Source organism: Myodes glareolus, chromosome 24 (assembly GCF_982192425.1).
Source record: "Myodes glareolus chromosome 24, mMyoGla1.1, whole genome shotgun sequence".
Classification (NCBI taxonomy): domain Eukaryota; kingdom Metazoa; phylum Chordata; class Mammalia; order Rodentia; family Cricetidae; genus Myodes; species Myodes glareolus.
Window position 1 is genome coordinate 48,547,346 of NC_142049.1, and position 138,792 is coordinate 48,686,137.

Below are 138,792 nucleotides of genomic sequence, written 5' to 3' on the forward strand. Positions count from 1 at the left end.
AGATCTGATGATTCTCTGAATTTCCTCTGTGTCTGTGGTTATGTCCCCCTTTTCATTTCTGATCTTATTAATTTGCATGTTCTCTCTCTGCCGTTTGATTAATTTGGATAGGGGTTTGTCGATCTTGTTGATTTTCTCCAAGAACCAGCTTTTTGATTCATTGATTCTTTGGATTGTTTTCTCTATTTCTATTTTGTTGATTTCAGCCCTCAGTTTGATTATTTCCAGTCTTCTAGACCTCCTGGGTGAATCAGCTTCTTTTTTTTCTAGATCTTTCAAGTGTGCTGTTAAGTCTCCAATGTGTGCTTTCTCCGTTTTCTTTAATTGGGCACTTAGTGCTATGAACTTTCCTCTTAGCACTGCTTTCATAGTGTCCCATAGGTTTGAGTATGTTGTGTCTTTGTTTTCATTAAATTCAAGGAAGACTTTAATTTCTTTCTGTATTTCTTCCTTGACCCAGGGGTGATTTAGTAGTTGACTGTTCAACTTCCATCTGTTTGGTTTCTGTCTGATTGACCTGTCCATTGGTGAGAGAGGAGTGTTGAAATCATCTACTATTAGCGTGTGTGGTTTGATGACTGCCTTGAGTTCTAGAAGAGTTTCTTTTACATATGTGGGTGCCTTTACATTAGGGGCATAGATATTCAGGATTGAGACTTCTTCCTGATGAGTTGTTCCTGTTGTTCCTGTTATGAGTATGAAATGTCCATCTCCATCTCTTCTGATTGATTTTACTTTGAAGTCGATTTTGTTAGATATTAGAATGGCCACACCCGCTTGTTTCTTAGGTCCATTTGGATTCGGTTTGCCAGTATTTTACTGAAAATTTTCGCGTCGATGTTCATGAGTGAGATTGGCCTGTAATTCTCTTTCTTGGTTGTGTCTTTGTGTGGTTTTGGTATTAGGGTAACTGTAGCTTCATAAAAGGAGTTAGGCAATGATCTTGTTGATTTTCTCCAAGAACCAGCTTTTTGATTCATTGATTCTTTGGATTGTTTTCTGTGTTTCGATTTTGTTGATTTCAGCCCTCAGTTTGATTATTTCCAGTCTTCTAGACCTCCTGGGTGAATCAGCTTCTTTTTTTCTAGAGCTTTCAAGTGTGCTGTTAAGTCTCCAATGTGTGCTTTCTCCGTTTTCTTTAGGTAGGCACTTAGTGCTATGAACTTTCCTCTTAGCACTGCTTTCATAGTGTCCCATAGGTTTGAGTATGCTGTGTCTTTGTTTTCATTAAATTCAAGGAAGACTTTAATTTCTTTCTGTATTTCTTCCTTGACCCAGGGGTGATTTAGTAGTTGACTGTTCAACTTTCATGAGTTTGTTGGCTTCCTGGGGAAAGCATTGTTGTTGAATTCTAATTTTAGTCCATGGTGATCTGACAAGACACAGGTGGTTACTAATATTTTTTTTGTATCTGTGGAAGTTTGCTTTGTTACCGAGTATGTGGTCAATTTTCGAGAAGGTTCCATGAGCTGCAGAGAAAAAGGTATATTCTTTCCTATTTGGGTGGAGTGTTCTATAGATGTCTGTTAAGTCCATTTGATTCAATACCTCCAATAAATCTCTCAATTCTCTGTTTGGTTTCTGTCTGATTGACCTGTCCATTGGTGAGAGAGGAGTGTTGAAATCTCCTACTATTAGCATGTGTGGTTTGATGACTGCCTTGAGTTCTAGAAGAGTTTCTTTTACATATGTGGGTGCCTTTATATTAGGAGCATAGATATTCAGGATTGAGACTTCCTCCTGATGAATTGTTCCAGTTATGAGTATGAAATGTCCATCTCCATTTCTTTTGATTGATTTTAGTTTGAAGTCGATTTTGTTAGATATTAGAATGGCCACACCCGCTTGTTTCTTAGGTCCATTTGCTTGGAAAACCTTTTCCCAACCCTTTACTCTGAGTAGGTGTCTGTCTTTGTGGTTGAGGTGTGTTTCTTGTAAACAGCAGAATGTTGGATCCTGTTTTCGTATCCAATCTCTATGTCTGTGCCTCTTTATAGGTGAATTGAGTCCATTGATATTAAGTGATATTAATGACCAGTGGTTGTTGACTCCAGTCATTTTTTTTTTTAGGTAGTAGAGTGTATGTGTTTTTCTTCTTTGATTTGTGCTTGTGAATGGTCGCTAGATGTTCGAGTTATTGTAGGCCGTGTTGGGAATGTCGGATTCTTCGGTAGTGATTTTCCTTCTAATATTCTCTGTAAGGCTGGATTAGTAACTACGTATTGTTTAAATTTGTTTTTATCCTGGAATATTTTGTTTTCTCCGTTGATAGTGAACAATAGCTTGTCTGGGTATAGTAGTCTGGGTTTGCATCCATGGTCTCTTAGTTTCTGCAGTACCTCTATCCAGGATCTTCTGGCTTTCATGGTTTCCATAGAGAAATCCGGTGTAAGCCTTATAGGTTTACCTTTATAAGTTACTTGACCTTTTTCCTTTGTAGCTCTTAAAATTTTTTCTTTAATATGTATGTTTTGTGTTTTGATTATTATATGGCGAGGGGATGTTTTTTTCTGATCCAGTCTATTTGGTGTTCTGCATGCTTCTTGAACCTTCATAGGAATATCGTTCTTTAGGTTGGGAAAGTTTTCTTCTATAATTTTGTTGAATATATTTTCTGGGCCTTTGATCTGCAGTTCTTCTCCTTCTTCAATCCCTATTATTCTTAGATTTGGTTTTTTTTTGTGTCCCAGATTTCCTGAATGTTTTGTGTAGAGAATTTGTTGGATTTGCTGTTTTCTTTGACCAGAGCATTTATTTTCTCTATGGTATCTTCTGAATCTGAGTTTTGTTCTTCTATCTCTTGTATTCTATTGGTTATGCTTGATTCTGTAGTCTCTGTTCGTTTACCTAGGTTTTCCATATCCAGCCGGTTCTCGGTTTGTGTTTTCTTCATTGCCTCCATTTCAGTTTTCAATTCTTGCACTGTTTCCTTTACTTGTTTGATTGTTTTTTCTTGGTTTCTCAGGGTCTCATTCACAGATTTACTTATTTCTTCAAACTTTTTGTTATATTTCTCATCTAATTCTATACTCATTTCTTCAAACTTTTTATTATATTTCTCATCCAATTCTTTAAGGGAGTTATTCATATCCTGTTTAATGGACTCTATTGCTTTCATAATGACACTTTTTTCCACTTCTTCTGGGTTAAGGTGTTCAAGTCCTTCTATTGTAGGTTCCTTGGGATCTCGTGTTTTCATGTTGTTTTTCAGATTGTTGGATGAGGTCCTGCCTTGGCATCTGCCCATCTCTTACTTCAAATATTCTCTATTGGAACTTCTGTTACCGGGTCAGGTTCCCTTCTTGGGCAGGGACTTCACTGACAGAATGCCCACCTTTCCTCAGGCAGGCTATTAAAGCACAGGCACTCCCTCTTTCCGGGATGTGCTTACAATGCAGGCCCAGCTCGCAAGGCAGCTGAGCTGGTGAAATTTTATGGCCCCAGGGGGAAGGGAGAAATATAGGAATTCGTACCTGGATGGGAGCTGGGAAGGCAGGCGGGAGGGGGTAGCCAGCACTGCAGGGCGACCTGGGCGTCTATGGGGTCGGGGAACGCCCAAGCTCCTCCTCACTGGGACCCTGCCCCAGCCCGAAGGAAACTTACCCCTCTGATGGCCCTTTGCTAGAAGTCAGGGCCCCTGCTGGTCAGGAATGTGGCTGAGCTGGCCCCTGGTCCACCTGTCCTCAGGGAGGTCTTTAAGACCCAGCAACTGCCTCCAGCCGGGTTGCGCCTGCAGCCCAGGCCCAGCTTGCAAGGCAGCTGAGCTGGGGAAATTTTATGGCCCCAGGGGGAAGGGAGAAATATAGGAATTCGTACCTGGATGGGAGCTGGGATCAGTTTTTTCTTTTTTATTGTGCTATACATTTTTCTCTGCTTCTATCCCTTCCTCCCCTCTCCCCTTCTACTCTGTCCCCTAACCTCCATGCTCCCAATTTACTCTACTTCCAATTTAGATCCATGTATGTCTCTCTTAGGGTCTTCTTTGTAGTCTAGGTTCTCTGGGGTTGTGGATTGTAGGCTGATTTTTCTTTGTCTTATATCTAAGAGCCACTTATGAGTGAGTAAGTATTATATTTGTCTTTCTGGGTCTATCTAGTTTCTTCATACAGCAATGATACAGCTAGAACAGAAATTATCCAAGACAGGAAACAACATTGGGAATTGTATCTGGAATAACAGCATGCCTAGCCCTACCACTTAATTAGCTACAACTTTTATTTTCTTGACCAAGAAAAAGTCCCCTTAAGTTCTTTATGAATAAAGTTAAACCACATACAGATCAAAATGCTCAGACAAAAATTTAAAATGGCACTTTGAATACCTGTTACATCAAAAAGACAGTGAAGGGTAGGAGCTGGGGAAGATGGGGCACCAACTGCTTCCTACATCCCCAGACAGAGAAATTTACACAAGTGCCTCTCTCTGCATCATGGCTCCCCAGTTTTTCTGAATGCCATGGGGGCAGGCATGTCATTAGCTAATCTAGCAGGTATAATAATGAGTTCCAATACAGGGCAGTCTCTTTAACGAAGTATGTCACTAATATTATAAGAAATTCCTGTTGAGGTTTTTCTAAATTTAGAGAAACAATACTATGAAGTACAGAGAGAAGTGATCCAGAAGCAGTTAGTATCAAAAGAAAATATTGCATCCATACACTTCTGAGTATCAGATTGGAAAACATTTTGACTACCTCTCTCTTTGTAAAGTATTTTCCCTCTCCTTTCATTTTTAATTATTCTAGAAAAATAGCACTAAACTTCCAGCAGATTTTAGATTCTGTCAATTGGTTATTACTACAGCAACATAGACAACTAAGCTGAAAAATTAAACAGGAAAAACAAAATTCAGTATCGCTAAATAATACTTATTTACAACATAACAATTTCTTTCTCAATTCTTATTTCAAATATTAAAAATAAGACAACAAAAATTATTAACCTCCATTACTCTAGCTTTAGACCTATTCAGTATTTCAGTTAAGGGGCACATATGACTGACAGAGTGTGAAATGGCTGACCATCACACACTGTCCAAACAGTAGGTGTCTTATAAATGTTATAATGAAGCAGAATGGTAAGCTAATAATTTAATGGATGGAGAACCATAAGCTGATATAGAAGTAGACACCTGAAACAGCATTGAACCAGAAAGATGAGCTAAAACAATAACCAAGCTAATTATTGGCGATAATACAAACTGTCTGATTTTTATTGTTTTAAAAGAAAACAAAATATCTTTTTAAATTTCACATATCAATCCCAGTTCCCACTGCCTCCCCTCCTCCCATTCCCTCCATCTTCCCCCCATCCCCGCCCCACAACCACTCCCCAGAGAGCGCAAGGCACATTGTTCCAAGGAAGGACCAAGGCCCTCCCTACTATATCCAGGTTGAGTAAGGTATCCATACAAAGAGAATGGGTTCCAAAAAGACAGTACAATCAGTACAGACAAATTGTTGTGCCACTGCCAGTGACCCCACAGTCTGTACCAGTCACACAACTGTCATCCACATTCGGAGGGTCTAGCTTGGTTCTTTGCTGGTTCCTTCCCTGTCCGACCAGAGTTAGCGAGCTCCCATTAGCTCAGGTAAGCTGTTCCAGTGGGGGTACCCATCATGGTCTTGTCCTCTTTGCTCATATTCTCACTCCTCCCACTCTTCAACTGAACTTTGGGAACTCACCCCAGTGCTCTGCTGTGGGTCTGTGCCTTTGTTTCCATCAGTTGTTGGATGGAGGTTCTATGGTGACATTTAAGATATTCATCAGTCTCACTACAGAGTAAGGCCAGATCGGACACCCTCTCCTCTGTTACTTAGGGTCTTAGCTCTCCTCATCTTGTGGATTCTTGGGAATTTCTATAGTGCCACATTTCTTGCAAGCCTCACAATGGCACCCTCAATTAAAATATCTCTTTCCTACATAGAATGTGCTAGACCAGCCAGGGATAAACAGTGAAATTCTGTCCAGGAGCATAGGAAAAAAAAGAATACCTAACGTTAGACGTGGCAACACATAACTAATCCTAGAATTGGAGAGGAAGGAGAACTTGGAGTTCAGGGTCATTCTCGCATACACAATGAAGTTTGAGACCAACCTGGACTGTGCGAGACCCTATCTCAAATAAATAAATAAATAAATAAATAAATAAATAAATAAATAAATAAAGGTCCATACATTACAGCTGCTTGGTAGGAGGAGGGAAGATCACAAGTTCATGGCCTGCCCTGGGATACAGAGGGAGTTCAGACCCAACCTGAACAACTTAAAGAGACCATGTCTCAAAATAAAAAAAAAAAATTGTGCTCGGCAGTGATGGTGCACACTTTAAATCTCAACACTTGAGAGTCAGAGGCAGGCAGATCTGTGAGTTTGAGGCCAGCCTGGTATACAGACTGAGTTCCCAAGAGTGATAGCTCACAAAAGCTGCCTCACTGCAGCTGTATGCGGGAGCCACAAGCTAGGCTTCACCTATTACTGTTGGTGTAATCCTAAGGGAAAAGGTCTTGAGAACCCTGCAAACTTACTTCCAAAGCTTGGTTACTGTCTCTATGTTTTCTTTTTCTCTTTTGTCAAGACAGAGTTTCTCTGAGTAGTCCTGGCTGACCTGGAACTCTGAGATCCACCTGGCTCTACCTCCCGAGTGCGGAAATTAAAATCAAGCAACCCACTGCCCGACCTACTTTCTATATTTTAAGAGCCTCTTTACACCATTTAAGAAAATGCTTCAATTCTGATGACACATCTATACAACACAGACTATGCAGGGGCTACAGAACTGAATCAAAACAAAACAGCTAACCAATAATGACATTCTTCATAACCATATTTAATATTCCAAAGCATATAAAAAAATAAGTGATTTTTGAAATAAGTGAAGTCTTAATAACTGCCCAAGCTGATCTCCATCATGCAGCAATTCTCCAGCCTTGGCTTTCCAACTGCAAATGTTGGATATCTCTTTCAGTCAGCAACATTATTTTCAGCTTCACAAAGAAAAACAATGTATTCTGAAAAAAACTTCAGGCAGGAAATTACAAAGAGAAAACCTACTCCTTAGATAATGTCTTATGCAATATAAGACTTGCTGTATTTGACTCTATGGTTTGGTATGAGCCATGAAGACAGTCTATCCCATCAAATAACTGAGTAATTAGCCTAAACTGGGGTAGCGCCCCATAGAGTGAAAAGGCAGTACTTACAAGGGCTCCTTGCATCCCAATTATTCAGAGAGAGGTCTTCCTGGAATGAGTCTTTGAGCTGGTGACGTCCACCAAGGTGACAAGAAGGAATACGTGCCTACGACAAACGTTATTTAAAATGGTCTTCCTCTGTTACCTCCCATCCCAGCTGACCCAGTCCAAGTCCTCCCAGTCCTGGCTAGGATGCCCCAGTCCTACCCTTAAACCCCTATGGCGTCCCAGGCTCCAGGACATCCCAGGCTTCTCACCATCCTCCTACACACACACAGCTTTACCGTCTCCTCAGCACCCCCAACCTACACAGCATCCAGGGCTTTGCAACATCCCCAACACCGATTTGCAGCATTCCCTGCCCTGCCCAGCCCTCTTTCTACGCCCCCGCTCACCCTCGCCCCTACCCTTCAGAAGCTCCCTGGACACCAAGACCAGCGAGCAGATCCCAAAAGAAGAGGAAGATGTGGGACCAGATCAGACACGCCTTAGCCTTGGAACTCCTTACTAGCTAAACAGCCTGAAAGAAATGAACCCTGATAAAGGAATGCTTGAGAAGGGAGGCGGGGCAATGGCGGCTATTGGAGGAAACCAAGAGGTGGGCGGTGACAGTGAGGGAGTGGGGTGGGAACTTGTGCAGGCTGCAGGGCTGAGCCATGTCTGGCCTGATCAGAGGCAGGGGAAGGGTGGGACACAGTGTGAGCTGAGCTCTGTTGAAGCTCGCCTGGGGGCCTATTCCACCCCTGCTGGAGTCCAGATCTCCAGGGTTAGTGTTGGATAAAAATCCCCACCTGGCTTAGTTCAATATAGTGCTTGAAGTTCTAGCAATAGTAATAAGACAACATAAGGGGATTCGAATTGGAAAGAAAGCAGTTAAACTTTCGTTATTTGCAGATGATATGATAGTGTACATAAACAACCCCAAAAACTCTAACAAAGAACTCATACAGCTGATAAACACCTTTAGTAATGTGGCAGGATACAAGATCAATTCCAAAAAATCGATTGTCCTCCTATACACAAAGGATAAAGAAAGAGGGAGGAAAATCAGAGAAACTTCACCTTTCACTATAGGCACAAATAGCATAAAAATATCTTGGGGTAACTCTAACCAAGGAAGTGAAAGACCTATTTGACAAGAACTTAAAGTCTTTGAGGAAAGAAATTGAGGAGGATACCAGAAAATGGAAAGACCTCCCTTGCTCTTGGATTGGGAGAATCAACATAGTTAAATGGCACTTCTACGAAAAACAATCTATAAATTCAATGCAATCCCCATCAAAATCTCATCAAACTTCTTCACAGACCTTGAGAGAACAATAATCAAGTTTATATGGCAAAACAAAAAACCCAGGATAGCCAAAACAATCTTATACAATAAAAGAACTTCTGGAGGCATTACCATCCCTGACTTCAAACTCTATTATAGAGCTACAGTATTGAAAACAGCTTGGTATTGGCATAAGAACAGAGAAGTCGACCTATGGAATCGAATAGAAACCCAGATATTAACCCACAAACTTATGAACACCTAATTTTCGACAAGGGAGCTAAAGGTATACAATGGAAGAAGGAAAGCATCTTTAACAAATGGTGCTGGCATAACTGGATGTCAACCTGTAAAAAAATGAAAGTAGATCCATATCTATCACCATGCACAAAAATCAAGTCCAAATGGATTAAAGACATCGACATTAATCTGTCCACTTTGAACCTGATAGAAGAGAAAGTGGGAAGTAGTCTACAAGATATAGGCACAGGAGGCCTCTTCCTAAGTAGGACCCCAGCAGCACAGACAATAAGAGAAACAATGAATAAATGGGATCTACTGAAACTGAGAAGCTTCTGTAAAGCAAAGGACACTGTCAGTAGGACAAAAAGGCTGCCTTCTGATTGGGAGAAGATCTTCACCAACCCCTCATCAGACAAAGGTCTGATCTCCAAAATATACAAAGAACTCAAGAAACTAGGCACTAAAACTCTAATTAACCCAATTAAAAAATGGGGTACTGAACTTAACAGAGAATTCACAACAGATGAACTTCGAATGGCCAGAAGACACTTAAGGTCATGCTCAACCTCCTTAGCGATCAGGGAAATGCAAATCAAAACCACTTTGAGATACCATCTTACACCTGTCAGAATAGCTAAAGTCAAAAACACCAATGATAGCCTATGCTGGAGAGGATGTGGGGTGAGGGGAACACTCATCCATTGTTGGTGGGAATGCAAACTCGTGCAGCCACTGTGGAAATCAGTGTGGCGGTTTCTCAGGAAACTGGGAGTCAACCTCCCTCAGGACCCAGCAATTCCACTCTTGGGAATATACCCTAAAGATTCCCTAACATACTACAAAAGCATTTGTTCTACTATGTTCATAGCAGCACTATTTGTAATAGCCAGAACCTGGAAACAGCCTAGGTGCCCCTCAATAGAAGAATGGTTAAAAAAGGTGTGGAACATATACACATTAGAGTTTTACTCAGCGGTAAAAAACAATGACATCTTGAATTTTGCATGCAAATGGATGGAAATAGAAAATGCTTTACTGAGTGAGATAATCCAGACCCAAAAAGAGGAACACGGTATGTATTCACTCATAAGTGAATAGTCTTTGAGCCTATTATTCGTGATCCTAGAGAAGCTAAATAAGAAGATGAACCTGATGAAGATTATTTAGCTATCCACCTGGAGGTAGGAAATAGACAAGAGTCCCAGGTAACCTCGGGTGCATGGGGGGGTGGGAGGGTTGATGGAAGGGGAGAGTGTTAGAGAGAAGGGAGTAGGGGAGGAACGGGGAAAGCTCGGTGGCCTGGGATGGGGGGGGGGAGGGAGGAAGGATGAATATGGGATCAGGGAAGAATATATTTCAACTAAGGGAGTCATTTTAGGGTTTACAGGAGACTTGATTATATATGGGATCCCAGGTCCAAGGAGAGATCCCCCAGATTGTTCTCTGGACAGAGGAGAGGGTGCCTGAATTGGCCGTGGCCCATAACCATACTGATGTATATTTTGCTTATCACCATAGATCCTTCATCTGGCGAAGGACGGCGATACAGTCGGAGACCCACATTGGAGCACCGGACTGAGCCCCCCGAGGTCCAAATGAGGAGCAGAAGGAGGAAGAACATGAAAAACGAAATCAGTACTGCGAGGGATGCTATCACCCACTGATACAAGGGAACGGATCTAATGAGAGTTTACCAAGGCCAGTTGGACTGGGACTGAACGAGGAGGTGATCTAACCAGATTCTCGGAATTTGGCCGGATTCTCTGACTGTGGCTGGCCCGAAGTCTTTCTGAAAAGCCATTGACTATGATACTGGGACCTGTTTCCTCTGCATATACTGGATTTTGGGGATCCAGTCTGTTTGGACACTCACCTTCCTGGACCTGGAGCGAGGGGGAATGAACTGGAACTTCCCACAGGGCAGGAAACCCTGACTACCCTAAGGGACGAAGAGGGAGGAGGAGAGAGAGTGGGGGGAGTGGGAGGGTGTTGGGAAGAGGGGCGGAAATGGAAACTTTTATAATTTAATAAAATTTACTTAAAAAATAAATTAAATTGAAAACTGATATAAAATAAAACTCATTATAGAATTAAATAATCAAAAAAGTACTGCATTAGGAAGTAGACAAAACTAAGTGCACTGCAATAAAAGACTGGAGTGATAGCTCACCTTGAAATCACTCTTAGTTTGCTTTCCATTGCTGTGATAAAACACTGACTAGAACCAACATGAGAAGAAAAGATTTGCTTCATATAACAATTTGTGCATCATCATCCAGGGAAGCCAAGCAGAAGTTAATAGAGGAGCCTGAATCAGAAACCCAGGAACTATACTTCTTATTGTCTTGCTACCCAGCTGAAGTCCAGTTACCTTTTTGCAGAACCCAGGGCTTTCTGCCTAGACATGATAGTACCACCCATAGTCATTCTGGACTGCCTATATCAACTGTTAATCAAGAAAATGTCCCATAGACATGTTCGCAGGCCATAATGTAAGAGGAGACTACTTAATTGGTTGTGAAGTTGGCAACCAAGATTAGCCTTTACAGTGACTGAAGGGAAACAAACTAGAAGACCTCGGGATACAGGATGTCTCATGTCCTTGGACCATCTGCCTCTACTGACTGGCACTTAGAGAGTCAGACACTCAGGTTCTACAGAGATGGGGAACTAGAGGTGTTATCCATTTTTGAGTGTTCTGTTTCACATGTGACACTCTGGTCTTTGATAAAGGTCTGTGCTATAGAGGTACTAAGAGGCTAGGAGGAGAACATCTTAAACAGGCAGAAAAATAAATTAACATGGAAAGATATCTAATGTAAATTCTCTAAGAATAGGGAGGTCAGAGAAGAATAATTAGGAAGAAATAGGGATTTGGTCAAGCTGAAGGAAACATGAAAGCCATGGTGATGAGTAACCTTACACTTGAGATGAATTTGTGTTAACTGCAATGTGTAGTTCCGTGAATTTATCAAAACCTGAAACCAATAAAATGTGAAAACTCTTGAAAATGGAAAAGCTAAAAATTCCAAGTTGGTATGTCGAATAAAAAATAAAAATTGAAACACATTTGTATTATTTTGAAGCACAGCAGCTTCAAATAATAGTTTTTGTGTGTTTACTCAAGTAAATGGAAGTATTTGTCCACTTAAACATAATATGTATGGTGGTAATACATAATGAGACCAGAGAAATAGAAACAGATAGAAAGAGAGAGAGGGACAAGGAAAATGAGAAAAGGAAATAGCACCAATTTACACAGCCTGGCAGACAGAATATATACTTAACTGTCAACTGTCCCATCTAAAAGAAAGAATACATGCACTGTTTTTGAGTGCAAATAGCTGCATTTTGGAAATAGTGACTGTCAGATGACCTGCAAAGCCTTGTTGTGAGGAGACACAGACTGGACATGAATGTCAGGCTGGGCCCTAGTGTTTCTAAATCAAATATAACCAGATGCCAGGGGAGTATTACTGTTAGGAATCTGAGCCGCACTTCACTGACAGTTTGTGGGTGGACTTTATCGCTGTCCTGTGAAGGAAATGAGGTCACAAATAGCTGCCTCTTAATGACGAATCAATCCCACACCAGTTAGGTTTTAAAGGGGTATTTATTTTGGGGTAGTAAAACTTACATACACACAAACCGTCAGGAAAGGAGCCTAGTCGCTGGAGCAAGAGCCGGAAACAAGCGCCGGAACCAAGAGAGGCCGAACCGAGACTTGCAGCTCTTTTTAAAAGAGAAATAACTTCCCACCGGGCAGGAAACCCTGACTGCTCTTTGGACTGGAGAGGGAGGAGGAGAGGGAGTGGGAGGGGGGAGAGGGAGTGGGGAGAATGGGAGGGTATGGGGAGGAGGGGAGGAAGTGGAAATTTTTGTAAACAAACAAAAAATAAAACCCCCCAAAAAGAGAAATAAACCATACCCCAGTGGGCTGGTATTTTCAGCGGCTATTGGCTGAAGGAGAGGAAGGCGCTCCTGCAGCGTTGTGGGCTCTTACTTCAGCGACTATTGGCTGAAGGAGTGGAAGGTACTCCTGCAGCAGCCTCTGAAAAGGGATAAAGAGGCACTTTTCTCGTCCTCAGCTCAGCAATACAGCACTGACCCCACTGAGAGGCAGACAAGGCAGATGACAACACACTGAACTGTGGGTTTCAGGCCTCCGAGGCCACAATTCCTGCTCTCCCAACCGCATTCCCAAATGGCCCCTTCCCACCATAAGTATGCATGCGCAGACCTCCGGGTCTGGGCTGAGTGCTACACAGACCTGTGCACCTGCACAGCCACAGAGCTTGAGAAATCATCCCCTCCAGGAAGGATGGAGTCTCCAGAGCCAAGGGTGGGGTGGGGTGAGGCTGGTGAGGGATGGAGTGAGGATGGAAGGAGTGAGGGGGAGTTAGGAGGTGGGAGAGTGATATTTCATTTGGAGGCATTAACGGGCAACTAAGTAGGTGCGGCACAGCAATGGGTCAGGTTGATTCCATGTCCTCTATGCACAACATAGATGGTGAACTGACAGGGAAGCTAATCCTGCTGATAGGCTATTTGGATTTTTTTTTCTTTAGCTAATAATCTGGATGACATTTTGACAATCTTTTTTTGTCACTGCTAATAAAGGTTAAAACTTACAATAATTTAGACTATTCGATATCTGTCTACAAATGCATACATATACTTCTATGGTGGTATCTAGAAACCTTTATGCATACTTCAGGAAGGACTTGAAGTTTCCATTTATTAGTGTAGAATAAAGTAAAAAAAATAGCAACAGATAACAGGACAGTAAAACTCCAATATTTCAGGGTCCTTGAATATCACCTGTACCAGTGATGCCAAATGAGGTTGATTTGTTGTTGTTGTTGTTGTTGTGTTGTGTTTTGCTATTTTGTGTTCTGATTGAGGAAAGAATGAGGCGAATACCTAGAGTCATGGAGATCACTGTGTGCAGTCCCATGAGGCTCAAGGAGCTGTCGATGTCTTGGTAATTAGGTTTTCATAAGATTTGCAGCACAAGGAGCAGCACTAAAATAGCAATAGTAGTGAAATTGCTCCACAGCCCTCCTTCCATTCATTGCTAGAAGGATCATCAAGGCAGGATGTTTCAAATATTTATTTCACTCTCTAATTTTGTCATTTGTTCTGACTGTTTACAAATAGGAACTGGAAAGAGGGGTCGTTGGCTTACAATGCTGGCTTTTCTTGCAGAGGTCCCAACACAAAAGTGGCTCACAACCATCTCTACCTACAGCTCCAGGTAATCTGACACCTTCTTCCCCTCTGAGGGTATATACTCTGATGACATATTCTCGCACTACAAATGCATACTAAAAATAAAATAATAAGGATTTGAAAAACTGCATATATAAAGTATTTGTAGTACATTCATCAACACATATAAATATGTATAAACTTGTGCCAATTCCTGTACCTATAAATGTGTGTAAAGTGTGGTAAATCTAAAACTCTAGAAAAGAAACAAAGACAGGATAATACTAAGAGGTGCAAAAGGACAGGGTATAGACAAAAGGACGCATGGGTCATGAAAGTGGAGATAATAAGGCTATTTATTCTAGTTTCAACTGTCATAGATTTTTGATTGTTTTATGGTGATGGATATGTGAATTCAAATATTTAATGAAGTAGCAAGAACTATTTTTATATTTCAAAAGAATCCAACAAGTGTTATTCCTTTGAGCCAGTGACCCTGTAAGTTGGATTTTCTTTAAAATCTCAATGACCATTAGAGTAGTAGAAATCATCCATAATGGGGCTGGAGAGATGGCTCAGTGGTTAAGAGCATTGCCTGCTCTTCCAAAGGTCCTGAGTTCAATTCCCAGCAACGACATGGTAGCTCACAACCATATGCAATGGTCTGGTGCCCTCTTCTGGTCTGTAGACATAGACACAGACAGAATATTGTATATATGATAAATAAATAAATATTTTAAAAAGAAATCATACATAATCATACATACATAACTAGTCAATGAAAATGTTGTTCACATCAACTAACTCAGAAGAACATGCTATATTTTTTTTTAAAAAAACTGTTATGTGGGGAGAACTTTTTAAACCAGAATTTTCCTCTATTACTTCCCTTTAAAATTAAATCAAATAATGATAGAATGCTATTATAATATTATTTAATATGTAGTAATTTTCCATAAATTAAAGTGTGGGAAAATAAAAAAAATCTATCAGATATTTATTCATTAAGTCCTGTACTCCCTTTGTCACCTGAGAAATGAGACATGCACTAGCCACTTCCACCTTTGAGCTGACAGCCACGTCTCTCTCTCTCTCTCTCTCTCTCTCTCTCTCTCTCTCTCTCTCTCTGTGTGTGTGTGTGTGTGAAAACTCTTATCTAATTTTTATGAAGCAAAAAGAATTCCAGTCCTGAAACCCCCTAGGACTGGGAAATTGCTGGTTATAAGGTCCTATATTACTGGGAACCTTTGTAACAAGAGGGATAGTCATAAGATAGAAAGAAGAAGAATAAAGAAACATGGGTAAAAAGAATATGTGAGTAGATTTCTTAACCCTCAGGTTTTAGTTCCTATCACTTATTGTGTTGTCTTTAATTGAACCCTGATAGGAATTCTTAAGAACTGGACACTTGAGGACTCCATTACATCTTCCCTCCCCCTCCCACCTGATCGACCCATTCCGTTCTGCACATGACCCCAATCCACCTATAAAAATCGATTTTATTTCCCCCTCTCAAAGGAGACACGTGTGTTCTTCACACCCAGTTCATTTCTTTATCCCTAACTTCTCTGGGTGTATGGATTATAGATTGGTTTCCATTTCTTTAATAGGTAATATACATATGAGTAAATCCATACCGTATTTATATTTCTGAGTCTGAGTTCCCTCACCTAGGATGTTTTTTCCTGTTTCCATCCATTTGCATCCAAATATCATGATGTCATTTTCGACAGCAAATGCACCACGTTTTGGCCAAAGAAGTTTTTACTCATGTGCTTTGATCCTTGAAAGCTGCTGTCACTTTGCCATTAGACTGAATGACAAACTTTCAGGAGGAAAGTCTTCTTTCAGCCTCTAGGTCTTCTTCCCTCATCTTCTACTTCCTGATGGTTTGAATGAGAATGCCCACTCCTCAGGGCTTTTATATTTGAATGCTTAGTCCCCAGTAATGGACTGTTTGGGAAGCGTTAGAATATATAGTGCATTTTGGAGGAAGCATGTAAAAGCGGGTGAGTTTTGAAGTTTATAATGCCATTGCAAACCTCTCTCTCACTCTTGCTACCCTCTTCCCCCATCTTGCTCATTCACTCAGCAGGCCTCCTGTGTATCAGAATGAAAAGATCTCAGCTATACTGCAGAGACATGACAGGTTATATACTTCCTGACATGATGATGATCATAGACTGGCTCTAAAACTGTAAGCAAGCCCCCCAATTAAATCTATCCTGTCAGAAGAATTGCCTTGGTCATGGTGGCTCTTCCCAGCAGTAAAACAGTAGCTAAGACACGCACCATGGACATCTTCTGTGCATAGAAATATATTAATGTTATCTGTTGAAAATCATGTGTAAGTGATAAATATATTTATTCATGATCACTTGTAAAAACATGTGACACTTTTCCTAAACTAAGCGTCTTGGAAACAAAAACTGTCAATTCTGGGTTGTGTGCTTTCAGATGTGCAGATTGCAGCCATGTAGGGTTCCTCTAGTCTTTCTGAATGTTTCACTCTGTCCCTTTTTACTCATGGTTTCTTGCATTCCTATTGGCTTTCACATGCTTTATGACATCATTGCCCGCCTCAGCCAATCAGCACCAAATAGAGTTTTGAGGTTACCATGGAGCTTTACTGATGAAACTTGCCTCAATACGAGCATCTTTGATTGTGCACACATGTAACTTTTTGCTGTGAAATCTATTGACCCATTTTCTCATCCCTTTATTCAGACCCTACTTGAAGATGTCAGGTAAGATAAGAAACTTTAATATTATCTAATTGTAAAGTTCCCTAAATGAGGAAGCATCAAAATCGTGTGAGATAAAAGGGAAAGTGCTGAACAACAGGCTGGTGCCCTAACTATGGTCCTGGTTCTGACATCTAGCAGGTTCTAGGGCTGTAATTCTTTTTGCTCCATAAAAATAGGATGAGAGTTTTCACACACACACACACACACACAGAGGGGGGGAGGGAGGGAGGGACAGAAGGAGGGAGGGAGAGAGAGAGAGAGAGAGAGAGAGAGAGAGAGAGAGAGAGAGAGAGAGAGAGATCCGTGGCTGTTAGATCAAAGGTAGAAGTGGTAATACTTGTTCCATGAACATCTTAATGGAGACAGTTAGTTAATAAAGGAATTAAATCATCAGGGAATTCTAGAGGGGAAGGCTAGTGTGCTATGCTACATTTTTATGTGGTTAGAAAAAGAGCTAAAATGTAAAATTATGAATAGGGCATGGGTTGTTTTTTAAATCAGTGCACCACTTTTTTCCTCTCAGCATGCATAGAGGATAACAGGTCACCAGGCAAACTATATAAACAGTCAGAGGGAACCTAATGACTCCTGATCTGATTAGCACATTCTCTTGGGTTGCAGTTAATTATCTCTTCTGATGTTCTAGAGAGTAAAACACAAGTAGTAAATTTTCTGAACTAAAATCATCAGTATTCTGAGGTCATGGTGAGCATAAGGATTTAGGAAACTTTTAAGTGAAGCCAGAGCTTGTTTACGTTTCTATCTATCTGAGCAGTTACGAATCAGGAGCTTTGGGAACATAGTTCTATGTCTTTGCATATCTGTGAGTATCACATATGGGATGCTTTTGCATGGACCCTAAACATTGACCAAATGCCTGCTGATAAAGGTATTTGCCGGAAGGCGGACCTCTACATTTACCCAGGAGAGAGGAACAAAGGCCTGGCAGCAGGAAACTTTTCACATGTAGCTATTGAAATATGATCAGTAAGGCCCCAAACCATAGGAAACAGTTCTAAACTGGGTAAATTAATTCCCAAGCATATAACAGAAGGGGAGTCAGATATAGTGAAAATCTAGAGTAAAAATACACCACTTTATTCACAAAGTAATAAAGTTAAAAGTCCTTGCCTTTTGGTTAAAAAACCTCCACCAAAAGCCCCTGGCTCTGATGAGTTGCTGGTGAGAAGATAGCTGAGCAATTACTGTACAATGTTGCGGCTTGTAGCAAAGATGGAGTTGAGGAAGGGAATTTGAGTAGAGACTGCTGATACTGAGGAACATTTGAAGGATGATACAGAAACCTAGTGCAGTGGAAATTTCCTCAGCTGTATAAAGGCAATCCTAATGAGGTCTAATAATGGGAGATAGAGTTCCAATTGTTCACTTCTTGTTGCCAATGAGGATTGGTTGTACTGGGATTGGGTTGTATTCAATTGAATTGTTGGGCAAGGGTATTCCAGGGAAATACAAACAACTCAGGCTGTTGCAGTGATGGGTTGTTCTCTGCCAAATGATAGTGGGGCTCCATTGCTAAGTACAACACCTACACAACTCATTGAACATGAAGTTAAGTTTATGCCTACATTGTGCCTTCTCCACTATATTTTAGTGTCTTAGGTGTGGGAAAGTACTCTTCAGGCTAGAAAAAGATATATAATCACCAATCCAGCCATAAAACCTTTCATCTACAACCTTTCCTGCCTGCAAAATAAGCTAGGACAACAGTGGCACAGAACTCGTGGGAATAGCTAGGCAATGTCTGATTTGACTTAAGGCCCACTACGTGAGAGGAAACACATGCTTGACACTGCTTCAGCAAACAAAAAACAGAAACTAGTTAATCCAGATAACTAGGTTAAAATGAAATACTACTGGTAATGGCTCAGGGCTCATAATGATATCCTATTATCCTCACAGAGTAATAGCTTATTCAGCCATCATCAGACAGGCTTCCTTCTGTAGCAGATGGAACAAATACAAAAATCCATGGGCAGATTTTATGCAGAAATAGACAGACTGTAAAGCACACAGCTGTGAATATCTTCACCAAATCCCTTTCCTCAGAGCTCAGGGAAACCTGCAGAAGATGAGACAGAAAAAGGGTAAGAGCCAAAAATGATGTTTGGAAGACCCAGGAATATGAAGCCTTTAGAAGAACTGGGAGTAGTTCATATTAACTCACATGTTGAGGGAGGCTGTTAGTTCATTTCCTGACCACCCTAACTCAAAATAATCACACAGAAATCTGTATTAATTGCAATACTGTTTGAACAACAGTTTAAGCATATCTAGGTCTTATATCCTAAACTAACCCATCTCCATTAATCTGTGCATCACCATGAGATTGTGGCCTACCAGCAATGTTTCAATGGGCTGTGGCAGAGGCATCTGTCTCCTGCAGCTGCTACATGCCTTCTCATTGACTCTACCTTTTTTCTCCCAGCATTCAGTTTAGTTTTCCCACATAGCTCTATTCTGCAAAGCCATTGGCTGAAACAGCTTTATTCATTAATCAATAAAAGCAACCATATACAGAAGGACTTCCCATACCATTTCCTCTTTTCAGTTTAAATTAAATGGAAAACTTTAGCTTTAACATAGTATTATTACATGTAACAAAACAGGTATCAAGCAAGAATTGCAGTTACAATATTTATATCTACTTTATCTTTTATCATAAGTAAGGAAAGCTATAATTATAACTATGTGTTCTTCAACTCCATCACAGACCCCAGAAGGATATAGTATTACCTAAGTTAACCGGAAGTACATTATAAACAACTTTTTTCCAAAGTTTATTAAATTATAAAAGTTTCCATTTGGGCCCCTCCTCCCACACCCTCCCACTCTCCCCACTCCCTCTCCTCCTCCCTCTTCATCCCTAAGAGAAGTCAGGGTTTCCTGCCCTGTGGGAAGTTCAAGTTCCTCCCTCTCCCTCCAGGTCCAGGAAGGTGAGTATCCAAACAGACTGGATCCCAAAAATCCAGTATATACAGAGTAAACAAGTCCCAGTGTCATTGTCAATGGCTTTTCAGAAAGACTCTGGGCCTGCCACATTCAGAGAATCCGGCCACATTCAGATAATCTGGTTGGATCACTTGCTCATTCAGTCCCAGTCCAACTAGCCTTGGTGAACTCTCATTAGATCAGTCTCTTTGTATCAGTGGGTGATCACAACCCTCGCAGTCCTGATTTCCTGTTTCAGGTTCTTCCTCCTTCTGCTCCTCATTTGGACCTTGGGGGGCTCAGTCCGGTGCTCCAATGTGGGTCTCCGTCTGTACCGCCATCCATCGTCGGATGAAGGTTCCCTATGGTCTTGCCTTCTTTGCTCACGTTCTCTTTCCTTCTGCTTCTTGTTTGGACCTAGGGAGTTAAGTCCAGTGTTCCAATGTGGGTCTCTGTCTCTATCTCCATCCATTGCCAGATGAAGGTTCTATGGTGATAAGCAAAAAATTCATCAGTATGGTTATGGGCCAAGGCTGGTTCAGGCATCCTCTCCTCTGTCCAGAAAACAGTCTGGGGATCTCTCCTTGGACCTGGGATCCCATTTATAATCAAGTCTCTTGTAAACACTAAAATGACTCCCTTAGTTGAGATATATACTTCCCTGATCCCATATCCATCCTTCCTCCTTCCCCCCCCATCCTAGTTCCCCGAGCTTTCCCCATTCCTCCCCTATTCCCTTCTCTCTAACCCTCTCCCCTTCCAACAACCCTCCCACCCCCCCCCCATGCACCCGAGGTTACCTGGGACTCTCGTCTATTTCCAATCTCCAGCAGGATAACTACATGATTTTCTTCAGGTTCACCTTCTGATTTAGCTTCTCCAGGATCAAAGACCTTTAATTATGGCTAGAATCCACTTATGAGTGAATACATACCATATTCCTCTTTTTGGGTCTGGCTTATCTCACTCAGTAAAGGGTTTTCTATGGCCATCCATTTGCATGCAAAATTCAAGATGTCATTGTTTTTTACCGCTGAGTAAAATTCTAATGTATATATGTTCAACAACTTCTTTAACCATTCTTCTATTGAGGGGCACCTAGGTTGTTTCCAGGTTCTGGCTATTACAAATAGTGCTGCTTTGAACATAATTGAACAAATGCTTTTGTGGTATGATAGGGCATATCTTGGGTATATTCCCAAGAGTGGAATTGCTGAGTCTTGAGGGAGGTTGACTCCAAGTTTCCTGAGAAACTGCCACACTGATTTCCACAGTGGCTGCACAAGTTTGATTTCCTACCAACAATGGATGAGAGTTCCCCTCTCTCCACATCCTCTCCAGCATAGGCTATCATTGGTGTTTTTGACTTTAGCTAATCTGACCGGTGTAAAATGGTATCTCATAGTTGTTTTGATTTGGATTTCCCTGATCGCTAAGGATGTTGAGCATGACCTTAAGTGTCTTTTGGCCATTCGGAGTTCTTCTGTTGAGAATTCTCTGTTCAGATCAGCACCCCATTTTTTAATTGGGTTAATTAGAGTTTTAGTGTCTAGTTTCTTGAGTTCTTTGTATATTTTGGAGATCAGGCCTTTATCTGATGAGGGGTTGGTGAAGATCTTCTCCCAGTCAGAAGGTAGCCTTTTCGTCTTACTGAAGGTGTCCTTTGCTTTACAAAAGCATCTCAGTTTCAGGAGGTCCCATTTATTCATTGATTCTCTTATTGTCTGTGCTACTGGTGTTCTACCTAGGAAGTGGCCTCCTATGCTTATATCTTGTGGACTACTTCCCACTTTCTCTTCTCTCTGGTTCAAAGTGGTCAGATTAATGTTGATGTCTTTAATCCATTTGGACTTGACTTTTGTGCATGGTGATAGATATGGATCTACTTTCATTCTTCTAAAGGTTGACATCCAGTTATGCCAGCACCATTTGTTAAAGATGCTTTCCTTCTTCCATTGCATACCTTTAGACCCCTTGTCGAAAATCAAGTGTTCATAGGTTTGTGGGTTAATATCTGGGCCTTCTATTCGATGCCATAGGTTGACTTCTGTTTTTATGCCAATACCAAGCTGTTTTCAACACTGTAGCTGTGTAATAGAGTTTGAAGTCAGGGATGGTTATACCTCCAGAAGTTACTTTATTATATAAGATTGTTTTGTCTATCCTTGGTTTTTCGTTTTTCCATATAAAATTAATTATTATTCTCTCAAGGTCTGTGAAGAAGTTTGATGGGATTTTGATGGGGATTGCATTGGATTTATAGATTGCTCTTGGTAGAATTGCCATTTTTACTATGTTGATCCTTCCAATCCAAGAGCAAGGGAGATCTTTCCATTTTCTGCTATCCTCCTCAATTTCTTTCTTCAAAGATTTAAAGTTCTTGTCAAATAGGTCTTTCGCTTCCTTGGTCAGAGTTATCCCAAGATATTTTATGCTGTTTGTGGCTATAGTGAAAGGTGAAGTTTCTCTGATTTCCCTCCCTCTTTCTTTATCCTTTGTGTATAGGAGGGCAACTGATTTTTTGGAGTTGATATTGTTTCCTGCCACGTTACTAAATGTGTTTATCAGCTGTAGGAGTTCTTTGGTAGAGTTTTTGGGGTCGCTCATGTATACTATCATAACGTCTGCAAATAACGAGAGATTAACTTCTTCCTTTCCAATTTGAATCCCCTTGATCCCCTTATGTTGTCGTATTGCTATTGCTAGAACTTCTAGCACTATATTGAAGAGGTATGGGGAGAGTGGACAGCCTTGTCTTGTTCCTGATTTCAATGGAATGGCTTTGAGTTTCTCTCCGTTCAGTTTGATGTTAGCTGTCGGCTTGCTGTAAATAGCTTTTATTATATTTAGGTATGATTCTTGTATCCCCAATCTCTCCAACACCTTTATCATAAAGGGATGTTGGATTCTGTCAAATGCTTTTTCAGCATCTAATGAGATGATCATATGTTTTTTTTCTTTCACTTTATTTATATGATGGATTTGCGTATGATGAACCAGCCCTGCATCTCTGGAATGAAGCCTACTTGATCAAAATGGATAATTTTTCTAATGTGATCTTGGAATCGGTTTGCCAGGATTTTGTTGAGAATTTTTGTGTCGATGTTCATGAGTGAGATTGGCCTGTAATTCTCTTTCTTGGTTGTGTCTTTATGTGGTTTTGGTATCAGGGTAACTGTAGCTTCATAAAAAGAGTTGGGCAATGACTCTTCTGTTTCTATATTGTGAAATACCTTAAGGAGTATAGGTATCAGCTCTTCTTGGAAGTTCTGGTAGAATTCTACATTGAAACCATCTGGCCCTGGGCTTTTTTTGGTAGGGAGGTTTTTGATAACATCTTCTAATTCTTCAAGACTAACAGGTCTATTTAGATTGTTCACCTGGTCTTGATTTAACTTTAGTAAATGGTATTTATCTAAAAACCAATCAATTTCTTGTACATTTTCCAACTTTGTGGCATATAAACTTTCGTAGTAAGATCTAATGATTCTCTGAATTTCCACTGTGTCTGTTGTTATGTCCCCCTTTTCATTTCTGATCTTATTAATTTGAGTGTTTTCTCTCTGCCGTTTGTTTAGATTGGCTAGAGGTTTGTCAATCTTGTTGATTTTCTCCAATAACCAACTTTTTGTTTCGTTGATTCTTTGGATTGTTTTCTGTGTTTCTATTTTTTTGATTTCAGCCCTCAGTTTGATTATTTCCAATCTTCTAATTCTCCTGGGAGAGTCTGCTTCTTTTTTATCCAGAGCTTTCAGGTGTGCTGTTAAGTCCCCAATGTGTGCCTTTTTTGTTTTCTTTAAATGGGCACTTAGTGCTATGAACTTTCCTCTTAGCACTGCTTTCATAGTGTCCCATAGGTTTGAGTATGTTGTGCATTATTTTCATTAAATTCAACGAAGACTTTAATTTCTTTCTTTATTTCTTCCTTGACCCAGGGATGATTCAGTGTCCCGCGCTACCGTCTCGCCCGCAAGAACCACGCGGGACACAGGATTCTTCTGCAGAAAAGCTTTATGTCTCTTGGGAGCTAGAGCATAAGCCACATGGCGGAGACCCAGATAAGATGGAACCCATCCCTTATATAGGAAACAGACCCTGCTTTGGACGTGTCATTCTTGGATTGGTCAACTGCTCCCAGTCCCAGGTGATACCTTGGGAGTAGTGGAAAAATACCAACACGTGTGAGCTTTCTAGCTCACCTGGCGGTGCAGCGCCATCTAAGGTGGAGAGTGTGGTTGCAGCCTTCTACAATTCAGTATTTGACTGTTCAACTTCTACGCATTTGTAGGCTTTCTGGTGTTCGAATTGTTATTGAATTCTAACTTTATTGCGTGGTGATCAGACAAGACACAGGTGGTTACTAATATTTTTTTGTCTCTGTGGAAGTTTGCTTTTTTCTGAGTATGTGGTCAATTTTCGAGAAGGTTCCATGAGCTGCAGAGAAGAAGGTATAATCTTTCCTTTTTGGGTGGAATGTTCTATAGATATTTGTTAAGTCCATTTGATTCATTACCTTTAGTAATTCTCTTATTTCTCTGTTGAGTTTCTGTTTGATTGACCTGTCCATTGGTGAGAGAGGTGTGTTGAAGTCTCCTACTATTAGTGTGTGTGGTTTGATGACTCCCTTGAGTTCTAAAAGTTTTTCTTTTACATAAGTGTGTGCTTTTATATTAGGGCCATAGATATTCAGGATTGAGACTTCCTCCTGATGAACTGTTCCTGTTATGAGTATGAAATGTTCATCTCTATCTCTTCTGATTGATTTTAGTTTGAAGTCAATTTTATTAGATATTAGAATGGCCACACCCACTTGTTTCTTAGTTCGTTTGCTTGGAAAACCTTTTCCTAACCCTTTACTCTGAGTAGATGTCTGTCTTTGTGGTTGAGGTGTGTTTCTTGTGAACAACAGAATGTTGCATCCTGTTTTCGTATCCAATCTCTAAGTCTGTGCCTTTTTATAGGTGAGTTGAGTCCATTAATATTAAGTGATATTAATGACCAGTGGTTGTTGATTCCGGTTATTATTTTTTTTGTGTGTGTGTAGTAGAGTTTGTGTGTTTCTCTTCTTTGAGTTGTGGTTTGAAGGGTCGCTAGATTTCTGGGTTATTGTAGGCAGTGTTGGGAATGTTGGATTCCTTGGGTTGTGATTTTCCTTCTATTTCTTTCTGTAAGGCTGGATTTGCGGCTACAAATTGTTTAAATTTATTTTTATCCTGGAATATTTTGTTTTCTCCGTTGATAGTGAACAATAGCTTGGCTGGGTTTAGTAGTCTGGGTTTGCATCCATGGTCTCTTAGTTTCTGCAGTACCTCTATCCAGGATCTTCTGGCTTTCATCGTCTTCATAGAGAAGTCTGGTGTAAGCCTGACAGGTTTACCTTTATAAGTCACTTGACCTTTTTCCTTTTCAACTCTTAATATTCTTTCTTTTATCTGTATGTTTTGTGTTTTGATTATTATATGGTGAGGGGATTTTTTTTTGATCCACTCTATTTGGTGTTCTGTATGCTTCTTGAACTTTCAAAGGAATATCGTTCTTTAGATTGGGAAAGTTTTCTTCTATAATTTTGTTGAATATATTTTCTGGGCCTTTGATCTGCAGTTCTCCTTCTTCAATTCCTATTATTTTTTTTTTTTCTTGTTTTTTTTTTTTTATAGTAAATTTTATTAAATTATAAAAGTTTCCAATTCCGCCCCCCCCTCCCAACACCCTCCCACTCCCCCCACTCCCCCCCTCCTTCCCCTCCGTCCCCCAGGGCAGTCAGGGTTTCCTGCCCTGTGGGAAGCTCCAGCTCCCTCCCCCTCCCTCCAGGTCCAGGAAGGCTAGCATCCAAACAGACTGGATCCCCAAAATCCAGCATATGCAGAGGAAACAGGTCCCAGTGTCATAGTCAATGGCTTTTCAGAAAGACCCCGGGCCAGCCACAGTCAGAGAATCCGGCCAAATTCCGAGAATCTGTCTAGATCACGTCCTCGTTCAGTCCCAGTCCGGCTGGCCCTGGTAAACTCTCATCAGATCCGTTCCCTTGTATCAGTGGGTGATAGCATCCCTCGCAGTACTGATTTCGTTTTTCATGTTCCTCCTCCTTCCGCTCCCCCTAAACGCTTTACTGAGTGAGGTAAGCCAGACCCAAAAAGAGGAACACGGTATGTATTCACTCATAAGTGGATTCTAACCATAATTAAAGGTCTTTGAGCCTATTATTCGTGATCCTAGTGAAGCTAAATAAGAAGATGAACCTGATGAAGATTATTTAGCTATCCACCAGGAGGTAGGAAATATACATGAGTCCCAGGTAACCTCGGGTGCATGGGGGGGTGGGAGGGTCGATGGAGGGGGAGAGGACTAGAGAGAAGGGAGTAGGGGAGGAACGGGGAAAGCTTGGTGGCCGGGGATGGGGGGGGGGAGGGAGGTAGGATGAATATGGGATCAGGGAACAATATATTTCAACTAAGGGAGCCATTTTAGGGTTTACAGGAGACTTGATTATATATGGGATCCCAGGTCCAAGGAGAAATCCCCCAGATTGCTCTCTGGACAGAGGAGAGGGTGCCTGAATCGGCCGTGGCCCATGACCATACTGATGTATATTTTGCTTATCACCATAGATCCTTCCTCTGGCGAAGGACGGCTATGCAGTCGGAGGCCCACATTGGAGGACCGGATTGAATTCCTATTATTTTTAGATTTGGTTTTTTTATTGTATTCCAGATTTCCTGAATGTTTTGTGAAGAGAATTTGTTGAATTTGCCATTTTCTTTGACCAGAGCATTTATTCTCTCTATGGTATCTTCAAAATCTGAGATTCGTTCTTCTATCTCTTGTATTCTATTGGTTATGCTTGATTCTGTAGTCTCCGTTCGTTTACCTTGGTTTTCCATATCCAGCCGGTTCTTGGTTTGTGTATTCTTCATTTCCTCCATTTCAGTTTTCAATTCTTGAACTGTTTCCTTTACCTGTTTGATTATTTTTTCTTGGTTTCTCAGGGCATGATTCACTGGTCATTAATATCACTTAATATTAATGGACTCAACTCACCTATAAAAAGGCACAGACTTAGAGATTGGATACGAAAACAGCATGCAACATTCTGCTGTTCACAAGAAACACACCTCAACCACAAAGACAGACATCTACTCAGAGATGGCCCCACCCTGCTAAACTCTCCCGCCTGCCATCCCAGCTTCCATCCAGGTACAAATTCCTATATTTCTCCCTTCCCCCTGGGGCCATAAAATTTCTCCAGCTCAGCTGCCTTGCACGCTGGGCCTGCTCTGTAGGCACATCCCGGCAGGAGGGAGTGCCTGTGTTTCAATAGCCTGCCTGAGGAAAGGTAGGCATTCTATCAGTGAATTCCCTGCCCAACAAGGGAACCTGACCCGCTACCAGAAGTTCCAATAGAGAGCATTTGAATGAAGAGATGGGCAGATGCCAAGGCAAGACCTCCTCCAACAATCTGAAAAACAACATGAAAACACCAGATCCCAACGTCCCTACAATAGAAGGACTTGAACACCTTAACCCAGAAGAAGTGGAAAAAAGTGCCATTATGAAAGAAATAGAGTCCCTTAAACAGGATATGAATAACTCCGTTAAAGAATTGGATGAGAAGTGAATCCAGCCTTACAGAAAGAAATAGAAGGAAAATCACAACCCAAGGAATCCAACATTGCCATCACTGCCTACAATAACCCAGAAATCTAGCGACCCTTCAAACCACAACTCAAAGAAGAGAAACACACAAACTCTACTACACACACACAAAATAATAACCGGAATCAACAACCACTGGAGTCTATGGGGTTGGGCAAAGTCCGAGCTCCTCCTTGCAGGGCCCCTGTCGCGGGCCCGAGGAAAACTCACCCCTCCGATTGCACTCTGGATGGAAACTGTGATCAACAACTTTTTTTTTAAGTGTAAAATATTTCAGGTTTAACGGTAAATTAAATGGTAAACACGGCTTCTCAGAAGGCCAAGGAAAAACAGCTAGCTATAAATTTGAAACCATCCTGAGCTATTTAACAAGATTCCCATCCCTTCCACCCAAATTTATTTTCTTCAGACAATTATGCAAAGTCAATGATCAGTTTCTATTAAATTTAGAACAGCAAGGACATGGTCAGCTCGCTCAGCCAGTTGTTGGTCAGTGACTTTTTTTCAAACCGGTATCACACCGCTCTACTAAAAGCTTCTAATGGGAACATTAGCTGTCAATTAGGTACCCAGCTATTACACTGGAAGCAAAATGGGCAGCACATGGTCACAATTTGCTCATTTGCTAATTGGTGTGAGGCCCACCCTAACAGATGTCAGGACGAGCCACCGTTACCGACCAGAACCTGATGGGTTAGACCTTGGCTTCCAGGGCTGGTTTCTCTCTTCCAATGAGAGTCTCGTAACCTAATACCTGTGCAGATGCTCCTGGGCAGTGGTGTCCAGAGTGAAGCCATGGCACCCACATGAGGAGCATGTTCTAGACGAGAATGAGTGGGGTGATTTCTGGGTTGGTAGACTGGGCTTGGAAAGGCAGCTTGATGGAGTAATGAATTAGCCAGACTGCTGGTTCATGTAGGAAGTTCTGCCACTTCCAAGGCAAGAACAATCTGGGAGGCTGGAGAGGCAGGTGGCCTTACACCTGGAGCGCTGACCTCTGTTTCCTGGATGCTTTTGCTTTATTTCCCAACGTTGGGAAGAGAGCCCAGCATGATGATGACGGCGATCACTCTGCCTGTGGCTGGCTGTATTTTGACCAGTTTGGGCACTGTTTTCTTCCAGGAAGTGATGGTAAAGCATACGTGTTAGGCACACATTGCTGTGTAGTCAGTGGACCTGAACTTCATCTCTAGTTGAAGAGCTGGATATAGAGTAGGCAGCCAGTCTTTACCTGCTCCTAGCTGATAGGGAAGAGCTTGAACTTCACTAAGAATATTTGTTTTATTGTTTTTCAATAAGCCTCTAATTCAACATTTGATATTTCTGACTGGTGTTAATTATTAATTGGTGTTTCTCAAATTCTAGTTGGTCTTAATAAAAACCCGGAGTCAGATACCAGGGGGTGACAACTAAGAGATCAGGGAAGCAGGGTGGCCAGTCACCAGAGTTCTCACCTCTACTAATGCTCAAACTGAACGGGCCATCCTGTCCTCAGACTGCATGCTCGAACGGCTGCTGTCTCCACCAAACCTCAGGCTGCTTTGAGTTCCTGTCTCCTCCAGTCTTATATTCATCTCTCCTCCCAGACATCTCAGTCCTCCACCTCCCTAGTGCTGGGATTAAAAGCACGGGATTCCAAGTGCTGGGATCACCTTTGTGTGAGCTGTTTCTCTTTTCAACAGATTCAATCTCACGTAGCCTAGGGTAGCCTTGACCTACCAGAGATTCCTCTCCCTCTGCCTCCTAAATCCTGGGATTAAAGTTATGTGCCACCGCTCCCCGGCCTCTAGTGGCTTGACTCTGTACTCCCCGGCCTCTAGAGGCTTAATTCTGTACTTCAATCTTCAGGCAAGCTTTATTTGCTAAACCACAAACAAAGTATCACTACAAATTGGTAACTTGAGAATCCTAAGTATCGAATATTGAACTGGACAGGTTTTCACTAGTGGACTGATTTGCATTTGATTCTTTACATCCTTTGCCTCGTCCCTAGCTTTGTCCACTTGCCTGGGAATGTTCTAGAGTTCAGTGATATAAGGAAATCTTAATACTTCACTTCTGACTGACGATGTCATCTCAATGGACAGACATGCAGAGGGGAAATCTAAAAGTGCATTAAATGAAAACTAGACAGTAAAAATACATTCAGTGAATAGATGAACCTGGAAGTAGACAGCTTGTGAAGACATCTCAGGACCCGAGGTATGGCTGTCTCACCATAAAGTCGATAGCAGTGCTCTGGGCTTCTCATGCCACACTCAGAACCTAATCTGGTTGGTGCTGGAGCTGGGGTGGCCTTGAGTGACGAGAGTTGCCCTTCTCTTCCTGTGACTGAGCATGACCCTGGGAGACTGAAACCTGCATCTCACTTAGAACCCTGAAACAGCGACTTAGAATCAGAAGGAAAAACTGGGAAGTCCAGTCAGCTCAGTGCCCTGCCTGGGCAAACCTGGGGTCTTCTCAACTCTAAAACCCAGTTCCCAGCCTTCAAGAAATCTGCTTTGAAATGTGAAGGTGTAGAATCCACTTTGAAAAACAGTGTTTCCCCCGTCACCCAGTGAAGTGCTCAGGTCTCCGGGACAGACCTTTTTTTCTTTTTTTTTTGGTTTTTTTTTGAAAGTAATTTTATTAAATTATAAAAAGTTTCCATTTACGCCCCTCCTCCCAACGCCCTCCCACTCCCCCCTCCCTCTCCTCCTCCCTCTTTGTCCCCAAGGGCAGTCAGGGTCTCCTGCCCTGTGGGAAGTCCAAGTTCCTCCCCCCTCACTCCAGGTCCAGGAAGGTGAGCATCCAAACAGACTGGATCCCAAAAATCCAGTATATGCAGAGGAAACCAGTCCCAGTGTCATTGTCAATGGCTTCTCAGAAAGACTTCAGGCCAGCCACATTCAGAAAATCCGGCCACAATCAGAGAATCTGGTTGGATCACATGCTCGTTCAGTCACGGTCCATCTGGCCTTGGTAAACTCTCATTAGATCCGACCCCTTGTATCAGTGGGTGATAGCATCCCTCGCAGTCCTTCGTTATTTTCTTCCTCCTTCTGCTCCTCATTTGGATCTTGGGGGGCTCAGTTCGGTGCTCAAACGCGGGCCTCCATCTGTATCGTCATCCAACGCCAGATGAAGGATCTATGGTGATAAGCAAAATATTCATCAGTATGGTCACGGGCCAAGGCCGGTTCGGGCACCCTCTCCTCTGTCCAGAGAACAATCTGGGGATCTCTCCTTGGACCTGGGATCCCATATATAATCAAGTTTACTGTAAACTCTAATATGACTCCCTTAGTTGAAATATATTCTTCCCTGATCCCACATTAATCCTTCCTCCCTTCCCCCCATCCCGGTCAACCGAGCTTTCTCCATTCCTCCCCTACTCCCTTCTCTCTAACACTCTCCCCTTCCAACAACCCTCCCACCCCCTCCCATGCACCCAAGGTTAACTGGGACTCTTGACTATTTCCTACCTCCTGGCGGATAGCTAAATAATCTTCATCAGGTTCGTCTTCTTATTTAGCTTGTCTAGGATCACGAATAATAGGCTCAAAGACCTTTAATTATGGTTAGAATCCACTTATGAGTGAATACATACCGTGTTCCTCTTTTTGGGTTTTGCTTACCTCACTCAGTAAAGCGTTTTCTATGTCCATCCATTTGCATGCAAAATTCAAGATGTCATTATTTTTACCGCTGAGTAAAACTCTAATGTGTATATGTTCCACACCTTTTTTAACCATTCTTCTAATGAGGGGCACCTAGGCTGTTTCCAGGTTCTGGCTATTACAAATAGTGCTGCTATGAACATAGTTGAACAAACGCTTTTGTAGTATGTTTGGGCATCTCTGGGGTATATTCCCAAGAGAGGAATTGCTGGGTCCTGAGGGAGGTTGACTCCCAGTTTCCTGAGAAACCGCCACACTGATTTCCAAAGTGGCTGCACAAGTTTGCATTCCCACCAACAATGGATGAGTGTTCCCCTCACCCCACATCCTCTCCAGCATAGGCTATCATTGGTGTTTTTAACTTTAGCTATTCTGACAGGTGTAAGATGGTATCTCAAAGTGGTTTTGATTTGCATTTCCCTGATCGCTAAGGAGATTGAGCATGAACTTAAGTGTCTTCTGGCCATTCGAAGTTCATCTGTTATGAATTCTCTGTTCAGATCAGTACCCCATTTTTTAATTGGGTTAATTAGAGTTTTAGTGTCTAGTTTCTTGAGTTCTTTGTATATTCTGGAGATCAGACTCTTGTCTGATGAGGGGTTGGTGAAGATCTTCTCCCAGTCAGAAGGCAGCCTTTTTGTCTTACTGACAGTGTCCTTTGCTTTACAGAAGCTTCTCAGTTTCAGCAGGTCCCATTTATTCATTGTTTCTCTTATTGTCTGTGCTGCTGGGGTCCTACTTAGGAAGTGGCCTCCTGTGCCTATATCTTGTGGACTACTTCCCACTTTCTCTTCTATCAGGTTCAAAGTGGACAGATTGATGTTGATGTCTTTAATCCATTTGGACTTGAGTTTTGTGCATGGTGATAGATATGGATCTATTTTCATTCTTCTACAGGTTGACATCCAGTTATGCCAGCACCATTTGTTAAAGACGCTTTCCTTTTTCCATTGTATACCTTTAGCTCCCTTGTCAAAAATTAGGTGTTCATAGGTTTGAGGGTTAGTATCTGGGTCTTCTATTCGATTCCATAGGTCGACTTCTCTGTTCTTATGCCAATACCAAGCTGTTTTCAATACTGTAGCTCTGTAATAGAGTTTGAAGTCAGGGATAGTAATGCCTCCAGAAGTTCCTTTATTGTATAAGATTGTTTTGGCTATCCTGGGTTTTTTGTTTTTCCATATAAACTTGATTATTGTTCTCTCAAGGTCTGTGAAGAAGTTTGATGGGATTTTGATGGGGATTGCATTGAATCTGTAGATTGCTTTTGGTAGAATTGCCATTTTTACTATGTTGATTCTCCCAATCCAAGAGCAGGGGAGGTCTTTCCATTTTCTGGTATCCTTCTCAATTTCTCTTTTCAAAGGCTTAAAGTTCTTGTCAAATAGGTCTTTCACATCCTTGGTTAGAGTAACCCCAAGATATTTTATGGTGTTTGTGGCTATCGTGAAAGGTGATGTTTCTCTGATTTCCCTCTCCGTTTCTTTATCCTTTGTGTATAGGAGTGCCACTGATTTTTTGGAGTTGATCTTGTATCCTGCCACGTTACTAAAGGTGTTTATCAGCTGTAGGAGTTCTTTGGTAGAGTGTTTGGGGTCACTTATGTACACTATCATATTGTCAGCAAATAACGAAAGTTTAACTTCATCCTTTCCAATTCGAATCCCCTTGATCCCCTTATGTTGTCTTATTGCTATTGCTAGAACTTCAAGCACTATATTGAAGAGGTATGGAGAGAGTGGACAGCATTGTCATGTTCCTGATTTTAGTGGAAAGACTTTGAGTTTCTCTCCATTCAATTTGATGTTAGCTGTTGGCTTGCTGTATATTGCTTTTATTATATTTAGGTATGATCCTTGTATCCCCAGTCTCTCCAACACCTTTATCATAAATGGGTGTTGAATTTTGTCAAATGCTTTTTCAGCATCCAATGAAATGATCATATGGTTTTTTTCTTTCAGTTTATTTATATGATGGATTACATTGATAGATTTGCGTATGTTGAACCAGCCCTGCATCTCTGGAATGAAGCCTACTTGATCATAATGAATAATTTTTCTAATGTGTTCCTGGATTCGGTTAGCCAGGATTTTATTGAGAATTTTCGCTTCGATGTTCATGAGTGAGATTGGCCTCTAATTCTCTTTCTTGGTTGTGTCTTTATGTGGTTTTGGTATTAAGGTAACTGTAGCTTCATAAAAGGAGTTAGGCAATGACTCTTCTGTTTCTTTTTTTTTTTAAAGGTGGAATCACTCTTTATTTCCAAACAATGGTTAAAACAATTTAATATGCCTTATCTTTTTTTTTATTTTTTTATTTTTATTTTTTTTGTAAATTTTATTAAATTATAAAAGTTTCCATTTCCGCCCCCCCTCCCAACACCCTCCCACTCCCCCCACTCCCCTCCTCCTTCCCCTCCGTCCCCCAGGGCAGTCAGGGTTTCCTGCCCTGTGGGAAGCTCCAGCTCCCTCCCCCTCCCTCCAGGTCCAGGAAGGCGAGCGTCCAAACAGACTGGATCCCCAAAATCCAGCATATGCAGAGGAAACAGGTCCCAGTGTCATAGTCAATGGCTTTTCAGAAAGACCCCGGGCCAGCCACAGTCAGAGAATCCGGCCAAATTCCGAGAATCTGGCTAGATCACGTCCTCGTTCAGTCCCAGTCCGGCTGGCCCTGGTAAACTCTCATCAGATCCGTTCCCTTGTATCAGTGGGTGCTAGCATCCCTCGCAGTACTGATTTCGTTTTTCATGTTCCTCCTCCTTCCGCTCCCCCTCCGGACCTCGGGGGGCTCAATCCGGTGCTCCAATGTGGGCCTCCGACTGCATAGCCGTCCTTCGCCAGAGGAAGAATCTATGGTGATAAGCAAAATATACATCAGTATGGTCATGGGCCACGGCCGATTCAGGCACCCTCTCCTCTGTCCAGAGAGCAATCAGGGGGATTTCTCCTTGGACCTGGGATCCCATATATAATCAAGTCTCCTGTAAACCCTAAAATGGCTCCCTTAGTTGAAATATATTGTTCCCAGATCCCATATTCATCCTACCTCCCTCCCCCCCCCATCCCCGGCCACCAAGCTTTCCCCGTTCCTCCCCTACTCCCTTCTCTCTAGTCCTCTCCCCCTCCATCGACCCTCCCACCCCACCATGCACCCGAGGTTACCTGGGACTCATGTATATTTCCTACCTCCTGGTGGATAGCTAAATAATCTTCATCAGGTTCATCTTCTTATTTAGCTTCTCTAGGATCACGAATAATAGGCTCAAAGACCTTTAATTATGGTTAGAATCCACTTATGAGTGAATACATACCGTGTTCCTCTTTTTGGGTCTGGCTTACCTCACTCAGTAAAGCGTTTTCTATTTCCATCCATTTGCATGCAAAATTCAAGATGTCATTGTTTTTTACTGCCGAGTAAAACTCTAATGTATATATGTTCCACACCTTTTTTAACCATTCTTCTATTGAGGGGCACCTAGGCTGTTTCCAGGTTCTGGCTATTACAAATAGTGCTGCTATGAACATAGTTGAACAAACGCTTTTGTAGTATGTTTGGGCATCTCTGGGGTATATTCCCAAGAGAGGAATTGCTGGGTCCTGAGGGAGGTTGACTCCCAGTTTCCTGAGAAACCGCCACACTGATTTCCAAAGTGGCTGCACAAGTTTGCATTCCCACCAACAATGGATGAGTGTTCCCCTCACCCCACATCCTCTCCAGCATAGGCTATCATTGGTGTTTTTAACTTTAGCTATTCTGACAGGTGTAAGATGGTATCTCAAAGTGGTTTTGATTTGCATTTCCCTGATCGCTAAGGAGATTGAGCATGAACTTAAGTGTCTTCTGGCCATTCGAAGTTCATCTGTTATGAATTCTCTGTTCAGATCAGTACCCCCATTTTTTAATTGGGTTAATTAGAGTTTTAGTGTCTAGTTTCTTGAGTTCTTTGTATATTCTGGAGATCAGACTCTTGTCTGATGAGGGGTTGGTGAAGATCTTCTCCCAGTCAGAAGGCAGCCTTTTTGTCTTACTGACAGTGTCCTTTGCTTTACAGAAGCTTCTCAGTTTCAGCAGGTCCCATTTATTCATTGTTTCTCTTATTGTCTGTGCTGCTGGGGTCCTACTTAGGAAGTGGCCTCCTGTGCCTATATCTTGTGGACTACTTCCCACTTTCTCTTCTATCAGGTTCAAAGTGGACAGATTGATGTTGATGTCTTTAATCCATTTGGACTTGAGTTTTGTGCATGGTGATAGATATGGATCTATTTTCATTCTTCTACAGGTTGACATCCAGTTATGCCAGCACCATTTGTTAAAGACGCTTTCCTTTTTCCATTGTATACCTTTAGCTCCCTTGTCAAAAATTAGGTGTTCATAGGTTTGAGGGTTAGTATCTGGGTCTTCTATTCGATTCCATAGGTCGACTTCTCTGTTCTTATGCCAATACCAAGCTGTTTTCAATACTGTAGCTCTGTAATAGAGTTTGAAGTCAGGGATAGTAATGCCTCCAGAAGTTCCTTTATTGTATAAGATTGTTTTGGCTATCCTGGGTTTTTTGTTTTTCCATATAAACTTGATTATTGTTCTCTCAAGGTCTGTGAAGAAGTTTGATGGGATTTTGATGGGGATTGCATTGAATCTGTAGATTGCTTTTGGTAGAATTGCCATTTTTACTATGTTGATTCTCCCAATCCAAGAGCAGGGGAGGTCTTTCCATTTTCTGGTATCCTTCTCAATTTCTCTTTTCAAAGGCTTAAAGTTCTTGTCAAATAGGTCTTTCACATCCTTGGTTAGAGTAACCCCAAGATATTTTATGGTGTTTGTGGCTATCGTGAAAGGTGATGTTTCTCTGATTTCCCTCTCCGTTTCTTTATCCTTTGTGTATAGGAGTGCCACTGATTTTTTGGAGTTGATCTTGTATCCTGCCACGTTACTAAAGGTGTTTATCAGCTGTAGGAGTTCTTTGGTAGAGTGTTTGGGGTCACTTATGTACACTATCATATTGTCAGCAAATAACGAAAGTTTAACTTCATCCTTTCCAATTCGAATCCCCTTGATCCCCTTATGTTGTCTTATTGCTATTGCTAGAACTTCAAGCACTATATTGAAGAGGTATGGAGAGAGTGGACAGCATTGTCATGTTCCTGATTTTAGTGGAAAGACTTTGAGTTTCTCTCCATTCAATTTGATGTTAGCTGTTGGCTTGCTGTATATTGCTTTTATTATATTTAGGTATGATCCTTGTATCCCCAGTCTCTCCAACACCTTTATCATAAATGGGTGTTGAATTTTGTCAAATGCTTTTTCAGCATCCAATGAAATGATCATATGGTTTTTTTCTTTCAGTTTATTTATATGATGGATTACATTGATAGATTTGCGTATGTTGAACCAGCCCTGCATCTCTGGAATGAAGCCTACTTGATCATAATGAATAATTTTTCTAATGTGTTCCTGGATTCGGTTAGCCAGGATTTTATTGAGAATTTTCGCTTCGATGTTCATGAGTGAGATTGGCCTCTAATTCTCTTTCTTGGTTGTGTCTTTATGTGGTTTTGGTATTAAGGTAACTGTAGCTTCATAAAAGGAGTTAGGCAATGACTCTTCTGTTTCTTTTTTTTTTTAAAGGTGGAATCACTCTTTATTTCCAAACAATGGTTAAAACAATTTAATATGCCTTATCTTTTTTTTTATTTTTTTATTTTTATTTTTTTTGTAAATTTTATTAAATTATAAAAGTTTCCATTTCCGCCCCCCCTCCCAACACCCTCCCACTCCCCCCACTCCCCTCCTCCTTCCCCTCCGTCCCCCAGGGCAGTCAGGGTTTCCTGCCCTGTGGGAAGCTCCAGCTCCCTCCCCCTCCCTCCAGGTCCAGGAAGGCGAGCGTCCAAACAGACTGGATCCCCAAAATCCAGCATATGCAGAGGAAACAGGTCCCAGTGTCATAGTCAATGGCTTTTCAGAAAGACCCCGGGCCAGCCACAGTCAGAGAATCCGGCCAAATTCCGAGAATCTGGCTAGATCACGTCCTCGTTCAGTCCCAGTCCGGCTGGCCCTGGTAAACTCTCATCAGATCCGTTCCCTTGTATCAGTGGGTGCTAGCATCCCTCGCAGTACTGATTTCGTTTTTCATGTTCCTCCTCCTTCCGCTCCCCCTCCGGACCTCGGGGGGCTCAATCCGGTGCTCCAATGTGGGCCTCCGACTGCATAGCCGTCCTTCGCCAGAGGAAGAATCTATGGTGATAAGCAAAATATACATCAGTATGGTCATGGGCCACGGCCGATTCAGGCACCCTCTCCTCTGTCCAGAGAGCAATCAGGGGGATTTCTCCTTGGACCTGGGATCCCATATATAATCAAGTCTCCTGTAAACCCTAAAATGGCTCCCTTAGTTGAAATATATTGTTCCCAGATCCCATATTCATCCTACCTCCCTCCCCCCCCCCCCATCCCCGGCCACCAAGCTTTCCCCGTTCCTCCCCTACTCCCTTCTCTCTAGTCCTCTCCCCCTCCATCGACCCTCCCACCCCACCATGCACCCGAGGTTACCTGGGACTCATGTATATTTCCTACCTCCTGGTGGATAGCTAAATAATCTTCATCAGGTTCATCTTCTTATTTAGCTTCTCTAGGATCACGAATAATAGGCTCAAAGACCTTTAATTATGGTTAGAATCCACTTATGAGTGAATACATACCGTGTTCCTCTTTTTGGGTCTGGCTTACCTCACTCAGTAAAGCGTTTTCTATTTCCATCCATTTGCATGCAAAATTCAAGATGTCATTGTTTTTTACTGCCGAGTAAAACTCTAATGTATATATGTTCCACACCTTTTTTAACCATTCTTCTATTGAGGGGCACCCAGGTTGTTTCCATGATCTGGCTATTACAAATAGTGCAGCTATGAACATAGTTGAACAAATGCTTTTGTAGTATGTTAGGGAATCTTTAGGGTATATTCCCAAGAGTGGAATTGCTGGGTCCTGAGGGAGGTTGACTCCCAGTTTCCTGAGAAACCGCCACACTGATTTCCACAGTGGCTGCACGAGTTTGCATTCCCACCAACAATGGATGAGTGTTCCCCTCACCCCACATCCTCTCCAGCATAGGCTATCATTGGTGTTTTTGACTTTAGCTATTCTGACAGGTGTAAGATGGTATCTCAAAGTGGTTTTGATTTGCATTTCCCTGATCGCTAGGGAGGTTGAACATGACCTTAAGTGTCTTCTGGCCATTCGAAGTTCATCTGTTGTGAATTCTCTGTTAAGTTCAGTACCCCATTTTTTAATTGGGTTAATTAGAGTTTTAGTGTCTAGTTTCTTGAGTTCTTTGTATATTCTGGAGATCAGACTCTTGTCTGATGAGGGGTTGGTGAAGATCTTCTCCCAGTCAGAAGGCAGCCTTTTTGTCCTACTGACAGTGTCCTTTGCTTTACAGAAGCTTCCCAGTTTCAGTAGATCCCATTTATTCATTGTTTCTCTTATTGTCTGTGCTGCTGGGGTCCTACTTAGGAAGAGGCCTCCTGTGCCTAAATCTTGTAGGCTACTTCCCACTTTCTCTTCTATCAGGTTCAAAGTGGACGGATTAATGTTGATGTCTTTAATCCATTTGGACTTGATTTTTGTGGATGGTGATAGATATGGATCTACTTTCATTTTTTTACAGGTTGACATCCAGTTATGCCAGCACCATTTGTTAAAGATGCTTTCCTTCTTCCATTGTATACCTTTAGCTCCCTTGTCGAAAATTAGGTGTTCATATGTTTGTGGGTTAATATCTGGGTCTTCTATTCGATTCCATAAGTCGACTTCTCTGTTCTTATGCCAATACCAAGCTGTTTTCAATACTGTAGCTCTATAATAGAGTTTGAAGTCAGGGATGGTAATGCCTCCAGAAGTTCTTTTATTGTATAAGATTGTTTTGGCTATCCTGGGTTTTTTGTTTTGCCATATAAACTTGATTATTGTTCTCTCAAGGTCTGTGAAGAAGTTTGATGGGATTTTGATGTGGATTGCATTGAATCTATAGATTGCTTTTGGTAGAATTGCCATTTTTACTATGTTGATTCTCCCAATCCAAGAGCAGGGGAGGACTTTCCATTTTCTGGTATCCTCCTCAATTTCTTTCTTCAAAGACTTAAAGTTTTTGTCAAATAGGTCTTTCACTTCCTTGGTTAGAGTAACCCCAAGATATTTTATGCTATTTGTGGCTATCATGAAGGGTGATGCTTCTCTGATTTCCCTCTCTGCTTCTTTATCCTTTGTGTATAGGAGTGCCACTGATTTTTTGGAGTTGATCTTGTATCCTGCCACGTTACTAAAGGTGTTTATCAGCTGTAGGAGTTCTTTGGTAGAGTTTTTGGGGTCGCTTATGTACACTATCATATCGTCAGCAAATAACGAAAGTTTAACTTCATCCTTTCCAATTCGAATCCCCTTGATCCCCTTATGTTGTCTTATTGCTATTGCTAGAACTTCAAGCACTATATTGAAGAGGTATGGAGAGAGTGGACAGCCTTGTCGTGTTCCTGATTTTAGTGGAAAGGCTTTGAGTTTCTCTCCATTCAGTTTGATGTTAGCTGTCGGCTTGGTGTATATTGCTTTTATTATATTTAGGTATGATCCTTGTATCCCCAGTCTCTCCAACACCTTTATCATAAATGGGTGTTGAATTTTGTCAAATGCTTTTTCAGCATCTAGTGAGATGATCATATGGTTTTTTTCTTTCAGTTTATTTATATGATGGATTACATTGATAGATTTGCGTATGTTGAACCAGCCCTGCATCTCTGGAATGAAGCTGACTTGATCATAATGGATAATTTTTCTAATGTGCTCTTGGATTCGGTTTGCCAGTATTTTATTGAGAATTTTCGCGTCGATGTTCATGAGTGAGATTGGTCTGTAATTCTCTTTCTTGGTTGTGTCTTTGTGTGGTTTTGGTATTAGGGTAACTGTAGCTTCATAAAAGGAGTTAGGCAGTGACTCTTCTGTTTCTATATTGTGGAATACATTAAGGAGTATAGGTATTAGCTCTTCCTGAAAGTTCTGGTAGAATTCTGCATTGAAACCATCTGGTCCTGGGCTTTTTTTGGTAGGAAGATTTTTCATAACAGCTTCTAGTTCTTCACGACTAACAGGTCTATTTAGATTGTTCACCTGGTCTTGGTTCAACTTTGGTATATGGTACTTTTCTAAAAAACTGTCCATTTCTTTTACATTTTCCAACTTTGTGGCATATAAACTTTCGTGGTAAGATCTAATGATTCTCTGAATTTCCTCTGTGTCTGTGGTTATGTCCCCCTTTTCATTTCTGATCCTATTAATTTGCAAGTTCTCTCTCTGCCGTTTGATTAGTTTGGATAGGGGTTTGTCAATCTTGTTAATTTTCTCCAAGAACCAGCTTTTTGCTTCATTGTTTCTTTGAATTGTTTTCTGTGTTTGTATTTTGTTGATTTCAGCCCTCAGTTTGATTATTTCCAGTCTTCTACTCCTCCTGGGTAAATCAGCTTCTTTTTTTTCTAGAGCTTTCAAGTGTGCTGTTAAGTCTCCAATGTGTTCTTTCTCCGTTTTCTTTAGTTGGGCACCAATTGCTATGAACTTTCCTCTTAGCACTGCTTTCATAGTGTCCCATAGGTTTGAGTATGTTGTGTCTTTGTTTTCATTAAATTCAAGGAAGACTTTAATTTCTTTCTTAATTTCGTCCCTGACCCAGGGGTGATTTAGTAGTTGACTGTTCAACTTCCATGAGTTTGTTGACTTCCTGGGGGTAGTGTTGTTGTTGAATTCTAATTTTAATCCATGGTGATCTGACAAGACACAGGTGGTTACTAATATTTTTTTGTATCTGTGGGAGTTTGCTTTGTTACCGAGTATGTGGTCAATCTTCGAGAAGGTTCCATGAACTGCAGAGAAGAAGGTATATTCTTTCCTATTTGGGTGGAGTGTTCTATAGATGTCTGTTAAGTCCATTTGATTCAATACCTCCAATAAATCTCTTAATTCTCTGTTTGGTTTCTGTCTGATTGACCTGTCCATTGGTGAGAGAGGAGTGTTGAAGTCTCCTACTATTAGTGTGTGTGGTTTGATGACTGCCTTGAGTTCTAGAAGAGTTTCTTTTACATATGTGGGTGCCTTTACATTAGGGGCATAGATATTCAGGATTGAGACTTCTTCCTGATGAGTTGTTCCTGTTATGAGAATGAAATGTCCATCTCCATCACTTCTGATTGATTTTAGTTTGAAGTCGATTTTGTTAGATATTAGAATGGCCACACCCGCTTGTTTCTTAGGTCCATTTGCTTGTAAAACCTTTTCCCAACCCTTTACTCTGAGTAGGTGTCTGTCTTTGTGGTTGAGGTGTGTTTCTTGTAAACAGCAGAATGTTGGATTCTGTTTTCGTAACCAATCTCTAAGTCTGTGCCTCTTTATAGGTGAATTGAGTCCATTGATATTAAGAGATGTTAATGACCATTGGTTGTTGACTCCAGTCATTTTTTGGGGGGTAATAGAGTGTATGTGTTTTCCTTCTTTGAATTGTGCTAGTGAAGGGTCGCTAGATGTCTGAATTATTGTAGTCAGTGTTGGCAATGTTGGATTCCTTGGGATGTAATTTTCCTTCTAGTATTCTCTGTAAGGCTGGATTAGTAGTTACGTATTGTTTAAATTTGTTTTTATCCTGAAATATTTTGTTTTCTCCGTTGATAGTGAATGAAAGCTTAGCTGGGTAAAGTAGTCTGGGCTTGCATCCATGGTCCCTTAATTTCTTTAGTACCTCTATCCAGGACCTTCTGGCTTTCATGGTTTCTATAGAGAAGTCTGGTGTAAGTCTGATAGGTTTACCTTTATAGGTTACTTGACCTTTTTCCTTTGCAGCTCTTAATATCCTTTCTTTAGTCTGAATTCTTTGTGTTTTGATTATTATATGGTGAGGGGATGTTTTTTTCTGATCCAGTCTATTCGGTGTTCTGTATGCTTCTTGCACCTTCATAGGAATATCCCTCTTTAGGTTGGGAAAGTTTTCTTCTATAATTTTGTTGAATATATCTTCTGGACCTTTGATCTGCAATTCTTCTCCTTCTTCTACTCCTATTATTCTTAGATTTGGTTTTTTTTATTATGTCCCATATTTCCTGAATGTTTTGTGATGAGAATTTGTTGGATTTGCTGTTTTCTTTGGTCAGGGCGTTTATTTTCTCTATGGTGTCTTCATAATCTGAGATTCGTTCTTCTATCTCTTGTATTCTATTGGTTAAGCTTGATTCTGTAGTCTCCGTTCGTTTACCTAGGTTTTCCATATCCAGCCGGCCCTCGGATTGTGTTTTCCTCACTGCCTCCATTTCAGTTTTCAATTCTTGAACTGATTCCATTACCTGTTTGATTGCTTTTTCTTGGTTTCCCAGGGTATCATTTACGAATTTACTCATTTCTTCAACCTTTTTGTTATATTTGTCTTCCATTTCTTTACTCATTTCTTCCATTTTTTTGTTATATTTGTCTTCTATTTCTTTAAGTAAGTTATTCATACCCTGTTTAGGAGACTCTGTTGCTTTCATAATGACACTGTTTTCCACTTCTTCCGGAATAGGGCGTTCAAGTCCTTCTGTAGTAAGATCGCTGGGATCTGGTGTTTTCATGTTGTTTTTCAGATTGTTGGAGGAATTTTTGCCTTGGCGCCTGCCCATCTCTTCCTTCAGATGCCCTCCAATGGCTCTTCCCTCCGCTGGGTCTTCTTCTACTGGATTAGTGCCCCTTGCTATCCGGGAATCACTTTGCCTGCAGCCTTAGCTTGCTGCAGGCAGGCTATTAGAACAAAGGGACTTCCTTCCCTTTGCACTCACCACCTGTCCCGAACCGCGGTGCCCACCCCGGCTGAGATGGAGGAATTTAAGCCCCGAAAAAGGGAGAGAGGACGGGAGGGGTTCCAAGCCGAAAGCTGGGATGGCATAGCAGGAGAGAGGGATTAGCTGGGGGAAGCTGCCCCTGTGGAGCAGCCAGGGAGATAAGGATGGCGGGAATACCGTGTGTACCTAAGCGGAGTTGTATGGCGGTCAACACACTCACCCCTCCACAGGATCAGAGCTCCTCGCTGGTCAGAAGACTCGCTGCCCGCAGTCTTAGCTTGTTGCAGGCCGGCTATCAGAACAAAGGGCTGGGAATGCAAACTTGTGCAGCCACTGTGTAAATCAGTGTGGCGGTTTCTCAGGAAACTGGGAGTCAACCTCCCTCAGGACCCAGCAATTTCAGTCTTGGAAATATACCCAAGAGATGCCCTACCATACTACAAAAGCATTTGTTCAACCATGTTCATAGCAGCATTATTTGTAATAGTCAGAAACTGGGAACAACCTAGGTGTCCCTCAATAGAAGAATGGTTAAAGAAGTTGTGGAACATATACACATTAGAGTTTTACTCAGCGGTAAAAGCAATGACAACTTGAATTTTGCATGCAAATGAAGGGAAATAAAAAACGTTTTACTGAGTGAGGTAAGCCAGACCCAAAAAGAGGAAAACGGTATGTACTCACTCATAAGTGGATTCTAGCCATAGTTAAAGGTCTTTGAGCCTATAATTTGTGATCCTAGAGAAGCTGAATAAGAAGGTGAACCTGAAGAAAATCATATTGATGTCCTCCTGGATTTTGGAAGTAGACAAGATTTTCAGGCAAAACTTGGGTGCACGGGGGGGTGGGTGGGTGGAAGTAGGGGGAGATAGTTAGAGAGAAGGGAGAAGGGGAGGATTGGTATAGCTTGGGGGAAAGAGATGGGGGAGGGATAAAGGATGGATATGGGAGCACGAAAGTATATATCTCAAATAAGGGAGCCATTTTAGGGTTTGCAATAGACTTGATTCTAGAGGGGTAACCAGGTCCAAGGAGAGGTCCCCAGATTGTTTCCTGGGCAGCAGAAGAGAGGGTGCCTGAACTGTCCTTGGCCCATAACCATACTGATGATTATTTTGCATATCACCATAGAGCCTTCATCTGGCGATGATGGAGATAGAGAGAGAGTCCCACATTGCAACTCTGTACTTAACTCCCTAGTTCCAAATGAGAAGCAGAAGGAGGGAGAACGTGAGCAAGGAAATCAGGATCAGAGGGAACCTTCTTCTGACAATGGATGGAGATAGAGACAGAGACCCACATTTGAGCACTGGACTGGACCCCCAAGGTCCAAATGAGGAGCAGAAGGAAAGAAAACATGAAAAAGGAAGTCAGGCCTGCGAGGGGAGCGTTCACCCACTGATACAAAGGAACTGGTCTAAGGAGAGCTCACCAAGGCCAGCTGTACTGGGACTGAACGAGCATGTGATCAAACCGGATTCTCTGATTGTGGCTGACATGCGGGGTGACTGAGAAGCCATTAATAATGGAACTGGATCTTTTTTTGCCTGCATGTACTGGCTTTTTGGAATCCTAGTCTGTTTGGATGCTCACCTTCCTAGACCTGGAGGGAGGGGTGAGGAACTTGAACTTCCCACAGGGCAGGAAACCCTGCCTGTTCTTAGGACAGGAGAGGGAGGAGAAGAAGGAGTGGGGGAAGTGGGAGGGTATTCGTAGGAGGGGAGGAAGTGGAAATTTTCATTCATGAATAAAAAAAATATACCGAACAGTCCTTTGTATTTGAATTACTGGGGATATTTCTATTAACTGTATATGTGATTCATATTAAAACAGTATCAACAATAAAACATTCGCCTTTTTCTTTTGGAAACATTAAGGTTTTTAAAGAAAAATGTTACAAATGTTTTTAGAAATTTTTTTTCTCAAAGTTTATTAAAATATAAAAGTATCCACTTCCGCCCCTCCTCCCAACACCCTCCTGCTCCCCCCACTCCCTCTCCTCTTCCCTCTCCATCCCTAAGAGCAGTCAGGGTTTCCTGCCCTGTGGGTAGTTCAAGTTCCTCCCCCCTCCTTCTAGGTCCAGGAAGGTGAGTATCCAAACAGACTGGATCCCAAAAATCCAGTATATGCAGAGGGAACAAGTCCCAGTGTCATTGTCAATGGCTTTTCAGAAAGACTCCGGGCCAGCCACATTCAGAGAATCTGGTTTGATCACTTGCTCCTTCAGTCCCAATCAACTGGCCTTGGTGAACTCTCATTAGATCAGTCCCCTTGTATCAGTGGGTGATTGCACCCCTCGTGGTCCTGATTTCCTTTTTCATGTTCTTCCTCCTTCTGCTCCTCATTTGGACCTTGGGGGACTCAGTCCGGTGCTCCAATGTGGGTCTCCATCTGTATCTCCATCCATCGTAGGATGAAGGTTCCCTGTGATCTTGCCTTCTTTGCTCACGGTCTCTTTCCTTCTGCTTCTCATTTGGACCTAGGGAGTTAAGTCCAGTGTTCCAATGTGGGTCTCTGCCTCTATCTCCATCCATCGCCAGATGAAGGCTCTAAAACAGAAAACGCTTTACTGAGTGAGGTAACCCAGACCCAAAAAGAGGAATATGGTATGTACTCACTCATAAGTGGTTTCTAGCCATAGTTAAAGGTCTTTGAGTCTATAATTTGTGATCCTAGAGAAGCTGAATAAGAAGGTGAACCTGAAGAAAATTATGTAGTTATCCTCCTGGATATTAGAAGTAGGCAAGATTGCCAGGCAAACTTGGGTGCACGGGGGTGGGGGGTGGAAGTACGGGGAGATGGTTAGGGAGAGGGGAGAGGGGAAGGATCGGGGATGGATTGGGGGAATGGGAGGGGGGAGGGAGGAAGGATGGTTATGGGAGCAGGGAAGTTTATATCTCAACTAAGGGAGCCATTTTAGGGTTTGAAAGAGACTTAATTCTGGAGGGGTTCCCAGTAAAAATTAAATAAAAAATTAAAAAAAAATAAAAATAATAATAAAAAAGAAAACGCTTTACTGAGTCATGTAAGCCAGACCCAAGAAGAGGAATATGGTATGTATTCCCTCATAAGTGGATTCTAGTCATAATTAAAGGTCTTTGAGCTTATTATTTGTGATCCTAGAGAAGTTAAGTAAGAAGGTGAACCTGAAGAAAATTCAGGTAGTTTTCCTCCTGGAGATTGGAAATAGACAAGAGTGCCAGGTAACCTCGGGTACATGGGTGGGTGGGAGGGTTGTTGTAAGTGGCGAGGGTTAGAGAGAAGGGAGCAGGGAAGGAATGAGGAATGCTCGGGGGACTGGGAGGGGGGGAGGGAGGAAGGAGAGATCTGGTATCAGGGAAGAATATATCTCAACTAAGGGAGTCAGTTTAGGGTTTACTAGAGACTTGATTATAAATGGGATCCCAGGTCCAAGGAGAGATCCCTGGATTGTTCTCTGGACAGAGGAGAGGGTGCCTGAACCAGCTTTTGCCCATAACCATACTGATGAATACTTTGCTTATCACCAGAAATTTGTTTTTTAATACAATTTAGTTTTAAAGAATCTTGTAAACTATTTGACCTCTTGAACCTGAGTATAGATTAATATTTACCATTAAGACTCTTGGAGTGCTGCTGTTACTGTACCAGTGTTAAACCTGCAGATACTAACTGGCATTATAGTTTCATCAAAAGGACCATAAATACAGGTTTGTAGCTCAACTAGCTGATGTTCCTGACACAGGATTCTAACAGCATCTGTCATCCCAACATATCTTTGAGGAACTGGGAACTACAGTGGAGACCAGCGTTCCAGTGAAGCCAGTAGTTCACTCTGACAGACACAATGAGAAAGACTTCACAGTGCCAAGAGCAGAGACTCACAGTAGCTCTATACCAGTACAGCACCCCAACAAACCAGTGGTTCTACAAGCTGTTACCCCAAGAACTGGTCTGATCCCCAGCTCAAGGAGTCTGGACTATCAAACCTGCCCCTACCCACAGTTTTTATCCCTGTACAGAAAACAGAGAAAAGGTGTGTGATTGCTGCAAGAATGGTCTTTTCTTTGTCTCTTTATAATAGATTCTTTTAAAGTACTATTACTTAGACTTAGGTATAAAATTAATTGTTTATGTTTATCTTGTAATTAATCATTCTCAGGACTCAAAATTTTGTTTTGATTTTTGACACTAAGACCAAGTATTTAGTTCATAATGCTTAGTTTTAATAACATGTCAAACTTGGATGCCCCAGTGTATTGCAGTTGCAAAAATATAAAATATTTTCTTTATTTATTTTTATATTTTATGGTTGGTGGATATTATCTTGTTAACTTAGGAGATGGTGTCAATGTAAAGACAATTTAAAGCATGGTTTTCCACTCCAGGCAGTTACTTGCCTCAGCTTGTATATTAGAAAATTAAGGCATGAGGTAAAAAATAATTGAATTGGACCTTAGATCTAAAACCTGGAAGGAATCATTGCAAGCCAAATTACCTTCATACAACTTATTGTAATATCCTTAACCTGATCAAAAAGTTAATCTGGCAAGAGCTACCCCATAAGTAGTGTAAACTGTCTCCTTACATAAGACATTTATAATTCAAGCATGCAGAACAGGATATGGTCTACAGTCTCAGGGACATAGAAAGGAATCTGTAACCAATCACAAATCACAAATACATCTGTACTAGAAATTGCTGATTCATATCAGATTGATGTGTTGGTCTTTGGTGGTGTACTGTATTGAATGATGTATTAAACAGATCTTTAGTTTCTGTCCTTGAGTGATGTTCTGTCCCTGAGCCTTAGCAAATGATAAAACATCTATGGTTTGTTGTACAAGGTAGGAAGGGGAGACCTGAAATAATGAGAAGAAATGGGTTAGAGTTAGAGAAATACCCACATTGACCATTTTTCAAAGTGAACCCGACTCACCCTGCATATTAATGATATACTAGCTGCTCTATTTCTCGATGAGATTGTTAGCTATGGGACTTAAATGTGCTTAGAGCTGGCATGAGATCTTCAAGCAGATCTGCTTACATAGCTGTTTTCTGTTAGCAAAATAACTTGAAACAAGTCATGCTTTTAAATTACTAAATGAGAAATTTGCTATTTTAAATTTACCGAATTCTTCTAAAATGGGCTTCACCCCTTCCTGCCCTCTTCTCCTGTCTTCCCCCCTGTAACAGCCCATAATCCCACAGCTCCTTTTGGTCTTGTGTCCTTTGTGACTGTATTCCGCAATCCTTTCCTGTTAATGAGACCCTCTTCCTACAGCTCAGTTTTCATTTTCACCTTCTCACCTTTCAGAAAGCTCATGGGACCAGGCACTAATTCTTTCTGCTGGGTTAACCAGGGTAAGCCCCTGACCTCCTTTGCGTGTAGCAATGACCCACTGAATAGCTTGGCCTTCATTCAGCCCTCTCTGAGACTTGGGTGATGCCCATGACTAAAGGCTGCAATGGCATTTTTCTTCTCTCATCCATGGGAGTGGCATCTTTCATATCTTCCCATTCTTTCCTAGGATGCCTCTCTCAAATTTGGCCACAATACCCCTTAGATAATCAGTCTAAAAGGCTTCATAACAGCACCTTAGATCTCAACATTATTTGGGAATTTCCAATTACTGTGACCAATCCGGGAAATAGAAAGAGACTCTCCATGTTCAGCCTTCCCTCACCTCCACTCCAAGCCTTTTCTCTGTACTTCCTGTTCTCCTACTCAGCTCCTGCTAGCTATCAAGTGGAAGAATAAAACATCCTGTGGGCACTGTGGATCCCACACACTGTAATAATAATATAACCCTTAGTTCCACCACCCAGCCCCTATGTTCAAACATTCATAATGCCATGATTCTCTGTGGCACTCAATGTTATTGTTGCCTACCTACTAGGTGTTCTGGGGTTTATGCCATGGTGTCCCCTTTTTTCCAAAATTTGGGATGGTACCCAGTGAAGAACCCTTGCCATCACTAGGTCCACAGCAACACAACACAACACAACAATTGAGCAATTCAGTTCATACCCTCCTAGCAGCCTGGCCATAACTGCAGGTACAGCCACTGGAGCAGAAGAACTGACCATTTCCCTAGCTGTTTACATTCAGCTTTCCTGGAAATTCATCCAGTATTTCCAATGGGTGGCTCAGGCTATCCTTCCTCTTCAGGATTAAATACACTCACTGGCCGCTGCAGTACTTCCAAAGCAGAGAGAATTAGATTTATTAACAGCAGAGAGTAGTGTTCTTTGCCTCTTCCTCAGGGAGAAATGTTGTTTCTGTTTTAACCAGTTAGGTATAATAAAAGACAAAATCCAACAACTCTAGATGGATCTTCAAAAAAAATAAACAGCTTGATACCCTGGCCAGTGGATCACTGATAATCAAATATGGACCTGGATGCTACCCTTCTTACCCCATCTCCCCTTCTTTTGCTTAATCCTATTAATTGTGTCCTGCTTCATATACTTCTTTTCTAGATTTGTTTGCTAACAGATCCAAAAGATTTCTAACCAGACTTTTAACCAGTTACTATTATAGGATTGCAAGCCCTACCTATTGAGCCAGAGACCTGCAGCACCCAGTTACATTTATATAGGTGTGTGTGTGTGCAAGTGCGCGCACACACGCTCATAGTTTATTGGGTTCTTTTTATTGCTTATTCATATCTTTTTTAGAACTATATAATATGGTATTGGATAAACTGTCAGGGTGTTCATATCTGGAAAAGACTAATTCTGTCTCTCAGTAGTCATTAATTCCTTGTAGCTATTCATCTAGAAATGAGCACCCCCACAAGATTTTCTCCATCAGTGATAGCATGTCAACAAATGTTTCAATTGCCCAGGTCATGTTTAAGCAGCCATATTGTTGAGATTTCATGGGTCTACCCTTCCTGTCACAGCGAAGACACCACCTTTTAGCTGACTTCCTGGTACTCTAAATAATAATCTTTCCACCTCTTTTCCAGCATTGTTCCCTGAGCCATAAGTGTAGGAATTGTATTCTAGATGTCTATACTGGATTTTTTTTAAATTTGTGAATACTTATAGATTAATTTTATGATTGCATAACTAGCTCCATATTGTTAATATATATATAAAATTTCTCCTTTTAGGTGAAACATAAAATTTCTCCTGTGAAATAGAAAGTTCTTCTATAATTTCCTTCATCTCTGTTTCTGCATTTCAGAAACATATTTTTCTCCTCACCAACCCAAGTAATCCAAATGATCTATAAGGAGTGTACATTCATAAGATGAGTCTGTTTCTTATATATTAGTGATGCATCATATGAAAGTTGACTAATGGATTGGAATAGGACAGACATTCTTTTCCACTTCTGTAATAACTGCGTTTACATATTCTCTAATAAGCTGTATACAATAAAATGCACATAGACCTATAATGCAAAATAGAGAATATCTACTTCTGAAGTAAAATCCAGATGAACTATTTAGGATAGACTGTATCTCATGGACTGAAAGAATGCCACATCTTTACAAATTCTGCTGAGTAAGCATCTTTAAGTATTCTTTCAATACTATGAAGTTGGAAAATAGATTCCTTTATTCTAGATAAAAGATACTCAAGTATACTTTTCAAATCAAATGAATAGTTCTTACTTTTTTCTATTTGTATAATGGAATTACATAAATGCATCAAAGGACTTGTCCACAACACATACATACTTATACAGAACCAGAGGAAATATGTGCTTGTAAAAGAGAAATTGTTTGTTTCAGAAGAAAGGTTGATACTACCAAACTGTAGATTGTGGATTGGAGGATTCGTCACATTCTCATCCAGTTATGTAATTTAAATGCTCTGATATGCACCTCATATTTAGAAAGTAGATCAATAGTGTGCAGTAGTAAATATGTATTTACAAAATAAAATCTATTCATTCTATAAGAACCATGTGTCAGACAACACTTTATTATTGGATGGGATTTTTTCCAACGTTTTATGTGCCTCATTTCAAAAAACCTTTTGCATGCTTTTTGTCCATACACAATAAGATTTAAAAATGCAATAGTAAGTGTGTGCTTTTCATTATAGGTACAGAATGCTTCATATGCAAACCTCTGTCATGAAAAACAATGGTGATTCATTTCTTCATGCATCATGTAACTGCATATGACCAGTGTGGTAACCTCTCAACCATAGGGTGAAAATCTCCCTATATCTAACTTCGTATTAATATGTTATATATCCTACAAAGAGAATCTATGCACACAAAAAAGAATATATTCACTCATGACAAAATTTGTCAAATGAAAAAAATATAGAAATAGTGTCTTCTAGGCACAATGGCACTGATGCACAAATGAGCTTGCAGAGACTGTGGCAAAACACACAACATTTGCACAGGTTCAAGCTACATGGAGCTCTAGTACTGAGGGATCAAGTGAACACAGATTCCCATATCTTAAAGAGAAGATATGTTTGATTTAGACCAACAAGAAAAGGAAAGTCTGTTTTCTCTAATGGAGAGTAACTGGGTATGATAAAGTATAGTAAAGTCCAATGTCTAAGTCTATTTGGACAACAAAAAAAAATAATTTACGTGTTTTTTGGTATGTGTGAGGTGGACACTTTGTGATTTTGTATTTTGTCTGATTTTTTTAGATATTTGTTTTGTGCTATTTTAAAAAGATCGAACATAGTGTTGGATGGGTCAGGTAGAGGAAGGATCCAGGATAATTGGGGGAAGGGAAAAGCATGATCAAACTATCTTGTATGAATTTTTGAAAAGCAATACTGTTGTTAATGTTAACAAAAATACATAATTCTAAAGAATAAATATTTTAAAACTTAAAAAAATACTGAACAATAGACAACTAATGACTACTGAAAGAGGAAGACTTAGTCTTTTCCATGGATAAACCTTCTAGTTGGTTATGCAATGCAAAATAACCAAAAAGTCTACACAGCCCAGCTTCCCACTTCCTTCTCCAGACTCTAGCCCAGTGAATCTCCCATGACCTCCCCATCCAGACCTTTATCTCATTCATGCCTTCTCAGTCACGTTCATTGCTGCTCTATGGTAGGGAGAGTTAACAGCAAGTGGCAGGCATGGTAGCAAGAAAAGGAAGCTTAGAGATCCTATCTCAACCACAAGCAGGAAGCAGAGGGCAAATAGTGGGCAGAGACTGTAAACAGTCAAGACCTGTCTCTAGGGATAGATGTCCTCTATCAAGGCTCCGTCTCCAAATCACAGCACCACTTGGAACCAAGTCTTCAAATATTTGAAGATATACCGGCTGTTCTCATTCAAAGCCCTGCAGAGACCAAATTTAAAGATCTGATATTGAGAATATTGTTGAGAGACTGAGGGCATAGAAAACAAGTTCTATGAAATAAAAACAGAAGGTCCCAACTTTAAGGGAAATATGCGACCCTGCTGTAGAGAAGACAATTGGAACCACAACAGCCATGGGTGGAAGTGACATTTCCTTATTTCATTATAATCATGTTAAAACAATGTGGCACCACTCCTGAGCTCACAGATAGTTTGACTTTAAAGCTCTTCACAGCACTGAAAAGTTCATGAACACAGAACTAAAAGCGCACAGACAGAAGCTTAAAGAGAAGCTGCATGTTCATGGTAAGGTAACCATCACCAATGACCTAGTGAAAAAAAAAAGATTTTAGAATGAGGAATTATGTTCCCCAAACAAATAAACTGCCAAGGAAGATTACTGTAGGGAATAAAGGAATCCTTCAGCTTTAAGGAAGAGACAAAGAATTTGCAGGACAAACATAGACTTACATGTTTACACTGCACATGCGCAGTGAGCACTATTTGGTCTGAGCTGTCAGTTACCCTCGAGGAAGTGCTGATATGCTTTTGTTTTCCAGTGTTGCTTAGCAATGGCTGTTAGTAACTGTCAGCTTCTGTTTGGTCAAATCAGATCTTATGACTTCTGGGATTCACAAAGTTAGGCTCCAGTTGTTAGACAACCAGTGGAAAAAAGTTCGTATTTAAAGTTATTAGTGTTGGCCTGACAAAAAGGTAGCCACAGTGATGTTCTCGACCTTGAGGAAGTTCTTCAGATCTAAGAAAGAACCAAAAACCCCTTTGGGGTTTTGTGATGGCTCGAGTATTGGAAAGGGGAGCTTGTCCTGTTGTGACTGTTGGACGGAGGATAGGTACGCACAGCCTTATGACCCAGAGAATAAGTTCCATGAAGCGGTTTGTGAAGGAAGGAGCAAGGTGGTGCTGCGCCTTATCTCTAAGAAGAAGTTTCACGTAAATGACAAGGATGAAAGGAATCGGTAAGAATATTTGGAAGCTAAGGATGAGAGGCCATGAGGAAATTGGGTGACGGCAGAATCCTACCTTCCCTAGCTCCATCGCGGACAATCAGTGTGGAAAATTCCCAGTTGCGCTCTCTGTGCTGCAGTCTCCGTGGCACCTGAGACCACAGAGAAGTCCAGTGTCCAGATCATCTTCTGGAACTGGAGAAGCACAAGACCAAATCTCCAGCAGGTTTATCATCCACCCATAACTCCCCCGTATTTTATTGACCATGCAATAGAATAACATAACAAAATACAAAGATATGATTGAACTTCAATGTACACAATAAACAATGCTATAAAATTAATTGTAGAGAGTGTGGAATTTAGGTAATGTTCCTCATAAAATGTCTTATGTAAGTCCCTCAAAACACATGAGCAGCCAGGCCCCTCCACTGAGGACCTTCAGCTGCCAGGTTAAACTCATAGAACACTATAACTTCTAACTTCCCTAAGGGCTGGACCGTGCCCTCACCTTACAGAGTAAAATGCCCAGTCTCTGCACTTAAAATCCCACCAATCCCCACCCTGGAAATCTCCCTGAAAACTTCTACCTCCCATCCTCAAGAAACGGTATAAGTCCTGCCTTCTGCTCATTCCTTTGCTGTTTCTTGCCAGGCCACCCTCCCGGTTCTTATTTTCCTTCCAAAAAATCTCTTGTGTGACTTCATTGTATGTTTTGACTTTGTGGTATTTCTTCACTCTCGACTGCCAGGATACCTTTCCATCTGAGCTGTAATGCTTACATCTTCTTTCACCTAAACTCCGTCCATATAAAATCCAATGTGAATTTATATTAATGAGTCCTGACATTTATATTCCTTACTCATTTGAAAGATGGCTTTGTGCTGCTCCCTTTCCTTTTCTCTTTGTCATCGCTGGTGTTCTAGGGATGCCGTTCTCACATCTCCATAGAAGCCTGATATTTCTTATTTCTCCTAAGCTTCACGTCATATCATTCTGAGGGGTTATTCAGGGCTGTCTTGTTCAGCCACAGTTTTCATATCACCGTTTTCTTACAAGCTCCAGCTTATCTGCAAGTTCCTTCTGACAGCTTTTGTTACTCCTGGTAGAGGCCAACAAAGTTTGTTGGGAGTTTCATAACTTACAGAGCAACAAACTCATCTTGCTTATCCAATGTGAGTCCAACTGAAGGACTCCTAAATCTCCCTTGTGAAATTTGCTATTAGATGCTGACATTAGGCATAGAAAATATCTGGTTTACATATATATGGTGAATTTAACTATTGTCAAGAATGAGTCACACTTATTTAAACCCCAAGTTTCCTTTGGCTTAAAAAGTTCCTTAAAACTTAAAGCAAAGCCTCCTGTGCACCTAGATTATTGCTATTAATTATCCATAGTAATTTCACAGTTAAATTTCTTGAACCTCAGTGTAAAGACTAGGAATTCTATGCATATCTGTCACATTCTCACTTATTTTAAGACATCATGGATTGCATGAAGACATTCTACTTGTGTATTAAGAATTGCTTCTAAGTGTTGGCGATGGTTTTACATTACAAATTGTAAATTATTTTCCAATTTTAAGTGAATTAAAATTTGAGAATAGAGACTCTTAAGCTGGGTACTGTGTCATATCTACAACCCTAGCTACCTGCAGGCTGATGCAGCAGGAGTATAAATTTAAAGTAGACCATGTTTCAAATTTTGAAGGGATTATTTTAGACTGTATGAAGTATGTAGGCCTTAATATAATTGCAAAATAGATATAATGGACCTAACATTGAACGGGAATGTATTTATTTCAGAGTTAACACTAAGCAGATGTTTAGCTGTTCAAGAATATTTTCTGAGTCATTGCAAAGGTTCTTATTTTTGTATCCTAGTTTGATAGAAGAGACATTCTTTTAACACCCAGCTTATGGACAAGGAAATCACAACTCAGAAAGGTGAAGAAGTGGTTGTTTGGTAAAACAGCCTAGAACAGACAGGAGTTTCAACCCAATAGTCAGTTCTTTCTGTTCCAATAGGCTGCTCTTAGCACCTAGCTGCAGGAGCTGTGGATTTTATTCACACTGTTATAAAAGTTCTATACTGTGAATTTTTCTAATATAGTAAATAATAAGGGCAAATAAATATAATTTTAGAAAAAAAATGTTGGTTTATGGGTCAGAGGAGTTAAACGCTATATAATTGCAAGTATGTCAGTGACTGTGTATGTTGACATCATTCCCTACAATTTCACTAAAAATATCTCTCATTTCTACAGAACTGCACTCCATTTCGCCTGCTTTTATGGCCATCTGAATCTGGTTAATTTCCTTTTACGTAATAAATGCAACGTTAATGCACTTGATGATCAAAAGTGCACACCGCTAATGAAGGTAGTTCAAAGTCTTCAATTTCAGGAATGAATTTTATGTAAATGGTTAAAATGAAAGTAAAATTAGTCACTTAAATATAAATCATGGTGAAGGGGTAAATTAGGGGGACGTTTATGTTGAATTCTTTGTATGGATAAGATTTCCCTTGTTACAATATCCACAGGCTGTACAGAGCTGGGAGACAAAGATTGTTTCTGTCCTCCTTGATAATGAAGCAGATCCCAATATTAAAGATTCTAAGGGAGAAACAGCATTACATCAGGCAGTGTATGTAAACAGGCCAGAGATTGTCACTATTGCCAGCAGTCTTCTTGAATTTGGGGGAAACATTGAGGAAACTACAAAGGTAACATTTTTCTAAATTCCCAAGCATTTGAAAATCATGTGTTTTAACAGTGTCATGTGTAGGGCCAATTTTCCATGTTTCTAAGTCCAAGTATTCCTTGACTGATACTTTCAAATAGCTTGACTAGTATTCATTTAAATATTGATATTTTGTTACTGTTTGTTTTCAGATGTGGGATTCCCCTCTGTATGCTGAAAATACCATTGGTTAATAATAAAAAAACTGTTTTGGGCCTGAGCAGAGAGGGAATAGAGGTAGGTGGGGAAAACTAAACTGAATGCTGGGAGAAACGAGGAGAAGTTAGGGAGAAGTCATGGAGCCGCTACTGGAGACAGACGTGTTGAAACTTTGCTGTAAGGCCATGACCTCGTGATGATGCACAGATTAATGGATATGGGTTAAATAAGATGTAAGATTTAGTCAATAAGAAGGTAGAGCTAATGAGTCACCCAGTGATTTAATTAATACAGTTTCTGTGTGATTATTTTGGGAGTCTGAGGAGAAGGAAATGAACAAGCAGCCTCCTTACAACAGTTTTCTAATCCACTGAGTCATTTGTGCAGACCATATATTTGTAATTATATGACCATCTACTGAAGCATGATTAGGCTACCAGAGACCATACATATGAATAAAAATGACTATCCCCTCCCAGCATCTATCACCTGTCAATAAGGCCTCAGCTTGGAGCAAAACTTCATGCTAAATTCCTGTGTCCACACTGAATTTTGTGCCGCTTGAGCTTACGCAGTTCTTGTGAATGTTTTCACAATGGCTATCACTCCATGTGCCTATCTGCTCTGTTGTGTGCAGAAGACACCATATCTTTGTGGTCATCTAGTTTCTCTGGCTCTTAGAGTCATTCCCGTGATTTTCTGCAGTGAGCACCTAGACTTGAGAGAGGGTTTTATCAATGAGTGCAGAGAGATATGTGAGTAGAAAAGTGGTTGAATATGGGAATTAGTTGAGGAAATGGGGTTAATGTGATCAAAACACATTGTGTAGTGCTCTCCAAACAGGATTTTAAATGGGGAAAAAGTGTTGACTTCTTGAAAGAAGTATTAGAGAATACAACCTGCTTTTATGCATATGTTGAAAGCATTTGCGAAAAGGTTTATTTGAGGTGCAGTTCCAGATTACTACATATTATTGGAAAAATCACAAAGGCAGAATTTTGAGACAGCTATTCACATCTCATGTAACCTCAAGAGGGCTAGAAATGGATGAATCCATGCTGCCTGTTCCCTTAATACTCAGCTGGCCCTCTGAAGTCTTACACAGCTCTATTCTCAAAATGGGCTATGGTCCCAAGCACAGTGTATGGGATCACCTCATGAACCAACCATCAAGGTAATTTACACAGTGATGTCCATTTGTCACACTGATGTGGACAATCCCTCCACCAAAATTTTTCTTGCTAAATCACTCTAGTTGATGTTGGTGGTAATTAAAAATAATCACCACAATGACTTTACTACATTTCGGGGTCTGTTACAGTAAGATAGCTTGCGCTACCAATACTTGCATACTTATCAATGGATGTGTTCACATGCAGCAAAGGATTTATCAAATTTTAATAAATAAACTAGATGGCTTGGGAGACAGTGCGGCCATATATACCTTTTGCAAATTCAGTGCACATTCTATCTCTAGGAGAATTTTGAAAACTTTGACTTCATCCTTATCTTAAAAAATCAAGTCCTATCTCCATTGAACCAATTAGATTGAATAGTTCCCTGCAGGGGACACTTCCACTATCCAATATCCAAGTGTATTCTATTTGCAAACCAACACAGCAGTAGCTCCTCATTTCACCTGCTTTGCCTATACAGGTGTTTGAGTCTACTATCATTATTTCTTGGTGATTTTGATATAAATTTATGATACCTGAAGATTAGTATGCTTCATGGGCATGCCTCCTAGCTATAAAAGGAGTGGCGGACTGCTTCCCGCAGACCGGCTCCCAGCCACGTGGCTAGCTAGTTTATTCCCCAAAACAACAACACACAAATTGTATTCATTTAAACACTGCCTGGCCTATTAGCTCAAGCCTCTTATTGTCTAATTCCAACATCTTCATTAACCCATTTCTAATAATCTGTGTAGCACCACAATTTGGTGGATTACCAGGAAAGACCCTAACCTACGTCTGTCTTGGGTCAGAGAATCATGGTGTCTGCCTGACTCTGCTTTCTTTCTCCTAGCATTCTGTTCTGTCTACACCACCCACCTAAGGGCTGGACTATCAAAAGGCCAAAGCAACATCTTTATTTAACAAATGAAAGTAGCACATAGACAGAAGACCTTCCTATATCACCTAGCACCCTCTCACTTTCTATGAGAGCTAGCCCTTGAGGAAAAAGAACATGGGTAATTCCAGCTTGACTCCTTCTATTCCTGTGTCTAAAATAGGTGTTATCTTTATTAGCAAGATCTTAAATTCAAGTTACAGGGAGGAATCAAGAGTAGAAGCTGTCATCAAAAACCTCTCAACCAAAAAAAAGCCAAGGACCAGATAGTTATACCTAAACTCCTTAATAGGTTCCACATAATAGAAACAGAAGAATCACTGTTAAACTCTTTTTATGAGACTACAGTAACCCTGATACCAAAACCACACAAAGACTCAACCAAGAAAGAGAATTGCAGACTAATCTCACTCATAAACATCAATGCAAAAATTCTCAGTAAAATACTGGCAAACTGAGTCCAAGAACACATCCAAAAATATATCCATTATGATCAAGTAGGCTTCATCCCGGAGATGCAGGGCTGGTTCAATATTCAAAAATATATCAATGTAATTCACCATATAAATAAACTGAAAGAAATAAATCATATGATCATTTCATGAGATGGTAAAAAAGCATTTGACAAAATTCAACACCCCTTTACAATAAAGGTCTTGGAGAGATTAGGGATACAAGGAACATACCTTAATACAATAAAAACAATATATAGCAAACTGACAACTAACATCAAATTAAATGAAGTGAAAATCAAAGTCATTCCACTAAAATCAAGAACAAGACAAGGCTTCCCACTCTCTCCATACCTCTTCAATATAGTGCTTGAAGTTCTAGCAATAGCAATAAGACACAATAAGGAGATCAAGGGGATTCGAATCAGAAAGGAAGAAGTCAAACTTTCGTTATTTGCAGATGATATGATAGTGTACTTAAGTGACCCCAAAAACTCTACCACAGAACTCCTACAGCTGATAAACACCTTTAGTAATGTGACAGAATACAAGATCAACTCCAAAAAATCAGTAGCCCTCCTATACAAAAAGAAAAAAAAAGCAGAGAGGGAAATCAGAGAAACATCACTTTTCATGAAAGCCACTAATAGCATAATGTATCTTGGGGTATCTCTAACCAAGGAAGTGAAAGATCTATTTGACGAATAAGGATTCCCTTGCCTGAAACTGCTTATCTCATTAGTTATGAGTTTGGGGAGAGCTTTTCCTTTTTTTTAATAAAAGTTTATTAATTTATAAAAGTTTCCATTTCCGCCCCTGCTCCCAAAACCCTCCCACTCCCCACACTCCCTCTCCTCCTCCCTCTACATCCCTAAGAGCAGTCAGGGTTTCCTGCCCTGTGGGAAGTTCGAGTTTCTCCCCCCTCCCTCCAGGTCCAGGAGGTGAGCATCCAAACAGACTGGATCCCAAAAATCCAGTATATTCAGAGGAAACAAGTCCTAGTGTCATTGTCAATGGTTTTTCAGAAAGACCCCGAGCCAGCCACATTCAGAGATTCCAGCCACATTCAGAGAATCTGGTTGGGTCACGTGCTCGTTCAGTCCCAGTCCAATTGGCCTTGGTGAAGTCTCATTAGATCAGTCCCCTTGTATCAGTGGGTGAACACACTCCTCACGGTCCTGCCTTTCTTGTTTATGTTCTCCCTCCTTCTCCTCCTCATTTAGACCCTGGGGGCTCAGTCCAGTGCTCCAATGTGGTTCTATGTCTCAATCTCCATCCATGAACGGGTGAAGGTTCCCTCTGCTGTTGCCTTCTTTGCTCACGCTCTCTTTCCTTCTGCTTCTCGTTTGGACCTAGGTAGTTAAGTCCAGTGTTCCAATGTGGGTCTCTGTCTCTATCTCCATCAATCGCCACATGAAGGTTCTATGGTGATATGCAAAATATTCATCAGTATGGTTATGGGCCAAGGCCAGTTCAGGCACCCTCTCCTCTGTCCAGAGAACAATCTGGAGATCTCTACTTGGACCTGGGATCTCCTTTATAATCAGGTCTCTTGTAAACCCTAAAATGACTCCCTTAGTTGAAAAATATACTTCTCTGATCCCATATCCATCCTTCCTCCCTCCCCTCATCCCAATCCCCCGAGCTTTCCCCATTTGTGTTTTGATTATTATATGGCTAGGGGATGTTTTTTTTTTGATTCAGTCTATTAGGTGTTCTGTATGCTTCTTGAACCTTCATAGGAATATCATTCCTTAGGTTGGGAAAATTTTCTTCTATAATTTTGTTGAATATATTTTCTGGGTCTTTGATCTGCAATTCTTCTCCTTCTTCAATTCCTATTATTCTTAGATTTGGTTTTTTTATTGTGTCCCAGATTTCTTGAATGTTTTGTGAAACGAATTTGTTGGATTTGCTGTTTTCTTTGATCAGAGCGTTTATTTTCTCTATGGTATCTTCAAAATCTGAGAATCATTCTTCTATCTCTTGTATTCTATTGGTTATGCTTGATTCTGTAGTCTCCGTTCGTTTACCTAGGTTTTCCATATCTAGCCGGTTCTCGGTTTGTGTTTTTTTCATTGCTTCCATTTCAGTTTTTAATTCTTGAACTGTTTCCTTTACCTGTTTGATTGTTTTTTCTTGGTTTCCCAGGGTATCATTCACGAATTTACTCATTTCTTCAAACTTTTTGTTATACTTCTCATCCATTTCTTTACTCATTTTCAAACTTTTTGTTATACTTCTCATCCATTTCTTTACTCATTTTCAAACTTTTTTTATACTTCTCATCCAATTCTTTAAGGGAGTTATTCATATCCTGTTTAAGGGACACTAATGTTTTCATAATGGCACTTTCTTTCACTTCCTCTGGATTAAGGTGCTCAAGTCCTTCTATTGTAGGGTCGTTGGGATCTGGTGTTTTGGTGCTGTTCTTCAGATTGTTGGAGGAGGTCTTGCCTTGGCGTCTGCCCATCTCTTCCTTCAAATGCTCTCTATTGGATCTTCTGGCACTGGGTCAGGTTCCCTTGTTGGGCAGGGACTTCAATGACAGAAGGCCTACCTTTCCTCAGGCAGGCTATTGAAACACAGGCACTCCCTCCTTCCAGGTTGCACCTACAGCCCAGGCCCAGTGCGCAAGGCAGATGAGCTGGGGAAATTTTATGGCCCCAGGGGGAAGGGATAAATATAGGGCGGTATACCTGGATGGAAGCTGGGATGGCAGACAGGAGAGCTTAGCAGGGTGGAGCCACCACTGCAGGGTGCCCTGAGAGTCTAGGGGGTCGTGGAAAGCCTGAACTCTTCCTTGCCGGGCTCCTGCTGCGGGCCAGAAGCAAACTTACCCCTCCTTTGGCTGTCTGCTACAAATCGGTGCCCCTTGCTGGTCAGGAACGTCGCTGAGCTGACACAGGGCCCACCTGTTTTCATACAGGCTTTTAAAACACAGGAACTGCCTCCTGCCGGTATGTGCCTAAGTCATATAACAGTATAACAGAAATCCACAACTGGTCAAAGTGCAGAGAGTAAATGCCAATGGCAGCCTTTGCACAATGGGTACATCTACAATATAACCCCACACATAAGGCTCAGAGAGCATTGAGAAAGGGGATTGTCCTCAAATACTATGAGGTCCACAGACTAGGTTGCCATTTGCAAGATAGTGTGTTCTAGATATGAAAATAATACTGTACCTATTAAATTTCAATAATATGGTTACCTAAACAAGAACTGTACAATGAGAACACCAGTTGGCATGTAAACACTGATGGGGGAAATTTTCAAAGTTCTAGCCCTAAATTACAAGTTGCCTACAATGTATTGCTGATGAGGGAAGAATTCATTTTTCTTTAAGGAAAAAATTCAATCCCAATGTCCAGACATAAATACATGCACACACATGTGCACGTGCATGTGTGCAGATACACACACATACACACACACACACACATACACACACACACACACTCACACACAGAAGGGAGTGACAAAGAAATCACCAACAATAAATGGAATTAGTTTTTACATATACATGTAAGTGTGTAACATTGATAAAAAAGAGATCATGGATTTTAGAGCAAGACGGTAAATAGGAGGAAATGGAGAAGTGATGGTATAGAAATTATACAATATATTATTCATAGGTTAAAAAAGGTGTGGAACATATACACATTAGAGTTTTACTCAGCGTTAAAAAATAATGACATCTTGAATTTTGCATGCAAATGGATGGTCATAGAAAACGCTTTACTGAGTGAGGTAAGCCAGACCCAAAAAGAGGAACACGGTATGTATTCACTCATAAGTGGATTCTAACCGTAATTAAAGGTCTTTGAGCCTATTATTCGTGATCCTAGAGAAGCTAAATAAGAAGACGAACCTGATGAAGATTATTTAGCTATCCGCCAGGAGGTAGGAAATAGTCAAGAGTCCCAGGTAACCTTGGGTACATGGGGGGGGAGTGGGAGGGTTGTTGGAAGGGGAGAGGGTTAGAGAGAAGGGAGTAGGGGAGGAATGGAGAAAGCTCGGTTGACCGGGATGGGGGGAAGGGAGGAAGGATGAATATGGGATCAGGGAAGAATATATTTCAACTAAGGGAGTCATTTTAGAGTTTACAGGAAACTTGATTATATATGGGATCCCAGGTCCAAGGAGAGATCCCCAGATTGTTCTCTGGACAGAGGAGAGGGTGCCTGAACCGGCCTTGGCCCATAACTATACTGATGAATATTTTGCTTATCACCATAGATCTTTCATCTGGCATTGGATGGCGATACAGACGGAGACCCACATTGGAGCACCGGACTGAGCCCCCCAAGATCCAAATGAGGAGCAGAAGGAGGAAGAAAATGACGAAGGACTGCGAGGGATGCTATCACCCACTGATACAGGGGGTCGGATCTAATGAGAGTTTACCAAGGCCAGTTGGACTGCGACTGAACGAGCATGTGATCCAACCAGATTCTCTGAATGTGGCCGGATTCTCTGAATGTGGCTGGCCTGGAGTCTTTCTGAGAAGCCATTGACAATGACACTGGGACTGGTTTCCTCTGCATATACTGGATTTTTGGGATCCAGTCTGTTTGGATACTCACCTTCCTGGACCTGGAGGGAGGGGGGAGGAACTTGAACTTCCCACAGAGCAGGAAACCCTGACTGCCCTTAGGGACAAAGAGGGAGGAGGAGGGGGAGGGGAGGAGTGGGAGGGCGTTGGGAGGAGAGGCGTAAATGGAAACTTTTTATAATTTAATAAAATTACTTTCAAAAGAAAAAAAAGGAACTTATCAATAATTTAAATTGAAAACATTTTTAAAAATCGTGTTGGGCTTTCTAAACTATAAGACAGTTTTCATTTTACGAAAGTACACAATTTATTTCAAAGTAGGCAATCAACGTTTCTCTGAAGTCTCACTCATTTTGAGACCATTTCTTTGGTGACCTATTTGGAGCAAGATCCTGAAATTGTTACCCTGGTCCTTCCTCAAAACAGAATCAAGCAGAGCTTCCTCAGTGTCCACAGGAAACTTCCATATCATCACAAACTTCTGAGAATTGTGTCTCCTAAACAACTTCTGCTGTTGCTAATGTTTGCCCCAGAGAACATTTGTCCAACAGTATTTCAGAAAACATTTCTCAATGCTGAACAGTTCCACAATTTTGTCATAATTCTTATTTTATTTTTTATTTATTCTTTCATACAATACATCCCAACCACAGCTTCCTTTCCTTTCTACACCTCCAAGTTCCTCCACTCTCCTCCATGTCCTCACCCACCACTACCACTACCCTCACCTCCACCTCTGTCTGCCCCCAGAATGTGCAGGCCTCTGAAGGACATCAGTCAAACACACCACAACAAGATACAATAAGACCAGGCACATACCTCAGATCAAGGCTGGTCAAAGCAACCCAATAGAAACAAAAGGGTTCCAAGAGAAGGCAAAGAGCCAGAGACATCCCCACTCCATCTGTCATGAGTCTCCCTAAAACACAGTCAACAACTGTAGCATACACGCAAAGGATTAATCCAGACCCATGCAGGCTCCGTGATTGTCACTTAAGTCTCTGAGCCCCCAAGGGTCCTGCTTAGTTCACTACTCTGGCCTTTCTCTCTGTGTGTGCTCAACACTTTTGTCTCCCACAATTTCTCCTCTCCCTCTTCTGGAAGGTTCTCCTAGTGCCAGTCAGAGGAACCCAAAGGGGGCCTCTTACCCAGGCTCTCTCTTTGCCTAAGGTTTGTCTGTGGGTCTCTACATCCTCTCCCATCAGCTGCAGAGGCAACCTCTCTGATGATGACTGGCCTAGGCACTGCTTTGTGCAAATAATATTATTATGAAACTTTTCATTGATGTCTTTTTGCAGTGGCGGGAGAGGGCAGTAGTGGTTGGTTCTACCCTACGTTCCTGGACTATCTATCCAGTTTTCCGGTTCTGGTTATCCAGAAAGCATCTGTCATGGACTCTGTCTCATGTGCTGGGTCTCAAATTTTGCTTGTTATTGGTTGGTCATTCCCACAATCTCTGGGTGACCATTACTCCAGCACATCTTGCAAACAGGATAGATTGTAAATTGAAGAATTTATAACTGGGTTGTTTTCATAATGCTTAATTAAATTTCTCTGTTCGGGAATGGGGTGTCAGCCACATGTCTTTTGAAAGGCAGAAGAACTTCTGACATAGTGAAGAAAATTTAACTCGTCCATATAACAAAGGATTGAAAACCTTTGCTACTTTGTGTTGGTTTGGGATTCTTGAGCTACTCTAAGGGAGATTTCCTTAGATGGGAACAGTAACAGGACTCCAAAATTCTATGATAAATGCTGTAACAGGAACCAGTGGTTCATGGGACAAAGTATTACCCATGAGTTTTAGAGAGGACTAAAAGTCTTGTGACAACTGTAAGCAGGGTTGGAGAATTGCAAGGCTGAGAAATCTGAGAACGCACAATGGGCTGAGGAGAAAAAGACAACTGCTCTCTGGTCTATGGTAAGCACTATGTTCATGGTGCCAGCTGTATGGTTTTCATTTCAGCTATGGATAATGTAATATTGTGAGTTATTCATTGATATCATTACAGGATGGATTTACACCTCTGCTGCTAGCACTCAGAGAAAGGAAACTTCTCATGGCTAAACATTTAATAAATCATGGTGCAAACATTTATGTATGTGATGACTTTCAAAGGTACTGTGTTTTGAATTTTTAATACATTACTTGTTGTCTAGACTAGGAAAAATCTCTCAAAATATTATGGGAATATACTAGATTTATCAACAAAACATCAATTATTTAAAAATATTGGTTTTATGAAATGGCTATAGCAGAGAACAATACATAGTCAGGTTCATAGTCCCCATGATAACGAGATGTTTTTCTTGCTTAGAATCTTACTTTGTCATATAATCTTATATAAACTGATAGATTTCATATTAGTGTTTTGAAAAAAAACTAATTGATCACTATTAGTTCAATTACTGATATATATTGAACTTCGTTTTTATTTTAACTTTTATTATTATTATTATAATTATTAAAAATTTTCACCTCCCATTTCCCTCCCCCTTCCCCCATTCCCTCTTTCCTTCCCTCTCCAGTCCAAAGAGCAGTCAGGGTTCCTGCCCTGTGGGAAGCCCAAGGTCCTCCCCTCTCCATCCAGGTCTAGGAAGGTGAGCATTCAAACAGATTAACTTCTCACAAAGCCAGTGCATGCAGTAGAATCAAAACCCAGTGCCATTGTCCTTGGCTACTCAGTCAGCCCTCCTTGTCAGCCACATTCAGAGAGTCCAGTTTGATCACATGCTCCATCAGTCCCCGTCCAGCTGGCCTTGGTGAGTTCCCATAAGATCAGCCCCACCATCACAGTGGGTGGGCACACCACTCGCTGTCCTGACTTCCTTGCTCATGTTCTCTCTCCTTCTGCTCCTCATAAGGACCTTGGGAGCTCAGTCCAGTGCTCCAATGTTAATAACTATAAAATATTCATTTCTTCTAGTATATATAAAAGTTCAAAGCATAGGTTGGATGACTCTTTGCTTTAAACATTTTTCTTTGAATAATACTTAAAAGTCTGAACTCTGAGCTTTCAAGATGCTTAAGTATGGTTAGTAAATGGTTAGTAAATACTACACATGCCAGCCATACACTGAATTGATAAGATACATTAAATTCTTCTTGTAAGTAATTTAATTGCCACTGTCATTCTAGAACAACGCTCATGTATGCAGTTAAATGGGATTCTGAGGATATTGTTGAGCTGTTACTGAAGAAAGGTATGGACCACTCCACAAAGGATGCATTTGGGTGGAGTTCACTGCAGTACGCCGTGGCAGGAAAACGCAAAGTGTAAGTATACACATTAAAATACAAACTAGTACTGAATGTAGACACAAATTACTTACAAATGTTGTACTTTACACCAGATGGGACTTCATTATTTTAAATACTTACAGAATGGAGGTATTTTAGTTAACTCCACCTGCCATAGAGCAAAAAAAATGACAGAATAGTCAAAAGTAGCAATGGGTACAGGAGATTTTTATTTCAGGGTTAACTAATGTTCTCTTATCACCTATTCCAACCATTCCAGTGTTTTAGAAGATCATCCCAGTAAATTACCTCAGAGAAGTCTCTCTTTTCTACCATGAAATGAGTTTGTGGATGTACTAAATAATCACATGGATCCAAAAGTTTTCAGAAAGAGTGCAGAAATGCATTCCTTTTTGATAATAGTAATCTGTATACAAAGATTCCTTTCTATCATCTTCTGCAGCACAATCTATGGTTGTGACAGATCTCTTTCACCTGTCTCAGGAGCTTGAGAGAAACACTGTCACAGTAGAAGAAATTTAGAACTCCTTCTAATAACAGGGTATCATCTATCCTGTCAAAATAATCTAGATGATTTGAACTGTATTGCCACTGATTTGACATTTCACTTTTCTTTCCTTCTTCAGTGAGAAATTTTATAAAAAGTTTTAGAGTTTATAAACCTAAAGGACATAGTAATATGTTCTGATAAAATGTCTGATATTATTTAATACTCAAGAATTTAATATGTTGATGAATGTTTTCCTGTCAGTATTAAAATAATAACTTTATTACCACCATGTCTGTCCATGGAAGAGAGAGTATAATTTTGGAGTATGAGGACTTGCTACTCTCAAGTCAACAGAGTGACATTGCAGGTACGTCTTCTTCAGTTTCATTCTCTGTAGTCCTTTCTTAGATTTGAAAGGGTAGAGGAAGAATGTTCTGATTTCTATAAGAGAATGTGATTGGTAATATGCTCATTAGTGGTACAGCTGGATCTTAAGATAGATCTATTCTGATGTTCCTGAAGAACTGCCACACTACATTCCCAAGTGACTGTACAAGTTTGCATTTCCACCACCAGAGGCTGAGTGTTCCCCTTACCCTACATCCTCAAAGAGGAGTTTTAATTTTTTAAATACATTTTGATTGAAAATTGCATCATTCCCAATTTCTGTTCCTCTCTCCAGCTCCTTCTATGCAGGTTTAAAAACCAAGTGTATATTTTGGTGGAAATTATTTAAGAAATAAGTTGTATAAAACTGTGTTGTCTAAAAAGTATGTCAGTTTTGTGCAGGAAATTGAACTTGCATCTAAAAATATTTTTATATGAGCATGTTGTTGACAGTCTTCCTGCTTTTGTCTCGCCCCGAGACCATTCACTATTCTGAATAATTTTTCCTTTGAAAAATGTTAACATGCTGTATATTTCCTTAACAGTCATTACACTTTACTGTATTGGAGTTTCGTATTCATTTTATGTGTGCATGTATCCCATGTGCATGCCTGGCGATTGTGGAAATGGATGATCAGAAAATACCACATAAGTTCTGGGAATGAACCCTGGTTCTTTCTAAGAGCAAAAAGTGCTCATAACTTTTAAGTCATCTTTCCAACCACCCCACATATTATAGTTCTATTTAAATTCATTTTTACTTCACATAAATAACAAATGTACAACAGAAAGTGTTCATCCCTGAGTGTCAGTAACTCCCCATGTCTAAGTAGTCATTAGTTTTCTCCAGTTCCTTATCCAGGAGCATGACCTTCTGAGATTACCCTACTCCTTCTTTGTTAGCATGTCTTTTGATATTGTCTTTGCTCAGATCTTGTTTATACAGCCATTTTTATGAGAAACTGTTTCACAACAGACTTCCAGACTTTTTACAGTCTTTCCATCTGCCTCTTCTGTGACGTTCCCTGAGTCATAGATGCTGAAACTGTGATGAAGATGAATCCATTGGGACTTGTATCCATACTTTCTGTTGACCTCTGTTTTGTGTCTACTTGTAGATTGTGGTGATGGTCTCTGCTTGCTGTAAAGAGGCACTTCTTTGAAGAGGGGGTCTTTTGAGTCTGTTTGTCTACTTAGAAACTAGCTCCTAGATTCACTGTATTATTTGATTCTTTGTAGTGTTTTCTTTGTTTCTAATGCATTCATTTTTATTATTTCTTGCCATTCAGTGTTTGGGGGTTTGGTGTGTTCTTGAATTTTTTTCAAATTCTTGAGTGATATCTTTAACTCATTTATTTTTCTTCTTTATGATCTTTTAATGTAGATAATTAGGGCTATGTACAGCCCTCTCAGAATTGTCACAGAAGTTTTATTGTGTTTTGTATCTGTTTTCATTTATTTTAGGAGTCTTTTTTCTTTTTTGATTTCCACTCTGACCCATTCAGTAATGAGATGTTAAATCTCTATGAGTTTATATGCATACTATAGTTTCTTTGCTGTCAATTTTAAGTTTTATTATACAATAGTCAGATAGACTACATGGCATTATTCAAATTTCTTTTATTTCTTTACATTCTTTGTGCTCCAGTATGTACTCGGTTTTTGAGGAGCTTCTATGTGCTATTGACTGCATATTCTTTGGTGTTTATGTGATGTATTAATTATCCTTCAGGTCGATTTGATGAAGTTGACATTTAATTCTGAGGTTTCTTTTCTCTTTTTTTTTGGCCAGATGACCTATATAATAGGAAAATTGTGCTTTTGATTTCACCTACTATTACTGGATTTGTGTTTATCTATACCTTTAATTCTATCAAGTTGATTTTTATGACTTTGGAGGCAACAGAATTTGATGTATATATATTAAGTAATTTAATTAATTGATACTTTGGCTAGTATGAAGTACCTTTGTCTCTTTTGATTCATTTTAGTTTGAAATCTATTTTGTCAGATACTGGCATGGCAATACCTGCTTGTTTCCTAATACTATTTGCTAAGAATACTTTTTCCATCCTTTTATTGTAAGATGGTGCCTGACATTAAAACTGTGATTTTTTTTGTAGACAACAGATGGTTGAATTTTGTTTCCTTATCCATATAGGTAGCCTTTGTCTTTTTCATAGTGTTTTGAGGTGACTAATAGTTGGAATCATTATTGAGAGGTGTGTGTAGTGTCTAGTCTCTTTTCTTGATGTTTATGTTGTTTACTACCCTTTATATTTCATTAAATTATAACTTTGTTTTGTTTCTAAAAATCTCGAGTTATAATCATTCTTCTTTTCAGTTAAAAATATTCCACTCAGTATTCTGCCTAGAGTTTTTGTTTGATACTCTATTTTAGATCGTTTCATGGAAATGTTTTCTTTCTTCTTCACCTACGCCAGACAGTTTTCCTGGGCACAGGAATTTTGTCTGGCACACATGGTCTTTTAGTATCTAAAGTACATTGCTTCAGGCTCTTCTGGCTCTCAGAGTTTCAATTGAGAAGTTAACTGTTATTCTGATGGCTTTTTATTTTTAAGTGACTTGTGTGTTTTCTTCTCTTAAAGCTTTCAATATTTTTACTTGTCCTGTAAATTTAGTGGTTTCACTATCATGTGCTTTGTGGTGTTTCTTTTCAGGTCTTGTCTAGTTGTAGTTCTCATTGCTTCTTGTATTTTGGTATGTATGTCTTTCCTTTCTTACGTAAAGTTTTTCTCTGTGATTTTGTTAGAAATATGATCTATGCTATTGACTTATAATTACTCTCCCTTATCTATGCCTATAATTTAAAGATTTGACTCTTTAATAGTATCTCAAATTTCCTGCATGGTCCTTTACTATGCCTTTTATTTTTTCATATTTTTTGTTCATTTTGTCTAAATCTTCCAGTTTATCCTCACATCCTGATATTCTATTTTTTTTCTGATTCCTTATATTGGTAAGGCTTTCCTCTGAGCTTTCAAAATGGATATTGAGTTTTTCAGGTTTTATCATTATTTTAAACATTGATCTTGAGTTTGGCCTTTGGGAGTAGAGATGGCTCCAATGGGAAATGGTGGGAGGATAGGAAGGGGAAGAAGTGACTTACCCAGCAAAGGTGGCTGATCTTGAATTAGGCCTTTGGGAATAGAGATGGCTACAACAGAAAACGGTGGAAGGATTGAAAGGGGAAGAAGTATCTTATTCAGCAAAGGTGGCTCACAAACAGCCTTAGTTCTGGAGTAGGCTTGTGGCTTTGCAGAGAAAGTTGAGAAGCAGCTTCCCAAGCAAAGATAACTAGGAAATATGGATGCTAACTAAGCCTCTGGCAAGTCTAAAATAAGGTAAGTTTGTTTGTAAATAGTAATAGGTGGGAGCAGGATGGGAAATAGAAGAGACTTACCCAACAAAGGTGACTTTCTTAGTTAAGGTTTCTATTGGTATGCCAAAACACCATGACTCAAACCTAAGTTATGGAGGAAAGGGTTTTGGGCTTACATGTCCAGATCATAGTCTCTCATTGGAGGAAATCAAGCAGCACTGAAACCCAGAGGCTGAAGCCTATGCGGAGGCCATTGAGGGTAGCTGCTTACTGGCCTACCTCACATGGCTTAGTCAGCCTTCTTTGAAGCCAGCACAGTCAGTCCAAGAATGGCCACAGACACATTGGACTGGGACCTCCTCAGCTGTTCACTAGTGAAAAAATACTTCATAGCTTGATTTCATAGTGACTTTTCTTCAAATGAGGCTCCTTTTTCTCTAATGTCTGTAGCTTGTGTCAAGTTATCAAACAAAACCAGCCAGCACAGTGAAAGTATTTACTCAAGAGTAATGCCAGTAGGATCTCACTACGTGTTGTCTTTAGTGTTTTATATAAAAAGAAAGCTAATTTTCTATCCCAATAGAAAGAATGTTAGTGATTTATTAAGTGATAGGAATGCACATAACTATGTATGCTGCTATAATTTTATAACAATTCATCTTCTATAGCAGCATTCTCTGACCCTGTCTTCCCAAGGCATACTTTTAAACTTCTACATTGAGTAACGTATATAAAGGATGTGTACTGAAGGAGGTCAAGGGTGGAAAACAATAGCAATTGAGTTTCTGCCTTATTGTATCATAGGCAAGAACAAGAATTACAGCCAGATATATAAAAACTCATGGCTACCTAACCTCAGAGGAGATCAGGGAAAGTGTGTAGCACTGATTTTGCCTTAGCTCTTTATTCCAATTTCTTGCAAGTCTTGATGAGAAACATTGTCCTGAACAGTTTTCAAAATCTTATGGAGGATTCAAATGTACAATGCTTATTGTCTCAAGTTCTCTCTGAGAGTTTGTTTCATCCTTACCTGAACAAATGCTGCTGTCAGCTGCATACTTGGAGTAGGTTTGGAGTGTGTGTGTGTGTGCATGTGTGCATGTTCTTTCCTAGTCCCAATATTCCAAACAAACAACTTATTTTGATAATTAGTTATGGTCAGTACTGATTCTGTCAATGATACTTTTGGGTATCAAATGCTAATAATTTCTTTAATTCTTTATCCAGTAAATTAAAAAATGTGAATATCGCTCGATGCATTAATCATTTGTCAACAGCATTGCTATTATTTAACATAGTAGCGTCTTCAGATATAAATGTTATATTTTATAGACCAATATCATATACTGAAATATGTTTTACTATTGCTTCAATCACAGAAAATCAGCCTGAATACATCACTTTATCACGGTAGGATTTTAGAGTGTTTAAGAATGAATGTTAAGTTATAAATTGACCCAGGGATTAAGAAGCTAGTGTTGATTGAATATTCTATCTTGACTGCATTCCATGTGATTTACCTTATGTATTCGTTTAATCATCTTTTAAGCATTTATATCATTGTAATTGTCTTACTAGTTTAGAAGATGTCATTCAAAGATTTTGATTAATTTCATGATCACTTAGCTAAGTAGTAGCCATCTCATGAACTGAATGTCAACCTGTGCATTCTCTTGCTCTTCTAACTACATTGTGATGGTCTCATATAGAAAGTCAGTTTTTCTTATCATGAACTGTAGGAAAGAGTTTTTCTGAGAAACCTATCCATAGCCCAATAGATTGTTTTAACCTTTTGACAGTTTTAATTTAGTAGCCAGTACATGGGTGTATCACTCTGCCATCAAAGACTGGAACAACAACAAAACCAAAAACCTTAACTGTGTGCATGGTGTCATAGGTTTGAAATGAACAAGATGAGAGAAGTCTTGGAATTATTTTATTGAATTTGTATTGCATGTGCACATATGCCATGTTATATTTATCACACTCATCATCTACTTAAACTGCATTACTAATTTATTCTCAGTTTTGCTTTCTCTTCAAACTTCCTGAGTGATGGAAGTTTTTCCTTTTTATCAGGTCTTAGTTTCCACATGACATCAGGCTTCTTGAAAAATTAATGTACGTTTTAGTTTTCTTCAAGTTTCTTTACATGTAATAGAGAATTTTTGTTAGGAAATTATGCTTCCTGTTTTTACTAGAGAATCTCAGATTCTAAAAAATTTTGAGTTCAAGGAATCTTGAAAGCTACTACAAATATCCTGAGCACAGCAAACTAGATTCAACATCTTAGGTTAATATTTGTTCCGACGGAATACCCAAATTAAAAGAGAGTAGTCTGTGCATATGGCCCAATTCTGGTTCACATGCTCATTAACTAGAAGATAAAGTGTCTTCTTTGCTGACCAGTATTTGATTGAGTGTTTCAGCAGTAGAATAGGGGAGCAAGTCAAGTGTTCCAAGTGGAAGAGAAGAAGAATGGCATTGAAAAGTGAGCACAATGGTAGAAAGACTGACTTTAGCAAGGGAAGGGCAATATTAAAAGGAACAGCGTGGTGGTCAAAAGGACTAGTGTTTGGGCCTACAATTAAAGGCAATAAAGTTATTTATAAGTACAGAGGATATTGAAAGTCTCCTAAAACTACATGCTAAAATAGGGTTGAAAATAATTTGTAAAAATATGTTGCTTTTTGTTCTTAATTGTAAGAAATGAAAAATTCCAAATTTCTTTTGAAATTTACTTGAGCCATTGTGATGTCTTTATAGAAAACAGAAAACTATCATAGAGGGAAAGCTAGAGAGTGTTCCAAGAACTGGAAGGAACACAATGAGATCTATCTGTGATCCAGGGAAGCTGCTTGCTTTCCTGTGTATCTTTTCCCAAGTCAGATTCAAGTGTGCAACAACAATATCTTTATAGATGTAGTAACATATCTAGGCATGGGGTGGGTACTGACCCTCATTTTCCTTATTTGGCTGAATCAGGGAACTAGCTGCTACTCAGGTTCTTTGAGCCTATACATTCAGGTATCTCTACCGTACTCGGATGAATATTTAAAGGCTGGAGGACACCACTGAAGCTTGCAAAAGATGGAACAAGGAATTATATCCTATAGAAGAAAGATATCTAGAGAATATAGAGAGAAAGAGAGGCAAAAGAACAAGGGATCTGCTTTTCCAGAATTCTCTAACCTCAACTGAGCAAATGTGAAGGTTTTTTAAATGCTCAGTGGTAACTGAATAAGCCTGAATTAATTAGGAAGCATAACTGTGTTATTTATGTTGTAATGATTGAGTCTCCCTGAAAAGAGCATTCTTAACACATGTTAAGAATGTATGTGTTCACTTGTAAATTTAGTATTTAAGCATTTTAATGTTTTTTTATGCTTTAATTAGCTGTTTTGGATGAATGGATGTGATGGTTTCATTATAATGCTTTTTTTCTATTCTAAAGAATGAAGGCTAGAATTTGAAAACTATATAATTTAGTGTTTTATGAGTAGAATTAGAATAAAGACACTGTTTCCTTCTGCCTTGCTTTGGTCAATCATTCTATTTAAATTTAAGATGAAAGATTTCGTGTGTAATTTGGGTGCAATCATCAGGACAGACTCTTTTCAAGACAAATGATTTTCAGGTTCTAACAATTTATTGATTGGGATTGACACTATTTGTGGAAGTATGTATGCATCCTTATTATGAAGTGCAGAGATTGGGAGAAGTGGAGGCAGACACTAACAATTGAAAGAAGACATTCTTTCTTCAAGAGGCAGAGCTCCACTGTAGCCTGAGGAATAAAACCCGGCAACAATGACAGAATTCATGGCAAACAATGAAGACCCCTAAAAAACTATTCAGTATTTTGAGAAAGCCTGAAAGCAACTGCATAATGGACCATGTTAGCAAGAGATGAAATCCAAGTTATAGCACTATTCTGAATGAAAATTGACTCTGTCAAAATAACGAGTTCCTGCCTCTCTTGTAAATGTCCTAATTGCTTCCTTAACCTTGAGCTCCATTCAAATTATAGTGATTTTTTTATTAGAAGCTTTTTTGAAATAACTTCAAAGTTTGAGTAAAATGAACTTGATAATTTTTTTCAAAGTTTTTACATTTTAGAGTTTGAATTTTTAGAGAATAACCAGCCTCTCCATGGGGCTCAGATCCTTTTTCATTGTGATTCTCCACAAAGAACCTAGCCAAAGACAATTACAAAAAATTCAAAGTAAAATAACAACATAAGCTGTGATCTGGAAATATTAGCATTTTATAGTGTTTGAGTTGAAGGAAATGAGAACCTTGGTTAAATTCTTTATTTAATAAAATAGTATGACCTCTACTTAAAAAAAAAGAATTTTATAAACCAAATGTTTAATAACAGTATAAAGAACTAGCATTTGCTATTCAAATAACTAAACTTTCGGAGTATTTTATAGACTATTACTCACATGGTTTGTTGTGTGTTTTTGCTTTAAAGATATTACCTCAAATCAGAGTCACTAATTTCTATGTATTCAAGGATTGAGAACAAAGCTAGCTTTGAGACACAGGTAATCACAACCTTTTTGAGATAAATTCTTGCCCTAAATTTCTTCTTTGTGGTGTAGAACTATTAAAATATAGCAGTTGTCAAAATCTCGTAATTTTAGAATGACAATTAGTCAGATAAAAGCTTTTATATAAAATTATGGCAATTTTTAATGTTTTTACTGAGAAAAAGACTAATTTTTTTACTGAGAAAAAGGCTAAAATATGTTAACTATTTTAACATCATGAAAGCCTGCACCATATATCGGTCCTATAGTGGCACAAATAACCAGCCACTTTATGATTAGAGTTAGGCACTGAATGTTATGGAATCCATAGCTGACACTGGTAAAGAGGTCAAGAACGTGTGACTAGATGGTTAAAGAAATACAGCACAAAATGATTCCTAAGACATACCCATATACCCACAGATCAGTATCTTGTGTAGTCTTCATCAGAGAAGTTTCCTCTTGCAGAAGATGAGAATCAACATAGAAATCCATAACTAAGCAATATGCAGAGTGAGAGATTTTGAAGCATCTAGTGATAAATTGAATGTCTTCATCAAACCTGCCCCTTTAATGTTTAATGTTATGTAGAAAAGAAAGCAGAATGATTATAAGAGCCAGTGGTCATGGATAAGGTCAAGGAAACAGTGTCTTCCAGACACAATAGGACCAAGACCAATGTACGTATGAATTCCGAGACTGTGTGAGTACACAGATGACCTGCACAGGTTCCAGTCAGACAGAATCCCAGCACTGAGAGGGGAAGAGAACACCCCTAAACATAAAGCTATTTGTAATTGATACCTGTTGCCAAAGAGAAAACCAGTTTTATTAATTTGCTTGTAATATAGCACTATATATTTTAAAAACAATTCTATTGAGAAAATCAATTTAGTATTGAAATAAGACATTGGCAAAGGAAGCAAATTAATAATTATCACTTAAATAGGTACTTTTAAAACTGTATTTCAGTTTTGGTGAGGAATGTAAGTTCCATGTCATGAGCTTAGTGCCTTCTTGAATTCTGAAGGTGAGCATTTTTCTAATTCTGATTTAGGTTTGATTATTTATATGTGACTATATGAGATGTACAGATGAGTTGATCTCAAGAGCCGGGAAATGGTTTTCTATGAAAATATACTGATTTGGGGGGACACAGGAGGAGTTTAAGGCAGGTTTTATCAGCATAACAGTCCCAACTTTCATGGAACTCACTGTGCAAGCCAAGTTGTCCTCAAATTCACAAAGATCAACCTGCCTCTGTCCAGACTGCTGGGATTAAAGGCATACACCACCACACCCAGCAGAAAATATACCAGTTTTTAATTTTTCTCTTAAGTTTAACTGAATTCAAAATAGGAAATTCAGCTGTGATCTCATTATGATGCCTCATTATTGTTATTAATTTTAGCAAGACATTCCCGAGAATATTCTGGAAAATGATGCAGATGACTTACCATTGGCTTTCAAGCAGTACAGAAATGTAGAAGCCCTAGAAGGTAATGCACACACTGAAGTTGTAAGTTCATTAGACAGGACTATGTTTAAAACATTATCACTAAATTCATATTGATTTAAACAGAAGTGAAATATGAATAATTTAGCCCACAACAGCTTTCACTCAAAAGTTGAAATAAGAATTCAGTAAAAGAGTTGCCCTTTATTTTATTTTGTTTTATTTATATATTTTTAGTTTCTGAGAATTTCATACCTTTGTATTTGTATTTACATCATTTTCACCCTTCCCACTACTCTTCCAACATTCTCTGTGACCCAAACACACCTCAAATTTGTGACTTCTTTGTCTATACTGTTTTTATAGACACGTGTGTGTGTGTGTGTGTGTGTGTGTGTGTGTTATTGCTTATTTCTACATTTGTTTAGTGCTGACACTGGAATTTCATAACCTCTCACAGAGATCAACTCTGGAAAAAAAAACAAACGATTTGTGCTCTGTGAGCTCCTGGTTGCTTACAGCTCTTCATCTAGGGTTTGTGTCTTGTGAGATTTCCTTCCTCCATATTGGCCTATGAACTAGTGTTGTCCTTATGCAGGTGTTCATTAAAAATCAAACTCTTGAAATTTCATGATAGCAACATGCAAGTCATGCATAGGAGATTCCATGTAGCAGCTGAAGCGCTGGACCTCTGATTTTACGATCTATCCACACCTACCTTTGCTATTTTCCCTTTGCCTTAGATTTAGGGCTGTGTAAGTGGGGGCTGGGCACCTTGTGGTCACTTGCACTTTGACTAACTGGAAATATCTGTAATACCTCTGTCTGCTGCTTAAATGAACTTCTTTAATGAGAAATAATTGTTACAATTATTTGTGGATATAACTATGGTTATAGGAATCATATTTAGAAGACAGTAACTATGCTGATATAAGAAAATGATACTGTATATTATCCCAGGGGCAATGATTTCTCCAGTCATCGGCAGTTGACTAGATTTACAGTACCAGTCATGAATTGCTCATTGACTGAGCCTTAAAACCAAGGATGCAGCTGTTGTTATTCCAAAAATTAAAGTACCACTATCACAGCATTGGGGATACTTTGGATACCTTTTTCTGCTGGTGGGATTATTGACTGCTTATCACTCTTGGTGTTTTGCACAGTACTATGAAAGCAGTCAAGTCAGTTCCAGCTCAATTCCTTCGAATCTTGTGTCTGAAGTTCGAAGCATCTCCAGTAGCAGGGTTTGACATTAAAATTATTCTTCTCATTTCAATGAAGACAATAAATAATTTCCCAGTTCTTTTCCAGTGTTCTTGTGTTTGTGTGTATGCTTGCAAGCATATAATGAATGTGTTTAAGTCTATGACATCTTATGTTATGGATTTTAGAAAGTGTGGTAATTTATGTGATATATATTAATTTCTAGGTGAATTGGTCAAGTATTTGTATATCTTGAACCTGGCAATATGTAGTGCCCATAAAATGATATACTAATATTTCTATAATTAGGGCATTTATATAAGGATCTAAATATTAATCTATAGAATACATTTAATTTAAATACTTGAATATTTTTTTTCTAAATTTAATGTATTAAAATATATTATCATAAAACACTTTATATAACTGTGGCTTCTATTGTATTTTTTAATATACTGTATGGATTTGCCAGAAGAAGCAGAAGTAGAAACAATACCAGATTTAAAGCTGGAAAATGAAAATGCTTGTAATAAGAATGAAGGCCATCAAAAATTGGTATGTTACTATTTAAATTGAAATTTCTTACTTAGTACTGTTTGGTTTAATGATATTACCACAGGACAAAGTAAAGTGCATATCAGGCTTGTATATTCAATCAATAAATTATAATTTAACATTAAAATGAAAGGCTTTTATCTACTACAAAACCCATGGTATTCTTAGAATCTAGTCACACAGGTAATCATTTTCTTTTGTTGTTCAGTAAATTATTATGTAATTATTATCCATGTTTTATGTTAAACTTTTTACATGGCTGGAGAGCTTCATTACTCTACATTTGAAATAATTGGTTTATAAACTAAATTTTTGATATAATGATTACACTCAATCACACAAAGAAGTAATGTTTCCTTTATGGTCATTGGATTATTTCCAGGTCCTCATTTGAGTAGATAAATTAGTCATATACTTAACTAAAGTGCCTATTAAAATAATTTTTGCTTCCACAATGGAGGCCTAATTGTGAAGGAACAAAGAAAATATTTTGTTCAATCCAATGAAAGCAAATTATTTACTAATTCTAGTCCAATGTCCATAATGAATATGTATATATTAGGAATTGAATTAATGTTGAGAATTCACATTGATTCAAGACACTATATATTTCCCTTTTCCATGATCTTTCCAGGGTCATAACACACAGTACCATACTCACTGCAGTATGAGGACATTCTTAAAACTTTGAACTTACAGAAATCTTTATAGTGACTATTTACTATCTGCTGAGAAATTAAGCACTGACTCTTCCAGATGGAAGCCTATGCTATAGTGATAGGACACAAAACATGTAAAAGCAACTCTTTTGGGTCAGATGGGTCCTTTTTGGTGTAAAGGAAGCATGACAGTGGGGGTGATTCGTACAGGGTAGGAGCAGTTATGGTATGGTGTTATCAGAGATAAAAGCGTGAAGGCCAAGATGTCTTAGAAGATGAGTGCATGTCCACTCAGTGAATGTCAATTAGGATGGCTTTATTGAGCACATAGAATAATGGACATCTCAGAACTTGTAAAGTTCTTGGATGATGAGAAATCAAGGTTTGGTTATTTTTGAAAACATGTAGGAAATGTGGCAATGATGTATTTGGAGATTATTTTTGTTCACTGAGGAACATTTGCATAGTGTGCCTACTTTGTATTACAGCACTATTATTTAAAGATGATATAGAAAAATATTTTGGTCTTCTTTATCATTTTGTTCAAGTTTTTTCTATCTATAAGAAATTAACAAAATATATCAATTCTGTCAGATTTATTTAGTGAAAATAAGCATCTTCTACCTTATTTCCTTCACACTCAACATGACAAAATATAAATACATTTAACATCATACTTATCTTCAATTATTCCTAACCACAAAGAGTCATTGTTATAACACTTCATGTTAATCCTGTACTAAAGGAATGACCCTATTAAGAATACGACACTTATTTTATAAACATCCTTCAAATTTACTGTGAAGTAAATATTACTTTGTTGTATTGTAACATAAAAATAATTGTCATCATTAATATATGCATACAAGGGATTACTTTGTCTATAAATGCATTTCCTCTTTTATAGTCCTTGTATATAATGGGATACCATGATAAATGAAAGATGAACTTAAACTTCAGTGTATATATAAAATTTCCCATTCAAAGATCATGGTCTTAAATATTACTGCATATATTGTCAAGTACAATTTTCTTATAGTCAGAAATCAAGGAATATTCATAGAAAAAATAAAACCTTTCTGATACTCATTACTAATACCATTTGACAGAGTGTTTTTGACCCTAATATACTGGAGGAGGATTCCAGAAAAGCTGACCAATCATGTAGAACTGATACAGAAAAAAATGAAATAAACCAAGGTAAGAGTCATCATTAAGATTTTATGTACGACAAATGCTAACTGTTGGATCTGGATTATCTCACTCAGGATGATTTCTTTTAGTTTCATACATGTACCTGCAAATATCATAATTTCCTTTTTTATTAATTTTTTATTTTCTTTAATTAGGCACTTAGTGCTATGAACTTTCCTCTTAGCACTGCTTTCATTGTGTCCCATAGGTTTGAGTATGTTGTGTTTTTATTTTCATTAAATTCAGGGAAGACTTTAATTTCTTTCTTTATTTCTTCCTTGACCCAGGGGTGATTCAGTAGTTGACTGTTCAGCTTTCATGAGTTTGTAGGCTTTCTGGGGTTAGAATTGTTTCTTAGATCCATTTGCTTGGAAAACTTTTTCTCAACCCTTTACTCTGGGTAGATGTCTGTCTTTGTGGTTGAGGTGTGTTTCTTGTAAACAGCAGAATGTTGGATCCTGTTTTCGTATCCAATCTCTAAGTCTGTGCCTTTTTATAGGTGAGTTGAGTCCATTAATATTAAGTGATATTAATGACCAGTGGTTGTTGACTCCAGTTATTGTTTTTTTGTGTGTGTGTAGTAGAGTCTGTGTGTTTCCCTTCTTTGAGTTGTGGTTGTGAAGGGTCGCTAGATGTCTGAGTTATTGTAGGCAGTGTTGGCAATGTTGGATTCCTTAGGTTGCGATTTTTCTTCTATTACTTTCTGTAAGGCTGGATTTGTGGCTACAAATTGTTTAGATTTCTTTTTATCCTGGAATATTTTGTTTTCTCCATTGATAGTGAATGATAGCTTGGCTGGGTATAGTAGTCTGGGCTTGGCATCCATGGTCTCTTAGTTTCTGCAGTACCTCTATCCAGGACCTTCTGTCTTTCATGGTTTCCATAGAGAAGTTCGGTGTAAGTCTGATGGGTTTACCTTTATAAGTTACTTGACTGCTACGGACCAGCTCAGGGGAGCCACTCAGACCGTGGGGGAATCAGGGTGAAGGCACAGGAGAAATCAGGATATGACGAGGAAAGTGACAAACAGACCACTCTCAATGTATTTGAGACATGCCGTTGTGCTTTACTTATTCAGTGTGAGGTTTTTATATTATTACAAACAAAGAACTTGGCAAGGCATACATCATCAGATCATAAAAAAGCATATAACTGTTTACAAAAAAAATCTTTGAAAATGCTTTGACTTGGACACAAGGACTTTCACCCAGTCTGTACCAGGCGGCTGGCTGGGCTAAGTGACCTTGTGCTCAGAATATCTTGGGGTGTGAGAGGAGAAGGCCACTATCTTCCTGGGAAAACTTTCTGCTAGGAAATTTTAAAGGCATGATCTCAAACTTGTCTGAATCTGGTTTCATACCATAAATCTCAACTTTCTTCCCTCCCCGACTCTCAGGGACAGATGTTGTAATTAGCCTAGGTTTATTCTGGTCATAATGAAGGCTGCATAGGCCTCCTGCATGTAATTCTCAGGCAAACATCTAGTGTTGCTGCAGCTGTTTCCCTACAGAAGGCTTCTAAGGTTTCTCCTGATAAGAGCAACTCCTTTTGCTCCACATCATTAAGGAATTATTTTAATGATGACTTCCCTATTTCCAGAACTGGCTATTATCCGCAACTGCCTGGAATAGTCTGATGTGTTAGCAATATGCAAGGATCACAAAGAACACACAGACAAGGGAAAAGACAGACATATAGCACCAAGTACTGTCAGGTCGAGTCAGTACAAATGGCGACTCAGGTGGCATTACACCACAACTGATTACCACGGGGCAGCCCAGAACACTTCTTCGTGGAGCGCAGATCCTGATCCTCCAGCAATATTTGCCTGCCTAGTCAGCATTTCTGCTACACTGGCAAGACAGCCGTGGATATAGCACTTGACCTTTTTGCTTTGCAGCTCTTAATATTCTTTCCTTAATCTGTATGTTTTGTGTGTATGTATGTATGTTTGTATGTATGTTTAATTTGATAAGCAAGATGACTAGGATTAAAGCTATGGCTTTGACCGCTGTATCCAGCCCATTCTTTGCTTTCTGAGAGTCTAGCTTCATGGTAGAGGTACCAGCTGGAGCCATGTTTATTGCCACAACTTTATGGAGTTTCAAGGTCCCTGCAACTACCAAGAAGCATGCTATTAGCTATTCATAAAAACCTTTTAAGTGTCTGGTGGTGGGACTTCTTAAAAGAGCTGCAAGTTTTTTGCAGCTCAAAGTGAATCAGGAAGTCTATCTTAAATGAGGTGCACTTGCCTCTAGAAAACAGAGCACACCTGAGAAAATGCTACCAAGAAGCCATGCTTAACTCTCTTCTTTTTTGTCTTGAATTATTTCCCAAACCCTTTTAGGTTTTAAAGTGGATTTAACTGTCTACTTTGTTGCCATTTTTTGATTCAGGTTTCTGTCCTACCTTGTTCCACAGCCATTCAGTCTGAACGAAAGACACAGCGGTCTACATCAATCATAAACTGGTTGACCTATTAGCTCAGGCTTCTTATTAACTTCTATAATTTATATTAGCCCATAATTCCTGTCTGTGTTACCCATGTGGCTTGGTACCTTTTTCAGCGAGGCAGTTACATCTTGCTTCCTCTGCATCTGTGTGATGGTTGCAGTCTGACTCTTTCCTATCCCAGAAATCTCCTGTTCTCATCACCCTACCTCTACTTCCTGCCTGGTTGCCTCACCTATACTTCCTGCCTGGCTACTGGCCAATCAGTGTTTTATTAAAAATAATACAAGGGACAGGATAAAAGACTGTTGTCTCACAGCGTACTTCCCACTTGCTCCTCTATGATGTTCAGTGTGGTTGGTTTTATGGAGAAGTCTTTGATTCATTTGGACATGATTTTGTGTATTGTGATAGATATAGTTATATTTGTATTCTTTTACATGTTGATATCCAGATACACCAGCACCAATTGTTGAAGATGCTTGACTTTTTCCGTTTTGTATTTTTAGCTTTTTTGTCAAAAATCAGGTGTGGTCCTCCTATCTGTTTTTTTGTCAATACCAGGCTCTTTTCATTAATTAATGTAACTCTGTAGTAGAGTTTGAAGTTCAGGATGATGGTGGCAGAAATTTTTTTTTTTGTACAGGATTGTTTTGGCTATCTTGAGGTATTTGTTTTTTCATATGAAGTTAGTATTGTTCTTTCAAGATCTCTGAAGGATTTTGATGGGATGTTGATGGGCATTACATTGACTATGTAGATTGCTTTTGGTAAGATTACTTCTTTCCTATGTTAATTCTGCCTATGCAAGAGCACGGGAGATCTTTTCATTTTCTAGTGTTGTCTTCAATTTATTTCTTCAAGGTTGTTTTTTTGTGTGTGTGTCTAGAATTTATTTTTAAGCCTTTTCAGGTTTTGTTAAATTTATTTATTTATTAAAAATTGCCACTTCCTCCCTATCTCCCTTTTCCCTCCCCCTTCCCTCCTCCCCCTCTTTATCCAGTCCTAAGAGCACTCAGGGTTCCCTGCCACTTGGGAAGCCCAAGGTCCTCTCCCCTCCATCCAGGTCTATTAAGGTGAGCATTCAACCAAACCAGGCTCCCACAAAGTCAGTCTATGCATTAGAATCAAAACCCAGTGTCGTTGCCCTTGGCTTCTCAGTCAGCCTTCATTGACAGCCACATTCCGAGAGTCCAGTTTGATCAAATGCTCCATCAGTCCCAGTCCAGCTGGCCTTGGTGAGCTCCCATTAGATCAGTCCATGGTTTCAGTGGGTCGATGCACCCCTCATGGTCCTGACTTCCTTGCTCATGTTCTCTCTCCTTCTGCTCCTAATTTTGACCTTGGGAGCTAAGTCCACTGCTCCAATGTGGGTCTCTGTCTCTATCTCCATCCATTGCCAAATGAAGGTTCTATGGTGATATGCAAAATATTCATCAGTGTGGCTATGGGACAAGGCCAGTTCAGACACCGTCTCCTCTGCTGCCCAAGGAAGCATCTGAGGAACTCTCCTTGGACCTGGGAACCCCTCTAGAGTCAAGTCTCTTGCAAACACTAAAATGGCTCCCTTAATTAAGATATTTACTGCCCTGCTCCCATATCCACCCTATCTCCATCCCACCCATCCCATTCCCCCAAGCTCTCCCCAATCCTCCCCCTTCTCTCTTCTCTCTACCTATATCCCCTTACACCCAACCCATCCTCCACCCTGTGCACCCAACTTTTGCCTGGCAATCTGGTCTACTTCCAATATCCAGGAGGATATCTATATGATTTTCTTTGGGTTCACCTTCTTATTTAGCTCCTCTAGCATCACGAATTATAGGCTCAATGTCCTTTAACTATGACTAGAAACCACTTATGCGTGAATACATACCATGTTCCTCTTTTTTGAGTCTCGGTTACCTCACTAAGTAAAGTGTTTTCTATTTTCATCCATTTGCATGCAAATTTCAAGATGTCATTGTTTTTTACTGCTGAGTAAAACTCTAAAGTATATATGTTCCACACCTTCTTTCTTTTTTCAAGGTTCTGAACCTTTTTTTCCCAAAGTTTATTAAATTATAAAAGTTTCCATTTCTGCCCCACCTCCCAACACCCTCCCACGCCCCCCACTCCCTCTCCTCCTCCCTCTCCATCCCTAAGAGCAGTCAGGGTTTCTTGCCCTATGGGAAGTTCAAGTTCCTACCCCTTCTTCCAGGTCCAGGAAGGTGAGTATCCAGACACACTGGAGCCCAAAAATCCAGTGTATGCAGAGGAAACAAGTCCCAGTGTCATTGTCAATGGCTTTTCAGAAAGACTCCAGGCCAGGCACATTCAGAGAATCCGGCCACATTCAGAGAATCTGGTTGGATCAAGTGCTCGTTCAGTCCCAGTCCAACTGGCCTTGGTGAACTCTCATTAGATCAGTCCCCTTGTATCAGTGGGTGATCGCACCCCTCGTGGTCCTGATTTCCTTTTTCATGTTCTTCCTCCTTCTGCTCCTCATTTAGACCTTGGGGGGGCTCAGTCCGGTACTCCAATGTGGGTGTCCGTCTGTATCGCCATCCATCTTCAGATGGAGGTTCCCTCTGGTCTTGCCTTCTTTGCTCACGTTCTCTTTCCTTCTGCTTCTCGTTTCGACCTAGGAAGTTAAGTCCAGTGTTCCAATGTAGGTCTCTGTCTCTATCTCCATCCATAGCCATATAAAGGTTCTATGGTGATAAACAAAATATTCATCAGTAAGGTTATGGGCCAAGGCCGGTTCAGGCATCCTCTCCACTGTCCAGAGAACAATCTGGGGGATCTCTCCTTGGACCTGGGATCCCATTTATAATCAAGTCTCTTGTAAACCCTAAAATGACTCCCTTAGTTGAGATATATTCTTTCCTGATCCCATATACATCCTTCCTGCCTCCTCCCATCCCATTCCCCTGAGCTTTCCCCATTCCTCCCCTACTCCCTTCTCTCTAACCCTCTCCCCTTCCAACAACCCTCCCACCCACCCCCCCATGCACCCGAGGTTACCTGGGACTCTTATCTATTTCCAATCTCCAGGAGGATAACTACATGAATTTCTTCAGGTTCACCTTCTTATTTAGCTTCTCTAGGATCACAATTAATAGGCTCAAAGACCTTTAATTATGGCTAGAATCTACTTATGAGTGAATACATACCATATTCCTCTTTTTGTGTCTGGCTTACCTCACTCAGTAAAGCGTTTTCTATGTCCATCCATTTGCATGCAAAATTCAAGATGTCATTGTTTTTTACCGCTGAGTAAAACACTAATGTATATATGTTTCACACCTTCTTTAACCATTCTTCTGTTGAGGGGCACCTAGGTTGTTTCCAGGTTCTGGCTATTACAAATAGTGCTGCTATGAACATAGTTGAACAAATGCTTTTGTAGTATGATAGGGCCTCTCTTGGGTATATTCCCAAGAGTGGAATTGCTGGATCTTGAGGGAGGTTGACTCCCAGTTTCCTGAGAAATTGCCACACTGATTTCCACAGTGGCTGCACAAGTTTGCATTCCCACCAACAATGGATGAGAATTCCCCTCTCTCCCCATCCTCTCCAGCATAGGCTATCGTTAGTGTTGTTGACTTTAGCTAATCTGACTGGTGTAAAATGGTATCTCATAGTTGTTTTGATTTGCATTTCCCTGATTGCTAAGGAGGTTGAGCATGACCTTAAGTGTCTTTTGGCCATTCGAAGTTCTTTTGTTGAGAATTCTCTGTTCAGATCCGCACCCTACTTTTTAATTGGGTTAATTAAAGTTTTATTGTCTAGTTTCTTGAGTTCTTTGTATATTTTGGAGATCAGGCCTTTGTCTGATGAGGGGTTGGTGAAGATCTTCTCCCAGTCAGAAGGTAGCCTTTTTGTCTTACTGACGGTGTCCTTTGCTTTACATAAGCTTCTCAGTTTCAGTAGGTCCCATTTATTCATTGATTCTCTTATCGTCTGTGCTACTGGGGTTCTACCTAGGAAGTGTTCTCCTGTGCCTATGTCTTGTATACTACTTCCCACTTTCTCTTCTATCTGGTTCAAAGTGGTCTGATTAATGTTGAGGTCTTTAATCCATTTGGACTTGATTTTTGTGCATGGTGATAGATATGGATCTACTTTTATTCTTCTACAGGTTGACATCGAGTTATGCCAGCACCATTTGTTAAAGATGCTTTCCTTCTTCCATTGCATACCTTTAGCCCCCTTGTCGAAAATCAAGTGTTCATAGGTTTGTGGGTTAATATCTTGGTCTTCTAGTCTATTGTTTACTGTCAACGGAGAAAACAAAATATTCCAGGATAAAAAGAAAAATAAACAATTTGTAGCCACAAATCCAGCCTTACAGAAAGTAATAGAAGGAAAATCACAATCCAAGAAATCCAGCATTGCCAAGACTGCCTACAATAGCCCAGACATCTAGCGACCCTTCACAACCACAACTCAAAGAAAAGAAACACACAAACTCTACTACACACAAACACACACAAAATAATAACCGGAATCAAAAACCATTGGTCATTAATATCACTTAATATTAATGGACTCAACTCACCTATAAAAAGGCACAGACTAAGAGATTGGATACGAAAACAGGATCCAACATTCTGCTGTTTACAAGAAACACACCTCAACCACAAAGATAGACATCTACTCAGAGTAAAGGGTTGGGAAAAGGTTTTCCAAGCAAACGGACCTAAGAAACAAGCGGGTGTGGCCATTCTAATATCTAGCAAAATTGACTCCACACCTTTTTTAACCATTCTTCTATTGAGGGGCACTTAGGTTGTTTCCAGGTTCTGGCTATTACAAATAGTGCTGCTATGAACATATTTGAACAAATGCTTTTGTGGTATGATTGGTCTTCTCTTGGGTATATTCCCAAGAGTGGAATTGCTGGGTTCTTCATCCCAGAGAGGCAGGGCTGGTTCAGCACACAAAAATCCTCCAACTTATATTATATTATACCATTATATATATTTATATAAACTTATATTATATTATATCATATAATATACATATATATCAACTTATATTATATTAATAAACTAAATAAAAATAAACTGAATGAAAAAACCATATAATCATTTCATTAGATGCTGCGAAAAAAGCATTTGACAAAAATTCAACATCCCTTTACGATAAAGCTCTTAGAGAGATTAGGGATGCAAGGTTCATTCCTAAATATAATAAAAGCAATATACAGCAGGTCAACAGCTAACATTAAATGAAATAGAGAGAAACTCAAAACCATTCCACTAGTTTTTTATACAGTGGATTACATTGACAGATTGTCATATGTTGAACCATCCCTGCATCTCTGAGACAAAGCCTACTTGGTCATGGTGTATGACATGGCTGCACAAGTTTGTAATGAATAAGTGTTTCATTTTCTCTATATCTTCACAAGCGTGTGCTGTCATTTGTTTTATTTATATTAACCATTCTGACTGGGGTAAAATAAAATCTCCAACTAGTTTTGATTTGTATTTCACTGATGAATAAGGATGTTGAGCATTTTTAAATGTTTCTCAGCCATTTGTGTTTCATGTTTTGAAAATTCTCAGTATTTCTGAATACAATTTTTAGTTTTTGTTTTGTTTTGTTTTTTAGGATCCCAGCTTTTTTCTATATATTTTAGATACTAACTTTATTATCATATATGTAATTTCTAAAGTTCCTTTCCAATTGTGTAGCCTGATTTTGTCTTACTGAGGTGCACTTTGGGATACAAAAGCTGTTCAGTTTCATGAGGACCCATTTTTTAAATGTTGATATTAGCTCCTGTGTTGCAGATGTCCTCTTTAGAAGGTCTTTTCCTGTATCAGTGAGTTCAAGCCTATTTCTCACATTCTGTTCTGTCATATTCAGGGTATCTGGTCTGAAATTGAGGTATTTGATCCATTTGGAGTTAAATTTTGTGCAGGGTAATAAATAGAGGTCTATGTGTGTTCTTCTTCATGCAGCCACCATGATTGGTCAACACCATTTCTGGAAGATATTGTCATTTATCAAGGTGTATTTCTGGTTTCTTTATCAAAACTAAAGGGTCGATTGTTTTGTGGACTTCTGTTTGTGTCTTCAATTTGATTTTATTGTTCAACATGTCTGTTCTTATGCTAAAACTATGCTGTTTTATTTCATTAGCTCTTTATATAATAAAACATGAAATCTGAGATGGTGATGCCTTCAGCCTTTTTTATTATTAAGAATTCTGTTAGCTGTCCTGGTTATTTTATGTTTCTACATGAAGATGAAAGTTTCTTTTTCAGTTTCTGCAGCAAATGTAGTTGTAATTTTGATGTGGATGACATTGAATTTGTAGATTGCTTTGGTCTATTTCAGTATGTTTTTGTCAATTTCTATCCTAACCAGTAAAATAATAGGTGTTTGTCTTGAAAGAAGGGAATGAGAGCTCATTGCCATTTACAGCCTTCATAAAGGTATTTTGGGAGTTGTCATTTTATATGTGACTGATTATTATATATCCGTTCCCTTTCAGTGTGGGCCTACAAATGTCTTCACCCAGAGGTAATTACATTTTAATATTTATATTGAATAATTACATATTGGTTGAATTCCAAAATATTGATTAAATATCTCATTTCAAATTCCATTCAGCTGAGGGATTATGCCCACCAGATCTCCAAACCAAAGTCTGAACCACATCAGTTTCAACCAGGTAAATTTCCTAAATCACATTCTTCTGATCAAAGCAGTTAAGACATTTCAAACACTCACTCACAATGATATAATTATATCCTAGAGATAATGATGATAGGATTTGATATAAGCAATACAGTCACTTTAGTAGTATACATGCTTTAAAAATATTCCCAAGAACATTATGAAGTACTTATAAATGTAAGCTCAACTTCAGTGTTTAATATTCAGGTTCCATCATCTTAACCAATTTATCCTTGAGTCCATTCATCTTTACTTGCAAGTGTTCATTGCCCTGAGTCATTGGTTTGGCTTAAGGCCTGAGGCCTCTGGTTTCTGCCACCATCACCAACAATAGGCTCTCATCATGGCTCCCCTGGACATATTGCCCTGTCCTAGAGATTCTTCTGTTGTGGTTCTGTTAGGTTCTGCCTGACACATGCTCCGTCAGTTCATAAACCACGTGGATGTTGGAGTGAGTCAACTCATAGTCCTGGTTCTGGGCCTGGGTAGTAGCTGGGTTGATCAGCTCACTAGATTGTCCTCATTGTCACTACCCAGATGAGCTCTCCAGCACTGCCAAAGCTAGCTCACCTAATGCAGCCTATGGCAAGTAGCAGAGATAGTTCTCCTACTCTTGGGCCCTCAGATATGGGTCCCACACTCATATCACCAGGACCAGCCCAACTGTTTTGCTCAGAAAAGCTAGCAAACCCTCTCTCCCTATTGCTGCATCAGGCATATGAGGCAGGAGTGTCAGTTCTCCTGCTCTCATGCCCTCGGTGCTGGCTGGCCTAAGACCCTGACCACAAGGTCAGCTGTACTGTGTTGTCATGGTGAGTGCAGGGCATGTTCTCCTGTATGCCCTAGCTGGTGTGAGGTAAGACTTGTTCTCTCACTCTCATTACCTTGGGGCCTACTCTTGCCTGCCACAGTTAGGTAACAAAGGGTGGAGTGGGGAGGGCATCTATCCTTCCCATGATCCCTTGGGAGTTAAGGACATGGGTACAGGATCACCTCTGTTGCTCTCACAGCCATCAGGACTGGCTCATTTGCATCACAACAACTGGGCCAGCTCTAGCAGCCAGTGCTATTTCTCCCACTTTCCTTACTTCAAGACCAGTTCTCTCACCTGCCGCAGATTTTAATTAGTGAGGGAATCTTTCTTTTACCCATGCCATCACAGGGCAGATGAGAGAGAGCAGGGTCAGCTCTGTGTAAGAGGGTTGTTTTGAACTACCTTATTTTGTTTTGTTACAAAAATGATATCACAATAAATTAGGGTGCACTTTTTGTAAATGAGAACCTTCAGGCTGTTGCTTGTCTGTGCCTTTGTCTATTGCAATGTATGTAGCAATTAGTTCAGTGTTGTTGAAAAATCATAGATTCATTTATGTAGATATAAATAATACAATATGACACTAATACATTTTCTTTTGTACTTACCTGGCACAATTAGAATATATAAGAACCTTTTCCTAAATTCTCCTAGAGCGATTCGTGCAAATTCTAAATGAAAAGTTCTCAGAACCATACAACTTATATATTATTAGTTCTTTATTTGTAAATATTTACACTTTTGTTTTAATTTTGTTAATCTTTTTATTGTTGATAGTGTTGATTTTTTGAGTTACATGACACTTCACAAAGCACCTAAATGAACTCTTTCAACATAGAAAACCGTGCAATAGAAGTCAGACAGTGTCACACAAACAACAGAAAAGAGTTCATGTGGCTCATTCACATCTAACATCAAGGGATGGTGAGAGTCCAGCTCTGCACAGCTTCAGATATGTGTGCCTATTAAATTATTGACCTTTTGTTTCTTAGTCTGGGCTGTGATCACTTTCACACTCAGCATTTATGAAAAGTCCCTGAAACCCTTTCATGCTCTGTTCTTCCCTTCTCTTAAACCCAATTCACTCACTTGTGCTACATTCAGGCTCCAACCACAGGTAGAAAAATATTCTTGCACCTTAATTGTAAACATGAATTTCTCTGTAAACATGAAGGTTCAAGCATGTAGAAATTACACGTTAGACTTATATGTATGCTGAGCCCATTCTCTACCTGAGCTATTCTAAGCCAACATAGGGAAAGCAACACCCATCTACCTTTCACATTCTGATATGGAGTGTGTGACCAACTATATAGTTTACAAACTACTATTTAGGAAAATGAAAAGAAGTATTTTCTATTACCTAATTTTTAATCATTATGAAAAGAATAGCTTTTATTTAAATGCTCATTTTGGTTAGATTATTGAAATATGTGCACTTGTCAACAGAAGCTGGCATAGAAGACCAAAAGCAGACTTCAGAAGAAGAGCAGAAACAATACAGTGGTGGAAAAATCAAGTGACCATTTGTAAGTAAATATTTAAATTTATACTACTGTTTAAATCATGCTATTTTCACAATAATGTTTCATAGGCCAAATAAAGTTAAATTTAATATAACTTTTTTTTAAAATTAATGCATAAAAAGTTAATGTTTTCTTTTTTCTTTTTTTTCTTTTTTAAATTTTATTTATATATTTATTAAAATTTTCCATCTCCTCCCATCCTCCCATTCTTTCCCCCACTGCCTCCATTCCTCTTCACCCTCGTTTCCCAGTCCTAAGAGAAATCAGGGTGCCCTGCCCTGTGGGAAGTTCAAGACACCCCCTCCATCCAGGTCAAGGAAGGTGTGCATCCAAACAGACTAGGCTCCCAAAAAACCAACACATGCCGTAGAATCAAAATCCGGTGTCATTATCATTGGCTTCTCAGTCTGCCCTCATTGTCAGCCACATTCAGAGAGATCGATTTGATCACATGCTCGTTCAGTCCCAGTCCAGTTGGCCTTGGTGAACTCCGATTTAATCAGTCCCACTGTCTCCATGGGTGGACGCACCCCTCCTGGTCCTGACTTCCTTGCTCATATTCTCCCTCCTTCTGCTCTTCATATGCACCTTGGGAGCTCAGTCCAGTGCTCCAATGTGGGTCTCTGTCTCTATCTCCATCCATCGCCAGGTGAAGGTTCTGTGGTGAAATGCAAGATATTCATCAGTGTGGCTATGAGAGAAGGCCAGTTCAGGCACCCTCTCCTCTGCTGCCCACAGACCTAGCTGGGGACATCCCCTTGAACACCCTGGAACCCCTCTAGAGTCAAGTCTCTTGTCAAACGTAAAAAGGCTCCCTTAGTTAAGGTATCTTCTTCCCTGCTCCCATATCCACCCTTCCTCCGTCTCAACCATCCCACTCCCCCAGCTCTCCCCAGTCATACTTTGGAACCTTCATACACCACTGACTCCCTCTAACTCAGTCTGGTACTCATCAACATTCTTCTGGGCTTAATATCTTCTAAAAAACATTAATAAACCCACTGAGTCCTATTAGGGCTGAGTATCTGTGATTGTTTGTGAGTAAACCTATTGGATAAGAACAACCTGGCAGCAGCCACAAGCCCTTAGATAAATGAGTCTCCTCCTTTCACAACCATTAGTTGAGAACTGCTCCTCAGCTAGTGTTGGGGCCTTGGGAAGCCCTTCCTCATTCATGCTGGAATCTTCACTGGCTTGTTTTTGTGTAAGTCTAATGTAAGACACATAACATAGCTTCTTTGAGTTGATCTGTGCATCAGTTATATCATGCCCCGAAAGAACATTTCAAAGTACCTCTCTTCAGATTGAGAAACTGAAATTTTTTTCTGACCATTCTTCCACAGTTTTTCCTGAGCTGTGAATAGGGAAATTTAACACAAATGGCCCATCCACAGATGACCACTCATGGTAGATTATTCTTATTGTGTAAACTAGTTTTGAGTCTCTGCATTAACCACTATCCTCTGAAGAAAGAATCCTCTCACCAACGTTGAGAACAGAACACACCTATGGGTACAAACCTAAATAATAACACTGGGAGAGTCTCCTCATCTACTCTGGCTTTCCCAGACATAGGCTTTTGACAAGATTTACAGCATCGGACATTAAATCCCTCCTCTGAAGCAGGTCTCACACCCAGTCGGAATCTGGTTGGTTCTTCACATAACCGTCATGCAACCATTGTAGACAGCTTGCCTAGTCAGTCAGTGTTGTCATATGAAAGGCCCATGACTGTATGAGTTCATTGAAAAGTCCATGACTGAATGTGTCACCATCACCCATGCCCCGAACAACACCTTCTAATGCAATGAAAGCCAGATGTTTTTTTCACTTGATAAGGTATCCTGTCCCTGGTTCTTGGAGTTTCACCCAAAAAAAAGACAACAAAAAACCCACATGACCCCTGAGGGAAGCCAACACATTTCAGGAACCTCACAACAAACTCTTTGTAGTACATATTTGAAAGTAGTTTTTCACAGGGCTTCCTACAGCCTTAGTTTATGGTCAGTTATACCTTACTCCCTGCTCTCACTTAATCTCTTACCCTCATTGCCAATCAAACCTTTAGCCCAGCACATATTCCCAGGTTATTTCTTGTCACCTGTGTTCTACTGCCCATTCTAATTATATTTTACTTAAATTTCATGGTCATAGGATTCTGTATAGCTTTTATACCCTTCATCTTTATTAAGCATCTCTCCCTCCCCCATTCTCCACCCATCCATGATCCAAATTATCGACCCCCAGTATTCCCCTCCTTTGATTTTACCTATATTTTTACTACCTCCCTTTCAATGGCTCCATCTACAGTAGACCACATCTAATTTCCTGACTTCCTCATGTCATCCAACTTAAACGTACATGAGTCTAACAGACACACAAGAAGACAACATATGAAATTTGTTTTTCTGATCCTAATTGACCTCATGGGTAAAACTTTTTTCTAGATTCATTAATTTACTTGCAGTTTTTATTATTCATTTCTCCTTATAGCTAAATAATATTGCATTTTATGTATATACCATATTTTCCATCCTAGGGCTTTTGAGTAGGAGTTTTTCCTTGATGAGTTTTATACTCCAATATTCATTATTAATTTTGACATTAATTTTGTAAGCTGATAATCTGATAAAGTCTTTATCAGCTGTAATATTTGTGTGTGTGTGTGTGTGTGTGTGTGTGTGTGTGTGTGTATGGTCTTTATAGTCTTTACAGATGATAATATCCTACCATCTTTAAGTTGAGACAGTTTGAGTTTTTTCACTGTTTGTACCATTTAATTTCCTTCTTGTCTTATTGCTTTAGCTAGGGCTTCAGGTCGTTTTGGATTATGTACGCAAATAGTGGACTATCTTTATTTTGTTTCTCATCTTAGTGGGAATATTTTTTCCTCTATTTATGAAAATGTAGGTTATAGACTTGTTGTATATAGCTTGTAAATTTTGATGCATTCTCTATCCATACCTAACCTCTCCACGACTCTTACCATTAAAGTCCATATGTTTAAATTTAGATTCTGTAAGAGGTTTTACCTGCATATATTGAAACAATCATGTGGTTTCTTTCATTCTGTTTATGGGATAGGCAATATCTATTGATTTACATGTGTTGATTTCTCCCTGCATTCTGGAAGGAAACAGATACAGTCATGATGAGTAAACTTTTTGATATGATCTTAACATTTGCCAGTGAAGAAGGGAGTCAAATGATACTTTACCATTTATCATTGATAAAAATTCCTGCACAGTAATCATAAGAAAGAATGGGGAATTTGAAACGGTTCACCTGCTGCTGCATTTGCTCCCCTTTCCCACACTGAAAGGGCTTGCAGATCTCTGCACCTTCCCTTTTCCTTTGGTCATGTCCATTCCCCATGAAAACTGCCCTATGGCTAGCAGACTGGTGAGAGAAATTCTATAACATCCAAGTATCTTTTAACACATTTTTTATTCTATGTGGACAGATGTTGTGTCTGCATTTATTTTTGTGCAGCACATGTGTGGCTGCTGTACTCAGAGAACATCATATTTCCTGGAAATGGAGTTATAGAGAGTTGTGAGCTGTCATATAGGTCCTAAGAATTGAGCCTGAGTCAACTGGAAGAGTAGTTACAGTTCATAAATGCTGAGCTCATAAACGCCGAGTTCCAGTTTGTCAATACCTCATTTATAAGTTTTTTTAAATTTAATTTTACTTTATTTTTTTCAAAGTTTATTAAATTATAAAAGTTTCCATTTCTGCCCCTCCTCCCAAAACCCTCCCACTCCGCCCACTCCCTCTCCTCCTCCCTCTCCATCCCTAAGAGCAGTCAGGGTTTCCTGCCCTGTGGGAAGATCAAGTTCCTCCCCCCTCCCTCCAGGTCCAGGAAGGTGAGTATCCAAACAGACTGGATCCCAAAAATCCAGTATATGCAGAGGAAACAAGTCCCAGTGTCATTGTCAATGGCTTTTCAGAAAGACTCAGGGCCAGCCACATTCAGAGAATCCGGCCTCATTCAGAGAATCTGGTTGGATCACGTGCTCGTTCAATCCCAGTCCAACTGGCCTTGGTGAACTCTCATTAGATCAGTCCCCTTGTATCAGTGGGTGATCGCATCCCTCACGGCCCTGATTTCCTTTTTCATGTTCTTCCTCCTTCTGCTCCTCATTTGGACCTTGGGGGGATCAGTCCAGTGCTCCATTGTGGGTCTTTGTCTGTATTGCTATCCATCGTCGGATGAAGCTTCCCTCTGGTCTTGCCTTCTTTGCTCACATTCTCTTTCCTTCTGCTTCTCGTTTCGACCTAGGGAGTTAAGTCTAGTGTTCCAATGTGGGTCTCTGTCTCTATCTCCATCCATTACCAGATGAAGGATCTATGGTGATAAGCAAAATATTCATCAGTTTGGTTATAGGCCAAGGCCGGTTCAGGCACCCTCTCCTCTGTCCAGAGAACAATCTGGGGATCTCTCCTTGGACCTGGGATCCCAATTATAATCAAGTCTCTTGTAAACCCTAAAATGACTCCCTTAGTTGAGATATATTCTTCCCTGATCCCATATCCATCCTTCTTCCCTCCCCCCATCCCAGTCATCCAAGATTTCCCCATTCCTCCCCTACTCCCTTCTCTCTAACCCTCTCCCCTTCAAACAACCCTTCCATCCCCCCATGCACCCGAGGTTACCTGGGACTCTTTTCTATTTCCTATCTCCTGGCGGATAGCAAAATAATCTTCATCAGGTTCACCTTCTTATTTAGCTTCTCTAGGATCACGAATAATAGGCTCAACGTCCTTTAATTATGGTTAGAATCCACTTATGAGTGAATACATACCGTGTTCCTCTTTTTGGGTCTGGCTTACCTCACTCAGTAAAGCATTTTCTATTTCCATCCATTTGCATGCAAAATTCAAGATGTCATTGTTTTTTACCGCTGAGTAAAATTCTAATGTGTATATGTTCCACACCTTTTTTAACCATTCTTCTATTGAGGGGCACCTAGGTTGTTTCCAGGTTCTGGCTATTACAAATAGTGCTGCTATGAACATAGTTGAACAAATGCTTTTGTAGTATGTTAGGGAATCTCTTGGGTACATTCCCAAGAGTGGAATTGCTGGGTCTTGAGGGAGGTTGACTCCCAGTTTCCTGAGGAACCATCACACTGTTTTCCACAGTGGCTGCACAAGTTTGCATTCCCACCAACAATGGATGAGTGTTCCCCTCATTCCACATCCTCTCCAGCATAGGCTATCATTGGTGTTTTTGAGGTTGGCTATTCTGAGAGTTGTAAGATGATATCTCAAAGTAGTTTTGATTTGCATTTCCCTGATCGCTAAGGAGGTTGAGCATGACCTTAAGTGTCTTTTGGCCATTCGACGTTCATCTGTTGTGAATTCTCTGTTCAGATCAGTACCCCATTTTTTAATTGGGTTAATTAGAGTTTTAGTGTCTAGTTTCTTGAGTTCTTTGTATATTTTGGAGATCAGACCTTTGTCTGAGGAGGGGTTTGTGAAGATCTTCTCCCAGTTGGAATGTAGCCTTTTTGTCTTACTGACGGTATCCTTTGCTTTACATAAGCTTCTCAGTTTCAGTAGGTCCCATTTATTCACTGTTTCTCTTATTGTCTGCACTCCTGGGGTTCTGCTTAGGAAGTGGTCTCCTGTGCCTATGTCTTGTAGACTACTTCCCACTTTCTCGTCTATCAGGTTCAAAGTGGTTGGATTAATGTTGATGTCTTTAATCCATTTCGACCTGAGTTTTGTGCATGGTGATAGATATGGATCTATTTTCATTCTTCTACAGGTTGACATCCAGTTATGCCAGTACCATGTGTTAAAGATGCTATCCTTCTTCCATTGTATACCTTTAGCTCCCTTGTCAAAAATAAGGTGTTCATAAGTTTTTGTGTTAATACACAGGTCTTCTATTGGATTCCATAGGTCGACTTCTCTGTTCTTATGCCAATACCAAGCTGTTTTCAACACTGTTGCTCTGTAATAGAGTTTGAAGTCAGTGATGATAATGCCTCCAGAAATTCCTTTATTGTGTAAGATTGTTTTGGCTATCCTGGGTTTTCTGTTTTTCCATATTATCTTGATTATTGTTCTCTTAAGGTCTGTGAAGAAGTTTGGTGGGATTTTGATGGGAAATGCATTGAATCTATAGATTGCTTTTGGTAGAATTGCCATTTTTGCTATGTTGATTCTCCAAATCCAAGAGCAGGGGAGGTCTTTCCCTTTTCTGGTATCCTCCTCAATTTCTTTCTTCAAGGACTTCAAGTTCTTGTCAAATAGGTCTTTCACTTCCTTGGTGAGAGTTACCCCAAGATATTTTATGCTATTTGTGGCTATCGTGAAAGGTGATGTTTCTCTGATTTCCCTCTCTGCTTCTTTATCCTTTGTGTATAGGAGGGCAACTGATTTTTTGGAGTTGATCTTTTATCCTGCCACATTACTAAAGGTGTTTACCACCTGTAGGAGTTCTTTGGTAGAGTTTTTGGGGTCACTTATGCACACTATCATATCGTCTGCAAATAACGAAAGTTTAACTTCATTCTTTCAAAATCGAATCCCCTTGATCTCCTTATGTTGTCTTATTGCTATTGCTAGAACTTCAAGCACTATATTGAAGAGGTATGGAGAGAGTGGACAGCCTTGTCGTGTTCTTGATTTTAGTTGAATTGCTTTGAGTTTCTCTCTGTTCAATTTGATGTTAGCTGTCGGCTTGCTATATATTGCTTTTATTATATTTAGGTATGATCCTTGTATACCCAATATCTCCAACACCTTTATCATAAAGGGGTGTTGATTTTTGTCAAATGCTTTTTCAGTATCCAATGAAATGATCATATGGTTTTTTCTTTCAGTTTATTTATATGATGGATTACATTGATAGATTTGCATATGTTGTACCAACCCTGCATCTCTGGGATGAAGCCCACTTGATCATAATGGATAATTTTTCTAATGTATGCTTGGATTCGGTTTGCCAGTATTTTATTGATTATTTTTGCGTCAATGTTCATGAGTGAGATTGGTCTGTAATTCTCTTTCTTGGTTGTGTTTTTGTGTGATTTTGGTATCAGAGTAACTGTAGCTTCATAAAAAGAGTTTGGCAATGATTCTTCTGTTTCTATATTGTGAAATACATTAAGGAGTATAGGTATTAGCTCTTCCTGGAAGTTCTGGTAGAATTCTGCATTGAAACCATCTGGTCCTGGCCTTATTTTGGAAGGGAGATTTTTGATAACAGCTTCTAATTCTTCACGACTGACAGGTCTATTTAGATTGTTCACCTGGTCTTGGTTCAACTTTGGTATATGGTACTTATCTAAAAAAATGTCCATTTCTTTTACATTTTCCAACTTTGTGGCATATAAATTTTAGTAGTAAGATCTGAAGATTCTCTGAATTTCCTCTCTGTCTGTGGTTATGTCCCCATTTTCATTTCTGATCTTATTAATTTGCATGTTCTCTCACTGCCGTTTGATTAGTTTGGATAGGGGCTTGTCAATCATGTTGATTTTCTCCAAGAACCAGCTCTTTGATTCATTGATTCTTTGGATTGTTTCCTGTGTTTCTATTTTGTTGATTTCAGCCCTCAGTTTGATTATTTCCAGTCTTCTACTCCTCCTGGGTGAATCAGCTTCTTTTTTTATCGAGAGCTTTCAAGTGTGCTGTTAAGTCTCCAATGTGTGCTTTCTCCGTTTTCTTTAGGTGGGCACTTAGTGCTATGAACTTTCCTGTTAGCACTGCTTTCATAGTGTCCCATAGGTTTGAGTATGTTGTGTCTTTATTTTCATTAAATTCAAGGAAGAGTTTAATTTCTTTCTTTATTTCTTCCTTGTCCCAGGGTTGATTCAGTAGTTGACTGTTCAACTTCCATGAATTTGTTGGCTTCCTGTTGGTAGCACTGTTGGTGAATTCTAACTTTAATCCATGGTGGTCTGACAAGACACAGGTGGTTACTAATATTTTTGTTGTATCTCTGGAAGTTTGCTTTGTTACCCAGTATGTGGTCAATTTTCGATAATGTTCCATGAGCTGCAGAGAAGAAGGTATATTCTTTCCTGTTTGGGTGGAATGTTCTATAGATGTCTGTTAAGTCCATTTGATTCAATACCTCCAATAATTCTCTTATTTCTCTGATAGGTTTCTGTCTGATTGACCTGTTCATTGGTGAGAGAGGAGTGTTGAAGACTCCTACTATTAGTGTCTGTGGATTGATGACTGCCTTGAGTTCTAGAAGTGTTTCTTTTACATAAGTAGGAGGCTTTATATTAGGGGCATAGATATTCAGGATTGAGACTTCCTCCTGATGAATTGTTCCTGTTATGAGTATAAAATGTCTGTCTCCATCTCTTCTGATTGATTTTAGTTTGAAGTCAATTTTGTTAGATATTAGAATGGCCACACCTGCTTGTTTCTTAGGTCCGTTTGCTTGGAAAACCTTTCCCAGCCCTTTACGCTGAGTAGATGTCTGTCTTTGTGGTTGAGGTGTGTTTCTTGTAAACAGCAGAATGTTGGATCCTGTTTTTGTATCCAATCTCTTAGTCTGTGCCTTTTTATAGGTGAATTGAGTCCATTAATATCAAGTGATATTAATGACCAGTGGTTGTTGACTCTACTTATTATTATTTTTGTTTGTTTGTTTAATAGAGTTTGTTTAATAGAGTTCTTTCAGCTAAGCTCGTGAAGGGTCGTTAGATGTCTGAGTTATTGTAGGCAGTGTTGGCAATGTTGGATTCCTTGGGTTGTGATTTTCCTTCTATTACTTTCTGTAAGGCAGGGTTTGTGGCTACAAATTGTTTAAATTTGTTCTTATCCTGGAATATTTTGTTTTCTCCATTGATAGTGAATGATAGCTTGGCTGGGTATAGTAGTCTGGGTTTGCATCCATGGTCTCTTATTTTCTGCAGTACAAGGGGATTTTTTTTTGATCAAGTCTATTTGGTATTCTGTATGCTTCTGGAACCTTCATAGGAATATCATTGTTTAGGTTGGAAAAGTTTTCTTCTATAATTTTGTTGAATATATATCCTGGGCCTTTGTTCTGCAATTCTTCTCCTTCTTCAATCCCTATTATTCCTAGATTTGTTTTTTTAATTGTGTCCCAGATCTCTTGAATGTTTTGTGATGAGAATTTGTTGGATTTGATGTTTTCTTTGATCAGAGCATTTATTTTCTCTATGGTATCTTCAGACTCTGAGATTCATTTTTCCATCTCTTGTATTCTATTGGTTATGCTTGATTCTGTAGTCTCTGTTCGTTTACCTAGATTTTTCCATATCCAGCCGGCTCTCGTTTTGTGTTTTCTTCATTGCCTCCATTTCAGTTTTCAATTTTTGAACTGTTTCCATTACCTCTTTGATTGTTTTTTCTTGGTTTCCCAGTGTATCATTCATGGATTTACTCATTTCTTCGAACTTTTTGTTATACTTCTCATCCATTTCTTTACTCATTTCTTCAATCTTTTTGTTGTACTTCTCATCCAGTTCTTTAAGGGAATTATTCATATCCTGCTCAAGGGACTCTATTGCTTTCATAATGGCACTTTTTTCCACTTCTTCTGAATTAAGAGGTTCAAGTCCTTCTATTGTTGGTCGTTGGGATCTGATGGTTTCTTGTTGTTTTTTAGATTGTTGGAGGAGTTCTTGCCTTGGTGTCTGCCCATTTCTCCCTTAAACTGCTCTATATTGCATCTTCTGGTACCAGGTCAGGTTCCCTTTTGAGCAGGGACTTCACTGACAGAAGGCCTACCTTTCCTCAGGCAGGCTCTCAAAGCACAGGAACTGCCCATGCCTGACTGAGCCCACAGCCCCAGGCCAGCACGCAAGGGAGCTGCTCTGGGGAGATCTTGTGGCCCCAGGGGGAAGAGGGGAATAGAGGAAGGTGTACCTGGATGAAGGCTGGGATGGGATTCGGGAGAGCTCCGCAGAGTGGAGCCACCATTGCAGGACGACCAGAAAGTCGAGGGGGGCAGGGAAAGTATGATTTCCTCCTAGCCGAAGCCCTTGGGCCCGGAGCAAACTCACCCTCCTCCAATGGATATCTGGTAGAAGTTCACTGTCTCTTGCTGGCCAGGAATGTGGCTGAGCTGATTCAGGGCCTGCCTGTCCTCAGGGAGGCTCTCAAAGCACAGGAACTGCCCCTGCCCAGCTGAGCCCACAGCCCAGGCTCAGCGTGCAAGGGAGCGGCTCTGGGGAGATCTTGTGGCCCCAGGGGGTAGGGGGAAAGATAGGAAGGTGTACCTGGATTAAGGCTGGGATGGGATTCGGGAGAGCTCCGCAGGGTGGAGCCACCACTGCAGGGCGACCAGAAACTCTTCAGTTTTCAATTCTTGAACTGTTTCCTTTACCTGTTTGCTTGCTTTTTCTTGGTTTCTCAGGGTATCATTCACGGATTTACTTATTTCTTCAAACTTTTTGTTGTATTTCTCATCCATTTCTATACTCATTTCTTCAAACTTTTTGTTATACTTCTCATCCAATTCTTTAAGGGAGTTATTCATATCCTGTTTAAGGGACTCTATTCCTTTCACAATGGCACTTTTTTGCACTTCTTCTGGGTTAAGGTGTTCAAGTCCTTCTATTGTAGGGTCGCTGGGATCTGGTGTTTTCATGTTGTTTTTCAGATTGTTGGACGAGGTCTTGCCTTGGCATCTGCCCATCTCTTCCTACAAATTCTCTCTATTGAAACTTCTGGTACTGGGACAGGTTCCCTTGTTTGGCAGGGACTTCACTGACAGAATGGCCACCTTTTCTCAGGCAGGCTACTGAAGCACAGGCATTCCCTTTTTCCGGGATGCGCCTACAGCCCAGGCCCAGCGTGCAAGCCAGCTGTGCTGGGGAAATTTTATGGCCTCAGGGGGAGGGAGAAATATAGGAATTTGTACCTGGATGGAAGCTGGGATGGCAGGCGGGAGAGCTTAGCAGGGGGGAGCCAGCACTGCAGGGTGACCTGGGATTCTATGGGGTCCGGAAAGCCTGAACTCCTCATCATTGGGCCCCTGCAGCGGGCCCGAAGCAAACTCACCCCTCCTATGACCCTCTGCTAGAAGTCAGGGCCCCTTTCTGATCAGGAATGTCGCTGAGCTGACACCAGGTCCACCTGTCCTCAGGGAGGCCTTTAAGACCCAGGAGCTACCTCCTGCTGGGATGCACCTACAGCCCAGGCCCAGCTCCCAAGGCAGCTGAGCTGGGGAAATTTTATGGCCCCAGGGGGAAGGGAGAAATATAGAAATTTGTATCTGGATGGAAGCTGGGATGGCGGGCGGGTCTCATTTATAAGTTTTGCATCCATGTTAACTGTGGAAATTTCTCTCTCTCTCTCTCTCTCTCTCTCTCTCTCTCTCTCTGTGTGTGTGTGTGTGTGTGTGTGTGTGTGTGTGTGTGTGCGGTGCCTTTATCTAGTTTGGTTATCAAGATAACATTGACTTCCTAAAAAGAATTTAGAAAATGTTCTTTTATTTTCTATTTCATGAAATTATCTGAGCAACAATGGTATTAATTCATTTTTGAGTTTCTGTATAACTCTGCAACTAATTCATCTGGTCATGTCCATTTTTTACTTGAAAAACATTTTTTTACTTCTTCAATCTTGATAGTACTTATAGACATACTTAAATAATCTCATCTTGAATTAATTTTTTATATAGTATGAATCTAGAAATTCATCCATTTTTTCTACATTTTACAATTACATGGAAAGGAAATTTTTTTAAAAAGAATGTGCGATTTCTGAAATTCGTTGTAATTGGTTTAATGCCTACTTTTTCATTTCTTATCTTACTAATTTGTTTCTTCTCTCTCATTTGGATAACGATTTTTTCAATCGTATTTATCTTTTCAAAGGATCAATTTTTTATTTCATTAACTTTTTGAAAAATTTTAAATTTCCATTTGATTAGTTTCAGTACTGATTTTGATTATCTTTGTTAGATTTGCTTGAATACAGGTACAATCATCCTTTTGAATTCTTTGTCCTGAATTTCATTCATGTCATTGTCTTTGCAGGTCTCTACTATGTGAGCAGTAATTTTTGGAGAAAATATTTTAATTTGTTAGATTTTCCTTCCTCTTTTTCTTTTTTCAGGTCACATTTCAGTTCCCATGCAGACATTAAAATGATCATCAGAAGGGACTCCATCTTGTCATGGCTGTGATGTGATATTTTCCTTGTCACTGATCTTCATTCCCCAGAAACTCTCTCTTTCCTTCTTCTGAGTGTCAGAATCTGCCTAATGCCTGGAGCAGGGTTCCTGTGTCATTAGAGGTGTTGCCTGGTAGATGAAGCCTCACCACCTGGAGGAATAACCCATGCAGTATAAACAGGTCCAAGCAGGGGAATGGGAACCTCTCACCTGGTTCTGGAGATTGCCAAGTGTCATTGGTGGGGCTCATCTCTATACATCAGGGTCCCTCACTCACTGCAGGAGGTCATGCTACCTGGGATCCTGGAGGAAAATTACTGGGCATTATGTCGCTGTAGAAGACCATCCAGGCCAGGCCCAAGACAAAGTTCACATAACTCTTATGTGGCCACAAGCAGAACTCGGGATATTTCTTGTGGTGGCCACAAGCAGAACTCAGGATGTTTCTTGTGGTTCTAGAGTTTTGGAGACAGCAGAGGTTGGCCTAAGCTGAGAAGCTAATGTCCCTCACTTAGTGAAAGAGTCTAATGGACTGGGCTCTGGAAACTTAAATACTTAATTCTAATAATATTGTTATTTATTCTAACATTGAGAATATTCTTAAAGTATACAATAATCTATGTTTTACTTTTCATTTGGATGGAATGTTTCAAATTTTTCATAATATTTTTTTTTTGAATTTTCAGTGTATACACTCCTTGTTTTTGCACAATCTCTTTCAGACTGATGCTATCAGAGCATGATTTTATGCATGTTGCATCAAAAAACATAGCTCTTCCCCTGCTGAAAAGGAGTAGAAATGTGTTGTAAATTTAATGAGACACTAATAGTTTCTAGTACAAAGCTTTCATTCATAAGGAGAAGGTAATCCCTAAACTCCCTCATGCTTTCCTCACTGTTATCAAGAACTAGAGATAGGTTTTAATTTAGAGTTTAAGGCTTGCCTTATCACATGATTAGGCTTCAGAATATATGCTTAGAGCAAATTTAGCATTAGAGTTTGGTATTATTATTAAGGTTCTTAAATGTTGTCATGGTACATATAGGCCTGTCATGAGCTCCAAGAAGATACATAATTAATAAGCAGAATATTCATGATAGATGAAAGATAGATAATACAAAAACATCTGCATTTATTATGTAACTGAATTTTATGACTACTCTACCTAGCTCTTACACCATAGTCTATACAGTTTTATAAAACGTAACAGAGCACTGTGATTTTAAAATGGATTATTCTCATTCCAGAACTAGAGCAAACTTTCCACCACATCTCACAATTTCTTTGATCATCCCAAGAGGACAGCTGCAGAGGAATTCTATTCCTTCTCCATTAATTTGTTCAAGAAAACCATGTTTATTTTGTGTTTTATTATATTGTCATATATTATACTATTATTATCTTGTGTTTATTTCCATGTGTTTGTTTTATTTTTATGTTATATTTTAGTTATTTTCAGTGTTTATTTTATATTTATCTTCCTTCCCTTGATGTGAATATTGTTTATCTGTATATATTTATTTGGTTTGTAATACACCCCTTCTAAAAAGACATCATTTTGATTGTGTGGAGTTATCAAATAAAGATAATTAAGTTATCCATTCAAAGTTGAGTCTACTTAGTTCTGTAATTCCCTTTAGTTCCTCTAGTTACTAATGCAGTCATACAGAACTTGATTAGTTCTGAAACCACAGTTTGGGAACAATAGTCAAAGGCTCTAATGATCTACTGTATAGGTCATGCCTCATCTTTTATAGACCTCACAGTTTTTCAAAACTGGCCCTACCAGTTGGGGAACAAGCACTTACTGCATGCTTCTGTGGAAGACAGTTCACAAATAATCCGAAACCTTCCATACATAAGGCTCTTGGATATCTCATAATGTAAACTTCATTTAGTCAACTTGTAGTAATGATTAACAATTACACCAGAGTGCAAAAGTCCAAAGGCCCAATTCTCAGGCCCAATTCTCTTCTGAATCTCAAGATTTTGATCCTTTGCAAAATCAAAATGGTTGTTGTGTCTTTATACTATAAAATGTCATAGACTAAAGAACAGGATTCTAAAAGGGAATTTTCAGTAATAGAAAAGAAAAGCTTGAAAAAAACAAGACCTAATTCCAGTGGGAAAAAAAAAACCAAGTCATGTATCTCCTGGTCCACCAACTGGAGACTGTCATTCCATGAAAAGGTTCTAGACAGACGCTCCTCAGTCTTGCCTTCTGCAGTCCACCTGGTCTTTCTCCCAGGCTTCCTCCACTTGTTGACTGCAGGTCTCCTTACACATATCTGGCATTGCTGACATCTCCAACATCCTAGCAAGTCCATGGCAACTTTAATCTCACCCTCATGCATAGACTACTCTGGAGCTGACAATATGGAAACCTATTATAAATTACTTAACAACCAGCCTTTTCTCAAAATCTTCATACAAATCTTCATGTGTCCATAACTCTTGCTGTCCTAGTTAGCTTTGACTTTATTTTTAAAAAATATTCACTTTAATACCAACCACAGTTCCCCCTCCCTCCTTCCCTCTCTCTCCTTATTCCATGTAAACCACCCTGATCTACTCCTCAGAAAGGATAAGACCTCCCATGGGGAGTCAACAAAGCCAGGCAAATTCTTTTGGGGCGGGACTAAGACCTTCCCCACACCATGGAGGCTGAGCAAGGAATTCCACCTTATGGAATAGGCTCCTAAAAGCCAGCTCACTGGTCCCACTGCCAGGGGTGCCACAAATGACAACAACAAAAATGTTGTGCAGTCCAGGCTACACAACAGACAGCAAGAGTTAGGGACACATGAAGATTTGTACCAAAATTTTGAGTAAAGTCTTGTTGTTAAGGTAATATGTAGTAGGTTTCCATACTGGCAGCTCCAGAGTAAGTGCAGAGAGCCTAGTTCAGCTTCATACAGGTTCCCCAGCTGTCACTGTAGAGTCAGTGAGCACCCATGAGTTTGGGTCAGCTGTCTCTGTGGGTTTCATTGACATACTCTTGATTAACTCATGCTCATATATTAATTCCTTACTCACTTTGACTGGACTCTCAGAGCTCTCAGGAGAAAATTTTCCCATTCTAAAAAGAATAAACCTTTGAAGGTACAAGAATCTAACAGAACACTAAATAGACTGAACCAAAAGAAAGTACCATTGCCATATAATAATCAAAATACAAAACATACAGAGTAAAGAAAGGATATTAAGAGTTGCAAAGGAAAAGGCAGAGTAACACGTAAAGGCAGACCTATCAGAACTGTGTCTGACTTCTCAATGGAAACTCTGAAAGACAAGAAGGTCTTGGACAGATGTACTGCAGACACTAAGAGACCATGGATGTCAGACTAGTATACCCAACAAAGCTTTAAATCACCATAGATGGAGAAAGAAAGATATTCCATGACAAAACCAGATTTAATCAATACTCCTCCACAAATCCAACTTTCTAGAAAGTACTAAAAGCAAAACTCCAACCCAAGGAAGTTAACTGCAACCACAGCAAAACAAGCAACAGGTAACCTCATACCAGTAAATCCTAAAGAATGGAAACACATAAACACTACCACCACCACCAAAACCAAAAATAACAGAAATTAATAATCACTGGTCATTAATATCTCTTTATATCAATGGACTCACTTCACCTATAAAAAGACATAGGCTAACAGAATGGATACAAAAACAAGCGCCATCCTTCTGCATACAAGAAACACACCTCAGTCTCAAAGAAAGACATTACCTCAGAGTAAAAAGTTGGGCAAACAGTTTTCAATCAAATGGACCTAAGAAATAAACTGGGTTACTTATCCTAATATCTAACAAAATAGACTTAAAGATAAAAATAATCATAAGAGATGGAGAAAGACAGTTCATAGTCACCACAAGACAAATCCATCAAAATGAAGTCTCAATTCTGAACATCTCTGCCCCAAATACAAGAACACTCACATTTGTAAAAGAATCATTTTACTAAAGCTTAAATTTCACATCAAACCCCACACACTAACAGTAGGAGACTTCAACAAAACACTCTCTTCAATCAACACGTCTGCCAGAAAGAATCTTAGCAGAGAAAGAAGGGAACTAACTGATGTTATGACTCAAATGGATTTAACAGACATCAATAGAACATTCCACCCAAACATAAAAGCATATACCCTCTTAGCACCTGATGCAACATTCTCTAAAAACCAACCACATACTCAGTCACAAAGCAAATCAAAACAGATACAGAAAAAAATTGGAATAACTTTCTGTATCTTATCAACCACCATAATTTAAAGTTAGAATTGAACAATAAGACTAATTGCAGAAAGCCCACAAATGCATAGAAATTGAACAGTTCTCAACTTTGAATTGCCACTGGGTCAAGTAAGAAATAAAGAAATCAAAGAATTCCTAGAATTCAATGAAAATGAATGTACAATGTATCCAAACTCATGGGACACTTTGAAGTAGTGCTAAGAGGAAAGTGCATAGCGTAAGTGCTATGTGAAGAAATCTCACACTAGCAACTTAACAGCGCACCTGAAAGCTCTAGAATAAAAAGAAGTAGACTCACACAGGAGGAGTCGATGACAGGAAATAATCAAATTGTAGGCTGAAATCAATAACATAAAAACAAAACAATAGAAAGAATCAATGAAACAGAGACGGTTCTATGAGAAAATCAACAAGATAGGCAAACCCTTATCCAAACTAACCAAAAGGCAGAGAGAGACTATCCAAGTTATTTACGTAGGCATTTAGTGCTATGAACTTTTCTGTTAGCACTGTTTTCGTAGTGTTGGATAAGTTTGGGGACCCTGCTTCACAGCAGCTTGGTGCCGGCTCTGCCATATGGCCCACACTGTGACACTACTGGTCATCTCGGAACCAGTTAACACATACACTATTACTTGATAATCATGAGAAGCTGGGCATGTTTTGAGAACATCTTTTGCCATGTCTTTGTAATGTAATTAAGCTAGACTATGTGGTATTTGCCATCCAATTATTCTAGGTTATGAGTTATGAATATATAATAGAAGTATTTTACCTCTCTAATGAAAACATCAATAGCATCTAGGGAACTTGAATTAACTTTACAAAATCAAGATTGTTAAGTGGTTATTTTAAATTAATCAAGACCGGGAATTTAAGGGTTTTGTCTCTAACTATTTGTGTGATCTTAAATAAATGATTATTCATTGAATTACATTCATTCACTACTTAAACAAGTGAAATCACTTCCAGTCCCCATATTAAATGAGTCTGTGGACACTAAAATAAAATATGAGTTTACTTTCTAGAATTTTAAACGTACCTTTGGACATTAAATAAATGAAATCACAGGAAGTAAAAACAAAACTAAGGTTAGGCCGCTGTATTCAAATTCTTTTTTTTTAAATTTATATATTTATTTTTTTTCCATTCAAAAATTTACACTTGCACAGGTCCTCCCATTCCCCTCTAACTCCCCCACTCCCCCTCTTGCCTCCCCCTCCATCCTTAAGAGAGGGCAGGGAAACCTGCCCTGTGGGAAGTCCAAGGTCCTCCTCCCTATATCCAGGCATAGGAAGCTTTGCATCCAAATTGACTATGGTACCAAAAAGCCAGTACATGCAGTAGAAATAAGTCCCAGTGCCTTTATCAATGGCTTCTCAGTCAGTCCCCATTGACAGCCACATTCAGAGAGTCTGGTTTGATCACAAGCTCATTCAGTCCTGGTCCAGCTGAATTTTGTGAGCTCCCATTAGAACAGGCACACTGTCTCAGTGGGTAGACCAACCCCTCACGCTCCAGACTTCCTTGCTCATCTTCTCCCTCCTTCTGCTCTTCAACTGGACCTTGGGAGCTCAGTCTATTGCTCTGATGAGGGTCTCTGTCTCTATCTCCATCCGTCCCCAGACAAAGATTCTATAGTGATATTCGAGATAATCATCAGTGTAATATTGGGGCAAGGCCAGTTCGGACACCCTCTCCTCTTTCTGCCCAAGGACCTAGCTGGGGACCTTCCCGTGGACACCTGGTATCCCCTCTAGAGCAAAGGCTCGTGTCAACCCTAAAATGGTTCCCTTAAAGTAGATATCTTCTTCCCTGCTCCTATATCCGCCCTTCCTCCATCTCCACCCTACCACTCCCCCAAGCTCTCTCCAGTCTTTCCTTTCTCCCTTCTCTCTCCCCCTCTCCCCTTCCCCCTACCCCACCCCCATCCCTGTCCACACCCCTATGCTCCCAACTTCTTTTTGGGGGGAAGGTTATTGCATAGTTCAATTTATTTATATAATTTTGAATGAATAACATTGCTTGTCATTAATAATGAAGTATAATTTTACTTTGTAAATTTGACAAATATTTTGAAAAATTCAAAAGCAGGTTAAAACAAAGATTCTAATTTTTGTTTCCTTATTTACTTAAGTATACATTTTTCCTCAAATTATAGTCATATTGTATACCATTGATGCAATCACTTTTGAATCCTATCACCACTGAAAAAACTTAAAGACAACTTAGACAATAATAAAGACAAAGAAGTTTAAAATGCGAAGTAGAAAAGAAATAATTCTGGGAAAGGAAAATGCTTCAGTGGGTAAAGACACTTGTTACCAAGCATTATAATGTGAGCTTGATGCCTCACAGTAAAAAGAGAACTGACTCCCATAGCTGTTGCTGGCTTCTACTGGTGCGAATACAAAAGCACACATATAAAATAAGAGCAGTTTAAAAGAAATAAAGCTAGGAGAAGAAGGAATTAGCATGTGGTTAACAAAAACAAAAATGTCATATATTTCTCTTGATAATGTATATATTGATATTAAAAAGCAACAAATTTTATTTAATATAATTTTTGACAAAAACAAAGAGCTTGAAGATTGACACTATTTTTATCAATTACACAGTTTGAACAGTTAAGATGAAATTCTTAAATCTTAATTTCTTATATGAACATTAACTTAGAGATCTAATAGTGAGCATGGAAAAATATCAAGTACTATAAACAGTTCAGCAGCAAGAAATACAGCTGTTGTCAGCCCAGCAGAAAAATAAAGAAAATTTTATTTATGAAATTCCAAAACTGAATGAGTAAAGCAACACCAGTAAGGAAATCTTAAAATCTTGAGTATTCTACAGTGGTCCTGAAAAATCCCTATCATATCCTAGGAAGATTCAAAAAGCATAATCCCAATTTAATTAAGACTACATAATCTCACACTATGATGTATTTATCAGCTTAACCTTTATTTTACACCAAGAATCATTCTTTTTTAACTTCTTTTTTAATTTATTTTTTTCTTTCAAAAATTTACACTTGCACAGGTCCTCCCATTCCCCTCTAACTCCCCCACTCCCCCTCTTGCCTCCCCCTCCATCCTTAAGAGAGGGCAGGGAAACTTGCTCTGTGGGAAGTCCATGGCCCTCCCCCCTACATCCAGGCCTAGGAAGCTTTGCATCCAAATTGACTATGGTATCAAAAAGCCACTACATGCAGTAGAAATAAGTCCCAGTGCCTTTATCAATGGCTTCTCAGTCAGTCCCCATTGTCAGCCACATTCAGAGAGTCTGGTTTGATCCCATGTTCTTCAGACCCTGTCCAGCTGGATTTGGTGAGTTCCCATTAGAACAGGCACACTGTCTCAGTGGGTGGACCAATGCCTCACGCTCCAGCTCCAGACTTCTTTGCTCATCTCCCTCCTTCTGCTCTTCAACTGGACCTTGGGGGCTCAGTCCATTGCTCTGATGAGGGATTTTGTCTCTATCTCCATCCATTGCTGGATGAAGACTCTATGGTGATATTCAAGATAATCATCAGTGTGATAGTGGAGCAAGACCAGTTCAGGCATGCTCTCCTCTTCTGCACAAGGACCTAGCTGGGGACCTCCCTGTGGACACCTGGGATCTCCTCTAGAGCCAAGTCTCTTGCCAATCCTAAAATGGTTCCCTTAATATAGATATCTTCTTTCCTGCTCCTATATCCACCCTTCCTCCATTTCCACCCTACCACTCCCCCAGGCATTCTCCAGTCTTTCCCTTCTCTCTCCCCCTCTCTCCTTCCCCCAACACCATTCCTACCCCCACTCCCACACCCATGCTCCCAACTTTTGTATGGTGATCTTGTCTGTTTACAATATCCAGGAGAATCTGTATATGTTTTTCTTTGGGTTCACATTATTACTTAGCTTTTCTAGGATCGTGAACTATAGGTTCAACGTTCTTTGTTTATGGCTACAATCCTCTAATGAGTGAGTAAATACCATATTCATCTTTTTGGGTCTGGGTAATCTCACTCAGGAGAGTGTTTTCTCTTTCCATCCATTTGCATGCAAAATTCAAAATGTCATTATTTTTTTACCGTTGAGACGTACTCTAATGTGTATTTACTCCACACTTTCTTTATCCATTCTTCCATTGAGGGGCATCTAGGTTGTTTCCAGGACCTGGCAATTACAAATAATGCTGCTATGAACATAGTTGAACAAATGCTTTTGTAGTATGATTAGGTATCTCTTGGGTATATTCCCAAGAGTGGTATTGCTGGATCCTGAGGTAGATTGATTCCCAATTTCCTGAGAAGCCTCCACACTGATTTCTAAAGTGTTTGCACACATTTGCTTTCCCACCACATTCCCATTGCTCCACATCCTCTCCAGCATAGGCTATCATTGGTGTTTTTGATTTTAGCCATTCTGACAGGTGAAAGACGGTATCTCAAAGTTGTGTTGATTTGCATTCCCCTGATCACTATGGAGGCTCAACATGACCTTAAGTGTCTTTTGCGCCATTAGAACTTCTGTTTTTATTTATTTATTAAAAATTTCCAGCTCCTCCCTGCCTCCCTTTTCCCTTCCCTCTCCACCTTGCCCTCCCTCTCTAGTCATAAGAGCAGTCAGGGTTCTCTGCCCTGTGGGAATTCCAAGGTCCTCCCCGCTCCATCCAGGTCTATAAAGGTGAGCATCCAAACAAACCAGGCTCCCACAAAGTCAGTCCATGCAGTAGAATCAAAACCTAGTGCCATTGTCCTTGGCTTCTCAGTCAGCCTTCATCGTCAGCCACATTCAGAGTGTCCAGTTTGATCACATGCTCCATCAGTCCCAGTCCAGCTGGCCTTGGTGAGCTCCCATTAGACCAGTCCCACTGTCGCAGTGGATGCACGCACCCCTCCTGGTCCTGACTTCCTTGCTCATATTCTCCCTCCTTCTGCTCCTCATTTGGACCTTGGGAGCTAAGTCCACTGCTCCAATGTGCGTCTCTGTCTCTATCTTCATTCATTGCTAGATGAAGGTTCTATAGTGATATGCAAGATATTCATCACTGTGGCTATGGGACAAGGTGAGTTCAGTCACCCTCACATTTGCTGCCCAAGGAACAATCTGGGGACCTCTCCTTGGACCTGGGAACCCCTCTAGAGTCAAGTCTATTCCAAACCCTAAAATGACTCCCTTAATTAAGATGTTTACTTCCTTGTTCCCATATCCACCCTTCCTCCATCCCACCCATCCCATTCCCCCAAGCTCTCCTGAATCCTCCCCTTCTCCCTTCTCTCTACCTATCTCCCCTTACATCCACCCCAAACACACCCCTGTGCACCCAAGTTTTGCCTGACAATCTTGTCTCCTTCCAATATCCAGGAAGTGTCTTTTGATCATTCGAACTTCTTCTGTTGAGAATTCTCTGTTCAGTTCAGTACCCCCATTTTTTAATTGGGGTAATAAGAGTTTTAGTGTCTAGTTTCATGAGTTCTTTGTATATTTTAGAGACCAGACTTTTGTCTGATGAGGGATTGGTGAAGATCTTCTCCCAATCAGAAGGTTGCCTTTTTGTCTTAATGATAGTGTCCTTTGCTTTACAGAAGCTTCTCAGTTTCAGGAGGTCCCATTTATTCATTGTTGCTCTTATTGTCTGTGCTACTGGGATTCTACCTAGGAAGTGGTCTCCTGTGTCCATATCTTGTAGACTATTTCCCATTTTCTCTTCTATCAGGTTCAATGTGGTCAGATTAATATTGAGGTCTTTAATCCATTTGGACTTGAGTTTTGTGCATGGTGATAGATATGGATCTATTTTCATTTCTATAGGTTGACATCCAGTTATGCCAGCACCATTTGTTAAAGATGCTTTCTTTCTTCCATTGTATAATTTTAGCTCCTTTGTCGAAAATCAGTTGTTCATAGGTTTGTGGATTAATATCTTGGTTTTGATTAGATTCCATTGGTCAACATCTCTGTTTTTGTGCCAATACCAGGCAGTTTTCATTACTGTAACTCTGTAATAGAGTTTTAAGTCAGGGATGGTAAATCCTCCAGAAGTACTTTTATTGTATAGGATTGTTTTTGGCTATCCTGGGTTTTTTGTTTTTCCATATTAAGTTGATTATTGTTCTCTCAAGGTCTGTGAAGAATTTTGTAGGGATTTTGATGGGGATTGCATTGAATCTATAGATTACTTTTGGTAGAATTGTCATTTTTACTATGTTGATCCTTCCAATCCAAGAGCATGGAAGATTCTTCCATTTTCTGGTATCCTCTTCAATTTCTTTCTTTAAAACCTTAAAGTTCTTGTCAAATAGATCTTTCACTTCCTTGGTTAGAGTTACCCCAAGATACTTTATGCTATTTTTGGCTATCATGAAATGTGATGTTTCTATGATTTCCTTCTGTGTATCTTTGTTCTTTGTATATAGGAGGGCAACTGATTTTTTTTAGTTAATCTTGTATTCTGCCAGGTGTTGATCAGTTGTAGGAGTTCTGTGGTAGAATTTTTTGGGTCGCTTATGTACACTATCATATCATCGACAAATAATGAAAGTTTGACTTCTTTCTTTCCAATTTGAATCCCTTTGATCTCTTTATGTTGTCTTATTGCTATTGCTAGAACTTCAAGCACTATATTGAAGAGGTATGGAGAGAGTGGACAGCCTTGTCTTGTTTTTGATTTTAGTGGGATGGCTTTGATTTTTTCTCCTTTTAATTTAATGTTAGCTGTTGGCTTGCTGTATTTTTGGCTTTACTATATTTAGGAGTGAACCTTGTATCCCTACTCTCTCCAAGACCTCTTTCATATAGGGGTGTTGAATTTTGTCAAATGCTTTTTCAGCATCTAATGAAATGATCATATGTTTTTTTTCCTTCAGTTTATTTATATGATGGATTATGTTGATAGATTTTCGTATGTTGAACCAGCCCTGCCTCTCTGGGATGAAGCCTACTTGATCATGATGTACAATTTTTTTGGATGTGTTCTTAGATTCTGTTTGCCAGTACTTTATTGAGAATTTTTGCTCGATTTTCATGAGTGAGATTGGTCTGTAATTGTCTATCTTGGTTGAGTCTTTGTGTGGTTTTGGTATAAGGGTAACTGTAGCTTCATGCAAATAGTTTGGCAATGACTCTTCTGTTTCTATTTTGTGAAACACCTTAAAGAATATAGGTAAAGAGTATAGGTAGCAGCTCTCCTTGGAATTTTTGGTAAAATTCTGCATTAAATCCATCTGGTTCAGAGGTTTTTCTGTTTTGTTTTTTTGGGGGGGGTTGGGAGGTTTATTATGACTGCGTCTATTTTCCTCACGACTAGTAGGTCTATTTACATTGTTTACCTGGTCTTGATTTAATTTTGGCATATTGTATTTATCTTAAAACAAGTCCATTTCTTTTACATTTTCCAACTTTGTGGCATATAGGCCTTTGTAGTAAGACCTAATGATTCTCCGAATTTCCTCAGTATCTGTTGTTATGTCCCCCCTTTCATTTCAGATCTTGTTAATTTGCGCTTTCTTTCTCTGCCTTTTGATTAGTTTGGATAGGGTTTTATCAATCTTGTTGATTTTCGCAAAGAAACAGCTCTTTGTTTCATTCATTCTTTGGATTGGTTTCTGTATTTCTATTTTGTTGATTTCAGCCCTCAGTTTATTTCCAGTCTTCTACTCCTCCTGAGTGAGTGTGCTTCTTTTTTTTAGAGCTTTCAGCTGTTCTATTAAGGCTCTAATGTGAGCTTTCTCCATTTTATAATGTGGGCACTTAGAGCTATGAACTTTCCTCTTAGCACCGCTTTCATAGTGTCACATAGATGTGGGTATATTGTGTCTTTATTTTCATTGAATTCAAGGAAGTCTTTAATTTCTGTCTTTATTTCTTCCCGGATCCAGGGGTGGTTCAGTAGTTGACTTCAGTTTCCATGAGTTCGTAGGCTCTGGGAATAGAATTGTTGTTAAATTGTAACTTTATTCTATGTTGATCTGATAAGTCACAGGTGGTTACTAAAAAATTTTTGTATCTGTGGAAGTTTGCTTTGTTACTGAGTATGTGTTCAATTTTTGAGAAGGTTCCATGACATACTGAGAAGAATGTATATTCTTTCCTATTTGGGTGTAATGTTCTATAGATGTCTGTTAAGTCCATTTGATTCACTACCTCCATTAATTCTTTTATTTCTCTGTTAGGTTTCTGTCTGATTGACCTGTCCATTGGTGAGAGAGGAGTGTTGAAGTCTCCTACTACTAGTGTGTGGGGTTTGATGTGTGCTTTGCATTCAAGTAATATTTCTTTTACATATGTGGGTGCTTTTATATTAGGGGCACAGATATTCAGGATTGAGACTTCATCCTGATGAGTTGTTCCTGTTATGAGTATAAAGTGTCTGTCTCCCTTTCTTCTGATTAATTTTAGTTTGAAGTCAATTTTGTTAGATTTTAGTATAGCCACACCTGCTTGTTTCTTAGAACTGTTTGATTGAAAAACCTTTTCCCAACCCTCTACTCTGAGAAGATGTCTGTCTTTGTGGTTCTTGTACCGTCATAGGAATATCTTCTTTAGGTTGAGAAAGTTTTCTTCAATAATTTTGGTGAATATATTTTCTGGACCTTTGAGTTGTAATTCTTCTCCTTCTTGTAGCCCTATTATTCTTAGATTTGGTCTTTTCATGATGTCCCAGATTGCCTGGATGTTTTGTGTTAAGAATTTCTTGGATTTGCTGTGGGTTTTTTTGATCAATGAGTTTATTTCCTCTATAGTATCTTCTATCTCTTGTAGTCTATTGGTTATACTTTTCTCTGTAGTCCCTGTTCATTTACCCTGATTTTCCATATCCAGCCATCCCTCAGTTTGTGTTTTCTTCATTACCTCCATTTCAGTTTTCAAGTCTTGATCTGTTCCCATTATCTGTCTCATAGCTTTTTCTTGGTTTCCTAGGGTGTCTTTCAGGGATTTATCCATTTCTTCATACTTATTGTTATTCTTCTCATCCATTTCTTTAAAGGAGTTTTTCAATTCCTCTTTAAGGGACTCTATAACTTTCATAATGTTACGTTTAAAGTCTATTTCTTCTACATCTTCTGGATTAGGGTGTTTAAGTCTTCCTGTTGTATGTTTGCTGGATTCTGGTGTCATAATATTGTTTTTCAGATTGTTGGAGGAATTCTTGTACTGGCTCCTGCCCATCTCTTCCTTCAAATGCCCTCCAGAAAAAATGGATCTTCTGGAACAGGATCTAGGCCTCTTGCTGGCCAGAGACCTCGCTGGCAAAAGGGCATGCTTGCTGGGTGCAGGCTCAGCGGGACAAAGACGCTCCTGTAGCAGTTGCTCTCACCACTTTGTCCCCAGACCCTCAGCCCCGAAGCAGGCTGAGTTGGGGAATCCTATGACCCTACAGATGGAAAGGGATGCTTGGGGGGCAAGCTGAGCTTCCTTTCCTGGGCGTCCAGCAGGCAGCAGGTTAGGTGCACACTCATTCCTCCAGAAGGATGGATCTTCTGGTACAGGATCCGAACAACTTGCTGGCCAGGGCACACTTGCTGGTTGCAGGCTCAGTGGGACAAAGAAAGTCCTGCAGCAGTTGCCCTCACCACTTTGACCCCAGACCCTCAGCCCCGAAGCAGGCTGAGTTAGGGAATCTTATGACCCTTGCAGATGGAGAAGGGTACTTGGGGGGAAAGCCCCAACTTTTGTCCATACCATCTTACACCTATGCTATGCTAATAGCAGAATTATTTGTACCAGTCAGAACCTGGGAAAAAAACTAGATGCCTCACAATGGAAGAATGGATAAAGAAAGTGTGGAATATATACACATTAGAGGACGACTCAGTGGTAAAAAATAATGACGTTTTGAATTTTGCATGCAAATGGATGGAAATAGGAAACACTATCCTGAGTGAGTTAACCCAGACCTAAAAAAGATGAAAATGGTATGTTACTCACTCATTAGTGGACTCTAGCCATAAACAAAGGAGTTAAGCCTATAGTCTAGAGAAGCCAAATATCAAGGTGAACCCAAAGAAAAACATACATAGATCCTCCTGGAAATTGGAAGCAAATAAGATATATTCAAATTCTTTACTAGTCTTTCCTCCTCATTTACTTTAGCAGGAAAACTTAAGGGGAAAACTAAGCTCTTAAAGTGAAAAAATATATGTGTTACATTGTGGGAGCCTTTTCCTGGGGAGACAGGACACACATCTCTTTATGTCGAGTGCTGGGACCAACAATATATAAAATATTGGTTGAATGAGAGTCCAACTTGGGGAACCAAGGAATTTGTCAGGGTTACTGACAAATTTGCTGGGGTGATTCAAATGTTGTTGTATCCCCAGAAAAACCATCTTAGCATAAATAAGGACTCATGAATGCTGTAGCCTGGGAGCTCTCTGAGAGATTTATACACAGCTTTTCACGTCAGAGAATTTCCTCCAGGTCATTAAAGTGGTCAGAAAATGCTCTCATCAGAAGCTGTTTACTACCTTCATAAGCTTAAGGCGGGCCTTTGTGAATCTTGATTCTGCAGTCCAGGACTTGTAAGGTTGTTTACTCACTGAGTCTCAGGAACTCCTCCAATGAGACAATGTTTCTATTCAGAGGAACTGAGATACTCCACTCCTTTGATGACTCTTGCTTTCCCTCCACCCTCTTTCTGTGACATTCTCAGCCTTAGAGTCAGTGGTCAGAATTCCTATGTATGGCACAGTCACAGTGACTTCTTCTTAAGGACTATGAGTGATTAGAAGTCTCTGAAGCACATCATGTACTGTAAATTTAAGTTTTCTTCCAGGACAAGTAGCAAATGACAGCAACAGCATAAGTTCAAATATTTAGAAGGTAGCATGCCAAAACCATTTATCAAGATGACAAAAGACTCACCACTAGGGTCAATTATCCTTCTAACCACAAAACTTTGTCCTGGATTATATCAACAGATATGGTCCTACAGTAGAACTCAATAGGAGTGGTCTTAAATCTAATCAGAAAACTGTAGTTAGGGGTACTCAGAATAGTTGTGTCATGCCTGCCAAAGCTTGTGCTATCTTGTAAATATCATGTTCCACCTCGAGAATTAGAAAAGTAGGTACCTGCCGAATGGATCTCTACCTTCCTAGTGAACATTGTCCTCTTTTCTGGTGAATTAGGGATCATGCACTTCCTGCCCTCAGCCTCCATTCTCCTATTATTGCTTTTCCACTACATTTTTTTTCTCTACTATTTGACACTGACCATAGGTTGCAAGGTTTTGGAGCCCAGGAAAAGTTCTTTAGCATGGATTTAACTTCCATTGTCTTTCTCTTGCATCCCACAGACTATAAGAAATGTCAGGCTAATGTCTTGCTCCGTTTCATCATCTGATACACCTTATGGACCTGTCCAATCAGTAGTGGTCAGTGTGGAGGACACTAACCACGCTGTGGAATATTATTTTTAGGTGTATTACACTTTTTCCTACTGTTTTTGCTTACAATGCATACACATGTTCCATTTGTTTGATTAAATAAAATTAACCGGTGATCAGGAGGAAGAATCAGCAACTAGCTGACGGAAAGTAGTACGGAAGAACCATATGTAGTGATTATTCTTAATTGGGAGCCAAGCAGAAGATCTCAGGGATTTTCTGGAGAAGCTACCAAGAAGGGAAGGTTAGTTACTAGCTCTTTAGACTCTCTGACTGAGAAGAATTTCACTTCAACATCTGAATCCTGAGTTCTATAGAGGGGTAGAGATCTACATAAAGTTTCCCTTAGTGGCTTTGAGAGTCAGTGTGTGAGGGAACAGAATTCCTACTGGCCCTTGCAGCCAAACCACTGCTGATAGCAGTGAAGTTGCAGTTGCTGATTAGAACAGCAGTTGCTCAAGGGGAAGACCCTGAATTGTATCAAAACCAACATAATTTATTTTCTATTCTCAATGTATTTATTCTGATACACAAGTAAATTCCATCTGGAATGCTATCCTGGTTTCAGTTGCATTTCTTAATACACAAAGATGAGGACAGGCAACCATCACCAAAGCTTGCCAATGAAAGACCCTCATCCATTGGATGCAGGTCCAAGGGGAGGAAGCCCTACAACTCAACTAACCAGTCCAGCAGATGCAAGTAGCAAGAGGGTTTATTAACAATCACATAACCAGGTGTCTCTAGTCTCCGAAGAGGCAGAACAACCCCAAACAGCAATTCCAGCAAGTTTTTATAGGCAAAAACCATAACATTAGCATAATGGGTATGAGGTACAGAATGATTGAATATATTATTTTACATTATATTAGCATATTGGTTCAGTTCTGGGCCATAGCTGTTTGTTCCTTCTATTTCCCAGAAATACCATAAGAACCCTAAACCCTGTCCTGGGAAGTCCCCAAACCCTATCATGGGCGCTAGGTGTTTCCTGGCAGGCTGGTGGTGCAGGGTACTGTGGTCAGGGTGCAAGTGGCAGTCAGGGCTGTTTTGCAAGTTTTGTACTTTTCCACTGCTAATTGTCATCCACCTAGGGCATATGCTTAAAGCAGTTGCAAGCAGGCTTTTTTTTGTTGGGGTCTTACACCAGCACTTGTGACATATGTGTTATCTATAGGAACTCAAATATTGAAAACCTTTAACTTATCTCAGAACATCTCCACAGTCATGTGGTGACTCCTCTTTATTCAGTGGACATGAACTTTATTCCACAGTCAAACAAAGTCTCACGAGGAATTCCCTGGTGAACGTCTGTCAGTGGCCATGTCAGAGGAGATGCAATCAGCTTATGGAATACAATTCACCAGTTAACAAAGCTGGGATGGGTACATCCTGAAGAGACAAAGTCCTGGAAGTATTGTTTCTAGAACGCCCCTTGCTTCTGCTGTGTTTCCTCCTGCTTTCTGCTGCCGTGTTTCTGCTCTATATTTCATGGTGTGATTGTTATGTAAAAGGATCCCACTGTATCAAGTATAGTGTGATTGATTCATGGGAAAATCCCACTCCTCACTTGTAGATCACAATGAAGATCATTTTCATAGGAGCAATGATGCCTAGTGGAATCAATGATTTAATTGAACATTCTGAGTCAGTCTAAAAGATACACAGGGCTAAAACAGTAAAGATTAATAGGAAAATGGTTTAGGCTATTCTGTAATTAGCTCCAATAAGAGATACAAAAAAGACAAACATATGCTAGAAGTCAGCTTCCCCTTTGTTAGATGTGAGATCTCTAGAGGATGGAAAATAAGAACAAGGAAGTTTCAAGCCTTAGAGATCCATCAATTCTGTGGAAAACAGGCTGATGATCAAAGAAAGTAATTTCGTCCCACACCCAAGGTTAGGCCTGAGTTCCTTGGTTATATAGCTGCCAGAATTAATGACAGATTTCCATATGCACCTTGAAAAAAGAAAGTTATCAAAGGAAATTAGGTGACCCATTTGTGGGAAAAATAGATGGCTAGCTAAACCACTTGTTTGGTTTTGTAGAGTAGAGATAGACTAGGAATCTGCTATGTGGAAACCGCAAAGAACTGCCTGCCAGTACAAAAGGAACTGACCGAAATGGACTTGGCTTGCTTAAAACTTTGTTAGTCAACTATAAAAGAATCATTGTTTTGAGTTGAAGATATTATGGTGTGAAAATTAATACAAAGGAAAAGTATCAACTACTTGTGTGCTTCTAAGGAAAACATGTAACGGGATCATGTCATTTCTTCCTATGTAAAGATTTTCTTTTTGTAAAACACGTAACTTACGTTTCTTAGGCAATCATTCCTTATGTACAAATTTCTGTCTTAGGAGGTATACAAGTTATAAGAAAGAAATAAGAGAAGGAGAACAACAGGGAAAATGGAGAAGGATGAATAAAACCAGAGAGAAGAACAATACAGAGAACAGAGTAGTAGGAGCAGAAAGAGAGAACAAAATGAAGAATAAACTTTTGCCCCTCACATAAAGTCCCCAAGTGTGTCTGTCAGTCCAGTAGTTTGCCAAATCTATTTGTCCTCTTTAGTTTCTTTGACCTTTTTTTTCTTTTTTTATTAATTGATTTATTTGTTTATAAAAATTTCCACTTCCCTCCTCCCCATACCCACCCATTCTCCCCACTCCCTCTCCTCCTCCCCCCCCCACTCCCTCCCCTCCTTCCTCTTCAGTCCTAAGAGCAGTCAGGGTTTCCTGCCCTGTGGGAAGTTCAAGTTCCTCCCCTCTCCCTCCAGGTCTAGGAAGGTGAGCATCCAAACAGACTAGGATCCCAGAAAGCTAGTACATGCAGACAAAACAAGACCCAGTGCCATTGACAATGGCTTCTCAGTCAGCCCCCATGTCAGTCACATTTAGAGACTCCAGTTTGATCACATACTCGTTCAGTCCCAGTCCAGCTGGCCTTGGTGAGCTCTCATTCGATCAGTCCCCTTGTATCCGAGGGTGAACGCATCCCACACGGTTCTGATTTCCTTTTTCATGATCTCTCTCCTTCTGCTCCTCATTTGGACCTTGGCGGCTCAGTCCAGTGCTCCGATGTGGGTCTCCGTCTCTATCTCCATCTATCGTCAGATGAAGGTTTCCTCTAGTCCTGCCTTTCTTGCTCACGTTCTCCCTCCTTCTGCTTCCCATTTGGACCTAGGGAGTTAAGTCCAGTGTTCCAATGTGAGTCTCTATCTCTATCTCCATCCATTGCCCGATGAAGGATCTATGGTGAAATACAAAATATTCATCAGTATGGTTATGGACCAGGGCCAGTTCAGGACGCTCTTCTCTGCTGTCCAGGGAACAATCTGGGGACCTCTCCTTGGGCCTGGGAACCCCTCCAGAATCAAGACTCTTGCAAACCCTAAAATGTCTCCCAGAGTTGAGATATATACTTCCCTAGTCCCATATCCATCGTTCCTCCCCCCTCCCATTCCCCCAAGCCATCCCCAATTCTCCCCTTCTCCCTTCTCTCTAACCATCTCCCATTACTTCCACCCGCAGCCCACATCCCTGCACCCAAGTTTGCCTGGCAATCTTGTCTACTTCCAATATCCAAGAGGATAACTATAAGATTTTCTTCAAGTTCACCTTCTTATTTAGCTTCTCTAGGATCACCAATTATAGGCTCAAAGACCTTTAACTATGGCTAGAATCCACTTATGAGTGAGTACATACCATTTTCCTCTTTTTGGGTCTGGGTTACCTCACTCAGTAAAGCGTTTTCTATTTCCATCCATTTGCATGCAAAATTCAAGATGTCACTGTTTTTTACCGCTGAGTAAAACTCTAATGTTTATATATTCCATACCTTTTTTAACCATTCTTCTATTGAGGGGCACCTAGGTTGTTTCCAGGTTCTGACTGTTACAAATAGTGCTGCTATAAACAAAGTTGAACAAATGCCTTTGAGGTATGATAGGGCATCTCTTGGGTATATTCCCAAGAATGGAATTGCTGGGTTCTGAGCAAGGTTGACTCCCAGTTTCCTGAGAAACCGCCACACTGATTTCCACAGTGGCTGCACAAGTTTGCATTCCCACCAACAATGGATGAGTGTTCCCCTCATTCCCCATCCTCTCCAGCATAGGCTATCATTGGTGGTTTTGAGTTTGGCTATTCTGACAGGTGTAAGATGATATCTCAAAGTTGTTTTGATTTGCATTTCCCTAATCGCTAAGGAAGTTGAGCATGACCTTAAGTGACTTTTGACCATTCGAAGTTCATCTGTTGTGAATTCTCTGTTCCGTTCAGTACCCCATTTTTTAATTGTGTTAATTAGAGTTTTAGTGTCTAGTTTCTTGAGTTCTTTGTATATTTTGGAGATCAGAACTTTGTCTGATGAGGAGTTTGTGAAGATCTTCTCTCAGTCCGAAGGTAGCCTTTTTGTCTTACTGACGGTGTCCTTTGCTTTACAAAAGCTTCTCAGTTTCAGTAGGTCCCATTTATTTATTGTTTCTCTTATTGTCTGCGCACCTGGGGTTCTGCTTAGGAAGTGTTCTCCTGTGCCTATGTTTTGTAGATACTTCCCACTTTCTCTTCTATCAGGTTCAAAGTTGTCGGATTAATGTTGATGTCTTTAATCCATTTGGACCTGAGTTTTGTGCATGGTGATAGATATGGATCCATTTTCATTCTTCTACAGGTTGACATCCAGTTATGCCAGTACCATTTGTTAAAGATGCTTTCCTTCTTCGATTGTATACCTTTAGCTCCATTGTCGAAAATCAGGAGTTCATAACTTTGTGGGTTAATACCCGGGTCTTCTATTCGATTCCATAGGTCGACTTCTCTGTTCTTATGCCAATACCAAGCTGTTTTCAATACTGTTGCTCTGTAATAGAGTTTGAAGTCAGGGATGGTAATGCCTCCAGAAGTTCCTTTATTGTATAAGACTGTTTTGGCTATCCTGGGTTTTTTGTTTTTCCATATAAACTTGATTATTGTTCTCTCAAGATCTGTGAAGAAGTTTGATGGGATTTTGATGGGGATTGCATTGAATCTATAGATTGCTCTTGGTAGAATTGCCATTTTTACTATGTTGATTCTCCCAATCCAAGAGCAGGGGAGGTCTTTCCATTTTCTGGTATCCTGTTCAATTTCTTTCTTCAAGGACTTAAAGTTCTTGTCAAATAGGTCTTTCACTTCCTTGGTGAGAGTTACCCAAAGATATTTTATGCTATTTGTGGCTATCATGAAAGGTGATGTTTCTCTGATTTCCCTCTCTGCTTCTTTATCCTTTGTGTATAGGAGGGCAACCGATTATTTGGAGTTGATCTTGTATCCTGCCACATTACTAAAGGTGTTTATCACCTGTAGGAGTTCTTTGGTAGAGTTTCTGGGGTCGCTTATGTACACTATCATATCGTCTGCAAATAACGAATGTTTAACTTCATCCTTTCCAAATAGAATCCCGTTGATCCCCTTATGTTGTCTTATTGCTATTGCTAGAACTTCAAGCACTATATTGAAGAGGTATGGAGAGAGTGGACAGCCTTGTCGTGTTCCTGATTTTAGTTGAATTGCTTTAAGTTTCTCTCTGTTCAATTTGATGTTAGCTGTCGACTTGCTATATATTGCTTTTATTATATTTAGGCATGATCCTCGTATACCCTATCTCTCCAACACCTTTATCATAAATGGATGTTGAATTTTGTCAAATGCTTTTTCAGCATCCAATGAAATGATCATATGGTTTTTTTCTTTCAGTTTATTTATATGATGGATTACATTGATAGATTTGCGTATGTTGAACCAGCCCTGAATCTCTGGGATGAACCCCACTGGATCATAATGGATAATTTTTCTAATGTGTTCTTGGATTCGGTTTGCCAGGATTTTATTGAGAATTTTTGCGTCAATGTTCATGAGTGAGACTGGCCTGTAATTCTCTTTCTTGGTTGTGTCTTTGTGTAGTTTTGGTATTAGTGTAACTGTAGCTTCATAAAATGAGTTTGGCAATGATTCTTCTGTTTCTATATTGTGGAATACATTAAGGAGTATAGGTATTAGCTCTTCCTGGAAGTTCTGATAGAATTCTGCATTGAAACCATCTGGTTCTGGGCTTTTTTTTGGTAGGGAGATTTTTGATAACAGCTTCTAATTCTTCACGACTAACAGGTCTATTTAGATTATTTACCTGGTCTTGGTTCAACTTTGGTATATGGTACTTATCTAAAAAAATGTCCATTTCTTTTACATTTTCCAACCTTGTCACATATAAACTTTCGCAGTAAGATCTAATGATTCTCTGAATTTCCTCTGTGTCTGTGGTTATGTCTCCCTTTTCATTTGTGATTTTATTAATTTGCATGTTCTCTCTCTGCCGTTTGATAAATTTGGATAGGGGTTTGTCAATCTTGTTGATTTTCTCCAAGAACCAGCTTTTTGTTTCATTGATTCTTTGGATTGTTTTCTATGTTTCTATTTTGTTGATTTCAGCCCTCAGTTTGATTATTTCCAGTCTTCTAGACCTCCTGGTGAATCAGCTTCTTTTTTCTAGAGCTTTCAAGTGTGCTGTTAAGTCTCCAAAGTGTGCTTTCTCTGTTTTCTTTAATTGGGCACTTAGTGCTCTGAAATTTCCTCTTAGCACTGCTTTCATAGTGTCCCATAGGTTTGAATACGTTGTGTCTTTATTTTCATTAAATTCAAGGAAGACTTTAATTTCTTTCTTTATTTCTTCCTTGACCCAGGGATGATTCAGTAGTTTACTGTTTAACTTCCATGAGTTTGTTGGCTTCCTGGGGGTAGCACTCCTGTTGAATTCTAACTTTAATCCATAATGATCTGACAAGACACAGGTGGTTACTTATTTGTTTTTGTTTCTGTGGAAGTTTGCTTTGTTACCGAGTATGTGGTCAATTTTCGAGAAGGTTCCATGAGCTGCAGAGAAGTATGTATGTACTTTCCTGTTTGGGTGGAATGTTCTATAGATGTCTGTTAAGTCCATTTGATTCAATACCTCCAATAATTCTCTTATTTCTCTGTTGGGTTTCTGTCTGATTGACCTGTCCATTGGTGAGAGAGGAGTGTTGAAGTCTCCTACTATTAGTGTGTGTGGTTTGATGACTGCCTTGAGTTCTAGAAGTGTTTCTTTTACATAAGTAGGAGGCTTTATACTAGGGGCATAGATATTCAGGATTGAGACTTCCTCCTGGTGAATTGTTCCTGTTATGAGTATAAAATGTCCATCTCCATCTCTTCTGATCGATTTTAGTTGGAAGTCAATTTTTTTGGAAATTAAAATGGCCATACCTGCTTGTTTCTTAGGTCCGTTTGCTTGAAAAACCTTTTCCCAACGCTTTACTCTGAGTAGATGTCTGTCTTTGTGGTTGAGGTGTGTTTCTTGTAAACAGCAGAATGTTGGATCCTGTTTTCGTATCCAATCTCTTAGTCTGTGCCTCTTTATAGGTGAATTGAGTCCTTTAATATTAAGTGATATTAATGACCAGTGGTTGCTGACTGTAGTTATAATTATTTTTTGTTTGTTTGTTTAATAGAATTTGTATGTGTCCCTTTTTTGAGTTATGCTCATGAAGTTCACTAGATGTCTGAGTTATTGTAGGCGATGTTGGCAATGTTGTATTCCTTGGGTTGCGATTTTCCTTCTATTACTTTCTGTAAGGCTGGGTTTGTGGCTACTAATTGTTTAAATTTGTTTTTATCCTGGAATATTTTGTTTTCTCCATTGATAATGAATGATAGCTTGGCTGGGTATAGTAGTCTGGGTTTGCATCCATGGTCTCTTAGTTCCTGCAGTACCTCTATCCAGGACCTTCTGGCTTTCATGGTTTCCATAGAGAAGTCTGGTGTAAGTCTGATAGGTTTACCTTTATAAGTTACTTCACCTTTTCCTTTGCAGCTCTTAATATTCATTCTTTAATCTGTATGTTTTGTGTTTTGATTATTATATGGTGAGGGGATTTTTTTTTTGATCAAGTCTATTTGGTATTCTGTATGCTTCTAGAACCTTCATAGGAATATCATTCTTTAGATTGGGAAAGTTTTCTTCTATAATTTTGTTGAATATATTTTCTGGACCTTTGATCTGCAGTTCTTCTTCTTCTTCAATCCCTGTTATTCTTAGATTTGGTTTTTTTATTGTGTCCCAGATTTCCTGAATGTTTTGTGATGAGAATTTGTTGGATTTGCTGTTTTCTTTGATCAGAGCATTTATTTTCTCTATGGTATATTCAGAATCTGAGATTCGTTCTTCCATCTCTTGTATCCTGTTGGTTATGCTTGATTCTGTAGTCTCTGTTCGTTTACCTAGATTTTCCATATCCAGCCGGCCCTCGTTTTGTGTTTTCTTCATTGCCTCCATTTCAGTTTTAAATTCTTGAACTGTTTCCATTACCTGTTTGTTTTTTCTTGGTTTCCCAGTGTATCATTCATGGATTTACTCATGTCTTCGAACTTTTTGTTATACTTCTCATCCATTTCTTTACTCATTTCTTCAATCTTTTTGTTGTGCTTCTCATCCAGTTCTTTAAGGGAGTTATTCATACCCTGTTTAAGGGACGCTGTAAAAGTCTGCACTTTCCAATGGATACCCACGCCCGACCCAGGCTGCGCGCTTCCTGAACTCGGGCCCACGAGAAGGGACGATTGTCCTGAGGGTTGTAAAAGAGACACACACAAAAGAAACCTTTGCTCATTCACAAGAGTAAATGGCAACTTTATTAAACTCAAGTCGGGTATTTATACCAGTGGGCAAGAAGGACCGAAAATGCAAAGCCTCCTCCCAGCCAGGAGCAGTTGGGAAGATTAAAGTCTTCCCGGCGCCTCGGGCAGGGTCAGCTGGGGAGCCAGGCTAAGGGCCCACTGCTAAGACCTTGAATACAAGTGGAATTACCATAAGAAAGAGAACCAGGTTCTTGCTAAGATATCCCCTCAAGCCAGAGCTAGTGCAGAGTCTCCAGGGGGCCGGAAGTCTCACGGCCCTGCGAATTGCCAGGAGAAGGGAAAAACCTTGGCAGCTACAAGTCTCCCTTTTATATAAAATATGATGACTAGCACCTTGTCTTAGGTGGTGATGGCCAGGCAGATTCTTTACCTGTCGTGGAAAAAGTATTCCAGGTCAAAATATCTTTCTGTCTTAGGTAGAGTCTCCTCCCATTCAATCCTTACCCGTCTTTGGTTACTAGTCATACATTAAGTCCAGCCAGATTATGCTGAAAGACATTCCAAGGCGAACGCCTACTAGGGCCAGGCCGTGGCGGACCTGAAGCCACTGGCCAGGAGAAGACACTCCAGCGTATGCATGCATAAGCATTCCTGGAAGAGACAGTGCTTGCACAATATCTGAAAAGTTGGCTCAGCATAGCGCCCTTGGGTAGGGCTACAGCACCGGCAAATGGGACCCCTGGTGTGACTAGCTAAACTAAATTAGAGCCAATTAGCAATTTTGTATTCCGGGGTCCAAGAAAAAGCAGCACAATCTTAACCTGTGACTAGCAGGGGTTAAAATCCACACCCAGTTGTAAAGATTGACTACAACGTCCAATTGTGAATTTAGATACTTTGAATAGTATGGTAATTCTGTGTATTTGGCAAGGTTTTAGCCTTGAGCATCCAAAGCAGCTATCAGGGCAGGGGAAATAGCTGTTTTCCCCTCAGGGGGTCAAGCAGCCTTGGCTGAGAGGGACAAATCAGGCAGAGTGACAGAAAGCTGGGAAAGGGGTAAAATCAGGCACTGGATCATCTCTCAGGAATCTGCCAACTCTGCTGTCGCTTCTGTCGCCGTATCCGTGGGATTTCTCGAACTCACCTTGTTCTCAGGTTTCTGAACAGAGGAATCCACAGTCCGCACCAGACGTTCAGGGACCCAGATTGGGAGCTCTGCATCCTGTGGAAATATGCAAACCCGCTCCTCTGCCCCAAATTAAGTCCTGGTCCGGACCACACCAAGTTCCATTTGCCAGATTTTTCCACTTCACTAAGGGCTTCCCGGGGTAGCTAGGCTGCCAATGATTCTCAGCCGCTGTACGGGAGCCAGCATCCGCAGTCAGAAAGTTTAAAATGTATAAAATGAACGATAGATGCTCTCTGGGGGTAGAACTGTAATCCCCCCTTTTAGTTTTGTGCAGATAAGCCTTAAGAGTGCGGTGGGTCCTCTCTATGACCGCCTGCCCCTGGGGGTTATGGGGTATACCGGTTTTGTGAGAAATATGAAACTCCTGGCAGAACTTAGCAAAGCCAGCACTGGTATAGGCTGGTCCGTTGTCCGTTTTGAGAGATTTAGGGACCCCCATGTAGGCAAAAGCCTGCAGGCAGTGGCTTTTAACATCCCGTAATTTTTCTCCTGTATGAGCTGAGGCAAAGATAAGGTGTGAATACGTGTCCACAGTTACGTGAACATATTGCAAACGTCCAAAAGAAGGAACGTGAGTAACATCCATCTGCCATAAATGGTTGGGAGCCAGCCCACGCGGGTTAATTTCCAAATGGGGAACAGTTAAAAGTTCTACACATAAAGGGCACTTCTTAACAATATCAGTGGCTTGCTCCCGAGATATTTTATAATGAAATCTTAAAGACCCAGCATTGAGATGAAAGCGATTATGAGCTTTCTTAGCAGCTTCATAAGATTCTTGACTAACTGTATAAACCTGGCGAGTGAGTTCATCAGCCAAGGCATTGCCTTCACTCAGGGGGCCAGAAAGATCGCTATGTGCTCTCAAATGTCCCACGTATATGGGAACAGACCTGGCCCAAAGCAATGCTTGAATAGCCAGAAGCTGAATCTGGACTCGAGACACAGAAGCAATATAAGCTGCAGTTTCTAAAGGTGCAAGAATTTTGCTAATATACTGACTGCCAGTATAGAGGTTAAATGGAATGTCAGCATATTTTTCCAAGGCCAGTTGTACTGCGATTAATTCAGTTATCTGAGCAGAGTTAGTATCAACGGCTTGAGTGCAAACATCAGGCGGGGAGAACACCACAGCTCTTCCGGTGGAGGAGCTGTCAGTAAATACATTCCTAGTCCCAGCCAAAGGCTTTAAGGAACTAACTTTAGGGAAACACACCGGATGATTCTTGAAGAAGGTGACTAGCTTATTAGAAGGGTAATGATTATCAAACTTACAGGGATTGGTGCATAGAAATAAGGTCCAATTCTCAGCAAAATTCTGCAGCCAAGTTATTTCTGACTGGGTATACGGTGTAATAACTTTATCAGGTAACATACCAAAGGTCTGCAGACATAATTTATATCCTTTCTGAATAACGCGTAGCACAGCTGATGGATAAGATATAACAATTTTTGCAGGTGACACGTGTTCATGCACCCATAGGATTGGCCCTGTTTGCCAAAACACTCCAGTAGGACTATGTTGAGAAGGAAAAATTAATAAGAACAGAGGTTGATTATAGTCTATGTACTGGACATGAGCAGAGGCAAGCCTTTCTTCAATTAGTGAGATACACTGTCTTGCCTGGGGAGTTAACTCTCGAGGGGAAGTTGAATCAAAATAACTCTTGACTCTACCTTATCCCTTTAACATGATCAAGATCAAATATTGTTCATAACTTGTACTTAAGAGAAACTCCTCCACCACTGGTGGAAATGCAAACTAGCACAGTTTGGATTTAGAGAAAATTAGGCAACAAACCATCCCAAGATTTAGCTAACCTCTTTTGGGTCTGTAAAACCTTTGAATCTATCACAGTCTCCACTTAAAACTGTTGAAGCTGCGCTGCACAGCAGGGGGCGGGACACAGACCCGCTCCCTCCAGCTGCAAACTGTCACCTGAAATTTGGCGGGCGGATTTTAACTATTCTTTGTACCATCAAGGCTTGCTATTGTCGCTTTTTTTGACCGCCTAGCACTCTCTTTATTATCTGTTTGCTCAGGCGCAGCCACAACCAGCATAGCCCTGCCCCAGGTACCTGCAGCCCGCCGCTCACTGGCTGCCTTGGGCGAGGAAGCCGTACAACTGCCTTCCTGCGTCTGGTGAGCGCGGATGTGCCTCCTGAACGAGTTTGCACCCGTGGCTGAGTGTACTGGCTCACCGCTGCGTTTACCCTCCTTGGCTTGTCTGTAATGGTCCCGCCACTCACAGGCAGGGCCTGGCGGCTGCTTGCACTTCTCCCTGCACCATACAGCTGCCTGTATCTCTGTATTAAGTGCACCTTGCAGAACCTCAGCCACAGTGAGTGACCAAGTGCGGTCCTGTGACCCACATTCAAACATTCATGGGAGCTTTCTAGTCTTCTTGAAAGACAAGCTCTGTTGCCTTGGGAACGGATTCCCTCTGGGAGCTAACTGCGCCCAGTCTGTGCTCTTAGGCAAAGATTAAAGTTCCCTGCATGTGAGAGCCAGGGACTGAGTTTTAAAATCTAAGCAGTCTCTAGTGCAGTGTCATCTTTGATCCTGGTGCCTAGTCTCTATAAGAAATTTAGCAGCTGATTTGCCCACTGGCCTTCAGCTCTGGATCAGACCTTTCAGCACCCATATTCCTAAAAATCAAACTATTCAACTTCTTCACCCCCTTATCACCCGTGCACAACTGCACATTACAAAAACTGGCCAGATTCCGGATCATGGGGGGAGCCCTCACCTCTATTTGGGGTTCTCGTGGTGGATCCACTGACGGCAGGACGCGACTCTTTAATTCTTCTTCAAAGCCCATTCGAGGACGCCATCTGTAAGAGTCTGCACTTTCCAATGGATACCCACACCCGACCCAGGCTGCGTGCTTCCTGAACTCGGGCCCACGAGAAGGGACGATTGTCCTGAGGGTTGTAAAAGAGACACACACAAAAGAAACCTTTGCTCATTCACAAGAGTAAATGGCAACTTTATTAAACTCAAGTCGGGTATTTATACCAGTGGGCAAGAAGGACCGAAAATGCAAGGCCTCCTCCCAGCCAGGAGCAGTAGTGAAGATTAAAGTCTTCCCGGCGCCTCGGGCAGGGTCAGCTGGGGAGCCAGGCTAAGGGCCCACTGCTAAGACCTTGAATACAAGTGGAATTACCATAACAAAGAGAACCAGGTTCTTGCTAAGATATCCCCTCAAGCCAGAGCTAGTGCAGAGTCTCCAGGGGGCCGGAGGTCACACGGCCCTGCGAATCGCCAGGAGAAGGGAAAAACCTTGGCAGCTACAGGATGCTATTGCTTTCATAATGGCACTTTTGTCCACTTCTTCTGAATTAAGAGTTTCAAGTCTTTCTATTGTAGGGTCGTTGGGATCTGGTGTTTTCATGTTGTTTTTTTAGATTGTTGGAGGAGTTCCTGCCTTGGCGTCTGCCCATCTCTTCCTTCAAATGCTCTCTATTGGATCTTCTGGTACTGGGTCAGGTTCCCTTGTTGGGCAGGGACTTCACTGACAGAAGGCCTACCTTTTCTCAGGCAGTCAACTGAAACACAGGCATTCCCTCCTGTGGGGTTGCACCCACAGCCCAGGCCCGGCATGCAAGGGAGCTGCTCTGGGGAGTTCTTGTGGCCCCACGGGGAAGGGGAGAAGAGAGGAAGGTGTACCTGGATGAAGGCTGGGATGGGATTTGGGCGAGCTCCTCAGGGTGGAGCCACCACTGCAGGGTGACCAGGAGTCGAGGGGGGCGGGGAAAGTCTGAATTCCTCCTAGCCGAAGCCCTCGGGCCAGGAGCACACTCACCCCTCCTCCAATGGATGTCTGCTAGAAGATCATTGCCTCTTGCTGACCAGGAATGTGGCTGAGCTGACCCAGGGCCTGCCTGTCCTCAGGCAGGCTATCAAAACACAGGAATTGCCTCTGCCTGGTTGTGCCCACAGCCCCAGGCCCAGCATGCAAGGGAGCTGCTTGGGGAGATCTTGTGGCCCCAGGGGGAGGGGGGGAAGAGAGGAAGGTGTACCTGGATGAAGGCTGGGATGGGATTTGGGCAGTTTCTTTGACCTTTTGACCTAATGAAAGCTGGTCCTCTATGCAGACACGACACCCAGACTTTTCCTCAGCATAGAAGACTATGCTTTGAACGCAGTGTATAGTGTGATCATCCAAACCAAGGATGCTTCTCAGCTCAGGTTAGAGATCTGTGAATCTATCTCCCACACTTTTATTGAAAACTCTATTTAAATATTCCTTGTCACAAGTTTAAAAATGCAAATTTCCTTTGTTTTCTAAATATACACTTCAAAGTGATTTTCAAAGCAGATGATGTGACTCAGCACTGGGCTGAGCTCCTGGAGCTCAGATGAAGAGAAGGAGGAAGAATCGTATTAACGGGGGCCATCAAGAGAATGATGGAGCAAACCACAGAGACAGCTGAACAGAGCTAGGGAGAGATTATGGACTACAGACTGACAGCTGGGAAACCTGTATGGGATGAAACTAGACCATCTGAATGTGGGCGACAGTTACGTGGCTAGATCTGTTTGGGGTCCTTGGCAGTGGCACCAGGAACTATCCCAGGTGCATGAAGTGCCTTTTTGGAGTCTATTCCCTATGGTTGGATACCTTGCTTAGACTTGATTTGTGGTGATGATGGGGCTTGGTCTTGCTTCAGGTTGGTATCTCTGACTTTGTTGACTCCCCAATGAAGTACTTACCTCCTCTGAGGAGTGGATAGTGGGGTAGGAAGATGGGAGGTAGGGGATGGGATAAGGGGAGGGAGAGGAAACGAGTTGTTATGTAAAATAAAAAGTAATTTTTTAAAATAAAATATGGCCTTTTCGTCAAGATGGCGCCTAAAGCGAAGAAGGAAGCTCCTGCCCCTCCCAAAGCCGAAGCTAAAGCGAAGGCCTTGAAAGCCAAGAAGGCAGTGCTGAAAGGCGTCCACAGCCACAAAAAGAAGAAGATCCGCACATCGCCCACTTTTCGACGGCCCAAGACTCTGCGGCTACGAAGGCAGCCTAAATACCCCCGGAAGAGCGCGCCCAGGAGGAACAAGCTTGACCACTATGCCATCATCAAATTCCCCCTGACCACCGAGTCAGCCATGAAGAAGATAGAAGACAACAACACACTGGTGTTCATTGTGGATGTCAAGGCCAACAAGCACCAGATCAAACAGGCAGTGAAGAAACTCTACGACATTGATGTGGCCAAAGTCAACACCCTCATAAGGCCCGATGGAGAGAAGAAGGCATATGTTCGGTTGGCTCCTGATTATGATGCTCTGGATGTTGCCAACAAAATTGGAATCATCTAAACTGAGCCCAGCCGGCTAATTCTAAATATACACTTTTTCACCATAAAAAAAAAAAAAAAAAAAAAAAAAAAAAAAAAAAATAAAATATGTAAAAGTGATTCTCATTGTGGTATACATATACATACTGTATGTGTGTGTGTGTGTGTGTGTGTGTGTGTGTGTGTGTGTGTGTGTGTGTACCCAACCCTCCCTTAGCTTTTGCCATGACTAAGAGATGTGAGCCTCCTCCAGCAATTTTATAGTTGCTTGTTAACTGCTTTTTGAACGAGGATATTGAGTACAGATTTCAAACAGTGGTAATGCTAAAATATATAAAACCTTCATCTGTTTTTCTAACTTAAAAAAGTCATGTAAGCTTCAGAGAGTTGGGACTTAGATGAGTCTGTCATGGGTCAAGGGTACTCCAGATCAGTACTCCTGCAAATCAACAGCCTAAACTTTCCTGCCTTCTACCTATTCCTGAGGGTGGGCTCTCTGTCTGTCTCTGTCTCTCTGACTCTTTATCTGTCTCTCTGTCTCTGTCTCTGTGTGTGTGTGTGTGTTCTTCCTCTAGTCTTGTAACTACTTTCACACTATCAACTATCTAGTGGCCCTAGAACTTTCTGTGGTAGATCCACTGTAAAGATTTTCCTCTAAGCTCATTAGCTTTACATTATGTTTATAGTTCAAGAGTTCTCAACCTATGGGTTATGACCCTTTTATGAGTAGCATATCTCAATTACATTATGATTCATAACAGTAGAGAAATTACAGTTAAAAAGTGGCAAAAAATAATTTTATTGTTTGAGGTCACCACAACATGAAGAACCATATTATAGGACCGCAGAATCAGAAAGGCTGAAAACCACTGCTCTAGTCTCCATTTGCCCCAACTGATTTCTAATTAATTGCAAATGGCTTCAGAACTGCCTGCAACATGCCAGTCCCAGGTAATCCTTTCAAATCACCATTCCAGACTTCTCCGATGTGGCCTGCATTTTGTTAGGCCAAGTTGGTCCCACAGAACCTGGTTATCAATTGAAACAGATATTCTCTAGTCAGAATCCTCTCCCCACTTCTGGTTTTTGACTGACACTCAAACCTTTCTGGGTCCAGACCATGACATTCTAATAGGAGCTAAGAAGCAGTTTCAGAAGAAATTTTGTTGACTGCCATCAACAACAAAGAGGCTCAAATATCAGTTTCAAAATAAACAGGACAAGTACCTAAATGTAGTAGCTATTAGCATACCAAATCACATGCTGGCCTCTAGGTTCACAAAGTATCTGTGACTCCTCTTAACTCTTCTCTACCCAGCCTCTTCCCTAAATGGGATTTAATAACAGCATACAGTAGAATGGGTAAGGAAGAAGGCAGTTTTCAGAAGAGGGTTACTATGACCAATTGTAGGGTCCAAGAAAACCTACAGACCCAAATAGTATGTAAGAACAAGGAGTGGTACCAGAAGATCCATTGGAGAGGTGAGTGTGTTTCCCACTGACCAGCAGATGCCCTGGAAAGGGAACCCTCTAAACTTTCTGGCCATCCATCAGGGGCTTCTCTCCCTAGCTACAGCCTCCCTATTCCTATCTCATAGTGTGCTCCCAGGTACACCTTCCCTTCTGCAGGGTCATAAGATTCCCCAACTCAACCTGTTTTGCGGACAAAATGATGATACAACTGGAGTTCCTTTGCTTCACTGAGCCTGCACACTGCAAGGCCGCCCTTTTGTCTGTGAGGTCCCTGGCCAGCAAGTGGTCCCGATCCTGTACCAGAGGATCCATCGGAGAGCATGCATCCAGGCACTCCTTCCCTTCTGTAGGGTAATAAGATCCCCTAACTCAGCCTGTTTTAAGACTGAGGCTCTTGGGTCAATGTGGATCCTGGCCAGCAAATGGCCCGATCCTATACCAGAAGATAAATCGGAGAGATGGAGAGGTTCCTGGTTAGCAATTGGCCCTGATCCTGTACAACAGCATCCATCGGGGAACATTTGGAGGAAGACATGGGAAGGCACCAGTGCAAGAATTCCTCCAACAATCTGAAAAACAACATGATAACACCAGAACCCAGTGAACATACAACAGGAAGAATTGAACACCCTACCAGAAGAAGTAGAAAAGATAAGCATTATGAAAGTGATAGAGTTCCTTAAACAGGAAGTAAAAAACTCCCTTAAAGAAATGAATGAGAAGAATAACCATAAGTTTGAAGAAATGAATAAATCCCTAAAAGATATCCTAGGAAACAAGAAAAAAACCAAACAAACAGATAATGGAAACAGTCTAAGTATTGGAAACTGAAATGGAGGCAATAAAGGAAAAAAAACTGAGGGCTGGCTGGAGATGGAAAATCTGTGTAAACAAAGAGGGACTACAGAGACAAGTGTAACAAACAGAATGCAAAAGATAGAAGAAAGAGTCTCAGATACTGAAGACACTATAGAGAAAATAAACGAACTGATCAAAGAAAACAACAAATCCAACAAATTCACATCACAAAACATCCAGGCAATCTGAGACACCATAAAAAAGTCTAAACCTAAGAATAATAGGGGTAGAAGAAGGAGAAGAATTGCAGATCAAAGGTCCAGAAAATATATTCAACAAAATTATAGAAGAAAACTTTCCCAACCTAAAGAACGATGTTCCTATGAAGGTAAAAGAAGCATACCGAACACCGAATAGACTGGATCAAAAAAATATCCACTCACCATATAATAATCAAAACACAAAACATACAGAATAAAGAAAGTATATTAAAAGCTGCAAAGCAAAAAGGTCAAGTAACTTACGAAGGCAAACCTATCAGAATTACACTTGACTTCTCTATGGAAACCATGAAAGCCAGAATGTCTTGGATAGATATGCTGCAGAAACTAAGAGACCATGGATGCAAGCACACACTACTATACCCAGCCAAGCTTTCATTCACCATCAATGGAGAAAACAAGGTATTTCAGGATAAAAACAAATTTAAACAATACATAGCCACAAATCCAGCCTTACAGAAAGTAATAAAAGGAAAATCACAACCCAAAGAACCCAACATCACTGACAATAACTCAGACATCCAGCAACCCTTCAACAGCACAACTCAAAAAAGGGAAACACAAATTCTACCCCCAAATAAATAAATAAATAAATAAATAAATAAATAAATAAATAAATAAATAACCAGAGTTAACAACCACTGGTCATTAATATTACTTAATATCAATGGTTTCAATTCACCTATAAAAAGGCACAGGCTAAGAAAACAGGATCCAACATTCTGCTGTTTACAAAAAACACACCTCAACCCCAAAGACAGACATCTACTCAGAGTAAAGGGTTTTCAATCAAATGGACCTAAGAAACAAGTGGGTGTGGCTATCCTAATATCTAACAAAATTGACTTCAAACTAAAATCAATCAGAAGAGATGGAAATGGACACTTTATACTCATAACAGGAAGAACTCATCAGGATAAAGTCTCAATCCTGAATATCTATGCCCCTAATATAAAAGCACCCACATATGTAAAAGAAACAATACTAGAACTCAAGGCACACATCATGCCCCATACACTTAATAGTAGGAGACTTCAACACTCTTCTCTCACCAATGAACAGGTCAATCAGACACAAACCTAACAGAGAAATAAGAAAACTAATGGAGGTAATGAATCAAATGGACTTAACAGACATCTATAGAACATTCCACCCAAATAGAAAAGAATATACATTCTTCTCAGCATGTCATGAAACCTTCTCAAAAATTAATCACATACTCAGTAAGAAAGCAAACTTCCACAGATACAAAAAATATTAGAAACCTCCTGTGTCTTATCGGATCACCATGGAATAAAATTAGAATTTAACAGCAGTTCTACCCCAGAAAGCCTACAAACTTATGGAAATTGAACAGTCAACTACTGTACCACAACTGGGTAAGGGAAGGCATAAAGAAAGAAATTAAAGTCTTCCTTGAATGCAACAAAAATAAAGACACAACATACCCAAACCTATGGGACACTATGAAAGCAGTACTAAGAGGAAAGTTCATAGCACTAAGTGCCCACATTAAAAAAACTCACATTAGAGACTTGACAGCACACCTGAAAGCTCTAGAAAAAAAAGAAGCAAACTCACCCAGGAGGAGTAGAAAATGGGAAATAATCAAACTGAGGGCTGAAATCAACAAAATGGAAACACAGAAAATAATCCAAAGATTCAGTGAAACAAAGAGCTGGTTCTGGTGTGGGAAAAATGTCTTTATGCTGTCAATCTGTTTATTTTGAGTAAATGCTGATTCGCCAGGCAGGAAGTATAGGCAGGAAAACCAGACAGGAAGTAGA

General features: G+C 40.1%; 2 protein-coding genes across 2 annotated transcripts; both read left to right on the forward strand.

The window, feature by feature from the left end:
* Positions 1-52,623: 52,623 nt before the first annotated feature.
* LOC125396512 (uncharacterized) lies at positions 52,624-105,246 on the forward strand. Its single transcript, XM_048428457.3, has 15 exons — positions 52,624-53,027; positions 55,285-55,399; positions 55,563-55,745; positions 65,017-65,123; positions 66,144-66,281; positions 67,062-67,123; positions 71,866-71,896; positions 74,964-75,036; positions 76,433-76,520; positions 78,156-78,238; positions 80,007-80,097; positions 89,033-89,061; positions 89,152-89,212; positions 91,481-91,560; positions 104,930-105,246. Exons 1-14 carry the CDS (start codon positions 52,777-52,779, stop codon positions 91,552-91,554), a joined length of 1,386 nt encoding a protein of 461 aa, XP_048284414.3. The 5' UTR covers positions 52,624-52,776; the 3' UTR covers positions 91,555-91,560; positions 104,930-105,246.
* Positions 105,247-133,993: 28,747 nt separating this feature from the next.
* Positions 133,994-134,503, forward strand: LOC148118234 (large ribosomal subunit protein uL23). The gene has a single exon (XM_087901483.1). The coding sequence runs from the start codon at positions 134,005-134,007 to the stop codon at positions 134,473-134,475; it is 471 nt and encodes a 156-aa protein (XP_087757609.1). The 5' UTR covers positions 133,994-134,004; the 3' UTR covers positions 134,476-134,503.
* Positions 134,504-138,792: the final 4,289 nt, after the last annotated feature.

Excerpts from the sequence above, each read along its gene's own strand:
- LOC125396512 (XM_048428457.3), top strand. The coding sequence starts at position 52,777 with ATGTTCTCGACCTTGAGGAAGTTCTTCAGATCTAAGAAAGAACCAAAA. Across the intron at positions 53,028-55,284 it reads GACAAGGATGAAAGGAATCG|AACTGCACTCCATTTCGCCT; the intron begins GTAAGAATATTT and ends TCATTTCTACAG. Across the intron at positions 67,124-71,865 it reads TCAACAGAGTGACATTGCAG|AAAATCAGCCTGAATACATC; the intron begins GTACGTCTTCTT and ends CTTCAATCACAG.
- LOC148118234 (XM_087901483.1), top strand. The coding sequence starts at position 134,005 with ATGGCGCCTAAAGCGAAGAAGGAAGCTCCTGCCCCTCCCAAAGCCGAA.